At 43.6% G+C, this 121,896-nt stretch overlaps 2 protein-coding genes and 1 non-coding gene across 3 annotated transcripts; 1 reads left to right on the forward strand and 2 right to left on the reverse strand.

The window, feature by feature from the left end:
* Positions 1 to 22,711: 22,711 nt before the first annotated feature.
* Positions 22,712 to 22,784, reverse strand: TRNAR-UCG (transfer RNA arginine (anticodon UCG)). The gene has a single exon. It is a non-coding gene; the product is annotated as a tRNA-Arg (tRNA).
* A 265-nt stretch (positions 22,785 to 23,049) lies between these two features.
* POLG (DNA polymerase gamma, catalytic subunit) lies at positions 23,050 to 41,353 on the forward strand. Its single transcript, XM_037987702.2, has 23 exons — positions 23,050 to 23,185; positions 23,952 to 24,739; positions 27,531 to 27,723; positions 28,694 to 28,861; positions 28,972 to 29,118; positions 29,268 to 29,347; positions 30,546 to 30,728; positions 30,832 to 30,983; positions 31,158 to 31,284; positions 32,208 to 32,444; positions 33,412 to 33,532; positions 33,740 to 33,826; positions 34,134 to 34,241; positions 34,743 to 34,903; positions 35,627 to 35,680; positions 35,785 to 35,902; positions 36,404 to 36,539; positions 36,656 to 36,902; positions 38,310 to 38,432; positions 38,561 to 38,729; positions 38,923 to 39,131; positions 40,118 to 40,278; positions 40,823 to 41,353. The coding sequence occupies exons 2-23, from the start codon at positions 24,111 to 24,113 to the stop codon at positions 40,897 to 40,899; spliced, it is 3,687 nt and encodes a 1,228-aa protein (XP_037843630.1). The 5' UTR covers positions 23,050 to 23,185; positions 23,952 to 24,110; the 3' UTR covers positions 40,900 to 41,353.
* On the reverse strand, positions 41,029 to 121,395 carry FANCI (FA complementation group I). The gene is made up of 38 exons (XM_007990349.3): positions 121,320 to 121,395; positions 117,562 to 117,664; positions 106,100 to 106,172; positions 97,239 to 97,369; positions 96,335 to 96,491; positions 96,198 to 96,255; positions 94,610 to 94,651; positions 94,054 to 94,177; positions 93,507 to 93,592; positions 89,582 to 89,708; positions 84,340 to 84,432; positions 83,504 to 83,640; positions 80,602 to 80,782; positions 78,737 to 78,824; positions 76,215 to 76,345; positions 75,685 to 75,755; positions 73,314 to 73,428; positions 71,041 to 71,163; positions 65,819 to 65,887; positions 64,403 to 64,504; positions 63,298 to 63,474; positions 63,100 to 63,221; positions 62,190 to 62,354; positions 61,108 to 61,287; positions 57,667 to 57,833; positions 57,246 to 57,331; positions 56,197 to 56,313; positions 53,754 to 53,805; positions 52,394 to 52,521; positions 52,227 to 52,295; positions 51,938 to 52,031; positions 51,439 to 51,626; positions 50,114 to 50,167; positions 49,973 to 50,032; positions 44,746 to 44,814; positions 42,947 to 43,042; positions 42,275 to 42,382; positions 41,029 to 41,253 (listed from the first exon to the last, which is right to left on the reverse strand). Exons 2-38 carry the CDS (start codon positions 117,643 to 117,645, stop codon positions 41,191 to 41,193), a joined length of 3,987 nt encoding a protein of 1,328 aa, XP_007988540.3. The 5' UTR covers positions 117,646 to 117,664; positions 121,320 to 121,395; the 3' UTR covers positions 41,029 to 41,190.
* Between the last annotated feature and the right edge of the window lie 501 nt (positions 121,396 to 121,896).

A 121,896-nucleotide genomic window follows, 5' to 3' on the forward strand; every position in this document is an offset into this window, starting at 1 on the left:
CCATCCTGCAAGCCTCTTCCGGGGTCCTGCCCAAATTCTACTGCTTGACCGCTGGGTACTACTTGGACCTGCAGGGCAGGTTTTGAGGGGGCTGCAGCCCCAACCTCAGGAATGGGGGTGGGGGAAGAACAGCCAGCGACATCCTTCCTCCGACTTCTCCAGCTTTCCAGCTGCTCCCCTACAGCCTGGATTTCTGTTCCTCTCTTTCCTCCAGGCCTGCGCCCTTGAGCTTCCGTAGGGTCAAGCCTCTCCTGAGCCGGGGGAATGAAAGGGGGGCCATCCAGTTTCAGGGGGTAGCACAGCAGGGAGGGCCGGCCGGTTCCTGCCCCAAACACGCGCTCATGTCGCCCTCGAAGGTCGGTCTCCTCAGGAGGGTAACTTTCCCCCAGCTCACTGGAAAAGAGGCAAGAGTCGCTCTCGCCTCAGATGTACGTTTCAGGCTTCCAGGGCGCCAGGGTACGGCTGTGGGGAGGAGGCTCAGTCCGCCCCTGCAGCCTCCTCCTCTCCTGCCTCAGGACTCAGGGAGACGCAGAGCTTGGGAGTCCCCAGGGGGCTCAGCTCTGAGGTGCGTGCCTGGGGAAAGTCGAGGTTCAGAGGAGCAGAGCTCCCAGAGACAGTGTACAGACAACGATGGCTTGCTGTTGCGTATCTTTTCTCGGTGCCAGAAGGTTGCCTTACCCCGCAGCGAGCGTGTTCCTCCTGCTCTGGGGTTACTGGGTCACTGAGTGCAGGGTGAACATCGACGCCCAGCCACCGGGCTTCTCGAAATCACTCGGGCCTCTGCTCGGGCCCGCCTTCTCCAGTCTGTGAATCGGCCAAACCCTTCCCGGAAGCTAAATTCCAGGAGAGAGCCGTGGAGGAGCCACGGGGACCGGCGCGGATACCAGGAACGGCGGCGCGGGGAAGCTTGGCACGAGAAAGGGTGCGGATGGGGATGCAGGGCGCGAAGGAGCGGCACTGGATGGCGGGCGCCACTCCCCGCCGGCCGAAGAGGGAGGGAGGGAGGGAGGGAGGGAGAGGAGGAACGGGTGGTCTCCGCCGCACCTTCTCCGACCGCTGGGCCAGGACCGCGGGGCGCGGGACCTCGTGGAACAGCCGCGGCCTGGATCTGCGGCGAGGAGCCAGCTAGCGCCCCCTGGCGCCTCCGCCGAACCCTCACAATGCCGCCGCCCGGTCCCCCAACCCGCGGGATTCCAGACCTGAGGCTGGGGAGGCTGGTGTCCGCGCGTCCCCGAGACCTGGCTGGACTACGCCAAGCCTCTTAGAGGGCGTAGGAGCTCCTGAAGGTCTCCTGCGCTCCAACCCACGTCCTCCGCTCGTCCTCCCCACCCGCCCAGAGTGCTCCAGTCCGTGGTGCTGACCTCGCCGCTCTTCCGCCCCAAAAGCGTGGCTCTGCTCGCTGTCCAACAGCGCGCTCTGGCGGGCACTCCGGGGAGATGCAGGTGAGCGCGGCTGAGGCTGCCACCGCTGTCGAGAACGGCTCCGGACCCGCGCAGCGCGGGCGGTGCTTGGGTGCCTGCCTAAAGGTTTGTGGCTGAGTGGAGGGGACAGAGATGCAGTAGTCTAAGGAGAGCTGGGCACCTCTTTGCCTCTCAACCACTACAGGTCAGGAAACAGAATGAGAGACAGGGTGAAAGCTCACCTCCTCTTCCACCTGAGACTGGCGCCTCTGCTATCCTGGCCTCCTTCAGGAAGGCCTTTCTGGAGACTGAAGCAGACGGGGCAGGTTTGGGACCTTACCCTCGATTCTTGCAGCCTGGCAAGAACCCTGCCTTCGTGGCAGGGCCAGTCCATTTGCAGTTTTGCCTCCCCATCTCAGTGGCTTTTATTCCAAGGGCAAGGTGGGAGATAGGCAAGAGGTGACGATGGGTTGAGCGAGCAAGGCCCGGGATTTGGAAAGTCTGGAGATGTTCCCCAGGCTCCCAGTCCAGTGACACGAGCATCCTTTCAGGCTCGGCATGGTGTTCTGTCTTCAGTCTGGCCATGCATGTCGATGGGTTCTTGACATTCATTCACTTATTCATTCAACATATATGTGCTGAGCTCCTGCTATATGCCAGGCACCGCTAGGGATAAAACTCAGAAAGGGTAAGTAATGTGCTGAAGATCACACAGCTGGAAACTGCCGGAGCCATAATGCAGCCCCAGCTACTCCAGTCCCGCCTCTCCCCTCTCACCTGGATGACTTCAGAAGTCTCCTAACTGGGGCTCCACCTCAGAACTCAGCCCCCTCCAATATGGCATCCACACTGCTGGGGAGAAACCTTTTTAAAATGCCAATCTGATCATCTCTTACTTGCTTGACATCTGTCTGTAAGGGTCTTCTGGCTCCAGGAGAAAGCTTCAAGTCCCTCACAGGCATACGAGCTCCCCTTGAGGCTGGTGCCCCTGAGAGCCTTGTTCCCATTTTCAGGAACTGGACACTCCCACCATCCCAGGCATCTCCCATTTCTTTAAGGCCCAAGCTCTTGTACCACTCCCTGGCTTTGTGTGCACCTACAGTGTCTCTGCCTGGGGTGTCTTTCAGATTCTCAGTGAATGTCACTCCTCCACGAACCTTTCTGACCTGAACATATCCATCGTGACCTCTCCCTTCACCTAAAGACTGCAGTGAGCAGGGGGAGCTCGACAGCCTCTGGAGTCAGTGCTGTGGTCAGTCCAGGTGATGAGGGGGCAAAGAAACTGGGAAAATGGAGCAGGTGAGTCAATAAGCTAGCAGAGAAAAGGCCATGGTACTCGCAAGAGATAAAGGGCAAGCGAGAGACTTTCTCAGATGGCTTCTGCCCTGCCCTAGCAGGGGAGTCTTGCTCCTTTCCCCCGGCCTGCTTTGTGTAGGATTCTGTCCTCTGCCCCTGCCAGCCCGCTGACCCCAACCCCCTTCTACCAAGCCTGGCCCTTTTTCTCTGTGTGCTTTCCTGCCTAAGCAGCCCCTGGGCTGTACTGCAGGACGGTTAGCATGTCTCACAGTGGCCAGCCTCCTGAAGGCCTGGCACCATTCAGAACTGGCATAATTCAATTTCTTCAGAGCCAGCAGCAGGCACGCCACCACGTGGCAATTGTGACAAACACAGTTTGCAATCCATTTGGATGCCAGCTCAGAATGATGAGTTTATTGATTAACGTTTAAAGTGTTTTAGGATTTGCATTTTTCAGATTTGTTCACAGGGTGAGAATTTGCTAACAGTTAACGATTACTGAGTGGGTATGTTGTGCCAAACACAACTCCAAGCACTTTATTATTAATCTTCACAGCTGTGCTTATGCCAGAGCTGCTCTTACTATCCTCACTCAGCAGATGGGAAAACCCAGGCACAGAGAGGTTAAGCAATTTGCCTCAAGTCACCGCTAGTTAGCAAGTGAAACAGGATGAGAGCCCAGAGTCCAAATTCCTAGACACTATGTTACACTGCCCCTTAATAATAGTTCTATGTGCCACTACACTCCAGCCTGGTGATAGAGCGAGACTCTGTCTCAAAATAATAATACTAATAGTTCTAGATTGTCCCATTCCTGGTTCACATAATCCAAATGTCCATAGGACAAGCTGGCCAGTACTTATCAGACTCTTGCAAGCCTCTCTTTTTTTTTTTTTTTTTTTTTTTTTTTTTTTTTTTTTTGAGATGGAGTCTCGCTCTGTCGCCCAGGCTGGAGTGCAGTGGCACGATCTCGGCTCACTGCAAGCTCCGCTGCCTCCAAGGTTCACGCCATTCTCCTGCCTCAGCCTCCCAAGAAGCTGGGACTACAGGCGCCCACCACCACACCCGGCTAATTTTTTTGTATTTTTAATAGAGACAGGGTTTCACCATGTTCACCAGGATGGTCTCGATCTCCTGACCTCGTGATCCACCTGCCTCGGCCTCCCAAAGTGCTGGGATTACGGGCATGAGCCACTGCACCCGGCCTTCTCTCTTTATTTCTTACTTTTTTTTTTTTTTTTTTTTTTTGAGATGGAGTCTCGCTCTGTCACCCAGGCTGGAGTGCAGTGGCACAATCTCGGCTCACTGCAATCTTCACCTCCCAGGTTCAAGCGATTCTCTTTTTTAAAATGCCAATCTGATCATGTCTCTTGCTTGCTTGAGATCTGTTGGTAAGGGTCTTCTGGCTCCAAGAGAAAGCCTTAAGTCCCTCACAGGCGTATGAGCTCCCCCTGAGACCTGTGCCCCTGAGAGCCTTGTAATCCCCAGTAGCTGGGATTACAGGCACCACCACCACACCTGGGCAAACCTCTTTCAACTCGTCTGTTTCCCCCATATGATTGTGAGCCCACTGAGGGAAGGAATGCTGTCTCAGTTATCCCCAAACTCCCAGCTCCTGGCACAGAAGACACAGTCAACATTTGGTGTATTGAAAAATGGCCACTTCCAGACATAAGAAGCTGTAGAAACACCCAGCATGTTTCTGTATGTTTTCTTTGTTCCCACGGCGAATTCTGGCATCTCTGAAAGAGACTGCAACGAAAGCCTTTGAATTTTTCCACACACAACGTCCCCACACAGTGTACCCTGGGGCAAGTTTTGGAAAGCAAAAATTCTAGGGTTCCTGTAGACCACAAGTTTATCACAAACAGTTTGGTGGCAAGAGTGCTAACAAAGTTAGTTAAATGCCAACCTGTACTATAAAAACTAGAAAAGCAAAACTACTTTCTAGATGCCCTTCAAACTAATATTCTGGATATGAATTAGATGCACTAATTAGAAGCAACTTGCAAGGGGGAAGTGAGGCACGGGCCATCTTCCAGCTACTTTTAAGCAATGCAGTGGAGATGTGGGGCTTTTTCACCAAGATGCTCCAGTGTGCAAGTCTTCTGCTTCCTGATAGTTGAGAAGCAATTTCATCGTTGGCAGTGGTGACTTTTTTTTTTTTTTTTTTTTTTTTTTGAGACAGAGTCTCATTCTGTTGCCCAGGATGGAGTGCAGTGGCGCGATCTTGGCTCACTGCAACCTCTGCCTTCCAGGTTCAAGCGATTCTCCTGCCTCAACCTCCCAAGTAGCTGGGACTACAGGCATGTGCCACCATGCCCATCTAATTTTTGTATTTTTAGTAGAGATGGGGTTTCACCATATTGGCCAGACTGGTCTTGAGCTCCTGACTCAAGTGATCCACCTGCCTTGGCCTCCCAAAGTGCTAGGATTACAAGCATGAGCCACCGTGCCTGGCCGTGTGATGACTTTTTGATCTCCAGACCACAACCACAGCAGTGTGTTCTTGAAGTCAACAGTTCTATGGGATGGCTCTTAGTTTCCTACCTCCCAGGTAGTGATGGAAGTGGTAGCTCTTGCAGCTGGCTGGCTCTACTGTGTTCTGGGTGTCATTCCTGCAGACCTAGTCTACAACTACTTTTCTAGTCCTTCCAACAATTTTGTAATTGCCTAATTCTCTATATTAAGTTCCTTTCTGCTTCAAACATCAGCATTGTTTTTATTTCCTGCACAAATCCTGCTTGATACTGTGTTTTCCCTTCCTTCGTTAATTTCCCAGACATTTCTTGGATATGTGGCACAGGTCAGGCAGTGCACTGGGTGCTCATGCCAGGACACTGGTAAAGAAACAGCTCCTGGCCAGCGCGGTGGCTCACACCTATAATCCCAGCACTTTGGGAGGCCAATGCAGGTGGATCACCTGAGGTCAGAAGATCAAAACCAGCCTGACCAACATGGTGACATGGTGAAACCCCGTCTCTACTAAAAATACAAAAATTAGCTGGGCGTGGTGGCACATGCATGTAATCCCAGCTAGTTGGGAGGCTGAGGCAGGAGAATCGCTTGAACCCGGGAGGCAGAAGTCGCAGTGAGCTGAGATTGTGCCACTGCACTCCAGCCATGGGCGACAGAGCGAGACTCTGTCAAAACAAACAAACAAACAAAAAAACAACTCCTGCCCTTCCCAGACCTGTGTGTGGAGACCACACTGGGGCACCATCCTTGGGATGGCTGCTGTAGTGGACAGAGCTGGTTCTCCACCCAGGTCCCCTCCCAACCTGCTTACTGGATCTGTCTGTCCATCCCCCAGCACTTGCAGCCTCCTTCAGAGGACTAGAGCTTCATCAACTGCATGAGAAGAGCTGCAGGTGCCTGGGAGTTTATACCCTGACCCCAGCCCCCAAGCAGCCTGAAGCTAATGACGTCTTGTGCAACAGTAGGAAAGTTCAGCTCCCTCAAGCGAGGACAAGCTTTAAGGTGCAACCCACACTCTGAAGCCCTCCACAGGATTAGGCTGAGGCTGAGACTTCACTGGAAATCCCCATCCTTGCCTGGCTTCTACCCTTTCACTGGCCTTCTTCCCCCACTCCCCAGTTCTCCTGGAAGTCCTTCCCCGATAAATTATCAGCATGCAGATGATTGGGGTCTGCTTTAGGAAATGCTGACCTAAGATGGGTACCATCAATTAAAAGGGGCAGCCAGGCGCAGTGGCTCATGCCTGTAATCTGCCAAGGCCGGTGGATCACTTGAGCTCGGGACTTTAAGACCAACCTGGCCAACATGGTGAAACCCCGTCTCTACTAAAAATACAAAAATGAGCTGAGCATGGTGGTGTGCACCTGTAGTCCCAGCTACTCAGGAGGCTGAGGCAGGAGAATTGCTTGAACCCAGGAGGCAGAGGCTGCAGTGAGCCAAGATTGTGCCACTGCACTCCAGCCTGGATGATAGAGACTCTGTCTCCGAAAAAAAAAAAAAAAAAAAAAGTGTGGGAGAGCATTGAGCGACTGAGTGTCCAGGCCAGTGAGGACTTTGGTCATCAGGCTGAGTGAGTGCATGAGCCTGGGGGAAGGAGTTTGTCCTGGAAAGAGAAGACCAAGAGGCTGCTTGACCATTTTCTGCTACATCTGAAGGGTCCACCTGTGAGACAGCAGGTGGAACAGTGCGGGGTCACTTCAGAAGCCAGAACTACCCTTTGAGAGAGCAGATGGAACAGTGTGGGGTCACTCCATAAGCCAGAACTGCCCTGTGCTGGTTAATTTCGTGTGTCAACACAGTTAGGCTATGGTGCCCAGTTGGTCAAACACCGGTTTAGATGTTGCTGTGAAAGTATTTTTTAGATGTGATTAACATTTAAATCAGTAGACTTTGACTGAAGTAGCTTATTCCCCATAACTTGCTGGACCTCATTCAATCAAGTGAAACCTTAAGAGAAAAGACTGAGATCCCCCAAAGAGAAAGAGATTCTGCCTCCAGATTGCTTTTGGACTTAAGACCACAAAGTCAACTCTTGTTGAAATCTCCACAGCCCCAAAATTGTGTGAGTCAATTCTGTGACATAAATCTCCTTCTCTCTCTCTCTCTCTATACACACACACACACACACACACACACACACACGTACATATATATGTGTATATGTGTGTGTCTATATGTGTGTACATATGTGTGTGTGTATATACACACACACACACACACACATACACAGATACACACCCTATTGGTGGTTCTGTTTCTCTGGAACACCCTAACACATGCCTTAAGCTGGGCCCGGCTTTAGGTTGGTAGCAGCCAGCAGAGTTCACCCCAGGAGCCCGTCAAGTCAGAGCAGTGTAGACACTGAATGGGAGTAGGGGAGAGTAGAGACCAACACCCCAGGGACACGCAAGTCAGCAGCAGGAACACATCCTAAAGGCTCACTGAGGACAGACCTGCCACCCCAAGCCCTAGCTGAGCAGCTGAGCAGAGGCCATGGGACAGTGGAGCAGGGGGACCAACTCCAGAGCCTTTCCTAGTACCTCCACAGAGAAGTGTGTTGATCTGCCTAGCACCTGCCAAGTAGGGTGGGACTGGAGTTCCTCAGCGGCTCCACTGGGGACTCTGAGCCTGAGACCAGTGTTCTCATCTCCCCAACTCCCATTTCTACTCACCGCTTATTTTCTGTGGGACTTAGGCCAACTGACAACTTTTTTGTGCTTGAGTTTTCTCTTTCTTTTTCTTTTCTTTTCTTTCTTTCTTCTCTCTCTCTCTCTTTTTTTTTTTTTTTTTTTTTTTTTTTTTTTTTTTTTTTGACAGAGTCTCGCTCTGTTACCCAGGCTGGAGTGCAGTGGCATGATCTCAGCTCACTGCAACCTCCGCCTCCCGGGTTCAAGTGATTCTCCTGCCTCAACCTCCCTAGTAGCTAGGTAGCTGGGATTACAGGTGCGCACCACCATGCCTGGCTAATTTTTGTATTTTTAGTAGAGACAGGGTTTCACCAGGTTGGCCAGGCTGGTCTCAATCTCCTGACCTCAAGTGATCCACCTGCCTCGGCCTCCCAAAGTGCTGGGATTCTGGGCATGAGCCACTGCACCTGGGCATATCTGAGTTTTCATATCTGTAAAATGGGCTAGTGGTAGGCCCCTCCTCACAGGGTTATTGAAAGGGTTAAAGGGGACACTTTTTAGAAACCACTGAGAATAATGGCCGCAAGTAAGTGATCAATCCATATTAGCCTCTGGCAGCTACTATAGTTGTCTGAGATTTTCAGTAACCTGATTTGCCCAATTAGGAGATGGGCTTCCTGCAGAGTTGGTGAGTTCTCTGTTGCTGGAGGTGTGTAAGCAGAATTACGAGGGTGGGTAAACCAGGCAGGAATGCCCCCAGGCTGCAGGTCATCTAGGGCTTTGGCAACTGCATTCAAGCCTGTGTGCTGGGCACCTGACCCGGTGCTGCGCCCTCCTCAGAGTCTACCCTTCAATGGATGCTGGTGTCCATCTCCTGATTTCATTACTCAGTTTTCTGTCTCTACCAAATCCCTGTAGCTTGACTGCCTTTGTATCCCTTTTAGTGAGTACTGTGACCCTCCTGGCTGAGGCCACACGATACCCACCAAGGTTTGGATACCACCCTTAGGCCTGAAATAAGTTTTCGGGTTCCTGCTCTGTCCTCAGAAGGAACCTGGTAGGCACTCTCCCTCTCTGCAGACATCTCTGCCTGTGTTAGTGACTGCAGCAACCCCCACACTGTGACAGGTCCAGCTTTGACAGCTTGTAGAGCAACTGTGTTCGGCTGGGTTTGCCTCCTGAGCCAGGGACACCACAGACAGTTTTGCAGGTTGGGAATCACATAACTCTAGGGGGCATCCATCGCATGCGCCCTGGTCCTTCCCCTCAGGGGTGCATATTGCAAAGGGAGAGGAATTAAGGGGAGATGATGCATATCAGAACACTTAAGTAAAGAGGAATGCCACTTATTAAAAAGTCCGGCCAGGCGCCTGTAATCTCAGCACTTTGGGAGGCCAAGGCAAGAGGATTGCTTGAGGCCAGGAGTTTGAGACCAGCCTGGGCAACAGAGCGAGACCCAGTCTCTACAAAAAAAATTTTTAAAAGAAAATTACACAGGCATGGTGGCACATGCTGTAGACCTAGCTACTCATGAGGCTGAGACAGGAGGACTGCTTGAGCTCTGGAGATTGAGGCCGCAGTGAGCCATGATTACACCACTGCACTTCAGCGTGAGCAACAGAGTGAGAAGAAAAAAAGTAAAAATAATAACTTTAAAAAATCCTAGCTGGGCATGGTGGCTCACATCTGTAATCCCAGCACTTTGGGAAGCCGAAGTGGGAAGATCACTTGAGTTTAAGAGTTCAAGACCAGGCTCGCCAACATGGCAAAGCCTCATCTCTACTAAAAATACAAAAATTAGCTGAGCGTGGTGGTGTGTGCCTGTAATCCCAGCTACTTGGGAGGCTGAGGCAGAAGAACCACTTGAACCCAGGAGGTGGAAGTTGCAGTGAGCACACTGCACTCCAGCCCTGGTGATGGAAGTGAGACTCTAAAAAAAAAAAAAAAAAAAAAAAAATCCTACGTTGAGATACAATTTCATTTGTGGAAATTCTGCATTGTTTATAAAAGGCACCTATAGAAAGTAAAGGTAAGCAAACCTTTTCTTCTACTGAGGCATATGGAGACCTTGGTTCTTAATGGTGTGTGTAACCAAGGGGGAGGCCAGGAGACGCTTAGGTCTGTTAAAAGGTGATGGGCCAGACACAGTGGCTCATGCCTGTAATCCCGGCACTTTGGGAGGCCGAGGCAGGCAGATCACCTAAGGTCAGTAGTTCAAGACCAGCCTGACCAATATGGTGAAACCCCATCTCCAGTAAAAATACAAAAAAATTAGCCGGGCATGGTGATGGGTATCTGTAATCCCAGCTACTTGGGAGGCTGAGGCAGGAGAATTGCTTGAACCCGAGAGGCAGAGGTTGCAGTGAGCCGAGATAGCGACACTGCACTCCAGCCTGGGTGACAGACAGAGACTCTGTCTCCAAAAAAAGAAAAGAAAGTACCATGGATTGTGTGACTCAAACAACAGAAATTTGTTTCCTCTCAATTCTCATGGTGTTGGCAGGGCGGGCTTCTTCTGAGGCCTCTCTCCTCAGCTTGTAGGTGGCTGCCATCTTCTCCCCAGGTCTTCACCTGGTCTTCCCTCTGTGTGTGTCTGTGTGCAAATCTCCTCTTCTTCTAAGGAGGACACCAGTCATACTGGATTAGGGCCCACCCTAACAACCTCATTTAACTTAATTACTTCGTAAAGACCCTATCTCCAAATACAGTCGTGTTCTGAGGTACTAACTCTGGAGGTAACAACTGTAACACACAAATTGAAGTGGGGGGACACACTTTAGCCCATAAGATATGGGCACCATCCCAACCCCATGTCCCACCTTGGCTGAACTGCAACCTGCTGGGGCCAGTGTGGGTTCAGGAGCACAGAAATTGTTACAATGCAAAGACCACCTCCATCCATTTCCCCAAGCGTGTGTTCCAGGCTCACAGGCCTTAGCTGCCATTGGGCCATTGGGTCATTGGATCACCGGGACTCTCCTGGCCCCCTGGCTGAAGTCCCCACCACCATCCTTTCTGAAAGCCCATTTTGATCCCTCTCTCCCCGAGGGACCTGCTGTCATGTTCTGACCACACACTCCCCTGTGCCCAGGTCCCACACACTCAGGAACCTGTCATCAGCTCCTTTTAGCCATGAAGTCCCCCCTTTACCTTTGAAACACAGGCTGCACCAGGCTGACTCAGCCCTGATTTCAGCCTGGCTGGGGAGGGAGGGTCTGTCCTGCCACATTTATCCTGCGCTGTCCCCACTTCGAGGCCAGCCAGGTCAGGGATGGGCATCATCTCATTCCAATCTAGAGTGGGTCAGAACGTCCGTCTCTCCAAAGGTCAGTTTCCATCTGTCCAAAAGCTTTCTTCTGGAGACAGGATAGTTCTAGATCAGGAGGGATTTTGTGGTGTAAATCAGAGCCATGTTCCCGGCAGCCTGTGCAGGTGGCATCTGTGGGTGTTCTGTCTCAGCTAAATCGAAACTCAGTGATGCCACCCTTCTGTGTCACAGAGGCGGCTGCCAGCCCTGCTAACGGGTTAGTCATCACCTTGGAGCACATGGATCTGCAGAAACCATCTGGGGTGAGGGAGGCGATGTGCAGCAAGAAATAAATGGAAAACAGCCTCAATGTCCAGGCTCAATGTCCCCACAAACATTATTAGTTAAGGGGTCATGCAATGCCACAGAAAAATAATCATATCACAGTGCAGGTGAGAAAAACATGTTTGTGGGTGCACGGTACATGCTGAGAATTACAAATATAGTAACATCACGAAGTGCCCTCACCAAAATGTTAGCAGTGATTATCTCTGGGTGATGGGCTTATGGAAGGTTTGAGTTCTCTTCTCTTTGTTTATCCATGTGGGTTGGGGGATGGATGGTGGTGAGGGCCAGCTTGGGTCTAAGTGGGAATCAAGCAGTCCAGGCTGTCCTACTGAATGGAGAGGGTTACCGCCAGAAGACTATTTTCTTTTCTTTCTTTCTGTCTTTTTTTTTTTTTTTTTTTTTTGAGATGGAGTCTCACTCTGTCGCCCAGGCTTGAGTGCATTGGCACGATCTCAGCTCACTGCAACCTCCACCTCTGGGGTTCAAGCAATTCTCCTGCCTTAGCCTCCCGAGTAACTGGGATTACAGGCACCCACCACCATGCCCAGCTAATTTTTGCAGTAGAGATGGAGTTTCACTGTGTTGGTCAGGCTTGTCTTGAACTCCTGACCTCAAGTGATCTTCCCGCCTTGGCCTCCCAAAGTGCTGGGATTACAGGTGTGAACCACTGCACCTGGCCCAGAAGGCTATTTTCATGTTAACTTTGAAAACTTTCTGAAATTTTATAAAGTCTGTGATAACAGTAATAATAATTACTAACCTTTATAAGGTCTTTATAAAGGGCCAGGTATTTGCCAGACAGTTTGCATTAAATTTGATGCATAGGTACCACGGATGTCCCCATATTATAGATGAAGAAACTGAGGCCAAGAGAGGGTAAGTAATTCACTGAGGTCACACAGTACTAAGAAGTGGTAGAGCCAGGATTCAAAGGCAACTTTCAGTCACTCACTCTGTCCACCCTTCAAAATACTCCATGGTCTCAAGAATGACTGTTTTCTGTCTGCTCACTGGAGGATCAGGGTCCTCAGGTGCATTCTGGGGACCTGCTGGCACTCAGACAGGCCTTGGTGAGCCAACAAACTGTGCACTTTGTCTCTGAATCCATGTGAGATGTTGCTAGAGGCTCTGAGGATCCTCTGGGGCTGAAGGCTGGGGTCACTGGCAGGAGGCCAGGGGTGAGGATCACTATTGTCAAAGTCATTCCAGCTGTATCCACAGGCTGGTGCTGCCAAGAGAAAGGCCTAAGGCATGCAGTCATTCCTGCTTTCGTTGTCCTTGTATGAAACTTGAAAAAAATTACAAAAATGGCACATGCCTTTGATCACAAAACAAACAATGCAGAAGTGTATAAAGAAAAGATTGGTTGAGCCTAGTAGCTCACACCTGTAATCCCACATTTTCAGAGTGAGACCCCATCTCTTAAAAAATTATAAGAAAAAAAAGAAAAGAGAACAGTCATTTTTTCCCTCTCCAAGTATCCACTTCCATGCTTGACACACTTTCAGGGGTAGGGGTGGGAGTGAGTATTGGGGGGTGTTTGAGTTACTCTGATTCCTCTGGAAGCCACATCTGTGTTACTCCCTCCTCCCCAAAACACACACATGCTTGTCTCCCACAGGTGGTCCCAAAAGAACTATGGTCCTCACCCAGGCCCCAGGGACTGGTCTTACGGTGGCAGGTGACCCAAACAAGACCCATCAGAGTCTTGGCCTGGAATTTTGTAAACTGGCTAGAAGAGAGGGTCAGGTCTCAAAGCCGGGCAGATGCAAGGTGAGAGCTGCCACAGCCTGTGGCATGGAGGAAGCTGGTCTAATCTGCAGAAAGAAGGAATGAGAGCTGGACAAGACCCCAATGACTTCAGGCTCTTTTTGTCCCGTCCCTTTCTGCAGTTTGGCTGTATATGCTAATAAGTTCCCCTTTTGTCTGCCAAAATTGATTTTAATTAGGCTTCTGGTGCTGGTAGCCAACAGAATCCTAAGTGATGTGTCTTCCCCTCTGTAAAATAAGGGAACCGGACAGGCTGGTCTGTGGGGGGGCCTGTGGGCTTTGGCAATGGGGGGCCCTTGGCCCCATGTGCTGGGTTGAGCTGGGATCTGAGCTGGCTGTGGCTGTCTCAGCTCTGGGGTAGAGGGACCTCACCATGTACCTCCCGCTTCAGTGTCAGGCAGCCTGGCTCAATCTTGGGACACAGCATTTAGGATGTGGAGCCAAATGAATGAAAGGCATGTGGCTGCCTCCTCTGGCTCTCTCCTGCCATTACCGGAGCTGCTGCTGGGCTGGCCACCTCGGGGAGGGGCAGGGAAACAGGCACAAAACCAAAACCTCTGCTGAGGAGGGAATCTGCATGTGTCACTGCAGCAAAACCTCACAAGCTCCCTGTGAGGCTATCACCTTCCCATTTTAGAGACGAGGATGCCGAGGTGCAGCAAGCTCCCTTGTAAGTTACTCAAGGTCACACAATGTGGACAGGTGAAGCCAACAGGCTCCATCAGCAGGGTCTCCAGAGCTCCTCTATCTGCCTGGGCCAGGTCTATCTACCGCCATCCCAGGCCCTCTGCTTTGCAAGATGCTACTGGTCCCTGAGCTGAGGCAATTTAGGCCCCAGCTACTGGCGTTCAGCCCCTCTTGCCTGTAGCCTCTCGACTCCTGGGAGCAGAGTCAGAGGTTGACAGTGGTTTGCAGACAGTTTTCCAAGGGTAGCTAGGGCTGGGCGCAGTGGCTCACACATGTAATCCCAGCACTTTGGGAGGCTGAGGCAGGAGAATCACTTGAGCTCAGGAGTTTGGGACCAGCCTGGGCAACATAGTGAGACTTTATCTCTATTTTTAACAACGAAAATACATTAAAAGATGATGATGATGATTATTTTTTTAAAAAGGGGTAACCAGGCCGGGTGCAGTGGCTCACACCTGTAATCCCAGCACTTTGGGAGGCCTAGGCAGGTGGATCATGAGGACTCCAGGTGGCACTCTCCAGTCACCGGCTTCATGTGTGGTGGCAGCAACAGTGGTAGCCGTAGCAACAGTGGCCTTCTTTCCTTCAGATTTTGGATCTAGATCACAGCTGCGATGGTGTAACCTTAAAGCAAGTCACTCTCTGATGTCCACCCCTCCGGCACTTCTAATTGTCTTGATTCATGTAGGTGAAGCCCTGCATTACACCTCTTCTTGCTTGAAATAACCAGAATGAGCCGGGGGCAGTGGCTCATGCTTGTAATCCTAGCTGCTTAGGAGGCTGAGGCAGCAGGATCACTTGTGGCCAGGAGTTCGAGATCAGCCCGAACAACATAGCAAGACTCCCATCTCTTAAAAAATGAAATAAAATAATGTATCTGGGCACGGTGATGCACACCTGTAGTCCCAGCTGCTTGGGAGACACTGCTGCACTCCAGCCTGGGTGACAGAGAGAGGCTCTGTCTTTAAAAGAAGCAAAAGCAGCTGGGCACTGTGGCTCACGCCTGTAATCCCAGCACTTTGGGAGGCCGAGGCGGGCGGATCACCTGAGGTCAGGAGTTTGATACTAGCCTGGCCAACATGGTGAAACCCTGTCGCTACTAAAAATACAAAAATTAGCCAGATGTGATGGTGGCACATGCCTGTAATCCCAGCTACTGGGGAGGCTGAGGTAGGAGAATCGTTTGAACCGGGGAGGCGGAGGTTGCAGTGAGCTGAGATTGCACCACTGCACTTTAGCCTGGGCAAAAGGGCGAGACTCTGTCTCAAAAAAATAAAAATAAATAAATAAAAAATAAAAAACTCAGTCTGTTTCCTAGTTCTTGATCTGAACTCTGAATGATACAATGGGTACAGAGGTGAAAAAGAAATTTATTCTCATGGGGGTGGTTCATTTAGCACATACTGATTAGGCACCTCCTAGTGCAGGCCCTGTGCTAGGTGCTGGGGATGTAAGAGAATCTAGGCAGAATCCCTGCCCTCAGGGAGCTCCCACTTTGATGGGGGAGACGTTAAACAATCTTAGTCCCTGCAATCCATGCACAAGGTGCAGTGGGAGCCCAGAGGAGGGCACTGGAACCAGTCAGCGTTCACCTGCAGGAAACACAGGCCTTTCCAGATATTTTAATGAGAAAGAGATGTAGTACAGAAGATTAGGTGCTTACAAAACTTTGGAAGGGCCAGACAGTGGGTTCTCAGTGGGGTCTCCAAAATGACTTCCAGAATGCCACAGAACTGGCCCTCTAGCAAAGCAATGACCCTGGCTACCATCCCAGCCACTCCTAGGACTGCTGACTTGGCATCTCTCTAGTGCTCCAAGTACTGTGGGGAGAACCGCCTGAGCTTCCACAGCCGGGATGTTCTGCCAGCCTCCTCATCACCACATGCTGCAGTACTAGCTCCAGTGACCCTGGGCATCCTGTCCTCTCAGATGAGAATGGCCAGGGTCCCTTCTCACAATTCCCCAAAGAAGGTGATATAACTGGGATGCTTTGTCACCATCTGCTTTGGATCAGCTCTATTGGCCAAGCCTCCTCATGGATGTTTGGTCTCCCTCAAGCCTGGCCGACGCATACCTACCTTGCTCAGGCACCTGCCTGTGTCCAGCCTGCTATGGCCAGGGGAGCATGGCCAGATTCCTGGGCGGTGGGCCTGTGGGAGTGGCAGGCCCTGCTATACCTCCTGGCAGGACGCCACCAGGTAGTTTGAGCTGCTTCCCTCTTTATGCTCAGCTAGCAATGATTATGTGATCACAACTAACCTCTGCCACCTCAAAGTCTTTCTGGAACAAAGTGGGCAGTAAATAAATAAATACAGACCAATCCAAACTGAATGACACTATGCAACAACCAAGCATGTCCATCATTTTCCCTGAAGAAAAAAAATACAGAATCTTTCCTCCAAGCCCTGACAATTAAATGAAAAAGCAACGTGGCTATTTGCTTCCAGATACAGGATGCGGGAGATGATGTTCCCTGACATGTGAGTACCTGCTCACGGAGTCTTGCTCTTGTTTTCCTGCATTGCTTGGATAACTTAAACACTTGTCGTTCCTGGGATAGAATGGGGTGTTGTTTCCCCTTTCAACAGGAGAACACCACCATTTCCACAAAAGTTCTTGACTCCAAGAGTTCAGCCCAATGTATTCCTCAAAAGAAGGAAATACACTGCGAGAAAGAAATACACACTTATCTTCACCCCTTTTACACTCAGTTAATATTTTGAGCTGAAAAGCTCCTGTGATAAACAAATTGCAAAAAAAACCATCTACCATCTGCACCAGGCCCCAGGCAGTGGGTTGTAGGTCAAGGCTATAAGCCAAGGCTGCCCCAGTGGGCAATGCTGTGCTGGCCTGGACCTGACTGGGATCTAATAGGTCAGGAGGTGGAATGTACAATTTTGCAGCTGGTGAAACAGGCCACAGGACCCTGACCAGGACTCAGAACCCATGGATGTTTCAGTCATTCAGAAACTGAAGATTCTGCCCTTCTCTCTGAAGGACACACTGCCCTGATGACATGCTTCCAGAATGGATCCTTCTATTCAAGTGTCCACTCTTTTTAATTTTTAAACCATTATTTTAAAAATTTGTTTTTAGTAGAGATGGGATCTCACTATGTTGCCCAGGCTGGACTCAAACTCCTCGCCTCAAGCGATCCTCCTGCCACGGCCTCCCAAAGTGCTGGGATTACAGGTGTGAGCCACCAAGCCCAGACTTCGAGTGTCCACTGTTTTTTGTTTTTGTTTTTTTTTTTTAGTTTTGGAGACACAGTCTCACTCTGTCACCCAGGCTGGAGTGCAGTGGTGCAATCTTGGCTCATTGCAACCTCTGCCTCCAACCTCTACTTCCTGGGTTCAAGCAATTCTCATGCCTCAGCCTCCCGAGTAGCTGGGACTACAGGTGTGTGCTCCATGCCCGCTAATTTTTTTGTATTTTTAGTAGAGACGGGGTTTCACTATGCTGCCCAGGCTGGTCTCAAACTCCTGAGCTCAGGCAATCTGCCCGCCTTGGCTTCCCAAAGTGCTAGGATTACAGGTGTGAGCCACCGTGCCTGGCCCAGTGTCCACTCCTATTGGAACTTTTTTTTAGTAATTTACAGAAACGTTACTACTCGAAATCAATATTTGTTTAGTATGTGTAAGTGTGCAAAAATATATCAGAAATGGCAGTTTAATTTTTTTGCCTTTTCTGGTGGTGTACAGATGTAGACTGAGATTCTTGAGGTTAACATCAACATTTTCAAAATTAAATTGTCTTATTGACTCAGAACCTCATCTTTGTCTTAAACTATGAGACATTAATGGAGTATCACCTTATTGCACATTGCTCAAAAAGTTTCATTCTTCTGATCAAGGAACTTACATTCAGGTATGACTTTTTGTAAGCTGGTTGACTTTCTTACTGGTGCTTGTTATTTTTTTTGAACACATTAAACTAAATGATATATCAAATGTATATTATATATTTTAATAAATAAATTATATATTGTGTAGTTACATATAGTTGTCTATATTTAAATTGTATGTATGATAAGTGACAGCAGTTTTCAATTTAGGGCAGAAATACACCACATTTCCTTTGAAAATACTTACCTGTACCATAGATACCTCCCGTATCATAGATTGTTGTGGAGCGAAGGTAATATTATAAGTAGTTGCAAACGACAAACTACAAAGCATTTTGCAAATCTAAGAATCTAATTTACAGCCTAGCTAGTCTCATCTCAGTGAAACTTACTTCTGTGAAATTTAGCTGAAGACTTTTTTCAAAAAGTTCATTCATTTGTTTAGCAAATATGTAATAAGCACTCAATCAGTGAGAGCTCTTTCCATCACAAGTGACAGAAAATCCAGCCCAAACTAGCCAGAGCAAAAGATGCTCTTGCCATTGGCAATTTCAACATTGACTGGATATTTGATGATATGAAGGCAATGCTGTGGGCCCTGATTGGCTCAGCTTAGTTAATAAGCCTTGTCCCTAACTCCCTGTGCCAGGAGCCTTGGTCAGGAGCTAAGGAGGGACAAATTGGGGTAGGGACAAGAGTGACAGACATCTGTCTCTGCGTGCCAGACATACGGATGACAGGGCACAGTTTATTCCCATCAGGAAGCTTCCCAATCTTCAAGAAATTATTTGCGTTTCAATCAATTTCTTTTTGACCTGTTCGTAAACTGTGTAGAGTTGATGGAACCAATTATTCCCCCTGAAATAAGAATCATGTTTTGAAAACAGTCTATGGCTATCATCCTGAATTTCACACATAGGTCACAAGGCCACATTCTCATTTTTTTCTTTTTATATGTTTTATTTATTTATTTATTTATTTATTTATTTATTTTTTAGAGATGAGGGTCTTGCTATATTGCCCAGGCTAGATTGGAACTGCTGGGTTCAAGCGATCCTCCCACCTCAGCCTCCTGAGTAGCTGGGATTACAGGTACATACCGCCACACCCAGCCAGTTACAAAAAAAAATTCTTTTTCTTTTTTAGAAATGGGGGTCTTGCTGTGTTGGCCAGGTTGGCCTTGAACTCCTGCCTCAAGCTATTTTCCTGCCTTGGCCTCCCAAAGTCCTGGGATTACAGGCATCAGCCACCATGCTTCACATTTCTTACTTCACACTTCTTACTGGAGTCTGTCTTCTCTCAGCTGTAAAATGAATAATTTTGCACCTACTTTATGGGGTTGTTAAAATGATTAAATAAAATGGTGCTCTAAAGCGTTCAGCCTGGTTCATTTGGAAGTGGTAGCTGTTGATAAAGGAAGAGCAGTGATATTTTCTGCCTGTGGTAGAAATTGCTGGAGTTGGGCTTGGCAAACAGGAGAGAAGACCATGAAAGTCACCAGGAAGTAAGCACACGAGAGGGACCCTGGAGGAACAGGCTGTCACCTGAGGGCCCCTTACTTAGTTAGCCAGCAGCAGTGATGTAGGAGGCCGCACAGGTCTGCACGTGCAACGCCTGCAGTGCCTGGCACACAACCGTGCAGTAGGGATCCTCCGCTAGCATCATAAACCAGTATTTGCCGTGTAGTGTAGTTGCTGAGATCCTGGTTTCCGTGAATTCAAATCCCAGCTCTACCAATGACCAGTTATAGGACTTTAGGCAAGCTTCTTTGCCTCTCTGTGCCTCAGTTTCCCCGTGGGTGAAAGGGGATAATAACAGTACCTCTTCCAAGGGTCGATGTGAGGATTCACTTAGGTGACATATGTGAGCCCTTGGAACAGCACCTGGAAGCTAGCAAGTGCTGATTATTACCAAGCTCCAGGCAGGGCCTGGAATTGAGCTCAGAATAAGACCTAAGGTCAGTCCCTATGGGCATTTACAGCAGTGGAAGGGGGAGATTAAAAAAAAATCATCATTAGTTACAACTGAGGTACATGCTTTGAAAGTACAGGGTGTTCTGGCCCAGTGCAGTGACTCAAGCCCGTAAACTCAAAATTCTGGGAGGCCGAGGTGGCCGGATCACTTGAGGCTAGGAGTTTCAGACCAACCTGGCCAACATGGTGAAACCAGTCTCTACTAAAAATACAAAAATTGGGCTGGGCACGGTGGCTCAAGCCCGTAATCCTAGCACTTTAGGAGGCCGTGACGGGCGGATCACGAGGTCAGGAGATCGAGACCACCCTGGCTAACATGGTGAAACCCCGTCTCTACTAAAAAATACAAAAAACTAGCCAGGCGAGGTGGCGGGCGCCTGTAGTCCCAGCTACTCGGGAGGCTGAGGCAGGAGAATGGTGTAAACTCGGGAGGCGGAGCTTGCAATGAGCTGAGATCCGGCCACTGCACTCCAGCCTGGGCGACAGAGCGAGACTCCATCTCAAAAAAAAAAAAAAAAAAAATTAGATCCACATGGTGGTGCACACCTGTAATCTCAGCTACTCCAGAGGCTAAGGCACGAGAATCGCTTGAACCTGGGAGGTGGAGGCTGCAGTGAGCTGAGATCGCGCCTCTGCACTCACAGAGTGAGACCCTGTCTCAGAAGAAGAAGAAAAAAAGTACAGAATGTTGTGATGAGGACAGGGGTCCTGATGAACTTTGCCTCTTGCTCTGTGGGGGGAGAGGTCCAGGGAATTGCGGGAAAATGTAACTGTTTCTCAGGAACTACTATCAGGGACAGACTTTTCTAGAAGGATGTGGGGGAGCTCCTAGAAAAGGAGGCAGGGGAAGTGGAGGAGCTGGGCTCAGAAAGGACTGGAAACGGTGTAACTTGGCAGGAAGGGTGCAGGCCTTCAGGTACCCTCCCTCAGCAGGAATCAGTATTAAACATTTTTGTCCTTGTTGAAGATTCTAATTCCAGGGCCAGGGCACTAGGCTAGCCTGAAGTAGTCTATGTGAGGAGCAGGCATCTTGATGGACATCTCCTGAGACTGAATCTCAGTGGAGGTCAATCAGGACTGGTAACAGCAGCCCCTGTGGACAGTTGGGCCAGGGGTTCTTAGCTTTTTTTGTGTCATAGACACCTTCTTAGAATAGTGTTTTTTGTTTTGTTTTGTTTTGTTGTTTTTCTTGGGTGGGGGCAGGGGGATGGAATCTCACTCTGTTGCCCAGACCGGAGTGCAGTGGTGCAATCTTGGCTGACTGCAGACTTCGCCTCCTGGGTTCAAGCAGTTCTCCTCCCTCAACCTCCCGAGTAGCTGGGATTACAGGCGTGTGCCACCACACTGGGCTAAGTTTTGTATTTTTTTGGTAGAGACGGGGTTTCGCCATGTTGGCCAGGCTGGTCTTGAACTCTTGAGCTCAGGCAATCCATCCACCTCAGCCTCCCAAAGTGTTGGGATTACAGGCGTGAGCCACTGTGCCTGGCCTAGAATAGTGTTTTCTGTTTTTAATTTTTTTCTGTGAAATATGTTTTATTAATTTTTATCTCAATAGTTTTTGGGGTACAGGCAGTCTTTGGTTATATGGAAGAATAGTGTTTTTAAGCACAGAAAACATGCAGAATTACAAAGAACGTCAAAGGTATTGAAATATCAGGACAAACAGGTAAACTTATTAACTAACAGGATCTAGCGGCAGTCTAGTAAACACCGTTATTTTGAAGTACAGATGAGTGCAAACAAATTTTGAAAAATCTGCAGCACCTGTAATGCGTTATGAAAATATCTGTGGTCGCTAGAGGGGACAAAGTCACAGGAACTGTTAATACCACGGTGGCTGACAGCCTGTGCTCATAATTGGAGGAAATGCCAAGTATCAGTAGGCGGTTAGAAGAAACAAGATGAAAATGTTTTCCCCGTTCAGGGACTCCCTTATTTAAGCTGAGAGCCTCTCCTTCCAGTATTTTGTAAAAGTCAACCGTTATGTGAAAAAAAAAAAGATGAATTTCTGATTGTGTTTTTTTTTTTTTTTTTGGCAAAACAAAAAACCACAAACATTAAAACACTGTGTATATTACGTACATCTAGAAAAGTGTATGCAAAATATTTCATATTTAAATAGAAGGGACTAGAGCTCAATGCTGCTTGGCTCGGGGCTTCTCTCTACCTCTCCAGGTGGCGGGAGCAGGTGAGGGTCGGCATTAGCCCGCAGGGCCGGCGGAGGACTGTTTCCCTGCACCCCACTGCTGAAAAACGCCAAGGTCAATTTCTCAAGTCCATTCACGGGGTCTTGAGATCCACGCTGGACGGTGGCGGCCGACTTTCAGCTTGACCTGAATTTTATTCCTAATCAGCTGTGTGATCTCGGTTGGTCCTAAATGTCTCCAAGCCTCCCTTTCATCTGTGCAGCTGGGCCTCCAGACCTCAACCCTCATTCGGTGGTTAATCACGTAGACCTTATTCTGCGTGCACTTTACCACAGTTCACCAACCACCGAGCGCTGCGAGTTGTTGAAGCAACTGGAGCAACAGAAGACGGATGTGGAGACCGGAAACAGCCGGGGAGGGGGACAAGGTCCAGCCGCACTGTGGGCTGGAGGCTAGCATCTGCCAGCACATTCAGGTTCAACGGAAGGCAACGTTTTTACCCATTAGAATTGCTCAGGACGAGGAGACGAGGAGGCAGGGGCATGGGCGAGGGAGAGAGCCTCGCTTGCGGCTGCGAGCCCCAACTCTTGGAAACCATCAACTGAGTATAAATTGAGATTTCTGTATAGGATGCCCCGCCCTCTCCACTTTCCTCCACCTGCGACTGGGTGTGAGACTCGGCACATTTTAGAAATGTGCCTCCGCTGAGACAGGTAAGCGGGCAGTCTCGCAGGGACTTGTGGGCGTGGTGGGTGGGAGTGGTTACTTCCGCGGATCTTCGCGTTCCCCACATGTTTGAATTGCGGTGAGAATTGGCGGCGACTACATTCAGATTGTCTCAATACTTCGTTCCTGAAGGGGAATAAACTAAAAGTTAGTTATCGCACCACCCTACGACCGCGGCAGGACTCGAACCTGCAATCTTCTGATCCGAAGTCAGACGCCTTATCCATTAGGCCACGCGGCCACCTGGTTGTTACTTTCTCTTGAGCCACTCGGAAAAATGTTACCTCCGCCCACCAGCTAGCTCGGGACCAACCCACCTGCTCCTTGAGAGGGGGAGGTTGGCCTTTAGTTCGCAGTGTTCCGCAGGGAGAGCCCACCCAGAAGTCCCCTTTCTCCCCCCGCGGGCGGATCGCACCATTGGCGGCCCTCCTATTGGTCGCGCTGGGAGTCTCCCCCTTGCCTCTCGGGTAGCAGCGGGACCTAGTCTGGTGCAGACGGGAAGTTGCTGCTGCCAGCGAAGCGGACCGGCCGGGTGGGGGCCACACGCCACCCCGAGGCTGCGTAGGCCGCGCATAGGGGGACGCCGCGCCTTGGGCCTGGGGTCGGGAGAACCGCAGACCAGGAAGCACCGTGCGGACCGAGGTTTCCGGCGGGTTCGGCGGCGGGGAGGCTGGGTCGCTGAGCGGCAGCGCGGCCCCTCCCTCTCCAGTCAGGGAGCGAGGCCCGGAGCAGGGCGGCGGCTCGTCCCAGGGCGCACCGCGGCGCCTCTGCCGGGCGCAGGCGGGCGGCAGGGCGCACGGGGATGGCCGCCCACGCCCGCTGCAGGACGCCCTCGGCCGGCTGGGCCGTGGTCCGGGTGTGGGTGGAGGTCCCACGGGACGGCGGCCCACCCTACGGGTTCGAATCCGGGTTCTGGCACTTCTCGACGCTAGGCTCTCGGGCCGCGCCGGTCGCGGTAATGGCAGCCACCATTTGCCGAGCGCTTGCCAAGAGCAGGGCCGCAAGACGTAGGCGCCCTGTGTGCTCCGGACAGCGGCCCTGTGTGACAGGCAGAATCCGTAACCCCATTTTACAGAATAGGATATCAGGGCCTAAGGAGCGTTGCCCAAGGTCACACAGCTCCAGAGAGCCAGAAGCGGGGTTCAAAGCCGCGTCGCTCTACTCCAGATACTGCTCTCTTACTCGCTGCCTTCGGCTTCCCCACGTGGGTCCACTGACGAAGCTGCGTGGACCCCGGTTCCCCCAGGAGGGGTATTGACGTTTCCCAAGTTTTGAGGCTTAACAGAAAATGCAACTGAAGCGCCTGGCACAGTGCTGGGGACGCAGTAAATGCTCAAGGAATGGTGACTATGAATACAGCTTTTACATATATGGTAAAATAACGCTTTATATCATCTGTCTCCTTTAGGATTTGGGGTGGAAGGCAGGCATGGTCAAACCCATTTCACTGACAGGAGAGCAGAGACAGGACGTGTCTCTCTCCACGTCTTCCAGCCAATAAAAGCAGCCAAGCTGGAGTCCAAAGCCAGGTGTTCTGACTCCCAGCGTGGGGGTCCCTGCACCAACCATGAGCCGCCTGCTTTGGAGGAAGTTGGCCGGCGCCACCGTCGTGCCAGGGCCGGTTCCAGCTCCGGGGCGCTGGGTCTCCAGCTCCGTCCCCGCGTCCGACCCCAGCGACGGGCGGCGGCGGCGGCAGCAGCAGCTGCAGCAGCCGCAAGTGCCATCCTCGGAGGGCGGGCAGCTGCGGCACAACCCGTTGCACATCCAGATGCTCTCGAAAGGGCTGCACGAGCAAATCTTCGGGCAAGGAGGGGAGATACCCGGCGAGGCCGCGGTGCGCCGCAGCGTCGAACACCTGCAGAAGCACGGGCTCTGGGGGCAGCCAGCAGCGCCCTTGCCCGACGTGGAGCTGCGCCTGCCGCCCCTCTACGGGGACAACCTGGACCAGCACTTCCGCCTCCTGGCCCAGAAGCAGAGCCTGCCCTACCTGGAGGCGGCCAACTCGCTGTTGCAGGCCCAGCTGCCCCCGCAGCCCACGGGTTGGGCCTGGGCGGAGGGCTGGACCCGGTACGGCCCCGAGGGGGAGGCCGTACCCGTGGCCATCCCCGAGGAGCGGGCCCTGGTGTTCGACGTGGAGGTCTGCTTGGCAGAGGGAACTTGCCCCACATTGGCGGTGGCCATATCCCCCTCGGCCTGGTAAGTAGGGGCAGGGTTGGGGACATAAGTAGGCATGGGGGCCCAGCTTAATAGTTTGTTTCAGTGAACATTTACTGAGGTCCTGTTATGTGCTGGGTGCTCACGTAGGGAGCACTGCTGTGGTGAATTAGGACTAGACCCCTGTTTATGTGGGACTCACTTTCTGGTGGGAAGATCACAGGCAGTAAGCAAATATCCAAGTAAATGTCAGGCAGTAAAGGCCATGCGGTGAATCACAGTAGAGCGCTGTACATGAGACCTGTGGGAGGCCACTTAAGATCACCATGATTTGGTGACTTTACCCTCTCCCCTGATAGCGTCATGAGAAGTTAGTCTGAAAAGTCATTTGAACAGTGTTTCTTTTTGGGGAGCTATTATTTATTTTGGGCAGTAGAAAGCTCCCTTCTGTGGGACTGTCCCAGGCAGTATAGGACATTAGCATCCCTGGCCTTTCCCATAAACACCAGACCAACACCCCCCTCCCCACTGTCCCAGCCACCAACGTTTCCACATGCCCCCTTGAGGCGGCATCTGGTTGACCACCCGTAGTTGAGAAACATTGCTTCCTTCCCCTAGCCTTCCAAGCAGGCATTTTGGTCCCAAACAAGTATATCCAATCTCTCTTTTCTTTTTAAATAACTTTCTAAGTGCTACCCAAGTTTCTTTTTCAAACAATGATGGCAGTACTGTTTCTCCCCTTTTTTTATTCTTCATTCCAGGATTAAAATACTATTTACAACCTTAATGCTTTCAGGCATGGCCAGCAAAAAAGTTGGCAGTTTCTTTATTCCTATTGGAAGCTACATCTTTGTAAAGAAAGCTGCGAAATGTTAAATATGCAGTTGAAAATGGTGAAAACATGGCTAAATAGATAAGGTAGGCATTAATGGCTGAAAAGAGCAAAACTAGATGATTCTGCATTGATTGAGTTCCAGTTACAATGAGAATCACACTAAGAATATGTAACTCGATGGTCAAAGTAAAGGGGAATACCGGCCATCATTTGGAAAGATAAAGTAGGCTTTGGTGGCTGAAAGAAAATTAGGAAATCAGTGACAAGAAAGGTTTGTTTTTTGATCTGTTGGTCAGTTTTGGCCAAGTTACCTCAAGTCCCCTTTTCTCTTCCTCCTCCTTTCTCTCCTTTTACCTCTCCTTTCCCTCCCTGTCCTTCCCGCTCTGCCCTCATTCTCATTCCATTCTTGCCTTCTTGCCAGTGGTACTCAGGGCATTGGCCCGATGGCAGAAGTCATTGTTAAGGCCTGGGCTCATGCTGGGACCTTCCTCCTGGGAGTCTGACTGGTGGGTGGAGGTGGGTGCCACATGATGCCCTAATAGAGGTCCACTTTGAACCTGGGCATGCCCCTGCCCCTTAACTGAGTAACATTAGGTACCTGACCATCCCACAGTTTACAATGGGAGGAGAAGCCTTCGTCAGCTGTGAGCCTCCCACAGGGCAGCTTCTTCCCAAAGGCTGTTGGTAAGGGCTTTGGCCATCAGGCTAGAGGGACATCACTCCGGCTATCAACATTTATCTGAGATTCACAGTAAAACTAGTATTAATGGCATGGATCCCTACTCATCTTAAATTTGGCTTGCTTTTTAATCACTAGTGTGTAATGAGATGGCTTCATGCACAGCTGCAGAGCTGCATCTTGACACCAATGTGGCTTTTTATTGTAACCAAAGTCCCTGTTATCACCATGGCCTCAACTATTTGGCATTCTTTAGCCTTTTTGTCTGTGTTGTTGTAAGGGCTTTGACATGCTGAATTAAAAGGTGGGGGGGATTTCTTTCAGTCCCTTGGCTTATTTTCACCATTTGGAGTATGAGTTAGATTTTGTCAGGTTTAAAACTAGGACCCTCTTGCTTTCTCTTTGAAAGAAAGTAGTTTTATATGTGTTGAATCTGTTGAGGCAGATACTCCTTCTTCCATTCCATAAAGGTTGCAAGGAGCTCCTTCTCTGCAGTGTTGTCCACACGTGGCCTCGTCACTCACTTTGATGCTGAGTGGGCCTTGACTGTTGAGAACAATCTGTGGCTTGCAACAGGCATTTCCTCAGTGGCCATTCCTCTACACCTAGCCTTGTGGATCTTGAGCAAACTGCAGCCTTTTACTGAATCAGTGTCAGGCCCCCAACAGGCCGCACTCATCCCTTATCCTCCCACCCCCACCTTATCACATGCGCATACATTTTCTCATTCTGGCACTTTCCCTGGTCTCTCACTGAGGGTGAGATTCTCAAAGGTGTGTGATTTGTTCTTTGTGCCCCAGAATCTTTTCAGCCATGAGATGATTCATCCTGTACATGTGTGCAGTATTTGTCTTTTTTTTTTTTTAACCAGTTCAATTAAAAAAAACTCCACTTTCGGTTCTGTTACTGTCTATCTCCTTTACTAGCACTTTGAACAGTAGCTGGTTTGTGCCTATAGACAAGGGGTTGATAATGTTCATAAAACCTCAGAGCTAGATGTAGACTTAGTGAACACTAGGTCTAGCAAACACCTTGATGGCCCAGGCTGTAATATAATACCTGCGTGTAGGTCTAATAGCCCAGTAGTTCCATTTTTATGTGCAGAAGTTTAAAGAAGCTTTTGTAGCTCTTGCCCACCAGCACACACACCCACCCTGCTACACCTGACCTGTAGCTGAGTTAGGAGCACCCTTTGGTCTCACTTGTGTCCCCAGCTGCCAGTACGCCATCTGGCATGTAGTGGTAGGTGTGCAGTGGGTGTTGTGGAGTGGAAGTTTAATGTCTCCATGGTGAACCTGCCTGCCTCTCGCCTCCCTCAGGTATTCCTGGTGCAGCCGGCGGCTGGTGGAAGAGCGTTACTCTTGGACCAGCCAGCTGTCGCCGGCTGACCTCATCCCCCTGGAGGTCCCTGCTGGTGCCAGCCCCACCCAGAGAGATTGGCAGGAGCAGTTAGTGGTGGGGCACAATGTTTCCTTTGACCGAGCTCATATCAGGGAGCAGTACCTGATCCAGGTAAGGTTCCTGGGGCCAGCTACAGGTTCTGGCATGGGATGGGCCAGGAGCCCTAATCTCAGTGGTTAGGGAAGGCACTGCTTGCTTGGCAAGTGTCTCTGTTGCCTTTGCTGAAGCCACAAGGCCCATCTGTTGACCAGCTGTGCCTCTGTTCCCTGTGCCTAGCTGTTTATGTCCCCGGGAAAGCCCGGTATAGGACCTAAGTTGTCACAAAGTAATAATGGCCTTTATTTCTGTGGCATTTTAGAGCTTAGCATGGATCTTAAAGGTTTTGAGCCACAGCCTGGGCTCATTTCCTGCCTTAACCACTGATGACTATTATGAAGTCCTTAACATCTCTAAGTCTTAGTTTCCTTTTTTTTTATAAAAAGGCAGAGATAACATAAATCTCATAGGATTAATAGGAGGGTTGGAACAATGCCTCCATGTCAAACACTCAGTACTCTACCTGGTGTATAGTATTGGCAATTCTTAATTTTATGAAGTGTTTTTTCATTGTATCTTCACAGCAGCCCTAGGAGACAGGCCGGGTGGAGGAGAGCAACTTTAGCCTATAGCTGAGGGTGCTGAGGCTCAGACAGCCTTGTTGACATGCCCAGGGCCACAGAGCTTATGAGTGGCAGGGTTGGGGCCAGACTAGATAGCCCTGAAGGTTTTGTTTTGGCCACTCTGTATCTACGTTGCTCAGAGCTACTGCTGGAAGCTGGGAAGGACTTGCACGTTGGGTTTGAGCCAGGCCTGCATCTTAAAGGGTGGCTAGGATTTGGGAAGGCAGGCCCCTTAAAGGTGATGGGGCAAGCGTGAACAAACATGAAGATTCTGTATTTTGTGCTGGAGGCTGTGTGCTGGGAGGGGAGGCTGTTTGAGGAGCTGAGGTGGGGCTGGAGGTCCACACCACTAAGCAGTGGTGGGCTGGCCCCACAGTTGCAGCCTCCCTCCTTCCCTTCCCTTTCCTCCTCCTCCTCCTCAGGGTTCCCGCATGCGTTTCCTGGACACCATGAGCATGCACATGGCCATCTCAGGGCTAAGTAGCTTCCAGCGCAGTCTGTGGATAGCAGCCAAGCAGGGCAGGCACAAGGTCCAGGGCCCCACAAAGCAAGGCCAGAAGTCCCAGAGGAAAGCCAGAAGAGGCCCAGCGGTGAGAGCACACTGCCAGTGGGCAGGAGCATAGTGCTTGGGACCCCCCTCACCAGCCCGTCTGATCCAAGGCCAAGCTGATCTGCTGTGTCCCTTGCTCTGGTTCCCCAGATCTCATCCTGGGACTGGCTGGACATCAGCAGTGTCAACAGTCTGGCAGAGGTGCACAGACTTTATGTAGGGGGGCCTCCCTTAGAGAAGGAGCCTCGAGAACTGTTCGTGAAGGGTACCATGAAGGACATTCGTGAGAACTTCCAGGTATGGTGCTAGAGGGGGCTCTCGGGAGATGGGCTGTGACACACCCCTAGCTGCGCTTGGGGAGATACAACTGCCAGGCCTGACCCTGAGACCTGGTGGTGGTAATGGGATGGCTGCCCACCTTGCGCCTTCCTGTCATCTTGTGCCAGGACCTGATGCAGTACTGTGCCCAGGACGTGTGGGCCACCCATGAGGTTTTCCAGCAGCAGCTACCGCTCTTCTTGGAGAGGTGAGGGGGAGCCCATGTGGGAATCTTTGGGGGTCAGTGGGTTCCTGGTACCCGGGCCTGCTGTAATCAGGTGGCACTGGTTCTATCTCAGGTTGGGGACCTTAGCTTTTCTAGGCTGAAAGAATGGATGGTACCCGGGCCTGCTGTAATCAGGTGGCACTGGTTCTATCTCAGGTTGGGGACCTTAGCTTTTCTAGGCTGAAAGAATGGAGCCCTTCCGTCCAGTGGTGTCCATCTGGACCCTGGACTCTGGATTTCTACAGAGGCCCTGGAGGGGAGGGCCATGGAGTTCTGCTTGTGTTTCATGTGCATGGTGCTGGTTTACTATGCACCTTCTCTGAACTAGATCCTTAACCAAGGGCTTCATGTACATCATGCTTGTGTTTATTAATGAGTCCGTCTTATGAAGTGACCCTTGTGTAGCTGAAAATTCAGGTATATTTGTACCAAAGATACTGAAAGAAGAAAGAAGGGAAGAAAATTTGGCTAGAACTTTTGACCCAAAGCTTAACTACTAATAGCTTACTGTTGGCTAGAAGCTTTACTGATAACATAATACGTATTTTGTATGTTATATGTATTATATGCTATATTCTTAAAGTAAGCGAGAGAAAAGAAAATGTATTAAGAAAATCATGAGGAGAAAATGTGTTTACCATTCATTAGGTGGAAGTGGATCATCATAAAGATCTCTGTCCTTCACGTTGAGTAGGCTGAGGAGGAGGGGGGTTGGGCTTGCTGTCTCGGGTGGCTAAGGTAGAAGAAAATAAGTGTGTAAGTGAACTTGCGCGATCCAGACCTGTGTTGTTTAAAGGTCAACTGTATTTTACCACCCAAGTTGTGAGGTTCAGGCATGATGTTTTTCATGTATGGGATTATTAGCACAGTGCCTGGCACACAGTCATTACTCCATGTGTGGCAGCCATTTTCACTTTTGCCATCTATATTTCCCACATTACCCCTGAGGATGGGATGATATTGTTCTCATTTTATAGATGAAAGAACTGAGACTCCAAGAGATGGGGTTACTTACCCAGGGATGAGTAACAGTGAGCTGGGATTTAATGCCTTGTCTGTTTGACTTTTGAGCTGTGCCGTGTCGGTGGCTCGGTTGAGGCTTGCTAATCCAGCTCAGGGATTGGGCCAAAGTCTTGCCTCCTGTGGTCATTTATGGCAGCTCCTGGTGTTTGCCTCCAAGGTGTCCCCACCCAGTGACTCTGGCTGGCATGCTGGAGATGGGTGTCTCCTACCTGCCTGTCAACCAGAACTGGGAGCGTTACCTGGCAGAGGCACAGGGCACTTATGAGGAGCTCCAGCGGGAGATGAAGAAGTCGTTGATGGACCTGGCCAATGATGCCTGCCAGCTGCTCTCAGGAGAGAGGTAGCCAGGCCTTGGGTGGGCAGGATCTAGGCAGGGGTCTGGCAAGTGGGTGGCCTAGCCTTCAGCTTAGCCTTAGCCCTGCCCTAGTGGACTGACTCTGTAGGTACAAAGAAGACCCCTGGCTCTGGGACCTGGAGTGGGACCTGCAAGAATTTAAGCAGAAGAAAGCTAAGAAGGTGAAGAAGGAGCTAGCCACAGCCAGCAAGTTGCCCATCGAGGGGGCTGGGGCCCCTGGTGATCCGATGGATCAGGAAGGTGGGGAGCATGGGCAGGAGGTAGAGGTAGGGTAGGGGTTGTTGCTGGGAAGGTCCTGTGATTGAAGGGGTCCTTGGAAAAGGTTGCTCCAGCCTTCTGGAGATGATGGGGTGGGAACAGGTCTTACTGAGAGTTCCTTCTCCTGCTCCTGATTGTCTTCCCCTACCCTCACAGACCTCGGCCCCCGCAGTGAGGAGGAGGAGTTTCAACAAGATGTCATGGCCCGTGCCTGCTTGCAGAAGCTGAAGGGGACCACAGAGCTCCTGCCCAAGCGGCCCCAGCACCTTCCTGGACACCCTGGGTGAGCCCAGCCCACCCCCAGCAGTGTATCTAGAGTCCACCCTTGCGCCATTCTCAGGACAGACCTGGTCTGGGTTCTGGCACAGAGGCATCATGCACATGTGTACTTATTGACCTGCTGCCATTCATTCACACTGTCTTCCAGTCCTGTTCTCATTTGCTCACTCTGGACTGGCTTACTGGACTCATTCAGCACTGTTCTGAGCACCTGCTGTGCACTGGCCCGTGGCAGCCACTGGGTGTAGAGACTGGAGCGTAGCTCCTCCTTTCCAGTAGTTCCTTTTTTCTAGGAGAAGCCAGGCATGTAGACCAGCTAGTGCAGCTAGTGTCCATAGGTAGTTCTGACTCTGCCTGGGGAAATAAATCAAGAAGCCTTTCTTGAGAAGGTGCCCTTTCCTTTGAGCCTCTTAGGGTGGCAGAGATGAGAAAAAGGGCAGCCAGGATGAGCAGCAGGGTGCCAACTTTGCACTTGCATGACCCTGAGAGCAAGTGTCCTGAGTGCCTTCCTAGCTTCACCCTGGGCTCAACTCTGGTGAACAGCCTGCAAGAGAGCACCCAGAAGGACTGGTGTTTCTCTAGAGGAGTGGGGAGGGCAGATGAGCTCCCTCCTCTGGTCAGTTACACTGAATGAAATGGAGCTTGGGAAGGAGCCCTGCCCTGGACCAGGGTATGCTTTTGTGTCCTGGCTTCTGACTAGTGCAGTGGGACTGACTTAGTGTCTTTGCTTTTGAAATATTCTTCTAGAGGATTCCATGGGGGTCCTGGCTAAAGCATCCCAGAGGAGGGGATGGTGGCTGTAGGCTGGGGTCACCAGAAAGCCCCAGGGCTTTGGAGGGTGGGTGGGGCACATTGTGGGAGAGAGAACCTTCCCCCCAACAACTGCCCTTACCATTGTGACACTGCTGTCTTCCTGGTGGGATGTAGATGGTACCGGAAGCTCTGTCCCCGGTTAGACGACCCCGCATGGACCCCAGGCCCCAGCCTTCTCAGCCTGCAGATGCGGGTCACACCTAAACTCATGGCACTGACCTGGGATGGCTTCCCTCTGCACTACTCAGAGCGTCATGGCTGGGGCTACCTGGTGCCTGGGCGGCGGGACAACCTGGCCAAGCTCCCGACAGGTACCACCCTGGAATCAGCTGGGGTGGTCTGCCCCTACAGGTAAGGCTCAGGCCCAGGGGAGGAAGGGGCTGGAGCCTAGGAACCCCTTCCCCTGGCTGGTCAGCTCAGGCTAGTGGAAAGAGTTTGGGTTCAAGAGTCTGGGTTCAGAAGAAGGGAAAACAAAAAAGGGAAAAATTTAAAAACACACACACACACACACACAAAGGCGTCTGGGTTCACGTTTTTTTTTTCCATGGCTACCCTTACCCTCTGGATCTCAGAGGCCCTGGGAGGGAGTACGTTGAGATGTTCAGTGTGGGGAGGACTAAAGGCCGCCTTCTTGGGCCTGGCAGCACAGCTGCCTTCACAGGAACATGCAGAGGGCTGTTACAAGTAGCAGGGAGATGGGCTTTTTAAAAAATGTATATATAATTCGAGTGATAATTATGGGCCAAGCAGTGCTTCCCTCATTTGTTCCCCAAGGAGCCCCATGAGCTAGAATGATTATCTCCATGTTGTAGTTGACAGAGGCTCAGTTGACTTGTTTAAGATCGCAGAACCTGAGCTTTAGACAAGCAGGTGTTGGGGAGAAACTTACAGTGACCCAGAATTAAGAGTCCTGGCTTTTCAGGGCAGCCTGAGTCTCTTGCAGGGCCTTGGGACAAAAGGGGTAAGACTGGCCTTGCTCCTTTGAGCCCAGGGGTAGGTGAGCTGGCAGGAGCCAGCCTGCAGCTGGGCCCTGGGTCCTGTCCTCTTGCTTTGCTCTCAGAACTTCTCGAGGCGGCAGTTCTGTAGTGTAAGAGGAACTTGGATTTGAGTGAGACAAGGCCTCGAACCCCAGCCTACTGCCAGGGTGCTGTCATTTTTAGTTTGTCAATCCCTGTCTAAAACCTGGGGAAAGTGCTGTCTGGTTCTGCCTCAGAGCTGATTCTGAGGACTAAACAGAATTGTGGAAGGCACCAGCAAGCTGCCTGGCCCACAGTGGGCATATGGTAATCAGAGGCTGCTGCTGCTGTTCTCTGCCCAGAGCCATCGAGTCCCTGTACAGGAAGCACTGTCTCGAACAGGGGAAGCAGCAGCTAACGCCTCAGGAGGCTGGCCTGGCTGAGGAGTTCCTGCTCACTGACAATAGTGCCATATGGCAAACGGTGAGGGCAGGCTCTGAACCTGAGCTTTGGGGAGGGGAGGCCTCTGTATTCCACCCAGGGAAGGAGCAGCCTTTTTGGGTGGGAGGCTGGCACTGGTGGCTCACCCCAGACTGACCTGCGGTGTCTGAGTACCATGCAGGGAGGGGCTGGTGGATTGGGACCTACCCAGTCCCCTGCTTTACTCTCTTGGTCCTTGGACCACTCCAGGTAGAAGAACTGGATTACTTAGAAGTGGAGGCTGAGGCCAAGATGGAGAACTTGCGAGCTGCAGTGCCAGGTCAACCGCTAGCTCTGGTGAGCAGTGTGCCTGTTCAGGGGTTCTCTGGGTGGGTGCTGGGTGGAAAGGGCTTCCTCTTGCCCGTGTAGTTCTTCCCAGCCAGAGTTCCCTAGGTCTTAGGGGGGTTGGAGATGCCACCCTGTCCCTGGGAGGCCCCACACATGTTGGAGGACAAGGAGAAAGCCTGAGTGAGACCTCATGGCCATCTTGTCATTTCCCAGCTGATGACGACAGTTTCAGGCCCTTTTCCCACTCCCTACCCCCTGGCCCTTGCTGAATGCAGGTGCTGGAGCAGGGCCTGATCTAGGTGTGTGGCCCCCACAGACTGCCCCTGGCGGCCCCAAGGACAGCCAGCCCAACTATCACCATGGCAACGGACCTTACAACGATGTGGACATCCCTGGCTGCTGGTTTTTCAAGCTGCCTCACAAGGTGTGTCCTGGGTCATGGCCTGTCCTGTGGTGTGTCCTCACTCTGCTCAAGGCCCACAGCAGGCCTTCAGAGTGACACACCCGAGACTATCCTTTTTGTGGGAATGACTAGTAGTGGGAGAGTGTGATTTCAGGCACATACTGAAATCATGTCTCAGCTTTTGTTTTTCTAATGAAAGTTGGGTGGCAGGGGGTACATCTGGTATGTGATAGATTCTGCCGATTTGTCACTATGTGGGGAGCCAGGTTTGCTTGTGTCTGTGTGTCCTAGGGGGCGTGTGTGTGTGCATGTGTGTGCGCGCACGTTTGTGTGTGTGCATGTGTGTGCGCGCACGTTTGTGTGTGTGTGTGCGCGTGTGTGCATATGTGATGCAATCAGGGATTTGTCTCAGACTGCTGAGGTTCTGAGCTCAGTGTTGGGAGAAGTGCAGGTGCTCACATTGGTTCCCCACCCAGGGGTCTGCCACCTGCCTCCAGCCCCTGCTTCCTTTGCTCTGTCCAGGATGGTAATAGCTGTAATGTGGGAAGCCCCTTTGCCAAGGACTTCCTGCCCAAGATGGAGGATGGCACCCTGCAGGCTGGCCCAGGAGGTGCCAGTGGGCCCCGTGCTCTGGAAATCAACAAAATGATTTCTTTCTGGAGGAACGCCCATAAACGTATCAGGTGGGCCACCATGGGAGGAGTCCTGGGACGCCTTTCCCCCCTCTTCCCACCCAGGGACCTCTGACTAACCTTGGATTCCGACAGAGGGCCAGCCTAGCTGTGGTCCAGAGGCCTAGCTACTTTTGGTTCTGGTGCCATGGACCTTGGGCAAGTCTCCCCTCTAGCTTCAGTTTCCCTGTTAATGTAAAAAGAATGGTGCTGTAGGACCATGAGAGCCCTTCGTAGCTCCCAACAGAACCTCTTGGTGTAACTGCTGGAGCCATGGGATATGGCTGAGGACCATGAAGAGCTGGTGGCCTATAAGCCCTGTTGGGGGCTGGGAGCTGGGTCTTGTAGTCTGGAATGGCAAATGTATTCATCTTGAAGGCCATTTCCAAGGTGATTGTGGCCACCAGCATGCTCTGGTGAGCAGAGTGGGTTCTGGGATGATGAAGTCTGCCTGTGTGTAGGAAGAGGTAGTAGTGGAAGGAGTGCCTCATGGATGCCCCCTAGAGAGGAGCAGGAGCTCACTCAGAGGCCTGGCCGGTTCCCAGATGGCTTATGCTCTTGACTGGTGTATCACAGGGCCCCAGGCCTTGGCTGAGCCAGGGCTCATGTTGAGTCCAGTTAGTGAGGCTGGGTAGGAGTACAGCAGTCCAGGAGGCGGGCAGGTGAGGGCCATGGTGGGATGCGGGATAGATTCTGCTTCCCATGGCTGTGCTGAGCCTCACTTTGTCCCCACAGCTCCCAGATGGTGGTGTGGCTGCCCAGGTCAGCTCTGCCCCGTGCTGTGATCAGGTATGGTCTGCTGAGTGGTTGTAGGGATAGGAGAACTGAGGTGAGGTGGTAGGTCCTAGGGCCAAAGCAACTAAGACCCATTTCCTTCCCATGCACCCCACCAGGCACCCCGACTATGATGAGGAAGGCCTCTATGGGGCCATCCTGCCCCAAGTGGTGACTGCCGGCACCATCACTCGCCGGGCTGTGGAGCCCACGTGGCTCACTGCCAGCAATGCCCGGGTATGTGTCGTCTGCACCTCTGGCCCCTGCTCTTCCTCTCCCAGGTCTGTAGAAACTCAGCTCTGAGGGCCTTTAGGTATTCAGCGAGGAGCATGAAAAGGATCCTGTGATCTGGGTCAGGCAGGACTCTAGTTCACTGCCTGACCCAGATCTTGGAGTGGATGGAAGACAGGAAAATCTGGCTTCATGATTCCTGTCCACTCCTTCAGTAAATGTGTTTTGGGCACCTGCTTCTGGCCAATGACAGGCGTAATAGCTACAGCTCTCATAGAATTTAGATGGGACCATGTAGGTGAGGGGTCTGGCATAGCACTAGGCATAGAGTAGATTCTTTACCTGTCACCCCAGTTGCTGATAGGTGGCTGTCTATAGAACTGTGGAGTTTCACCAGTGCTGTCTGGCATTCTCTAAAGCCATGCCCTTAGGAAAGGCTCTCAGTCAACTCTGGCTCCAGGAATAGGGTAGGAGGAATCTCATTTGGGTATCTCACTCTTCCCACAGCCTGACCGAGTAGGCAGTGAGTTGAAAGCCATGGTGCAGGCCCCACCTGGCTACACCCTTGTGGGTGCTGATGTGGACTCTCAAGAGCTGTGGATTGCAGCTGTGCTTGGAGACGCCCACTTTGCCGGCATGCATGGTGAGCAGGAGCTGGGGTTGGGGCAGCCCAGCCCCTCAGGTAGCATATTGACAGTTCTGATGAACATTGGGCAGAATGTTCCTGAGTTTCTTTTCTCACTCTTGCTTATCTTCCAGGCTGCACAGCCTTTGGGTGGATGACACTGCAGGGCAGGAAGAGCAGGGGCACTGATCTACACAGTAAGACAGCCACTACCGTGGGCATCAGCCGTGAGCATGCCAAAGTCTTCAACTACGGCCGCATCTATGGGGCTGGGCAGCCCTTTGCTGAGCGCTTACTAATGCAGTTTAACCACCGGCTCACACAGCAGGAGGCAGCTGAGAAGGCCCAGCAGATGTACGCCGTCACCAAGGGCCTCCGCTGGTGAGGGTCCCTCTCCCATCCACTTTAACACCCAGGACCTGAGGCCTGCTTTACTGTCCTTTAGTACTCCCATCTGTTCTATCTCGTGCCCATTACTTGAACCCTCACCTAGCCCCTCTCCTTCCACAACTGTGTAACCTAGTTCCGGGATGATTTGTCCTGTTGTGACATTTGCTTGCTTTATAGTCAGCCTTAAACAGTTTTTCCTCATGGGAGTAAAGCAATACTTTTGGTTTACTGTCACCAAGTGGTAGCCTCTTGACAATTCTGATTATGCCGCATAATCAATAATACAGGGGTTGCAAACTCAGATGCCTACAGGGAATGAAAGCAAATGGAGTGGGTGGAAGACAGGAGTTGACAGGAGGGCGCTGTGGCAAACTGGAGCATGTAGGCTGATGTTGATACAGGAGAAAGCATTACCAGGCCTCCAGGTTACTTAGCCTAGCTCTCCAATTTGTTTCCTTTCATAGTACTGCATACTGTGTGCTCAGGGCCTTAGCAGACTCTGGAGGGTTCCAAAAGTGTGAAGGAAGAGAGGTACAACTTCCTGAGGTACAATACATTGTCCACATTTAATTAGCTGGCTCATTGTGGAAACTTTCTTATGAACAACTAAAAGTTAAGTATGTGATAAATGATACAGTGGTTGATAACTGTAAATGCAGGAAAGGGGAGCTGAGTATCATCCAGTGGATAAAGTGAGGTTGGGTAAGGCTCATACCGTGAGCAGCGTGTGCTGGTGGAGGCAAGAAAGGTGGTGGGGCTTTAGTTGTGGACACCTTCGAAAGTGTCACAAGAGTTTGGACTGCAGGCGCAGGTGGTAGGGAAGCCGTTTATACAAGTGAGTGACAGGTCTCTGGAGCCTTCAGGCAACAAGCCTTGTGAAATCTGCAGGTTAGATGGAAGCTGAGTTGTCTAGGGTTGTGGCAGTTGAGAAGGGTAAGCCAGGCCTGGCTGTTGTTTTCTGCTTCAACAAATGCCCCCTCCCCTTCAGGGTAGCCTATTCTTACCCCATCCCCCCAAATCTAGAGTGATGGTCCTTGCTGCCTCCTGAATATAAGGCCCGTGTTGGTCATTGGGCAATTCAGTGTCTAAAGAAACAGGACAGTAGGAATAGTGGTTGCTTGTGTGCTGGAGTCTTTGTCCTTTATTGGGCTACCATGGGGTGTCCCAGGCTTTGGGGCTACAAAAGCCTGGGCTGCATCTCTTTCTAGCTCCGTGATCCTAGGCAAGGCACTTAGCCTCTCTGAGCCTGTTTCTTCCTCTGAATAAAAGCCTTTAGGGGACTGGCATGATGCCAGCGTTTTTGAAAGTTGAAGTGATGTGAACATTCCACGCCAAGGCACTAGGTGTGACACAGGAAGCACTCCTGTGGAATGATGGTGATAACAACGCTGCCCCCAGGTATCGGCTGTCGGATGAGGGCGAGTGGCTGGTGAGGGAGTTGCACCTCCCAGTGGACAGGACTGAGGGTGGCTGGATTTCCCTGCAGGATCTGCGCAAGGTCCAGAGAGAAACTGCAAGGAAGTAAGAACCTTCTTTGTGTTAAGGATGGAGGGAGGGGTCTGGGCTTGTCCCAGAAGAGCTTGGATGCTTTGTTTTTCAGCTTTGAGATGCTGAAAGACAGAGTCTGCCCTCTGTTTCTGGTCCCTTAGGTCACACTGGAAGAAGTGGGAGGTGATTGCTGAACGGGCATGGAAGGGGGGCACAGAGTCAGAAATGTTCAATAAGCTTGAGAGCATTGCTACGTCTGACATACCACGTACCCCGGTGCTGGGCTGCCGCATCAGCCGAGCCCTGGAGCCCTCGGCTGTCCAGGGAGAGGTATCTTGCTACCTTTGGAGCATAGGTAGAGGGGCCCCCGGGGAGGGCAGGGCAGGGCAGGGCACAGGCTCCCTGTGGACCTTACCAATGTTCGTAGGTAGGGCCAGAGTGAAGCTTCTCTTGGGGCTTCTACCCTAGAGTTAATTGGTATGTAGCATAGCTCCTCTCACCTGTGCCCACCTTCCCTCCCCAGTTTATGACCAGCCGTGTGAATTGGGTGGTACAGAGCTCTGCTGTTGACTACTTACACCTCATGCTTGTGGCCATGAAGTGGCTGTTTGAAGAGTTTGCCATAGATGGGCGCTTCTGCATCAGCATCCATGACGAAGTTCGCTACCTGGTGCGGGAGGAGGACCGCTACCGTGCTGCCCTGGCCCTGCAGATCACCAACCTCTTGACCAGGTATGCGGGGCCCATGGCCTCTAGCCTGGCCATGTGCTCCTATGTGGGGCTTTGGGTGAGCGCTTCTTGGGCCAGACTGGGCAGTTTTGAGTTTTCATCCCCCTAGAAGTCAATGTTTCACCTTCTTATTTCTAATTTTTAAAAAGTTATAGAAGTCCTAAAAAGACTAGCCTGAATTTTTAAAAAAAGAGTTCTTGGGTTTGAAAATGTCAGATACCAAGACTGATCATTGAGGAAGCTGTGAGGTTAGGGGAATTATTCCAAAGGGTGGTACTCACACTTTTCTATTTTGAAAATCAAATGACAGAAGCCTTTTCTCATTTCATAGAAAATTGAGATGTTTTTCTTTCTCCCATAAATGTTTCCCTTCTTAAGTGCCAAAAGTTTGTTACTTGACTGCTAACAGAAAACATTGTTAATGGGGACACTCAAATGTGATTTTTTAAAATATCTTATATATTTTATATATTGAGTTGTATTTTATTGTAGTAAAATTCCTAGTTCTTATGGATGAATTAAATGATATTACTGTTCCATGTTGATGCCACTCAGAACCAGTTTGGGAACCATGATCTAGCCTGATTATTGGGTAAATAAGAGATGTTTACAATATTCAACATTGTTCCCATTGCCCTCTTAATCATCTCAGGGGGGTTATGCTTTACAAAGCTAAAAGTCCTCATTTATGCTTCAAACTCTGGCCCAATTGGAAGTGATTTCGTATATTAATAAAATGTACCAAACTGGAAAAAAAAAAAACAGTGTGTTGAGTCCATAATTGCATTTCAGTATCTCAGTGGGAGGTTAGGCTGCTGGATGGAAGACAGTGCTGGACCTTCACCATTCTTGACTTAGCTAAGTGAACAGATGGGGTGTTGGACCAGGGGAAGCCCTGCCCTGAGGGGTGTGGGGTCATTGTTCCAGGAATGATGCGTCTGTGTTCACAGGAAGGGCATGACTGTGAGCGGAGATTGGGTCTCTTTCAGGTGCATGTTTGCCTACAAGCTGGGTCTGAATGACTTGCCCCAGTCAGTCGCCTTTTTCAGTGCAGTTGATATTGACCGATGCCTCAGGAAGGAAGTGACCATGGATTGTAAAACCCCTTCCAACCCAACTGGGATGGAAAGGAGATACGGGATTCCCCAGGGTGAGCACAACGCATTTGTTCCTCATTACAAATAGGATCTGAGGTGGACTAGCAAGTGGGTTTTGGAGAACAGGAAGCTTGGGGCCGCAGAGATCACCCTCTTGATTCATGCTATATTCTAGGCTAATTTCAGTTTAGAAGGTGCCCTGTATCCACAGTGAATGTGACATGATGTTTCAAAAATGAAGACAGCAGAGCTTCAAATATTCTACCTGTACCTGTCCCCTACTTCAACCATAGCAGAAATGTTTAAAGAGGATTTATTCTATAGAGTGCATTCTTAGATGACAGAAAAACAAACTGTGCTTTAAATACCAAACAAGTAAATCAGAAAGCTTATTTTCTATTTAAAATGTATCTAAGACAGACTTATTTTATATAAAAAGAAAACAGACCCTCCTAACATGTAACATTACCATTCGTGACAATTGTTCTCAACCTTTCACTCTCCTTTTTGACCTTAGCATTAAGCTCCTTTGCTCACTTCTGACTCTCAGTTACAGTTATTGAGGTGGCATCCTAACCAATTTGCACTATTTTTCAGGTGAAGCGCTGGATATTTACCAGATAATTGAACTCACCAAAGGCTCCTTGGAAAAACGCAGCCAGCCTGGACCATAGCACTGCCTGGAGGCTCTGTATTTGCTCCCATGGAGCTTCGTCGGGGCGGTGCAGGCTCCCAAACTCAGGCTTTCAGCTGTGCTTTTTGCAAAAGGGCTTGCCTAAGGCCAGCCATTTTTCAGTAGCAGGACCTGCCAAGAAGATTCCTTCTAACTGAAGGTGCAGTTGAATTCAGTGGGTTCAGAACTAAGATGCCAACATCGGTGTGGGCTGTAGGACAAGGGGCATTGTTGCTTGTTGGGTAAAAACGAAGCAGAAGCCCCAAAGTTCACATTAACTCAGGCATTTCATTTATTTTTTCCTTTTCTTCTTGGCTGGTTCTTTGTTCTGTTCACCATGCTCTGATGCAGTGCCCTAGAAGGGGAAAGAAGTAATGCTCTAACGTGTTAAACCTGCTCCAAAGCAGTGGAAATAAAAAGAAGAAGAAGAAAAAAAACTCTATCTTCTCATCAAAGCCTGTGTTACTCATGCTTTCCCCCCTTTCCCACTCACAGGAGGTAATTATGTTGAAGAAGAGGAAGGAGTCCTCCAAAGTGTAGAGTAAGGCAGTGCCACCTCCTTCTCTTAGGACTTTTGCTATACTGAGGAAACTCATGGGACAAAATGATAGAGAAGAAGCTATTGGCATCAAAATGCTACATGACTCTCCTGAGTGCAGCTGCCAAGTGGGTAAAGGGAATGGATGGGGCCAGGTACATTACACCCTGGAGTGTGATCATCTGAAGAATGCATGTTCAAAATTCTTCAGAAGTCAGAAATCCAGGGCATTTGTATGTAAACTTCCAATTTTGAAATGGGAGTGGCCTACTGATTTGCTACGTATCAGACGAACCTAAGGTGAAAATTTTAGGTGCTAGAAGTAAGGAAACATTTGGTTCTGTTTCAAAGATGATGCAGGGATGGGGATGTGGCACTGTCACTGGTAAGAGTAAAGGGAGAGGAACAAACCACAAGGGAAAAGGATAAGACACTGGCATGAATTGAAGAAAGAAGCCTTAACCCAAACTAATGAGTGGCCTTTGAATGAGGGCATGACTTGAGAAGTAAACTAGTTTCTGAGCCAGACTGCTATAGCTGGTCATCATCCAGTAGTTTAAAGGATAACAGGAAGAGGACCCACAGCAGGACACTGTTTTGTTACCACCTGTTTCCTGGAAGTGTTTACCAAAAATGTATGCAAGTTGGGGCAACTTCATTGGTCCAAAGTTTACAGCCCTTCTGAAAGTCCTTGACTCTCATCTTTGCCAGATCACCTTTTAGCCCTTTCCCAGTCTGTTGCCCTTCCACTAATCTGTGACTGCTCCCAGATAGGCTGCTAACCAGCTAGGAAGAGTGGCTGGGATTCGCTGGGCTCCAGCAAGAAGCCAGCACTGACCTCTTCATTTTCGTCTTCGCCATCCTCTCGAAGAACCATGTCTAGGATGTTTCCTTTGATCTTGAAGTCTCGTGAGGTGCTGAGCTTCATGTGCTGCATCAGGTTCACCTGTGACAGGATTGTAAGCATGGGACATCTCCCTACTCATAGGTCCTGCCAGAACAGCTTAAGCTATTTTTAGTGCACCTCTGAGAAACCTTTCCGTTTCTACCTAAAGCAGGCACACACCCACACTTCCTTCTGTATGCTGGGGTTCAGACCATCAGATCAGGAACAGCAAAGAGGCTGAGTGTGGTGGCTCATGCCTGTAATCTCAGCACTTTGGGAGGCTGAGGTGGGAGGATCACTTCAGGCCAGGAGTTTGAGACCAGCCTGGGCAATACAGACCCCATCTCTACAAAAACAAACAAACCCAGAAAATTAGTAGGTGTGGTGGCATATGTCTGTAGTCCCAGCTACTCTGGAGGCTAAGGCCGAAAGATCACTTGAACCTGCACTCCAGCCTGGGTGACAGAATGAGACACCATCTCAAAAAAAAAAGGGCGGGGGGGGATGGCAAATACACAAATGGCCTAGAGTCTTTTTTCCTCCACTGTAGTTGTGATGCTTTAGTTTGTTAGATCTGTCAAGAAGGTAAATGGGAATGGAAGGACATAATAAGAGAATGCTTACCTTGGACCTCTTAGAAAGGTGGATGAGAAATTTTTCATACTGTTCAATGGCAAAGATGAGGTTAGGGATTGGCTTGGTTTCCCGAAGAACTCTGGCCTAAGGGCGAAGAACATAAGACAAATTTCAGGTTGAACAGTTTTTGAAGTTTTCCTCTGAAGCTGTCACTTACAAAACTGTGTATGGCTTTGGGGGAAAAGTCTGTTTTCCAATCAAATGCAGTTTTACTTATATACCAGTAATCTAACATTTTTGACAGTTCAATCTGGAAGGACCCAAATGCCAGTAGAGATAATTGCACTGATCCTCTCCATTTAAAATTGCAGTATTTGTTGTTATCTAGAGACTGGCTGAGGAGAGCAGGATCATTTGCAGAAATTTAGTTGCTTTTCTAACTTGAAATTCTTAAGCCTATTCTGACCCTAGCTCTATTTCCTTGTTCTGGTTTGGATATGAGTTTTCACTGCTGGGATTATATATCTTTTCCCCTAACTTGAATTGTAATTTGTAGGTCCTTATACATTTTTTTGTGTGTGTATATGTATATCTGTGTGTGTATATATATATATTTATATATTTTTTTAACCCATGAGGATACTGTACACATTTTTTTTTTTTTTTGAGATGGAGTCTCGCTCTGTCACCCAGGCTGGAGTGCAGTAGCCGGATGTCAGCTCACTGCAAGCTCCGCCTCCCGGGTTCACGCCATTCTCCTGCCTCAGCCTCCCGAGTAGCTGGGACTATAGGCGCCCGCCACCTCGCCCGGCTAGTTTTTTGTATTTTTTAGTAGAGACGGGGTTTCACCGTGTTAGCCAGGATGGTCTCGATCTCCTGACCTCGTGATTCACCCGTCTTGGCCTCCCAAAGTGCTGGGATTACAGGCTTGAGCCACCGCGCCCGGCCCACATTTTTTTTTTAACATTATCTTGGAGCTAAATCCAGAGAGCTGAACATTTAGATGTTCATTTTCTTCATATCTCTCCAGCATAAATATACTATAACCTATTTAGCCAATCCTCTATTAATGGATATCTTTGTTTCTAATATTTTACTTTTATGAATAATGATGTGAGGACCATCCTGTACACAGGCCTGTATATCCTAAAAGTGAAACTGTTATATCAGAATGTATGTTTATCTTCTGAGATTCAGTAGTCATTGCTAAGCCTCTGGAGAGGCTGTACGAATTTTCACCTTTGCCAGCAATGTACTAAGTGCCTCCTTTCCTGTACCCCCACTGACTCTTACACGTCTTTTAGGGAGCACCTTTTGCATTCACCAACTTTACCTAAAAATAATTTCTCCCAATTGAGTATCACAAGTGATTTTACTATTTCTATTTCAACTCAAGGTTTTCTGATGCTTCCTGAATAAAATGTTTTTGGTTCAGAGGAAAAATAAGATGCTCCATCTGATCATAAAATCCCTGATTTGAGAAGCAGTCATGTATATAATACACACACACACACACACACTTTTTGGTAACAGCTTTATAGAGCTATATGCCATACAATTCACTCACAGTGTACTTTTCAGTATTTTCAGAGTTGTGCAACCATCACCAGTCAATTCTAAAACATTTTCATCACCCCCAAAAGAGATTCCATACCCTTTTTAGCTGTCACCCCAGTTTCCCCATCTCGAGCTACTACTAATCTAGTTTGCCTTTTTAGATTTATTTATTCTGGGCATTTCATGAAAATAGAATCATACAACATGTGGTCTTTTTGTCACTGGCTTTCGCTTAATGTTTTCAGGGTTCACTAACAACCATATTTTAATGGTCAGTGTCAGCAGCTTACCATGGTGGCGGCAACGGTGGCAGGTTTCTCCTTTTTCTCTCCAGTATAGTTCAGGCTCTTACTCTTATTCTAAAGAAACAGAAACACATTCTCTTATTCCTGATGATTTTTCTGTAGAGCTAGCATGCTAGTGGTAATTTTTTTTTTTTCTTTTTCTTTTTGAGATGGAGTCTTGCTGTCATCCAGGCTGGTGTGCAGTGGTGCGATGTTGACTCACTGTAACCTCCGCCTCCCAAGTTAAGCGATTCTTGTGCCCCAGTTTCCCGAGTAGCTGAGACTACAGGCACGCGCCACCACACTCAGCTAATTTTTGTATTTTTAGTAGAGACGGGGTTTCGCCATGTTGGCAAGGCTAGTTTCGAACTCCTGGCCTCACGTGATCTGCCCACCTCAGCCTCCCAAAGTGCTGGGATTACAGGCCTGAGCCACCACACCCACCAGCTAGTGGCAATTTTCTTAGAAGGTAATTACACAGGGTATGAAGGCCAAGTCTGGAATAAATAGGATTATCTGTGTGACAGATGCTAGAAGATAGGGAAAAAATGTGATGCTTTGTAATCCTCAGATATTTTTCTTTTTTAATTGTTGGGAGGTTTACAATCTGTTGTTCTTAGAGCTGGCACGTGGAAGTTGAAGGCGGGACTATTACTGCACTGGGTCAGCCAAGGGGCTAGTGAAGTACTAAAGAGTGGTTAAAATGGGGACTGTCAAGGTGGTAGCAGGAATAGGCATTTCTATTTCTATTTTAGCCAGTGGACTAAAAGGATTCCATAAAGGAGAGGAAGCTGAGGAGGCTGCTGCAGGGCCCTGCAGTCTTCCCACTTACAAGCAATCACCAGATATATTTTATTTTCGTTACTCAGCAAAGCCAAAACTAGATACATTTTATGTGCAATGGGTTATCATGCTCAAGAAGGGTTTAAAGGGTCACAGAACACTTCCCTGTGTTGTAAATTATTGGGTAATAAAGAGCTCCTGGAGAGGGATGAAGAACTAATAAAAGGAACCAAAAGGTATAGGATTCTGATAATATCAAGACTTGAGTCAGGAGAGACGGGAGAAAAACCTACCCAAATGTAAGGTACAGAAATGTAGGAAGCTTTTTACCTCAAGGGGAGTTCTAAACCTTCTTAGGAAGGGAATATACCATGCTTCACGAGGACAAGAGAATTAAAGAAACAGACCTGAAAATAAGAGCTCTGCAACTGGAGCCATGAGAGAAACAGGTTTGTTCCACATGTCATGTTCTGGAAAATAAGGAACTGTAGACATTCCAGAGGGGCTGGTATGTAGGAATCTGTTTTTGGCCCTGGAAGGCAGGGTAGAGGATGGTAGAGGGTGAAGCCCTATTAAGTCGGGGGCAAGGAAGCAGTCACAGATCGACCTCACTGACCAAGTGGGAAGTAAACCATCTTCCCAGAGGTTGTGTCCAAGATGGGACCCTGTTCAACTCCTTAGATCAACCCTGTTCCCTGCCCATTGCAACTGATCCAGGCAGGACTAAAATTAGAGCCAGAAGAGAAGCATCTTGGCTTACACCTCTGCCTCCCAGGTTCAAGTGATTCTCCTGCCTCAGCTTCCTGAGTAGCTGGGATTACAGGCATGTACTACCACGCCCAGGGTTTTTTTTCTTTTTTTTTTTTTTTTGAGACAGAGTCATGCTCTGTTGCCCAGGCTAGAGTGCAGTGGCATGATCTTTTCTCACTGCAACCTCCACCTCCTAGGTTCAAGTAATTCTGCCTCAGCCTCCTGAGTAGCTGGGATTACAGGTGCCCGCCGCCATGCCCAGCTAATTTTTGTATTTTTTTAGTAGAGATGGGGTTTCACCATGTTGGCCAGGCTAGTCTCGAACTCCTGACCTTGTGATCCACCTGCTTCAGCCTCCCAAAGTGCTGGGATTACAGGTGTGAGCCACCATGCCCGGCTATTTTTTGTATCTTTAGTAGAGATGGGGTTTTGCCATGTTGGCCAGGCTGGTCTCGAACTCTGGACCTCATGATTCTCCCACCTCAGCCTCCCAAAGTGCTGGGATTACAGGCATGAGCCAGGCACCTGGCCCTTGAGAAGCATCTTTTAAAGGTATACAGTTCTGGGCAGAATGTTAAGAGTTGGAGCAATGGTTTTCGTTGCTTTCTTCCCATTGAGATCTAAGGAACTGGGGAAATGAAGAGGGGGCTACAAGAGAATAACAGTTCACTGAGAGATGTGGAAAATGCAATCCCCATTTCTAGATAAGGGTTGGAGTTAATGGAACCATGCATGGGCTCTTGCCCACGGGTATTCATTAAGTACATCTCACAAAAATAGAAAAATGTAAAATGTTTGCCTGCAGATCAGCTGACTCGTCAGTAAGGCTTTAAATCAAATATGGGTGGAGGAGGAGGAATGCCCAGGGAGGAAATGAAACTGATTACTGTGTAATGAGGGGAAAATAATAATCTAGGAAGTAGTAGTGGTTCCCAGAAGAAAATGCTTGAGAATGGGGTCAGAAACACGAAAATCCAAAACCTTTCAACATTTTACATGTCAACAAGTATCAGGTATGACTCTAGAGCAATGGTTGGCTAATTAAAGCCCATAGTATAAATCTGGCCCACGGCCTGTTTTTGACAAGAAAATTTCATTGGAACATAGCCATGCTCGTTTATTTGTATGTTGTCTATGGCTGCTTTTTATGTTCTAATAGTAGAGTTGAGTAGGTGTGATAGAGACTGTATGACCCACATTTACTATCTGGCCCTTTACAGAGAAAGTGTGCCAATTCCTGCTATCGAGTCTAACTAGCTGGGTTCAAGTCTCAGATCTGCCTTTTACTCATGGTCTGTTCTTGGGCATTCTGATTAACCTTTCTAATCTTTTCTCATCATGCATATGGGGATAACTACTAATCAAAACCTATAGCTAGGATGAATGAGATGATGTATAAAAAGAGCTTAACACATCAGACACAAGGTAGAGGTTCTCTAAGTATTACCTGTTCTAATAAAATGATTAGACAATGTGACTTTTGAATCACAACAAGGGTAGTAAATAGGATCTAACAGCAGTATTTCCCAGACTGTACTCTATGGAACATTATTCTGCCAAATAGTAGTAACATTTGTTACTTTTTAAAAAACGTTCTTGAATAGGTCTGAAAACTACTAATGAACATACTGTTGGAACTCTCAGCATTGTTTTTATTTTTCTTGAGACAGGGTCTCACTCTGTTGCCCTGGAGTACAGTGGCATGATCATGGCTGACTGCAGCCTTCAAGTCCTGGACTCAAGTGATCTTCCTGCCTCAGCCTACCAAGTAGCTGGGACTATAGGCAAATACCTGGCTAAATTTTAAATTTTTTGTAGAGATGGAGTCTCACTATGTTGCCCAGGCTCGTCTTGAACTCCTGGCCTCAAGTGATCTTCTTACCTCCATTAACCACCATGGCTGGTCTCAGCACCTTTAATATGCAAATGGACACCATGAATCTCTAAGGTGAGAGATACGGTATGAGCATCTCTCCCTGAATTCCTTTTTTTGAGGACTGTCTCAGTCTATATAGGATATTTTGTGAAATGTGGCTTTATAGGTAACCTTAAGACTTGGAGATGAGGAAACTCAAAACCCAAATATGGTAATGGACAGATATATATCCAACAGATTTGTTTGACGAATGGCACCCACATGAAAATTTACAAGCATGAGGTTTGAGAAAGCATTCCTGCAAGCATTTGGGTGAGATAAAAGGAGAGGACCAGAAGTAATAGCTTTATGACAGTTGACTACTGGCTGGATGGCTGGATATAGAAAATGGATGATGATGCATTCCTGACCCAGATCACAAAACTGATACAAAGACAAGGTGACAGGGAGTCTCAGCTATCAGTCCATTACTAAGAACTCCTTCAGCTAAACCCAGATGACAGCCCACTTGATGGCTGATTCTTTTTTTTTTTTTTTTTTTTTGAGATGGAGTTTCGCTCCTGTTGCTAGGCTGGAGTGCAATGGCGCAATCTTTGCTCACTGCAACCTCCGCCCTCCAGGTTCAAGCGATTCTCCTGCCTCAGTCTCCCAAGTAGCTGGGATTACAGGTGCCCACCACCATGCTCAGCTAATTTTTTGTATTTTTATTAGAGATAGGGTTTCACCAGATTGGCCAGGCTGGTCTCGAAGTCCTGACCTCAGGTGATCCACCCGCCTTAACCTCCCAAAGTGCTGGAATTACAGGTGTAAGCCACCGTGCCCAGCCGATTGCTGATTCTTAAAGGGAGGGGAAGAGGCACCCTGAATACACATACTGAGGCAAGTTACCGATAAAATGATATTGTGCCTGTAAGTGATGCAGAGGCAGAAAACAAGTGAAGCATCACTATCAAAGTGGTCACAATCCATTGCTTTAATAATTGGTTCTAGAATCTTGGTTGAGATTGACACTTAGTGGACCCATTCTCTTTGATTCCTCAAAGATCAGTAACAGCCCTGTGATACATTTACTGCATGACTAAGTGGCCTTAGGAGATAGCAGATCTCTCGTTTCTTCTTCTTTCCAACCAGGGGTGATTCTGTTCCTTAAGGATAACTGGCAATTTCTGGAGACATTTTTGGCTGTTACAACTAGGGGGCTGCTATTGGCATCCGGTAGGGTGGAGGCCAGGGATGCTGCTCAACATCCCAAAATGCACAGAACAGGTCCCACAGCAAAGAATTATCTAGCCCAACATGTCAATAGTGGTGAGGTTAAAAAACTCTGGTTTAAGCAAACAGTAAAGGAGATTCAAGTACTGCCGGAATCTGATGGTATTTAGGACCAAATGACACCTACAAAGCCCATGTCCTTCCACTTCCCTGAAAGTGGCCTCACTGCACTGCCATCTCCTCACAGCCCTTCTTCATGTGCTTGCTGCTACTCTGCTCACACTCCCAGAGGATGCCTCATGGCATGGACTTTCAGTCACCCAGGAATAAACCAAGTCCATGAGCCCAAGCATGCTTGTTCCTTCCTTGCTCCTAATGCAAACATATATGCTTCCTTTCTCCAAATTAAGTGAAACAGTTTTCTTTACATAAATAAAGATCTCCTTGCTCCAAAGCCCTCAAGCCCTGGCTTGGTCTCTGATGGGTGCCTCCAGCTTGTGGTAAGCAGGGAAAAAAGTTTATATATGCTCAGTTCAGGTGATCAATAGTCCCCTGGGCATGTAAGAAATCCTTTCTTGAAGACCTATTGGGTACTGCCTCTGAATCACTTACCTGTACATAAGAAATGAAAGAATAACACACGGGGGTCAGATGAGAACCAGACAGCTTCACCTGCAACAAGGGAAAAGGAAACCAATGTAACCAGCAATAAAAGTGCTTCCCCCATTCCTAGGAAAGGCATTCTCAACTCACCAGCTTTTCCATATTTTTTGGAATTCCTCCAGAGCTCTGACACACCTGGAGATACTAATAAAAAAAGATTACTAGATTTAGCAGACTATCCTATGAAACTACAAGTGACTGCTGTAGTGAGCTTATGGAGTGTGACTCATCATTCTGACTGAAGAGGGAAAAGAAAAATTCACAGAGAAGCCAAGACACAAGGCTTCCTTATTCCTCTCCTCCAAAGCTCCTAAGCTTCCCAGACAATAGGTAATGAAGGGTTTCTGACTTGCTCATTTCTTTAAAAATTCCTCAGGTTGATAGACCCTGTATGTAAAAAACCAACAACTTTGCTGTTTTTCCTTTTAAAGATGCCAACAAAGAGAAGAGGCTCTCAGTGTTTCCACTACAGCAGCTTAGCCACATGTAGCTAGAGCTGCACATTCTGAGAGAGCCACACTGCTGTGATGCAGGGTGGTCCACATCTCTCTTGGGTTATCTGTGCCTTTCTAAGTATTTAATATGGATCGTTGCTAGAAACATAAACAGTAAGGGCAGGGTACGCCTTGTATTTTTATAAAAAACAATTGTCTTCCCCACCTTAGTACTTGATCTATAAGGCATTTAACACCTACATGTTAAAGGAATGAAAAAAGGAATAAACATCTCTTTAGTGTCCAGACTGGTTAGAAATGGTATAATTTCTATGCATTATGGGCTCAGATTTAATTCTAGGATAGTTTTAGATTAAACCTTAGAAGGTATTTAAAAGAGGCATTCATTCTCAATCAGGTGCCACATACATGCCAAGGAATTAAAGGCCTCCAAAAGCAGATTTTTATTTTATTTTTTTTTATTTTTGAGATGGGGTCTCTGTTGCCAAGGCTGGAGTGCAGTGGCACAATCTCAGCTCACTGCAACCTCCACCTCCCGGGTTCAAGTGATTCTCCTGCCTCAGCCTCCTGAGTAGCTGGGATTACAGGTACCCACCACCACGCCCGGCTAATTTTTGTATTTTTAGTAGAGACGGGGTTTCACCATGTTGGCCAGGCTGGTCTTGAACTCCTGACCTCAGATGATCCACCCGCCTCAGCCTCCCAAAGTGCTGGGATTACAGGCATGAGCCACTACATCTGGCCCAAAAGCAGATCAGAATTATAAACTCTTTTTCCCTGGCTTGTGGAGATGCCTGCCACGTACTGACCAAACTAAAATGAAACCATGACCTGCCAAGATGGAGGCAAACGCGCTCTTGTTTAGGGACAATCTGCAGCAGTGGGCTGCTGCCCCAGCCTCATCTCCTGGCTCACTGGGGTAGAATGGTGGCGGTGAATCTGCTTTTCTCAAATACTCACATATCTGACAAGTGCTGTAAGTGTGGTGTACATTTTGCACAAGTCCTTTAACAAGGTGTCCACACAGCTGCCTGATGGCAGAGCTGTCTGCACCAGCTCATGGAAAAATGTAAGCAGAGTTCCCAGTTGCATGACGATGGCTTTCTCGACAGGCTGATTTGGCAGAGTTGTCTGAGAAGAGGCCTCTTCTAAAGAAAAATAAAATTGGCACATTCAAACCCAACTTCATTTTCTAGTTAAGAGTAAAGGAGATTTAGAAATTGATGACTACTAACTAAAAAGTCTTTATGGAAAAATGAACATTCAGTATGCAGAGTGAATTAATAATTGTACTGTGATAAGACATACGATCTTCTACTTCTTTCATCACATAGGAAAAAATCTAGCTTAAAAGCAAATAAGAAATTTAGCTCAGGGGCTCCATTTTTATGCACTAGCCCAGTATGAATTTTGACCTTGCTCATGTCAATTCCTGGAATCCCAATTGAACTTATCTTACCTGATACAGTTTCTTGGCTCACTTGTCCCTTAAGCTTGGTGATTAGCCAGTCTACTTCTTCTAGAACCTTCTCGGCCTGACTCAGAACAAGTAACTGAAAGAAAAGAATGCCTGGTGTGATTCACTACACACAGCTGTCAGGGTAATATGATAACTGTGGTCACCTGGCCACCTACAGGTGAGTTACAGGTCTCAGGACACAAGCCACTATAGGACACAAGTCACTTCACATAGAGTAGAATGGAAGGAATGGCAAAGCTATTCTCCATGGCTCAGGTACAACACTTACACAGATAGTGGGGGCAGCCGTTCTCAAATTCACTATTGCAAAGTGGTTTGTTTTCTCCACCTCTACATCCTGGGGAAAAAAAGAGAGGTGAGACCTAATGACAGTAAGGTTGTTCCCTTGACACCCATCCCCACACAGGGTATTGTACTGAAGGCTCATTATAGTACCTGGTCTATATCTCCCAGATGCCCATGGATATCCTGGGACAAGTCACGCAGCAGAACGACAGGACTCTTATACAAAACATGCAGGCTGAAAAGCAAGTTCATCAAGCTCTTGCAAAACAAGGCATCCTCTAGGAATAGGAAGAAAAGCAAATTAAAAGGTAAGTTATGGCCAGGCGTGGTGGCTCACGCCTGTCATCCCAGCACTTTGGGAGGCCAAGGCAGGTGGATCACCTGAGGTCAGGAGTTTGAGACCAGCCTGACCAACATGGAGACACCCCATCTCTACTAAAAACACAGAATTTGCTGGGCGTGGTGGCGCATGCCTGTAATCCCAGCTACTTGGGAGGCTGAGGCAGAAGAACTGCTTGACCCAGGAGGCAGAGGCTGTGGTGAGCCAAGATTGTGCCATTGCATTCCAGCCTGGGCAACAAGAGCGAAACTCTGTCTCAAAAAAAAAAAAAAAAAAAGAAAGAAAGAAAGAAAGGAAAAAAAAAGGTAAGTTATAACCCAGTCAGGTCCCTCAGGTATGTGTACAGGGTATGTGGGGTGGAGTGCCTAACCAGAACAGGAAGTAACTTGTCATGTCCCAGGCACAACATCCCAGTGTTACACATACTACAGCCAAGCAGTTAGTCTGCAATGATGCCTCTTTATCCATGTGCCCAAAGAAGGCAGACATTTCCCATCATTAGTCATGATTACTGTGTAACTCGCATCCAGATCAAGTACATTACGAGTATTCTAGGGACTCCCTCCTAACTTGCCCCACCAAGGTAACTGCTATCCTGACTTCTAACATCTCAGATGAATTTTGTCTAATTTTGAACCTCATCTAAATGGAATTCTACAGTAAGTACCCTTTTTTCTATCTGGCTTCTTTCGTCTTACAGTACGTTTGTGAGATCCTCTCCAAGTTGTGTGTACATGTAGTTTGTTCATGCTCTCATTTGCTGTATAGGATTCCACTGTGTGAATATATCATAATTCTTTTATCCTTTCTACTGCTGATGAACACTTAGGTTTGTTTTTACCTATTAAAATAGTGCTGCTAAGAGGACTCTTCCACATTTTTCTGTTGTGGCTGGAATTGTTGAGTCATGGGCATATATTTAATTTTAGTAGATATTGATGAACAGCTTTCCAGAGTGGTTATACCAATTTATACCTCCACCCCCAGTGAATGAAAGGCCCAACTACTCTACATTCTTGCCAACACTTAAGACTTGGTATTAGGTGTCTGTTTCATTTTGACCACTCTGGTGAATGTGTAATGAATGGGGAATACCTTTTCTTTTCCAAATGCCATTGGAGGATAGTGATTTTATATAAAGCCTTTAGGAAAACATGGCAGGAAACTTACCCCGGCTGTTTTCCTTGCAAATCTTTGATGTCCAGGATAACATCTGCACAAACTAAATTAGAGATCATTCAGATATTAAAGAAACATGCCAGAGATAGACCTAGGTGTTGTCAGAAGAGTTCTAGACCTTTCCCTGTCTAAGCAAATCAGCTGCTAAAATATGTTCTTAGATCTCAAGTGGTAATATATGACGAAGGGCATAAAAATAAGTCCAAAATTCTAAGAATTATGAGAATAATATATAATTTAATTCTCAATGTCTATGTCCTTATTGAGGGCCAAAAGTTTTGGAGTCCTTACACCTGAACTTCCTCCGCTTCTACCATAGTGGTCTAGGGCTAAAGCACCCTCTTTTCTTTCCCGTGCACCCAGACTCTCCGCTTGAGAATATTAGGTTATCAGAAAGGTGTGGGAAAGAGAAATCCTGGCTATAAGAACAGTAGAATTAGCATTTAGAAGCCGAAAGAACAAAGGAGGTTAGAAGAGAGAAGGGCAGAAAAAAGAGAAATAAAATTTGAGTCAACAAACCAGACAGAATTTTCTTAGCTAAGTGAAGGAGACTTAAGGTCTTTAGATAGCAAGGGTCTGCATCACCAGACACACAGTCACCTTTCTGCTTCAGCAGTTCGTTCAGCTACAAAGGCACTGAAATGCGGTTATGCTTAAGTGTAAATGACTAACAAGAATGCAGTTTTGATCTGTTGAGAAAAAAGGTAATTTAAGAGGCTAACTGAAAGCTCTCTACAAACTGATATTAAAATATCTTCAGAATACTATGTTCAATGAAATAAGCAGGATGCGGAACAAGGTTTCCTGTGAAGAGGGGTAGGATTGGGAATAAAACTCTGTATTTATTTGGAGAGGAATAAAGAAGGTTGAAGGACACAAAAAACTAAAGGTGTTTACTTATTGGGGAGAGGAGGAACTAAACAGATGGAGGACATGGGTGGGGGAGACCATTTACCATAAATCTCTTGATAATCTCTTGTTTTCAAATCACAGGACTTTATTACCAATTCAAAATTAAATGGAAAAATTTTTGGCCGGGCACTGTGGCTCACGCCTGTAATCCCAGCACTTTGGGAGGCCGAGGCAGGTGGATCACGAGGTCAGCAGATCCAGATCATCCTGGCTAACACGGTGAAACCCCGTCTCTACTAAAAATATAAAAAATTAGCCAGGCGTGGTGGCGGGCACCTGTAGTCCCAGCTACTCAGGAGGCTGAGGCAGGAGAATGGCAGGAACCCAGGAGGCGGAGCTTGCAGTGAGCCGAGACTGCGCCACTGCACTCCAGCCTGGGTGACAGCGCAAGACTCCATCTCAAAAAAAAAAAAAAAAAAAAAATTTAAAGAGACTACCTGAAGTTAAGGGAGAAGGGGTAGGTGGTAAAACGTTTAAAAATCTAAAAGTTTAAAGTTTAAGAAAGAAACATTTTTTAATTTTCCTATAAATTTTAGCCTTTCTAAATCCATTTATTTTCTCTCAAATTTCCCCCTGCCCCAATTATCTATTTCCTTCCCAGTCCTTTACTCTTTGCAGCAAAAACAGCAGTATGAAATAATGATGCTGAAAGCAAAGTGGGGGTGAGCTGTTTGGAACTGGGATGAAGTAACAAAAGGGACTTTCTTTGGGCAAACCTGGAAGTAGGACGGCAGGAAACAGCTCTGCTTTCTAGTGCCAAACACCTTCATACTCCCAGGCTACAAGTCTTCTGAGGCAAGGGCTCACATAAAGAGGAGTATACTGCAGGGCTTCATTGTCTTTCTCAAGCCCAGGAAGTAGATGTGGTAGGAGCACACAGTCCTGGGCCCCGGGAGGTACTCTATCATCCTACAGGAAAATTACTCCTGAATGGAACAGACCCCCAATACGCGGTCCTTCTCTTATTCTTGTGTGTGTGAACGCTCATGTGGGTGTACACTTACACATATATACATACAACCTATCTCTGCAGAGGGTTTCTGCTTTGGGGATATAGTTACACTTTCTGAATTAATCATCTTTGGTTGAATTTCCTCCAAAGTCAGTACCAGGTAATTGTGCTGAGAAAGTCAGCTGCTGAATGTCAACTGCCTTCTTCATAATTAACAGACTTTTCTTCTTAGAAAAGGGGAAACATCAAGAGTGGCAAAGAACACAGGTTTAAGAAGGTTGAAGGTACCAAAGATCACACAGGATTCTTTCCGTGGTGTTTCACTCTACCCGGAACAAACAAAACAAAAGCAGTATGTTCTTGCCCTGTATGGCTGCATATAAGTATGTTGTGGTAGACATATTACGTAGGAAAGAATATATCTTACAGGTCTTATATTAACTCAGGTGTATAATTTAACATATTATGTAAATAAGTTCAACTTCAAGACGACATTTAGATATACACTTTTATGATGCAATAATCCTTGCCTTCTGAGGAACGCTAAATGGGATTGAGTGGTACTAATACCTGAGGAGAGGAGGGCTCCAGCAGCTTGGACAAACTGGTAAGAACAGTGACTAGCAGGAGGGCTTCTTTGCTATTAAAATCTTCCTCTTGGCTGCTAAGTAAATTCAACAAGGACCTCTGAGAAAGGAAGGCACACACAGCAAGCAAGGTTAGCAGACACATTCCTATCAGGAAGAAGAGGCATCTAGTCAGAGACTCCTAAGACTAGGACACAAAGAATTCAAAGCTACCAAAATTCCAAGAGGATAAAATCTGAAAATAATCCTGAATTGAGCAGTAGTTTCCTAAGCTGTTTTTGACCATAAACCTCTCTGAGAATTCTCCTGAAAACTGGCTCTTTCTGTTCCAACCCCATGCTAAATGTAGATAAGGAACTATGTACCCAATTTCTGGTGGCTCACAGCTCCCTGGAGCCTATCCATTGATCTCAGGCTTAGACCAGGCACCAAACCCAGCGTTCCTTATATACCTTCCCTGTTACCTGAAATAACTATGTATTTGATTATTTGTCAGTGTCTTTCTACTATAATGTAAGCTCCATAAGGATAGGAATATTTTGTTTCTTTTATTCCTTGCTATATCCCCAGCACCTAGAACTGTTTCTGGCACATGGTAGGAACTTCAAAATTACTTGTTAAATAAAAAAGTCCTGTGATAGAACATCCTGATATTTTGACAACTATTGGTTAGAAACTAACAAGCTATATTGTCCAGTCTTTACGGAGTCTGTCAGACCAAGCCAAATTATACCACAGACTCCGAAACAAAAACAGACTCTATACCTTGAAGATTCCTTTCTGTTTACATCAACTCAGTGGTCCTTGGAGGTAATGAGTATTGCAGGTTGGGTGGCTAAATACACATCCTCACTAGGGTCCTTTTAACTACATTATCTTCCATTCTGAGAGCTATGTCCTGTGGCTTGGATGACCCAGAAAAAATTCATCTCCTACTTGGTCACTGTCTGCCCATTCTTACCAGCTGCCCCTGCTAACAGTTCCTTTGCAAAGCCCCTCAGGCTGGTACAGCAGCTTCGCAAGGCTTCTCACCTGAAATTGCCGGATCTGGAATGCTGTTCTCTGAGTGACACTGACGTCTGCGTCTTCTCTCTCTTCTCCTTCCTTATCTGTGACATCTATGAATGGAAAAGAAACTCTATCTTCTTTGATATAAACTCATGCTTCTTGGCCTTTTAATAGCTAAAATTTTTGAAAGCCAAAAAAAGTCTAAAGGCAGAGTTAAATTTATTTCTAAAATTTTGTAATTTCTTAATACTATATTCCATTTTCCAGTCACTCTTTGTGGTTGAATGTAATCCAGTAGGTGCCAATCCTGAATCCACTAGATGTCACTCCTTAGCAACATTAGGACTGTTCTCAAGTGTCTTCTGGTAGATTAACAAATGGAATTAAGGGGTTGAGTTAAGGAGAAACCTAAATCAAGTCAATTTATTGATACTGCAATGCTCACCCAGAGCTCTGAGAAACTGCTGAATCTTGGGTTGATAGAACTGTTGCACAGCACTGAATATTTTCTGTAAACCCTCCAAGCACAGCAGTGAGATGCTCTTTCCTTTCTCTTTCTTTCCCGACTCTTCCACTGAAGTAGGAATTGAAGTGTATCTCCATAGCAAGACTCTGAAGCAGGGTAAAGTGGTTTTGTTTTTAAAGACAGGTTCACCAAGATAAAATTACATACAGTAAAATTCATACCCTGTAGGTGAACAGTTCTAGAATTTTTAAAAAACTTATATGGTTGTGTAATCTCCCCACAATCAAGGTATTTCTATCACTCTAAAAGTTCCCTTATGCTCACTGATAGTCAATGCTCTCCTCCCATTTCCAAGCAACTACTGATCTAATTTCTGTCCCTATGGTTTTACTTTCTACAAAACATCATACAAAAATGGTTATCATTCAGTATATAGCCTTCTGAGTCTGCCTTTAACACAGCAGACTCTATATTCATGAGGGATATTGCTATGCAGTTTTCTTGCAATGGTCTGGGTCTGGTTTAGTATCAGGGTAATGCTGACCTCATTAATTAAATGAGGTGGAATGTGTTCTCTCTTATTTTCTAGAATTTGCACAGAATTTACATTACTTCTCCCTTGAATGTCTGGATGAATTTATCACTGAATAGACCTAGATCTGAAGTTTTGTGAAAAGAGTTTGAACCACATATTCAATTTCTTTGAATAGAAATATGATTACTCAGGGTTTTTTTTTTTTTTTTTTGAGACAGAGTCTTACTCTGTCACCCAGGCTGGAGTGCAGTCAGGTGATCTCAGCTCACTGCAAACTCACACCTCCTAGATTCAAGTGGTCTTCCTGCCTCAGCTTCCCGAGTAGCTGGGACTACAAGTGCACGCCACCACATCTAGCTAATTTTTGTATTTTTTTAGTAGAGTTGGGGTTTCACCTTGTTGGCCAGGCTGGTCTTGAACTGCTGACCTCAGGTGATCCACCTGCCTTAGCCTCCCAAAAGTGCTGGGATTACAGATGTGAGCTACCACGTCTGGCCAGGTTGCCTATTTTTTGTTGAATGAGCTTTCAAGAAATCTGTCCATTAAAGTTTACTGGCATAAAATTGTTAATATTCTGTTATCCATTTTTTAGCATCTGTAGGATCAGTAGTGATGTCCCCTCTTCCTCAATTCTGCTATTTGTAATGTGTCTTCTTTTTTTCTGATTAGTCTGGCTAAAGTTCATTAAATTTATTGATCTTCTCACAGAACCAACTTTCTTTTTCTGTTTTCTATTTTAATTTTCTGCTTCTTCATAGTTGTGCTTTTGTCTATTTCCTTCCTTCTGATTACTTTCATTATAATTTGCTCTTCTTTTTCTATTTTCTTAATGTGGAAGTTTATATGGGAGATTTAAGATTTTTAAATCACTAACTGCTTTAATTTCCTCAATAGTGCTTTGGCTGGATCATATATTTTGACACGTTGTCTGTTTGTTTCCATTCTATTCAAGATGTTTTCTAATTTCCCTTATGACTTTTTGACTACGGGCTATTTAAAAGTGCATTTAATTTCCAATATATGGGGATTATCTAAATATCTTTCTGTTACTGCTTTCTTCTTTTATTCTGTTGTGGTCACAGAATTTCTACTTTTTAGTAGAAATTTGCTGAGTTTTTATGGCCCAAAATATGGTTCATCTTGGTGAATACACCATGTGCATATAAAAAGAATGTGTATTTTGAAGCTGCTGCACAGTGTTCTTTTAAGTGTCAATTAAATCAAGCTGGGTGACAGTGTTGTTCACTTCTTCTACCTCCTTCCAGTAGATTTTCTATCTACTTTTTTTTGTTTTGTTTTCTGTTTTTTGACTACAGAGAGAAGGCTGATTACATTACTTAGGGATTTGTCTATTTTTCCTTCAGTTCCATCAGTTTTTGCTTTAAGTATTTTGAATCACTTAACCATTATGTAGTATCCCTCTTTTTTGCCCCAATAATAGCATAACATTTTATATGTGACTAACAATCCATATCAAAGCAAAACTAGAAGCCCTGGTGAACCCAAGAGTTCAAGGCCAGCCTGGGCAACACAGCAAACCGTGTCTCTTTAAATGGAAAACAAACAAACAAACAAAAAACAAAAGCCACAGAGGCTCAGGCCTGTAATCCCAGCACTTTGGGAGGCGGACGTGGGTGTATCGCTTGAGCCCAGGAGTTCAAGACCAGTCTGGGCAACATGGTGAAATCCTATCTCTACAGAAAATTTAAAAAAAAATAAGGGTCGGGTGCAGTGGCTCATACCTGTAAACCCAACACTTTGGGAGGCCGGGGTGGGTGAACCCCTTGAGGTCAGGAGTTTGAGACCAGCCTGGCCAACATGGTGAAACCCCGTCTCTACTAAAAATACAAAAATTAGCAGGGCATGGTGGTGCATCCCTGTAATCCCAGCTACTTGGGAGATTGAGCAGGAGGATCACTTGAACCGGGAAGGCGGAGGTTGCAGTAAGCAAGATCACGCCACTGCACTTCAGCCTGGGTGACAGAGCAAGACCTGTCTCCAAAAAAAAAAGTAGTAAATAAAATAAATTAAAATTAAAAATTAAAAAGTAGTTGGGCATGGTGGCATGCACCTGTAGTCCAAGCTATTCAGAAAGCTGCAGTGGAAGGACTGTTTGAACCTGGGAGAAAGAGGTTGCCGTGAGCTAAGATTGCACCATAGCATTCCACCCTGGGCAACAGAGTGAGACTCTCAAAAAAACCCCAAAAAAACAACAAAAAAGAAACAAAAGGAGGGGTGCGCCAGGGCAAGGCAGGACTAGAAAAAAGACCCTATGTCAATGACTGCACTTTTTTTCACTCTTTTGAGACGGAGTTTTGCTCTTGTCACCCAGGCTGGAGTGCAACGGTGTAATCTACGCTCACCGCAACCTCCACCTCCCTGGTTCAAGCAATTCTCCTGCCTCAGCCTCCCGAGTAACTGGGATTACAGGCATGCACCACCAAGCTCGGCTAATTTTTGTATATTTAGTAGAGACAGGGTTTCCCCATGTTGGTCAGGCTGGTCTCGAATTCCTGACCTCAGGTAATCTACCCGCCTTAGCCTCCGAAAGTGCTGGGATTACAGGCGTGAGCTGCCGTGCCTGGCTTTTTTTTTTTTTTTTTTTTTTTTTTTGAGAGTCTTGCTCTGTCACCCAGGCTAGAGTGCAGTGATATGAACTCAGCTCACTGCAACCTCCACCTCCCAGTTCAAGCAATTCTCCTGCCTCAGCCTCCTGAGTAGCTGGGATTACAGGCACCTGCCACGACACTTGGCTAATTTTTTATATTCTTTCACTCTTAAAATATGTGTAACCTCAAATTACCTTCATCCTCCGTTCCCAGTTTGTTCTCTTGAAGACACCACGGCCAGGTGGAGTAAGTTTCTAAGGGGTGGGAGTGGCTTACCGAGTTATGTCACAGAGGTTCTGAAAGATCTTGTCTGGGTTTTGGCCATCAGGGCCACTCACATGCCCTGTTTCCTTTAGCTGCTGTACTTTCTGCAGAGCTATGTTCACTGCATAGCGCATAAACTCACTGCTAGACCTGAGAACAGAAAGGCTTTCTTGGTGGCTTTGGGTACTATCCCTAGAGAGAGAGAGAACAAGAAAGATTCCCTTACTGCTATTGGTATATGGAATTAAGCTTTCTAGAAATTGTTCAGAACAGCAGCACCCAACAGCTTGCCAGTAAGCTCCAACTGGCAGACTCTCTAGGCAGCCCAAGCTATAGTCACTGCTATGGCTGCCCTTTTATAATTGTTATTCTTAGTGGTTCCTCATTTTCTCCCCCTCCCCAAATCCTTTACTTTGATAAAATTTAAATGTCAGTCTTAGTCTCTTTTTTTGTTCCTTTGTATTTTTAATTCAGTCACTCCCCACCTATCTGTCTATTTATTTATTTATTTATTTATTTAGAGACAGAGTTTTGTTCTTGTTGCCCAGGCTAGAGTGCAATTGCGTGATCTCAGCTCACTGCAACCTCTGCCTCCTGGGTTCAAGTGATTCTCCTGCCTCAGCCTCCCAAGTAGCTGGGATTACAGGTGCGCACCACCATGCCCAGCTAATTTTGTATTTTTAGTAGAGATGAGGTCTCACCATATTGGTCATGGCTGGTCTTGAACTTCTGACCTCAGGTGATCCACCCACCTCAGTCTACCAAAGTACTGGAATTACAGGAGTGATGCCCCCTACCTTTTTAAATCTGTTATCTTGCACAAGCCACTTATACAGACTTTCTTAAAACAGCCTGTTGGAATTCATCCCTATCTTTTCATTTATTAGCCCACTGTTCCTCATTTATCCTTTAATAATTCAAGGTACCTATTTAAAGTACCTACCTAGGATTGTCCAGCATTCATTTCAAGAAAATTAAAACCTCCTGACTTAATTCTTACTGTAAATAATCCAAACGAGGCGAAACAAGTGAGCCTAGGTAGGCATACGATCCTCGGGGAGTGGCTGTCTTTAAGCACTCTAGCAGAACCTTACCTGAAAAGAACAGTGAGAAGACTGGACACAAATTTCATGGACAAAAGACTATCATTTGTCTTGTTGGCCATTTTAGTTTTGGCTTTACCAGCTTTTTCATTAAGGATGTCAGAGAGCTTTTTGTAACACATAAATAAGCTCAGAATGTCCTCAAATTTGTTCTTACTGTAAAAAACAAAAAAGAGACCGCTAAGGACAAACATCAGAATATTGTGGTTTACTTTTACATATGTGAATAAATAAATCACAATGCTTCTTTAAATATCATATTTTAGACAAAACATTATAAATGAATAGAACTTCGTTAATATAATACTCCCAGGTCACAGCAATCTATCTGGGTTTTGTTTCCCCTGGTGTGACCTCGGCTCACCGCAACCTCTGCCTCCCAAGCTCCAGTGATTCCCCTGCCTCAGCGTCCTGAGTAGCTGGGACTACAGGTCCCCACCACTACCACCAGGCTAATTTTTACATTATTAGTAGAGACGGGGGTCTCACCATGTTGGCCAGGCTGGTCTTGAACTCCTGATCTCAAATGATCCACCCACCTTGGCCTCCCAAAGTTCTGGGATTACAGGTGTGAGCCACTGTGCCTGGTCTCCCCTCCCTTATTTATACCAGTCCCTGCAGAGCATTAAAGTCCAATACTACCACCAATCAAAATTTCCATTAGGAGTTCTTGAATTCAGGGTCTGGGAAATTCTGAGTAAGTGAAACCCTGCTGGAGGGCTTTCATTTTATAGGCCTGGTAAGCATATACTTCAGTGTTCTCTAGTGGAAAGAACACAGTTTAGTCTTAGACTAGGTGCTCATTTAGTCTGTTTACTGCCTGGAATATTGCTACAGTAAAAATATATAAATAAAATGGAAAATTCACCAAATTACAAGTGGAGTTATAGCAATACCTTACCTGAAATTACTTATGGAGAAATTGTATTCTATTAAAACCTCACAAACTCCCATCACAAGAAAAGCACAGATATTATTTTTTATGCCAATACTGGTGCTCTGAGAAAAATCTGCTGATTTATCCTAAAAGACACAAGATACAAATTAATAAGCTACTAAAGAACTCCATTATTCAATACAGCTGAAGACTCACAATTACCAGTTCAAAGTCTTCCAGCTCACTCTTAATCATTCTATTAGTAATGGACTCCAATATATCATCTAGGTCTTGGTAGAATGCCTCTTCCTCCTCCTCTTCCTCCTCTCCCTGCTGTAAGGGTATCACTGTATTCTTATACCAGGCTAAACAATGCTGAATACAACACAGCAGATAATCCTGTAGGAGAAAATAAGTAAATTAAATACTCTTGAGTGTTGATGGATAACCTATAAAGTTGTTCATAACCAGCAAATAATTCTTATCTATAAGGATAAAGAAAATGATTCATTAGTGTTACAAATTAAGTCCATCTAAATTAACGAAACTGGGAAAATAAACTGAATAGCAGCATCCTTTTCTAATGCTGCCCCCCGAAAATTGGCCTAAGTGGCTGACACCTCAAAATGCAACATTAGATGTGCTATCTCTGGTCTGATATAAATAACCCTGGAGCTAGGTGGTGAAGTTAACTCTTCTGTAGTTCATTTGAGTCCCAGAAGCTATTCTAAAGATAGAGGTTTATGTTGAGGGAATCTTTAGCAGACCAACACAGCATCTTAGATCTAGGCTGAGGACATCTCATGTCACAGAAGGCACAAAAATGAAGGTAAGATATGACAACGGAAAGACTTCCTCCTTTCTTCTGCCATGAGTTATAAGTTACGTGGGGTGAGAGTTTCCATTTTTATCCTCTTCGCTGTCCTAAGGCTAGATAAGAACAGAAAGTCAACCAGGCCAGCTCCTTTGAAGGTTCAACAGTGCCAATCCTAGTTCAGCCTAAATCATATACATCCTCTAGACTAATGAAGCAGGTCCCCATTCTAAAGCATATTTAGTAAACGTAATCAAAGATTCATAAATGAGATAAAATATTCTCTGGGGGAAGTGATGGAAGCCTTGATTTAGTAAAGGGCTAACACAGAGATAACTTACCAATAGATCCAAAATAATAAGGGTTCAGAAATGATAAGCAGGGAAGACTTAAAAGTAAACATTCATTGGAAGAACCAGGAAGAGAGTTTCACAGGGAAAAGTATCTCTTTGTGAAGTTCAACCCTATCCTTAATACTAAAAATAATGATTGAAGGACGAATAAAAGTCTCACCAGTGGTTCTTGTAGACAGATCTTATCTCCTTGGGTCAGAATACAAGCTTCTAATTTCAAAGGAGGCAGCAGATCAGGTTTTGGCTCATAGAACTGTTTTAACTGTGTATAGTAAGGAAAAAAAGACATCTTGGCACATAAATGCTTTTTACTTTTTTAACTTGTCAGGTGAAAGGTATCTTTAATGTCTAATGCCTTCTAAGACACATTTCCCAACTGTTCAAAGAACAATGCAGCCAAATTTTTATTGCTTTGGCTTACGCACATCCTGTGCTCTTGCTTTGGATATAGTACTGATTAGGTTCATCTTTCCTATTCCAATTCCTTCTATTCCTAAACGTGTACATGCAATCAACATTTTCAGTTAACTTAGAGGTTAAAAATATAGGATCCAGAGTCAGAATGGCTGAGTCCAAGATCCCAGTACCATTACTTATTACTGGTTTTTATAAGGGTATCTGTACCTTGGTTCCTCATCTTAAAAATGAGGATATTATTAATATTCATTGTATAAGGATTAAACATGACAATACATGTAAAGTACTTCAAACAGTATTTGGCATATAAGAGAGCCAAAAAAATATGAGTTACTATTTTTATTTTAACTTTTGGAGTCTGCAGAATTTTACTGGCCTGCATATTAACTTGAGTCAGAAAGTGCTATTCTATGCCTTCAAACACAATTTTCTATTTTTGTTAAACATGCCAATGTAAATGTGTTGATTACAGTTTGAAAGATACAATATAGCTAACAGAATATAAATTTTATATAGGATCAAGCCCAAGGCCAAATGAAAAGCTTTTGATGGAGAGTATGGGAACTTCCAATATTTTCACACATCTGAGACCTTAATTTCAAATGAAACTTCATAACTATCATAAAGCAATGGCATTGAGAGCAAACAAAATGACAGACTAGGGGTCTAGAGGAACCCTCCAGGTAGAGAGTCTCTAATCTTGAAGATTAGAAGAATTTAGCCTTCTAATTTAAAAAATTGTTAACTGAAAAGTGCAGAAAGGAACGTAAAAGACATCCATGTATCTGTTACCCAGATTTAAGAAATAATATTTTGCTATATTTATTTTGTATTTCTTTTTTCTTTCAGAAATATAACATAATGGATACAGCTGCTGATAGTCCTTATATAAACGGTTCTTCAAAATGTCCTTCTGACTTGGGATACAGACTGTTAATTCACAGGGATAACTAACTGCTAGATGATGGTATTGTGGCAGACAGGTAAGTGGTGACCGATAAAAGACAACCCAGAACAGCATCACATACCCATAGCATGTTCACAAAGTACCAATGTACTAGTTGGGAATTATTTTATATTTTGAAAGGTCTAAAAACCATCAATTGTCTCTCAATCCTTGATTATCTGTTTTCCATATATCCATAAAAATGTATTTTACCTGTGAGAGCAGAGTTTGCATGATTGAATTAGCCAGCTGAGAGTTCCTTCGAAGAACATCATAAAACCCCTAAGAGGAATCAAAGAGAAGAAATAAGCGCTTTAACAGGGATACTAGTGATTTGGACAATCATAACTTAAAAATAACACTTTCTTTATCCTCTTCTCAGTTCTTTCCTACCGAGACCATATTTGATGGTCCTAAATGACCATATTTTTTTCCCAACCAAAATTTCCTAGTCTTAGTTAAGAACTGCTCAGATTAAAATCCTGGGGAGGCCACGTGCAGTAACTCACACCTGTAATCCCAGCATTGTGGGAGGCTGAGACAGGCAGATCACTTGAGGCCAAGAGTTCGAGACCAGCCTGGCCAACACAGCAAAACCCTGTCTCTACTAAAAAATACAAAAATTAGCCAAGCGTGGGGGCACACGCCTCTAATCCCAGCTACTCAGGAGGCTGAGGTATGACGGTTGCAGTGAGCTGAGATCACGCCAGTGCACTCCAGCCCGGGCAACAGAGTAAGACTCCGCCTCAAAAAAAACAAGAACAACAATCCTGGGGAGAACTTTCTTTCTAGAACCTGGAAAAGAGGTTATACAGTTCATCTGTGAGTAAAAGCAAATGAGAATTGATCAAAAAAATATTTTTTGTTTAAAGAAAAGAAACAGGCCAGACACGGTGGTTCATGCCTGTAATCCCAGCACTTTGGAAGGCCAAGGCAGAGGATCACCTGAGGTCAGGTGGTCAAGACCAGCCTGGTCAACATGGTGAAACCCCATCTCTACTAAAAATACAAAAATTAGCCAGGCGTGGTGATGCACGCCTGTGGTCCCAGCTACTTGGGAGACTGAGTCAGGAGAATCACTTGAACCTGGGAAGGGGAGGTTGCAGTGAGCTGAGACCTGAGATCACACCACTGCATTCCAGTCTGGGCAACAGAGTGAGACTCCATCTCAAAAAAAAAAAAAAAAAAAGAAAAGAAAAGAAAATAAATGAAAGAAAATTAATCCTAACAGGAATTAAAATATTTTATGATTGTGTAATGATAATAAAAAGACACTTTGTCTTGGCACAAAAATCTACAGGCAAAATAAAAAAATGGCATACAGAGATACATAGTACACATAAAGGAGGCAATGATGTCTGAACAAATGGTTAGCTTGGGGGAAAAGCTCCTTATATATATTATCATACAAATTCAGGATGAATTAAGTAGCTAAAAGTCAAAAACAAATGCATTTAAAAAAAAAAAACTCAAAGAAAATGTTAGTGAATATTCACTGGAAGGATTTGGACTTTCTACAGATAAAATGGGCCAGGCACGGTAGCTCATGCCTTTAATCCTAGTACTTTGGAAGACTGAGGCAGGAGGGCCGCTTGAAGCCAGGGCATTTGAGACCATCCTGGGCAACAAAATGAGACTGTGTCTCTAAAAAAAGTTAAAAAAAAAAAAAAAAAAAAATTAGCTGGGTGCAGTGGCTTGTGCCTATGGTCCCAACCATTTGGGGAGAGGGCTGAGGCAAGAGGATTGTTTGAGCCTAGGAGCTGGAGGCTGCAGTGAGTTAGAGTGCACCAGTGCACTCCGGCCTGGATAACAGAGCAAGACTCTGTCTCTTAAAAAAAAAAAAAAAAAAGTAATAGAAGACATCTCAAAGGAAGAAAATCAATAGATTTAGTAACCAAAAATAATTATTTCTGTAAGTCTAAAAGGATATTTAAAAAAAAGCAAATGGCATTCTAGCATATACTTGCAACAAATATGACGTTATTTAGTTATTTATATCACTACATAAGGTATTTTTATATACCAATGATATACTAAGACTGATGAATAAATGAACAGCAATATTTTAATAGGTTTAAGTCTATGATTCACTTCATGTTAATTTATTTTACTTTAGAGCTAAATAAGGGTGAGGTTTTTTTTTGTTTTTGTTTTTTTCCATGGGGGCTGCATATCAAGGACTGTACAAGAGTTAACACATGAAGTCTAAGACTGTCTATCCTTAGTGCACCTTTGCCAGCTGGTGGCTGAGAATTTGGCTGGTAAACAGTTACTTACACTGATACAACACTCACCCTAAATCAGAGTGGCTCACCGTGCCTTAACTGTTTAAACAATGTGGTTTATACAGAATGCGGGCATACCTAATTTTATTGCAATTTGCTTGATTGCACTTCGCAGATATTACTTTTACAAATTAAAGGTTTGTGGCAACCCTATGTCAAGCAAGTCTATCAGCACCATTTTTCCAAAAGCATGTGCCACTTCATGTCTGTGTCACATTTTGGTAATTCTCACAATATTTCAAACTTTCTCATTATTATTGTATGTGTTATGGGGATCTATGATAAATGATCTTTGATAGTACTATTGCAATTGGTTTGAGGAGTCACAAATTGTGTCTATATAAGATAGTGAACTTAATTGATAAATGCTGTGTATGTTCTGACCGTTCCACTGACTGGGTCATCCCATCTCTCCACCTCTCCTCAGGCCTCCCTATTCCCTGTGACAAAACAATATTGAAATGAGATCAATTAATAACTCCTACAATGGCACATAAGTATTCAAGTGAAAGGAAGAGTCGTACATCTTTCACTTTAAATCAAAAGCTAGAAATGATCAAGTTTAGTAAGAAAGGCATGTCACAAGCTGAGGCAGGTCAAAAGCTAGGCTTCTTGCACCAAAGAGCCAAGTTGTGAATGCAAAGAAAATGTTCTTAATGGAAATTTAAAGTGCTACTCCAGTGAACACATGAATGATTAGAAAAAACAGCCTTATTGCTGATGTGGAGAAAGGTTTAGTGGTCTAGATAAAAGACCAAGCCAACCACAACATTCCCTTAAGTCAAAGCCTAACCCGAGCAAGGACTAAACTCCTCAATTCTATAAAGCCTGAAAGAGATGAGAAAGCTGCCAAAGAAAAGTTGAAGTGAGCAGAGATTGGTTTATGAGGTTTAAGGAAAGAAGCCATCTCCATAACATAAAAGTGCAAGGGGCTGGGCGCGGTGGCTCACACCTGTAATCCCAGCACTTTGGGAGGCCGAGGCGGGTGGATCACGTGGTCAAGAGATTGAGACCATCCTGGCCAACATGGTGAAACCCAGTATCTACTAAAAATACAAAAATTAGCTGGGTGTGGTGGCATGAGCCTGTAGTCCCAGCTACTTGGGAGGCTGAGGCAGGAGAATCACCTGAACCTGGGAGGTGGAGGTTGCAGTGAGCCGAGATTGCGCCACTATACTCCAGCCTTGTGACAGAGTAAGACTCAAAAAAAAAAAAGTGCAAGGTGAAGCAGCAAATGCTGATGGAGCAGGTGAGGCAAATTATCCAGAAGATATAGCTAACATAATTGATGGAGGTAGCTATATTAAACAGATTTTCAAAGTAGATGAACTAGCCTTATATTCCAAGAAGATTTTATCTGAGACTTTCCTAGCTAGGGAGGAGAAGTCAATGCCTGGCTTCAAAGGACAGGCTGTCTTGTTAGGGGTTAATGTAGCTGGTGACTTTAAGTTGAAGTCAATGCTTATTTACTATTCCAAAAATCCTAGGGCCCTTAAGAATTATGCTACATCTACCCTGCCTATGCTCTGTAAGTGGAAAAACAAAGCCTGCATGATAACACATCTGTTTATAGCATGGTTTACTGAATATTTTAAGCCCAGTGTTGAGACCTACTGCTCAGAAAAAAAAAAAAAAAAATTCCTCTCAAAATATTATTGCTCATTGATAGTGTGCCTAGGCACCTAAGAGCACTGATGGAAATATACAGAAAGATGAATGCTGTTTTCATATATGCTACCACAATATCCTCTGGGTAAGTTATATGCTACTCACAAGTTAGTTTTATTTCTCTTAGCTGTACTATCATAATAACGAGTGATTTAATCAGACATTCAGTAAATTGTTGAAAACCTAGTGCAAAAAGAAGTTGCTTTTATAAAAACTAAGTTAGGCTGGGCATGGTGGCTCACACCTGTAATCCCAGCACTTTGAGATGCTGAGACAGGTGGATCACTTGAGGCCAGGAGTACAAGACCAGCCTGGTCAACATGGTGAAATCCCATCTCTTGTGTCACTGCACTCCAGCCTGGGTGACAGAGCAAGACTCTGTCTCAAAGAAAAAAAAAACTAAGTTAAATATTTGGAAAGTCAGTCTCTCAAACCAATTTCTGATAAATTAGGGGTAAGGCAATTGTAAAAAGAGAAAAAACTGAAGCTATCTAAAAGATTTTTGTACTAAACTGTCTGAAGTAGCTTAAAGTTTTTATACCACTTTAGGTAAACACAAATTTGAAACTATAGGCAATAAATTAAGGGTATGGGTTTGTATGAGAGACAGGAAGTAAACTTGTACTCAATAACAAAACAAAACAAAGGACTTGGTCTTAAGACTGGCAAATTTATAGTACATTTAAATATTTCAAATTAAAATAAAATATTTAAGGTCTATCAACTGTGTTTTATGATTCCTCACCTTAAAAACCTTAATTTTTTTTTTTTTTTTTTTTTAGAGACGGAGTCTCACTGTGTCACCCAGGCTGGAGTGCAGTGGCGTGATCTTGGCTCACTGCAAGCTCCACCTCCTGGGTTCACGCCATTCTCCTGCATCAGCCTCCCGAGTAGCTGGGACTACAGGCGCTGCCACCACGCCCAGCTAATTTTTTGTATTTTTAGTAGAGACAGGGTTTCACCATGTTAGCCTGGATGGTCTCTATCACCTGACCTCGTGATCCACCTGCCTCGGCCTCCCAAAGTGCTGGGATTACAGGCGTGAGCCGCTGCACCCGGCCAAAAAAAATTTTTTTTAGAGACAAGGTCTCATTCTGTTGCCTGGGTTGGAGTGCAGTGGTGTGATCATAGCTCACTGCAACCGCAAACTGCTGGGATCCTCCTGCCTCAGCTTCCTGAGTAGCTGGGACCACAGGCGCATGTCACCACACCCAGCTAATGTTTTTTATTTTCTTATTTTTTGTAAAGACAGAGTCTTGCTTGATCCTCCTGCCTTGAATTCACAAGGTGTTGGGATTACAAGTGTGAGCCACTGTGCCCTGCCTTAAACAACTTTTTGACTAAACATCACTAGCTACTGGTGCTGACTACATCAAATAAGAGCATATCTACTGTACTTTTATAATCACAAAAAAAAATTACTAAAATAAAAAGAATTATTAGTTGGGGGTTTGCTACATTCCTTCCATTCTACTGACTTACCTCATAAAGCATGAGTCGAACATCAGCTTGCTGGCTTAAGCATCTCCTCAAACTATCCATGATCTCAAGGCAAAAAGTTTCATTGGCAACAGAATTGTAATGACTGTGAACATCCACATGAACCTGAAAGGAAGACAGGCCAATTCATGTCTATCTTACCAAAGCAGTTTCCAATAAGGAGCTAAATAAGCCTATGTTCTTGGTCAAAAAAACTTAGCTTTCTCCACATCCCAAACCCCAGGGGTGAGACATACAGTATAATCATTACCATGCAGTAATAAGTGTCATTCTTATTCTGGTTTGGAATAAGAGAATTTTTAAGCATTTTAATAAAACTAACTGTTCCCATTCCTTAAGGTTTCCTTGACAATATCAATTGCTTAGGAAGGCACACTGCTTATTTCAAGCCACTAGAATCCAGTAGTAATAATATACATAATTTTATTTAAAAGCTCTAAGACTTCTTCAATAGCTAGAAGAATCTCACTCTTCCACAAATTCTAGAAAGGTTTAGAGGAAGACAGTCTTTTGTTTAGAAATGGACGTGACAAAGAATTGACATCCTTTGTGTAAATTATATAATAAAATCAGCAATTATACACCAAGAATTCCTAATCCTTACTCCAGGTATCACAGTAATGTAGTTCATACTGCCTGAAGCCAAGTCCTTCTTCCACCCTTTCTTGGTTATATAACCTTGGGTGAATTATTTAACCTGGCTGAGCCTCAGTCTACCTATCCTTAAAACGGGGATAATAACACACAAATGATAACTAGTGTTCCTAATATTTAATCTAAGTTATAGACAAAGCTTTATATAGTTATACCAAAGCAATAAAGTGAGGATTCCTAGTCAAACTGTTATATATAAATATGTCTCCTATTTATAAATCTTGTAGTACATCATTTAAATTATGAAGACAATTTTATTGCTCCAAAGCCTAGATTACCAGATTATAAAAAGTTTTGTTTTCTCAGATTACAAGGTGTAATATATATGCATGTGCAAAGTAAATAAATTGACATAAGAAAATAGGGATAATAATAGTATCTAGCCTCAGAGGACTGCTGTGAAGATTAAATGAGATAATAAATGTAAAGCACTTTAGCACAATATCTAGCACAGTGCTATCCAAAAGAAATATAATATGGGCCGGGTGCAGTGGGTCACGCCTGTAATACCAGCACTCTGGGAGGCTGAGGTGGGCAGATCACAAGTTCAGGAGATTGAGACCATCCTGGCTAACACAGTAAAACCCTGTCTCTACTAAAAATACAAAAAATTAGCCGGTGTGGTGGTGAGCACCTGTAGTCCCAGCTACTTGGGAGGCTGCGGTAGGAGAATGGCATGAACCTGGGAGGCGGAGCTTGCAATAAGCCGAGATTGTACCACAGCACTCCAGCCTGGGCGATAGAGCGAGACTCCGTCTCCAAAAAAAAAAAAAAAGAAATATAATATGAACCACAAATGCAAGCCATATATGTAATTTTATATTTTCCAGTAGCCACGTTAAAAAAGAGAAAGAGGTAAAGTCAATTTTAATATTTTCTGTAACCCTACACATACAAAATTCTCTCTGAAGATGTAATCAATATTAAACATTATTAGATTTTTACATTCTTTTATTTCAAAATCTGGTATGAAGGCTGGGCGCGGTGGCTCAAGCCTGTAATCCCAGCACTTTGGGAGGCCGAGACGGGCGGATCGCGAGGTCAGGAGATCAAGACCATCCTGGCTAACGCGGTGAAACCCCGTCTCTACTAAAAAAATACAAAAAAACTAGCTGGGCGTGGCGGCGGGTGCCTGTAGCCCCAGCTACTCTGGAGGCTGAGGCAGGAGAATGGCATAAACCCGGAAGGCAGAACTTGCAGTGAGCCAAGATCTAGTCACTGCACTCCAGCCTGGGCGACAGAGCGAGACTTCGTCTCAAAAAAAAAAAAAAAAAAAAAAAATCTGGTATGAATTTTGCACGTACAGCACAACACAATGTGGACTAGTCACATTTCAATCAAATGTTCCATTTAGTAGCCACACTGAGGATAGTGGCTACCATACTGGATAGCACAGTTTAGCATACAGTAAATCTGCCATTAATAAGTGTTAGCCAATATCATCATCATTATCATCACCATCATCATCATCATCATCATCAGACTCTTTAGTTCTAGGATCATTCTTACAACCATAACAGGAATAAAAGAAAACAGCGTGCATTTCATCAATGCACATGAATGATATGCACACACTGCAAGTTAACATAAATAATCCTTACCTGACTGAAACTGAGAGACTGACTGCACTGAGAGGATGACAGGCTGCCTAAAACTTTGAAGTTCTTCAGGAGCAGCAAAAATCCAGCAACTGCAGATTTTCGGGCATCAAGCTGGCTAGCTCAGAAATAGAGAAGTTAACAAACCTATTTCACAGGAATATGCTTCTGGGTCAGAAAAGTACAGCCAGTTGCAAACAGAGAAGGCATATGTATAAACAATGAAGCGTAGAGCAAAACAAAGTGAATTTATGTACTCAAAATAAAGTATCAGCTGTTCAAAGCAATTTATAGTACAGAAATTGAACTGACATTTTTCATTACTTAACTCATGATACTCTACTTCCTTCTATCCTGCTCTCAAGTCTATGTGAGGAATAAGAACAAGAGTGCCAAGAGACTGCAAAATTGGCTGGTTACTCAAATGTAGGAAATCGCTGATTTTAAGCCCCAGTACTCAGCAGGAGAAACAGAATGGGGAACCTCACGAGGACATACTTTCCTCCCCTCCAGATGGCTAGACACTGAAGAAGGAAAAATACTTTTGCCTGCAGCTAACCAATAGAAATTACTTAAAACCGTTCACCAAACCTTCCACTTAGGCATTGATAGCACCCATGAGATGGCCAAATTATTATTTACACTGGACCAAGCCTTTTCAAAACTATCAAGCAGATAGTCAGGGCCTGTGAAGTGTGCCAAAGAAATAATCCCCTGCACTGCAGGCCATACATTTGAATCCCTATACCTTTAATCTCCTTGTTAAGTTTGTCTCTTCCAGAATCGAAACTGTAAAACTACAAATGGTTCTTCAAATGGAGCCCCAGATGCAGTCCATGACTAAGATCTACCGCGGACCCCTGGACCAGTCTGTTAGCCCATGCTCCGATGTTAATGACATTGAAGGCACCCTTCCCGAGGAAATCTCAACTGCACAACCCCTACTAGGCCCCAATTCAGCAGGATGCAGTTAGAGCGGTCATCGGCCAACCTCCCCAACAGCACTTGGGTCTTCCTGTTGAGAGGACGGACTGAGACAGAACTAGCTGGATTTCCTAGGCCAACTAAGAATCCCTAAGCCTAGCTGGGAAGGTGACCACTTCCACCTTTAAATATGGGGCTTGCACCTTAGCTCACACCTGACCAATCGGATAGTAAAGAGAGCTCACTAAAATGCTAATTAGGCAAAAACAGGAGGTAAAGAAATAGCCAATCATCTATTGCCTGAGAGCACAGCAGGAGGGACAAGGATTGGGATATAAACCCAGGCATTCAAGCCAGCAACAGCAACCCTTTTTGGGTCCCCTCCCTTTGTATGGGAGCTCTGTTTTCACTCTATTTCACACTATTAAATCTTGCAACTCAAAAAGAAAAAAAAAGAAAAGAAAAGAAATTGCTGATTTTGCCATGTTTGAAGGAGTGCTTTCCTTCATATGCTCTCTTTCATCACAGGATAATGTAGTACTTGATGCCATGTAAACTCTCCATCCAGAAAATGTCACACTCATCTTCTCACTGAGGCTCAATGACTAATACATGTTAAAGATGTTACAACATAATATCTCAGTCTATTCGCCATGCCTTTGGGTGAAGAGTAACAAAAACTGTTAATTCTAGAACAAAGATAATAGCATATGGCTTAGTTGTTCCTCTGGACACCCACGAATATATTTTAATATGGCCAATGTGATATTAATTAGGTATCTTATCCTCAAAGTACCAAATGCTTTTCACATATTACTGTCTTATATTTTTAGGAGATGGTATGATCATCTCTAGCTTATATATTAAGAAATAAAGGAAGAGATGTTAGGAGGGATTGGCTAAGCTACAAATAAAACTCATTCCCCTCAACAATTAATTTGATCTTCTAGCCTCTAGATCATAATTCAGATGTTCACTAAAATGAGATTCTTAAGTATATTCTTCTTGACTAAGTTCCAAAGCAGTCCCCTTTGGAACTACTGCCAGCTCAGGTTTCAGAGTATTTGGCACTAGAACGTTATCCTGAAGATTATTCTAATGTAGCAGAACTTGACATCACAAGCTCTGATATTAGAACTGACTTTGAATCCTTGCTCCACCACCAGCTATTGTTTTAGGTTTGGAAAGTTACTCATCTTTTCTAAGCCTAAGTTTTCTTATCTGTAAAATGAGAATTGCAGTAATTCTTACTTCATAGGGTTGCTCTGAAGACTAAATGAAAAAAGCACACAAAGGACTTAGCAAAATGCCTTATTTGATGAAATTGCTCTGCGGGGCTAGGAATTCGCATGATCACTGTGAACAGGTGGTACTAGGAGATGGCAGAGATAACTTTAGCCCCAACATTAGAGGGCGACATCTTCCTATGATATAAAAAGATGCTACATACTTGGCAAACATAGCTTTCCGAAGAACAAGTATCAAGGAGTCTCTCATTGACATGCTGACTTTGAGAAGAGGCTGAAAAAGAATCAGTGGGTAAAAACAGAACAAGTTTGCTTATTAGCCTTAGCTCATTTCCAATACTATTACCATATGGCTTCTATAAGGAAGCTTACTTCTGTTTTATATATGCTTTAATGTTTATTACAGTTAACAAGGACAATAGTATACTTTGTAACACTACAATGAAACTGGTTGTGAATGCCTTTGTAAATCTATTGTACTCAATAATGTTCTAAGAGAGTTTTAATTATTTCATTAACTTGAAAATGAATTAACAGAATAGTGCTATGGATAGTAAATAAACCTGGAAAACAGTCTTGCTCAATGCTCTCGCCCTTTTCATGCAAATTTTATGTTTCAGACTAAAGTGGAATAGATTTCTTAGACATATATATTTATATAGAAATGCATCAGACTTCCACTAGACAGTTAAACCTCAGTTTTGGCAAGTTACTTGGGAATCTGAAGACTTACCTGCACTGCCTTAAGTAGCCTTTGTACAGTCTGAAGGGGCAGAAAGGACAAATAGTCAAAAGCTTCTGTGACTTTAGAAGAACAACTTTGAAGAACTAAGGGTGCATACATGACAATATTTGAAAGCAGGTCTGAAAAACAGAATCTATAATCAGTTGCCTCAAATAACTACAGATGTTTGAAATAAAAGGAAAATAAGGAGAAAGAAATGTAAGTCTTTTGCTTCCTTTCTCAAATAAGTATACTGCAATACAAATTTCTACTGATTCTATATATACTTTTTCTCCAATGTAACCAGGATAATTTTAGCTTTTTTCTGTGATAGTTTCAATTTCTCTAAAACTTAAACTGCCTAAAAGAAAGGAAAAAACCGATTACACTCCTAGACATAAGTAGTAGCACACATCTTTATACTTCTAAGCTAAAATAAATCAATAAATATTTCTGAATTTTTAGTATGTGCAAACATAATATGGTCCTATTAGGAACATAAAAGTATAAAACATAGTCTTTCTTCAAAAATTTTAATAATTTAGTTGGAAGTAAAAAAAAATTTTTTTTAAGAATTAAAGAGGTAAATCACAGAGCAATATCAAATATCTAATAATTCCAAACATAGTTTATTGCCTACTAAATGGTAAAAGGAGAGTTTAAATAGGAGTTCAAAGGAAGAAGAGATCATTATGAGTTGGCATATATTAGGAAAGCAATGAGAAGGAACTTAAACTAGGTTCTAAAAGATGGGGAACATTTAAATGCACAAAGAACCAGAAAGGCCTACATATATAAAGGGAAAAGTATGGGTAAAGGTCTGAGAAAGGTAAGCATAAGACATATTCAGAAGATGGCAGGGAAATCAATGATGCTAGGATGAAGAATCCAGGAAAGTAAATAACTGACTTTAACATTGGAAAGGTAGGTTGGGATCCACTTGTCAAGGACTTTCAGTGCCAGGATAAAGAGCTGACGATTTGGCCAGGTGCGGTGGCTCACACCTGTAATCCCAGCACTTTGGAAGGTCGAGGCAGGTGGATCATGAGGTCAAGAGATTGAGACCATCCTGGCCAACATGGTGAAACACCGTCTCTACTAAAAATACAAAAATTATCTGGGTGTGGTGGCGCGTGCCTGTAGTCCCAGCTACTTGCAAGGCTGAAGCAGGAGAATTGCTTGAACCTGGGAGGCCGAGGTTGCAGTGAGCTGAGATCATACCACTGCACTCCAGCCTGGGTGACAGAGTGAGACTCCATCTCAAACAAACAAACAAACAAAAAGAGCTGACAATTTATTAAAGAACATATTGATTTTTTTGTAGTCATAAAGTGGTATTTTAGGAATACTAACCTGTGGTAATATGCAGGTTAAATTGCTGAAGGGAGAAGAAAAAGCCAGGAAACCAGTTAGAAAGCTGTGGTAGTAGTCTAAATTCAAGGTTGTAAGAATGGGAACTAGACAGTGGATGTGAGGTTGGGGGAAGGAGGGAATAAAAAGATAGAAAAAAATAACAGTATGAGGCAGAAAAATGACAGAACTTTGGTACCAAATGTGTTTGAGAAAATAAAAGGTAATTCCAGCCTCCAGGACCTGGAGAGCCATGCTTCAAATAATGGAAATAAGAGCAATGGAAAGGAGAATTTGTTTGAAGGGAGCTGTATTATATTTGAGGTAAAAGAAAAACTGGTCACAGGCAGGAAAAGAAGCAAACTCTTACGGTAATCAGAGAACTTACCTAAAAAAGTTTCAGGGGAGTTATAAACAGTGATGAATGACATAGAGAAATTTTTAAAATTGGTGATTAAGATCAGTCAATTTAGACATTAGGAGTTATGTATTAAAAACAGCAAATTCAGGCTGGGCGTGGTGGCTCAAGCCTGTAATCCCAGCACTTTGGGAAGCTAAGGTGGGTGGATCACCTGAAGTCAGAAGTTCGAGACCAGCCTGGCCAGCATGCGAAAAACCCTGCCTCTATTAATAATACAAAAATTATCTGGGCGTGGTAGCGTGCGCCTATAATCCCAGCTACTGAGGAGGCTGAGACACAAGAATTGCTTGAACCCAGGAGGCAGAGGTTGCAATGAGCTGAGATTGTGCCACTGCACTCCAGCCTGGGCAACAGAGTGAAACTGTGTCTAAAAAAGAAAAAAACAAAAAAACCCCAGCAAATTCAGAGGTTACCAGAGACAAATGCTGTGCAGTCCAAATGTCAAGGCTAAAAGGACTAGGAAGTCAATGAGTGGCAGCAGAAAGACAGCATTCATTTGAGAGGTATTAATAATAACAGAAAATGTTGAGGCAAAATGGAAGTTTTACTTATTGGTTAATTGTTGCTTTCCTTACTGACAACTACAGCCTTTTTGACAACTGACAATCCCAGACAACATAAATGGATTTGCTTTATTGGCATCCTATCAAAGATACTGCATTTAAATGCTCATTAAATTTTTTTTCCCAGGACCAAATGATTATGACATTTAAATGAAAATATTTCTAAAAACTTTATTCATCCTTTCAAATTTTAATACCTAAGAAATGACTGATGGGAGAAGATGCTCTGGTAACAACCCTGTTGAGGACCTGCTCCAGAATTTCTTGTCTGATCATCTCATGGATCTAAAAACAACAGAATAAATAAAATATTCCTGGGTGACCTTCAGCTTTTAAGCATATCAATGCATGTCAGGCAGGATGAAGAACAGTTTGGATATGGGTAAAACTCAAAAACTCAGAATATAATGTGAATCACCTGGAATGACAGAATCACTCAACTTTCCCCTTGTTCTGTGCTTCGATGATTCATTAGTAGGGTAAATACCATGTTTATTAGCCTAAAAGTACAGATCACATTAAACTATTGCTAATATAAGGTTCAGCATCAAACAGGACAAATTCTACTTAGGTATCCATTACCTGACAATATCCATATTCCTGACAGTACACATAACTTTTATTCTAAAAATTAAAATGTAAAAGCCCATGAAAATTTCTAGAAACTTAAAAGATCTTCCCTAACCCCTGTCTCAGTTTCTAGAAGCACAGCAGTTGCTGTTAAAAAGACCCATTCTGAATTTTCACTTAAATTTTAGTTAAAATTCTTACTTGAACTTAATTACTTTATGGTACAGACTAATTTCGTTCAGACCTCAGACTGTTAGTGACTTAGTAGCAATTTATAAAGATGACTTGATAAAGCTGACATCTATGTGAAATCAAATGGAGCCTCTTTAGTTTTGAAAAATAATAATTTAAATACAAAAACATATTCTAAGATAATATCTTTAACAATATCACTGTAAAGCAGGGTAATTTATATTACATTATCAAATACACTTACAACTCTCAAGAACTATTCTGACATTTACTTCATAGTTCTGGATTAGAACACTAGATTTACATTTAGATCAGCCTCCCAAATAACATTTTCAGCAGACACTCTTGGTGTGTAGCTACATTAAACAACTGAACATTAAGAAGACTTAGACGAATTACTAGCAAAGTTGTTTAACCTCAGATATGATCTAGCATTTTTTTATTCAAAAGAAAATACATTTTTGAAAACTGTTTTGGAAATTAATATTGTAAGTGATAATTTGGTAATAATGTCAAAAAAATGTAAATTTCCCATTTTGGGTTCTTCAGAAACAATGAACCAATAAGTATGACCTTTTTTTTTTTTTTTTTTTCTGAGATAGGGTCTCACTTTGTTACCCAGGCTGGAGTGCAGTGGTGCAAACACAGCTCACCATAGCCTTGACTTCCTGGGCTCAAGTGATCCACCTCAGTCACCCAAGTAACAGGTGCACGCCACCATGCCTGGCTAATTTTTGTATCTTTTGTAGAGATATTGTTTCGCCACGTTGCCCAGGCTGGTCTCAAACTCCTGAGCTCAAGTGATCTGCCCACCTCAGCCTCCCAAAGTGTTGGGATCATAGGCTTGAGTCACCATGCCCAACCAAGCATGATTCTTTTTTTGTTTTATTTTCAGTAAAAATTCTTAGAGCATAATTCTTTAAGCTTGATGCTCTACAGTGACCTAAAAAAATTTCTTCTGTGTAAAGGAACAGCATTAAAACAAAATAAAACAAAAACTAGAAAGGTTTACTGCTGGAAGAAGGAAAAGTCATGAAAAAGCTATCTTATATTCAAACTTCTAGGTCAGAAGCAATTGGATTACGTGGAATAAATGAAAAACTTACATAAAAGAATAAGAAAGTTAAGTACTCCATCAAACTGGATCTATAATGTTTCAATATTATCCTAATCTCTGTCATATATCCTCTGTCAAACTAATACCCAAATTTCCTTGTCCAGCAAACTCCCAGGCAAATGCCAAGCCCTACTTGGATTATTTAAACAAAATTAGGGAGTGGTTGCCAAAATAGTGTCTCACCTTAAAAGTTTCCAACAGGATATTAGCTCCGAGCTTACATGCATGCTGGTTTGGCATTCTAGAAAGACTTAGGCTGGTTTCAATAGTTTTTCCATCAAGAACCTTCTTTGGCCCGTATGAATCCATCAAAATGAAACCAAGTTCAACGAGGCCCTGAGTAACATGGTCCCAACTATGAACGCTACAAGAAAACAAAGCTTAGTTAAAAAAGAAAAATGTAGTAAGATATCTTACCTTTATACTCAATGCCCTGTTACACATTTCCCAAACTTGACCTGGATAACCAACATACTCTGCATATAAACCTTTTCTTTACACACATCATCTGACAGAATTCTGAATTCCTAAATGTACCATAATGGGAATAGCAGGCAAGTGGTCTCCAATGACAGACAGAGTACTGGGAAAATCCAGAAGCTAGAGAATATTCAAAAACATACAAAAGAAACTGGAATATTTCAATATGATGACAATTAAAGATTCCCATTCAAGATTTCATGATGAGAAGTTCATTGCTGCCTCTTCTGTTACCCTACAGCACTGACAACGCTTATGTAGAGGCTTACAAATTAGCTCCTCTCCATAGACAGAGATTCTGTAAGAGAGAGGTCATAGTATAGTCATATTTTTACCCACATTGCTTAACACAAGGGTGGCATATAAAAGACACTCAGTAGATATTTATAGTATAAATGGATGAATGATCTGGTGTCAACAGCATGAGCTAAAACTACAAATAATCTTTTGTAAAGGAGTAGAATCACTGGTGGTTTTATACCACTTAATGTTATACCCCACAGTGGAAATAATGTGCATATAACCTTTATCCATTATATCTACCTGTTAAAGTGCAACAAATTATAATGCAGCACTACAGAATGAAGTAGATAGTTATGGATAAATTATAACATTTTAACAGAGTTAACAATATTCATACTCTGAAGAGCCAAAAATTCAATTACGTAAAATGGAGAATGCATTATTTAAAGGTTCATTAACTGACTGGGGCAAGCATGTGTAACTAACCAGCCAGTTATTTTACAGGATCTAATAAGGCTATCCAAATCTCTCCCAGCTGAGGTTTGGTCCCACCTGGTGACAAGTACCCACTCCAGGCTAATTATACATGGAGATGCTTTCAAGTCCTATGATGGTTGAGACTTTCAGAAGACGGGCAGCTTTCCAGGAATTTCCTAGTTAGTGAGTACCTGTTTCTTTAGCCCAATTTGAAGAGATTGGGTTGGGAAAATACTGGAGACACAACTATAAGCCTCAGGAAAAAGAATAATCAGATACAAAGATTAAGCTTTAAGGCAGCCGAGCGTGGTGGCTCACGCCTGTAATCCCAGCACTTTGGGAGGCCGAGGTGGGTGGATCACGAGATCAGGAGATCAAGACCATCCTGGCTAACACAGTGAAACCCCGTCTCTACTAAAAATGCAAAACATTAGCCAGGCGTGGCAGCGGGCGCCTGTAGTCCCAGCTACTTGGGAGGCTGAGGCAGTAGAATGGCGTGAACCTGGGAGGCGGAGCTTGCAGTGAGCTGAGATCGCACCACTGCACTCCAGCCTGGGCGACTCAGCGAGACTCCGTCTCCAAAAAAAAAAAAAAAAAAAAGGCTTTAAAAGCTTTAAGGCCTATCAATGGGTAAAACACTCAAACAATAAACTCTAATTTCAAATTTGCCCTACTGCAAAGCTCATGTAAATTCAATCTATTAATAAACAAGAATTCCTGGCCTAGAAGAGACCTACCATAAATTATGCTTAAATTACGAAACTTTAAAATTTTTTTATGCATAATGAAAGCATGACATAGTAAAGACTGTTAGAACAGCTAATGCATATCCTGAAATTAAAATAAAAACCAGGATAGTTACTGATGTTTTCCATGTGGTTTTAAATGAATTTGTCTAAACTGGCTAATCAATAATTCAATTCCAACCATAAGCTCCAAATTTCAACAAAGTAAATAAAACTCTTAATGTTTTTTACTCACTTTAAAAAGAGGCCATTAGCCAGATGCAGTGGCATGTGCCTATTGTCCTGGCTACTTGAGAGGCTGAGGCAGGAGGATCAGTTGAGCCCACAAAATCAAGTCCAGCCTGGGCAACATAGTGAAAAGTTCCCACGTCTCCAGGAAAAAAAAAAAAAAAAGAAGAAGAAAGGCCAAGCCAGGCACAGGGGTACATGCCTATAGTCCTAGCTACTAAGGTGGGAGGCCAGGAGTTCGAGACTTTACCGTGCTATAACAGAGCCTGTGAATAGCCATTGCCCTCCCGCCTAGGGAACATAGTGAGACTCTGTTTCCTTTAAAAAAGAAAAGAAAGGGCCCAGACCGGTGGCTCAAGCCTGTAATCCCAGCACTTTGGGAGGCCAAGGCAGGTGGATCGCTTGAGCTCAGGAGTTCAAGACCAGCCTGGGCAACATGGCGAAACTCTGTCTCTACAAAACACACAAAAATTACTTGGGCATGGTGGAGCATGCCTGTAATCCCAGGTACTCGAGAGGCTGAGGTGGGAGGATTGCTTGAGCCCAGGAGGTCAAGGGTGCAGTAAAGCCAAGATTGTAGCACTACACTACAGAATGAGACTGTCTCAAAAAAAAATGGAAAGAAAGCAAAGGAAAATAGAGAATTGTAGTATCATGAAATAAACAATAGCACCTAATTCAGTTTTGTGTGCTTGCTGTCAAGGTGAACAAGAAACCAGGTCCTGAGATTCAAGGATATTTCCATAGGGAAAAAGTATGCTCTACCAGTTTTAAGAAATTGAACCTTGATGCGTGAAGTCAACAGCTGTAAGTCATCAGCTTCCCCTCATAGCCTGCAAGTATGATACCACATTGCATTTTCTAACATTAAACACCTTATAAACCTTTTGAGATATGGTTCACCAACTTACCTATTCTTTACCACTTCCAAGATCATGGTTGAAACATAAGACCTATGAGGAACTAGATTCTGAAGAAATTTTGAGCCTTGGAGGAGTTGAAGATCCTTAAAGCTCTTTACAACCGAAGTCTTTAAAAGATCAAGCACCTTGGGTATAGTTAATAAAAATAAATGAAAAAAACAAATAATTAAAAGATCAAGCGCCTAATAGAATGAAATAAGAAAATAAAGCAAATATTATAGCTCATGCTATAAATCTTAACCCTACAACTGTTCCAATGAGCTGCCATTCACTATATCCCTATGACAACTATTTTAACTAGATGAAGATGTTACAAAAATTATGACGTTCAGTGGGAACTTTAAGGAGTTGAAGACAAGCCTTCCTTAAGCAAAAAGGGGGGGAAAAAAGGCTAAAAGTCAATATAAATATTACCCACAACCTGGAACACATATAAGAAAAAAAGGGTAAATTTCATCCTTGCAACTAACCTATTCTTGGAAAGCTACAACATAATAAAACTGCTGGTGAATATCCAGCTAAATTGTCCCTTCCTCCAACTTGGGCTGTGTGATATCCTTCCACTCTTATTCCCATCTCATCACCTAGCTTACCGTACAATAGGAAATGAAAGAATAAACCAAAAACCTGTAGAAGTCTTCCATCAGTCCCCAGAGAACAGAGGGGACATACATGTCTTATAGCAGCTTTGCTGCTGGCAGGAAGGGGGTAAAATTGTTTAGGAAAGAATACAACAAAAACAGATTTCTGTGTTTTTTTGTTTGTTTGTTTGTTTGTTTTTTACCAACTACAGAAGGAAACAAAATGGCATTAAAAAAAAATACCTGGTCCTGAAATCTTTGTATTCTTGTTACAGAGAGAAGAAGAGCAATGCTGAAGGGACTTAAGTTATTATTGGAATCTCCTTGCTGTCCTGCCTAGAAAAGAGCAACCAAAAGAAAGTCATTACTTACATTTTCTTTCTTTTTTTTTTTAAAGATAGGGTCTCACTCTGTTGCCCAGGCTGGAGTGCAGTGATGCAATCATAAACCACTGCAGCCTTGATTTCCCAGACTCAAGGGATCCTCCTGGCTTAGCCTCCCAAGTAGCTGGGACTACACCATGCCTGGCTAATTTTTTAATTTTTAATTTTTAAATGTTTTGGAGAGATGAAGCCTCACTGTGTTGCCCAGGTGAGTCTCAAACTCCTGGCCTCAAGTGATCCTCCCACCTTGGTCTTCCAAAGTGCTGGCATTACAGGTGTGAACCACCACACCTGTTCCCATTAATACATCTTAAAAGTATAACAGCCTATTTAACAATAAGTCCCTTGGCCAGGTGTTGTGGCTCACACTTGTAATCCCAGCACTTTGGGAAACTGAGACAGGTGGATCACTTGAGGTCAGGAGTTCAAGACCAGTCTGGCCAACATAGTGAGACCCCGTCTCGTAAAGTACAAAAATTATCTGGCAGTGGTGGCACATGTCTGTAATCCCAGCTACTCAGGAGGTTGAGGCAGGAGAATCACTTGAATATGGGAGGCGAAGGTTGCAGTGAGCTGAGATTGCGCCACTGCACCCCCCCACCAAAAAAAAAAAAAAGTCCCTATGACTCAAAGGACATAAAAAAAAATTTTTAATAGTAATAAAAAATAAAAATAGGTCCTTGAATGGATCAGAAATCCAAATGTAAGAGCAAAAATTATAATACTCTTAGAAGAAAACATACAGAAAAATTTCCAGACCTTGGATTAGGTAAAGATTTCTTAGATACAATACCAAAAGCATAATTTGTACAAGAAAAAATTGATAAACTGGACCTCACCAAAATTTAAAACTTTTGTACTTCAAAAGATACCATTAAGAAAATAAAAAGACAAGTCACAGACTGAGAAAAAATATTTGCTAATTATATACCCGATAAGGAACTTGTCACCATTCATAACAAAGTTATTGAAAAAATAAAAAAGAACTTGTCAGTAGAATATACAAAGAATTTTAATTAAGAAGACAAACAACACACTCAAAAAATGGGCAAAAGATTTGAATAGACATTTCACCAAAGAAGATTTTAGAACAGTTAATGAGCACATGAAAAGATGCTCAATTATCATCAGTCATTAAGAAAATGCAAAGTTAAACCTCAATGAGGTACTGTTTCATACCCATTAGAATGGATATAATAAAAAAGACAGACAACAAATGTTGGCCAAGAGACAGAGAAATAGGAGCCCTCACACAGTGATAGTGGGAATGTCAAATGATACTGTTTTGGAAAGCAGGCAGTTTCTTAAAAATATAAACATAAATTTCTCATACAAGCCAGCAGTTCTACTCCTGGGTATATGCACAAAAGAAATAAAACATATGTCCACACAAAGACTTGCATGTGAATGTTAGTGGCAGCATTATTTGTAGTAGCCAAACAGTAGAAAAAATTCAAATATCCACCAGCAGGGAGACTGCTAAATAAAACTCACATATATCCACAAAATGGAATACTATTCAACAATAAAAAGAAATGAGCCTGATATGGTAGCTCACACCTGTAATCTCAGCTAGTTGGGAGGCTAAGGCAGGAGGATCATTTGAGGCCAGGAGTTCACAGCAAGACCTCCGTCTCTTAAAAAAAATTTTTTTTGGCCGGGCGCGGTCGCTCAAGCCTATAATCCCAGCACTTTGGGAGGCCGAGACGGGCGGATCACGAGGTCAGGAGATCGAGACCATCCTGGCGAACACGGTGAAACCCTGTCTCTACTAAAAAAATACAAAAAACTAGCTGAGCGAGGTGGCGGGCGCCTGTAGTCCCAGCTACTCGGGAGGCTGAGGCAGGAGAATGGCGTAAACCCGGGAGGCGGAGCTTGCAGTGAGCTGAGATCTGGCCACTGCACTCCAGCCTGGGTGACAGAGCGAGACTCCATCTCAAAAAAAAAAAAAAAAAAAAAAAATTTTTTTTAAATTAGCCAGGTGTGGTGGTGTGCGCCTATGGTCCTAGCTAGTCAGAAGTCCACAATGGGAGGATCACTTGAGGCCAGGAGTTTGAGGGTGCAATGAGCCATGATCACGGATATTGCACTCCACCCTAGGTGACAGAGTGAGACCATGTCTCTTAAAACAAACAAAACAGTAAAAAGAAATGAAATACTGACATACACTACAACACAGGTGAACCCTGAAAACATTACACTTCATGAAAGAAGATATACACAAAAGACCACATATCATATAATTTCATTTATACAAAATATCTAGGAAAGGTAAATCTATAGAGACAGAAAGTAGATTAGTGGTTACCTGGGGCTGGGAGTGCTAATGCAGATTAAATGGGCATAAAAGATCTTACAGGGTGATAAAAATGTTCTAAAATTGGATCATAGTGACAGTTACAAACTAGGTAAACTTATGAAAAACATCACTGGATTGCATGCTTAGAATAAAATAATTTTATGCTATGTAAATTGTGCCTCAAAAAGTTTAAAAAATATATTTTCAAGGCCTAGAAAAGATGATACCAATAAAACAAAAAATATATAAAATAAAACATCAATCAAACAGAAAACAAAAACAAAACAACAGAGTGGATCAAAACACATAAAGCTGGTGAAATGGCCAGTAATATAGTTACTACGAACCTAAATTTAAAAAAAAGAGTGAACAGATACAGAGAAGATAAATTAAAACCTACTCACAGATTATGGTCTTTAAATATCCTTTCCTACAAAAGGGACCCAGGGCTTTTTAGAGACATGGTTGGCATCAGGATGGGGCAAAGAAAGTACTATAGTGAGCCTTGGGCATATCATGCCACAGCTCAAAGACTAATGGGGTCACATCAAAAGAACACATAAGCTGACTTGAAGGATCCAACTGGCTAAATTTGGGTAATTTTGTGCTCAAAACAAATAACGACAGTAATGAATAATGAGTACATTGAATTTAAAAAGGTTCATGAGTGCATAATGATATTCATGAATAAACAATAGGGAAAGGAGAGGCTCTTTTTACAGAAGAATGCCAGCTAATAATGTAGAAAGAAAGACGCAATTAAAATTTTCTAATTAAAATCAGAATCCCTTGGGAACAGATTGTGAGGACAAAAAGAAAAAAATAATAAAATATAAAATTCAAATTCCTGGTATAATTACTGATTTAGGCCAAGAATCATCAATAGACAGGAAAACGAAAACCATTGTGTGAAATGTTGTTGGGAAAAGGATTTTCAATACTATCTCGAACTATGATCCTATAGATTCCTTTCTAATTACAAAGGGATACATATATACTTATAAATGAAGAAAATCGATGGTCATTTTCTTAAAAGCAAATGATTTAGCATCACAAATAGTAAGGTAGTTAATACTATGTTCCTCCTGATGTAATCCATAGAACAGTGGTTGGCTAACTACAAAAAGCCTGTTGGCCAAATCCAACACACTACCTGTTTTTGTGCAACCCATGAGCTAAGACTGGTTTTTATGGTTTTAAATGGTTGGGGGGGGGTGAAATCAAAGGAAGGCCAGTGCAGTGGCTCATGCCTGTAGTCTCAGCACTTTGGGAGGACAAGGCAGGCAGATCATTTGAGGCCAGGAGTTGAAGACTAGCCTGGCCAACATGGCAAAACCCCACCTCTACTAAAAATACGAAAATTAGCCAGGCGCGGTGGCATGCGCTTGTAGTCCCAGCTACTTGGGAGGTTGAGGCATGAGAATCACTTGAACCTGGGAGGTGGAGGTCGCAGTGAGCCAAGATTGGGCCATGGCACTTCAGCTTGGGTGAGAGTGAGACTCTGTCCAAATAAAAAACAAAAAACGAAGAATAATATCCCACAATATAAAAATGGAATAAAATTCAAATTTCAGTGTCCATAAATAATGGGAAAACAGCCACACTCATTAGTACATTTTGTCTGTGGCTGCCTTCTTGCTGCAATGGTAAAGCTGAATAGTTGTGACAGAGCCTGCATGGCCTGCAAAGTGTAAAATATTAGTATCTGGCCCTTGCAAGAAAATGTACACAACATCACTTACGAAGTATTCAAGTCAAAAATGTTTAACTTGAACCCAATCATGAGGAAACAATCAGATAAATCCAAAAATGTGGGACATTACACAAGTGGGCTGATGCTTCAAAAAAATCAGTCTAAAACTAGAAAGACCAACCAAATGCAATGCATGAAGCCTGATGAGAGCCTGGAGCAGAGGGAAAAAAAAAACACACAGCTGTAAAAGACATTTTAGAGACAACTGTGAAAATGTGAATAGGGAATATAAATTAAATAATATTATGGAATTATTGTTAATTTTCTTAGATGTGATGATGGTATTGTGATAATATGTCCCTGTTCTTAGCAAGCTGAAATATTAAGGCATTAAGGTGTTAGGGTTTGGGTTTCTGCATCTTACTTTTAAATGTTCAGAAAAAGAATATGTATGAGAGAAAAAGTGAGGTAAATGTGGCAAAGCATCTAATAATTGGTGAATCTAGGTGAAGGGAATATAGGTGTTCTTCATGCTATGTAGTGTTTTAACTTTTCTAAGTTAGAATTTTCAAACTAAAAAGTTGGAGGAACAAATATATCTGTACACTACTTTTCTGTAATATAGTTCAAAACACTTGAGTTTTATTTTACTACTTTACAAATACTTCATGATGAATGACTTAGCATCACACAACTCCATGATCTACTACTAGATGCAACATCCTAATTCATAAATGAGAAAGCAGAGGCCATAGGTGAAGGTCACATAAGATAGTGACACATAATCTACTTAGATTTTGAGTTTCCTGCTGAATAGTTCTCAGCTTTTTTTCTACTTTTTTGCATTAGAACATTTGAGGCTTTTTTAATAGACCTTTCTGGCTTGCTTAAGGATGTGGTATACAGCTAAAGTGAGGACTTTAAAAAAAAGGGAGTGTGGTTAACATGTATTTTCTACTTTTAAAGTAAAAAAAAAAAAAAAAAGAGATCCTCCACACCCAGAGTCATTTTGCAGTATTTATTTCCTGTCATTAACTGGCATAAAAGTGGCTTAAGTTCAAACACTTTCATTCAAAAGAGACCCAGATCACCTTACAAGTTTGGTGCTACCTTTAAGTGTTTCAGGAGTTCTCTGCCTAGTTCATAGTCCAATTTGATGGCAAACACAATGTGTAGAATAATGGTGCCTTCCACATGACGAAGTTCACCTGATGGCACAGTAACAACATCCAACAGCCTAAAAGATTCAACAGAAAGGTATGAGCTATAAGGTGCGGTGCCTCATGCCTGTAATCCCAGCACTTTGGGAGGCCAAGGCAGGCAGATCACTTGATCCCAGGAGTTCAAGACCAGCCTCTACTAAAAGTTTAAAAAAATCAGCCCCATGTGGTGGCACGCCTGTAGTCCCAACTACTTGGGAGGCTGAGGTGGGAGGATTGTTTCAGCCTGGAAGGTGGAGGTTGCAGTGAGCCAAGATTGCGCCACTGTACTCCAGCCAAGGCAACAACAAAAAAAAGGTATGAGCTATGGTTTTTGAGTGAGAGACAAGGGCAGGTGCTACGATGAACAAGTAGACCAACTCAATCTAAACTCATACAATCACTGAAGGCAGGTGTTTACTAGAAATTCTACTGCCCAGTTCTCTACTCCTGTCTGTCTGTTCTGTCTATCTATCCATCCATCCATCCATCCATCCATCCATCCATCCATCCATCCATCCGAGACAGGGTCTTGCTCTGTCACTCAGGCTGGTGTGCAATGGCATGATCATAGCTCACTGTAGCCTCAACCTCCTAGGCTCAAGCGATCTTCCCACCTCAGCCTCCTGAGTAGCTGGGACTACAGGCATGGGCCACTTTGCCCAACTAATATTTCTATTTTCTGGTAGAGATGGAGTTTCACTATATTGGTCAGCTGGTCCCGAACTCCTGGGCTCAAGTGATTCTCATGCCTCAGCCTCACAAAATGTTGAGATCACAGGCATGATTTACTGTGCCCAGACTCCACTTCTTTTTACAAGATTTCATAAAATAAATGTCTATAGTCATAATTTCTTCTTTTTTATCTCACAATCTCTTCCCAGTAGAATCCAATTCAATCAGGTTTCTATCCTCTTTCTACCCTCACCCCCGCAATAACATTAGATTACTTTTTCAAGGGTCACAAATGACCTCCAAGTTGCCAAAAACAATAAAGTCCCATCTTAATTAACATCTCAGATCTGACACAATTAACCACTTCTTTCTTCAAAAATTTTCTTCTCTTAGCTTCCAGGGCATCATCACTGGCCTCTCCTCAAACAAACATTTTTTTTTTTTAGACGAGGATTCATTCCCATTGCCCAGGCTGGAATGCAAAGGTGCAATCTCAGCTCACTGCAACCTCCGCATCCTAAGCTCAAGTGATTCTCCTGCTTCAACCTCCCGAGTAGTTGGTACTACAGGCATGCATCACTGCACCTGGCTATTTTTGTACTTTTTGTAGAGATGGGGTTTTACCATGTCATCCAGGCTGGTCTTGAACTCCTGAGCTCAAGCAATCTGCCTGCCTCAGTCTCCCAAAGTGCTTGACCTTGAAATGGTGGAATGCCTCTGAACTCAGTCTTACGTTTCTTTTAATTCATGCTTTCCCTTGATAATCCCATTCAGTCTCTTGGCTTTAGTCCCTTCCAGTCTTATCCCAAGTTCTGCCCTCTCCCTACTACTCCAGAGTACCTGGTTAATATCTCCTTATGGGACCCTAATATATTAGTGTGGTCAAAAGTGAGCTAATTAAAAAAAAAAAAAATGAGCTAATTATTTTCTCCAAAATCTGATTCTTTGTCAGCTTATTCTAATTTAGTATCTAAGACCACCTTCTCTGCTGGGTGTGGCAGCTTGCTCCTGTAATTCCAGCACTGTGGGAGGCTGAGGCAGGAGATTGCCTGAGGCTAGGAGTTCAAGACCAGCCTGGGCAACATAGTGAAACCCTGTCTCTGGAAAAAATTTTTAAAATTAGCCAGGTTTGGGCCAGGTGCAGTGGCTCATGCCTGTAATCCCAGCAGTTTGGGAGGCCAAGGCAGGCAGATCATTTGAGGTCAGGAGTTCGAGACCAGCCTGGCCAATATAGTGAAAGCCCGTCTACTAAAAATACAAAAAGTAGCCAGGCATGGTGGTGTGCACCTGTAATCCTAGCTAGTAGGGAGGCTGAGGCAGGAGGATCACTTGAACCCGGGAGGCAGAGTTTGCAGTGACCTGAGATCGTGCCACTGCACTCCAGCCTGGGCAACACAGTGAGACTTCATCTCAAAAAAAAAAAAAAAAAAAAATTAGCCATAGTGGGGGGTGCCTGAAATCCCAGACACTTGGGAGTGTGAGGCAGGAGAATCACTTAAACTTGGAAAGCAGAGGTTGCAGGGAGTCGAGATCACGCCACTGTACTCCAGCCTGGGTGACAGAGACTTCATTTCAAAAAAAAAAAAGAAAAAAATAGAAAAAAATTAACCAGGCTTGGTGTCACGTGCCTATACTCCCAGCTATTGGGAAGCTGAGGCTGGAGGGTCACTTGAGCCCAGGAATTAGAGACTACAGTGAGCTATGATGGTGCTACTGCACTCCAACCTGGACAACAGAATAAGACACTCTAAAAAAAAAAAAAAAATGAAAAAATGAAAAAATAAACCACCTCTAATTAATTGCTCAAGCCAAACTAACTAAATTCTCTGTCTCTCGATTTCCATATCCATAAAATAGAGGTAAAATAGGGTTGTGAGGTTTAAAGTGCTTGGAATAGCACCTGGCACAGAATGAACACTCTACAAATGTTTGCTTAAAAAACAAAAATCTGGCTGGGCACGGGGGCTCATGCCTGTAATCCCAGCACTGTGGGAGGCCGAGGTGGGTGGATCACCCGAGGTCAGGAGTTCAAGACCAGCCTGGCCAATTTGGTGAAACCCCATCTCTACTAAAAATACAAAAAATTAGCTGGGCATGGTGGTGCGTGCCTGCAATCTCAGCTACTCAGGAGATTGAGGGAGGAGAATCGCTTGAACCCAAGAGGCGGAGGTTGCAGTGAGCCGAGATCGTGACACTGCACTCCAGTCTGGACAACAGAGCGACACTCAACATCAAAAAAAAAAAAGAAAGAAAGAAAAAACAAAAATCCTTGGCCAGGCACAAAGGCTCATATCTGTAATGGCAGCACTCTGAGAGACTGAGGAGGGTGAATTGAGGCCAGGAGTTTGAGACCACCCTGGCCAACATGGCAAACCCTGTCTCTACTAAAAATACAAAAATTAGCTGGGCATAGTGGTGCACACCTGTAATACCAGATACTTAGGAGACTGAGGCAGGAGAATCGCTTAAACCTGGGAGGTGGAGGATGCAGTGAATTGAGATATGCCACTGCACTCCAGCATGGGCGACACAGCGATACGCTGTATCAAAAACAAACAAACAAAAACACCCAAAATCCTCTTTCTCAGACATGTCACACTGTTCTGCCTTTGTACTATTCCCCTACCTGAGAATGTTCTCTGATCTATATATTATGGATCTTATCATTCAGGCTTCAGTTAAAATAGTACATCTGAGAGAGGTTTTCCCTGACCCAATCTAAAGTAGCTATACTGTCAGTGTTAGATCATCCATTTGAATTATCTGCATAGCACTTTTCACTCTAATATTTTTCTTGTTATTTATTTTCTGTCCTCTTCTCACTAAAACTGAAGCTCTGCAAGAGCAGGGACGTTGTCTGACTGGTTCAACACGGTAGCCCCAAGACTAAACAGTTCCTGGCAGAGAGTTGACACTTAATAAATAGGTTTTAAACTTGCAGCTTATAGGACAATTATTGCTATTTTCCTGGAAAGGTGAAAATGAAAGAGCTGAAGAGATCATGTTATTCTCTTTATTACTGAGCAGCCAAGAGAAGATTAGAAAAGTTTTGTGCTGAGGTGAAGTTAGGCGGTAAAAGAGAAGAAAATGAAGTAGCTAAAATACACAATGAGAAGATGAATTTGTAAAAATGATCTTTATTTCTACACTATATTACTCACTCATCACCACTCTGTTCCTCATTGTGCTGCTTATCTAGTGTACTGAAGAAGGCTATGATTCCTTCCAAAACACTCCTTCTGCTTCCCTGAAAACAGTACAAAATTTATAAGGTCTCCCAATTAAGAGCAAAATAACCAAGTTGAATTCAAAGTACTTTTCAGCTTAAAGAATTCTCCAGTACAAATTTAAATAAATAATCTATGACTTAGACTCAAACTAAGAATGTATAGAACACTTTCATGTTGAAACAAGGTTTGAAATACGTCTTACTGTAAGAATTTATGGGGCCTATAGTCTGCCCTTTCTGAGATCTTTATCCCTTTTACCACCACAAAGAAAATGTAGCAATAGAAGAGATAATGCATGTTTTCCTTGGATGAGAAGCATGATCCTTTTACCAGGCCAAACCAAACCACTAAACATGAAATGAAAGCATCTATGTTCGGCTATGTTTGTTCTGCTATGTAAACCAAGGGTATGAATAAGTTGAATGGTCATAACTGGTCATACCACGAGAACTAAGGAGAAACAATTTTCCATTTGTACCTTGGAGGAGAGAACCAGAAGCTGATAGACCAAAGGTGGTATTTCTTGAAGATTCATCTTGGAGAACATGCTCAATGCTTTTTCCACCACAAATTCCACCTCTTCTGTAGTCAGAGGGACATCCCTGTGGATCAAAGATTCTAAAGGCTACAGACAGAGTCTAACTGCCTTGTTTTCAGAAATTCAATTCAGGGCTTTACAGTGGTTAAAATTCCATTAAACATATTTTAAGAAATAAAACTTGGGAACAGAGAATTGAAGAGATAATAGATTATAATAACTGACCCTTTTGATTTTTCTCTAATGAACCTTTAAGGGAACCGAAAACCTTACCTAAGCAAAGTCATCTTAGAAAAAAAATCATAAAGTTACATTTTAAATAAGTAAATAAAGCCAAAAAGGAGGCAGGATTGGGGAGAAAATCTGTAACAGAAAACATAACTACTAATATTCTTACAGTCAGGAGAGAGTGATGTTTACGTTTGCTATGGTTTAATTTCTAGCAAGTAAGTTCACAAAGTAGGATATACAAAGAAAAGGGAAAGATGATGCTTACTTGAACATGGAGGTGAGCTGGATTACGTATTGCTGATCCCACCTGGTAGAAGAAAATGACAAAGACAGTTTATTTCATTCCAACTGATTTAGATATAACTTTGTAAAATTAATGAGGACAAAAAAAAGGGCCAATTCAAGTTTGATTTTGCAATACTGAGAAACAAGATCAAATAAATACCATTTAAAACAATAAAATAGCGGTTGTTAACCTATCTGACTTGCAAAATCAAAATTCTGATGATACCCAATGTTGGTGAGATTGTGGAAAACATACACTCTTCACATACTGTTTTAGGGAATGCATGACAAGTTGGCGGTATTTATCAACTTTAAAAATGCACGTAATCACAGACCTACCCGATTTACTATTTGAAATATATGCCATGTACATGCTTACAAAAGGTCATCTAGATATATAAAAATGTTCAGGCCAAGTGCAATGGCTCATGCCTATTATCCCCACACTTTGGGAGGCCAAGGATCACTTGAGGCCAGGAGTTCAAGACCAGCCTGGGCAATAAAGCAAGATTCCCATCTCTATTTAAAATTTAAAAAGACGTTCATTGAAACACTCTTTGTAATAGCACAAAAACTGGAAACAACCAAATAATCCGACAGTTGTAGATTAGCCAAATAATAGATTACTGCAAACCATTAAAAAGAATGATGTAGAGTTGTATATGCTGACATGGACAGCTGTATTAAATAAAAAATGAAAGGTATGTTACGACATGTATTGAATAAACTCTTGTGTAATTAAAAACAAATAAATTGATACATATATGCTTAAAATTATTTATGTAAGGGATCTTATGTAAGCAACCATAAAAACAATTATCTGGTTTAGATAATCTTGGGTATTCCCTTCTTGTTCTTTTTAACAAACCTACATGCAATCACAGTATTATATAACACAGTAATCTCTTTATTTTGTTAATTATATGGTAAGAATTTTTCATCTTTGATGTATACATTTCACTTTTAATAGGTATAAATGTCATGGAGTGGCTCTACCTTAACTTACATAGTTTACATGTCTCTATTACTGTATGCTTATATTGGTCACAAATTTCTTGTTGAACATGTTCATATGTGAGGATTTTCTTGTATGTTGGAGTCATTCTTTAATGTAGATTCCCAGAAATACAATTACTGGTTAAAGGATACATTATGTGTATATTCTACTCCCTCAAAAAAAAAAAAAAAAGAAAGAAAGAAAAGATGCAGCATCAGGGTGACTTCCCCAGCCTTCACGACCTTGAGACTCCAATAATGCTTAGATTGGAGCATTAAACACACTAAATTAACATTTAATTATGTGTATCTTAACACAATAAATTGCTGTACCAAGATACACAGTCAAGCAAATAAAACTATACGAACAGTCTTAGAGGACAGAATATAGTAAATCATCTCTTTCTCACTAATTCATTGCAGACTAAATAGTTTTATAGTGTTATATTCAAAACTACAAAAAAGAAGGACTTAAAACTTTCAGATATAAATTCCTGAAATAAAGTGTTTTTTTTTTTTTTTTTTTGGCCACTTGTATTCCTAAGAAAGTTCTACATATTAATAAGACTCACCTGCCAGAACACAGGATGTTAATCAACTGCTTCTTACATTCTTCCCCACTCAGTACACCTAGAAATGCAAAATATACTGAGCAATAAATTTGAGTATGTGAATAGAGAAAAAGCCAATAAAATTGGAAGAAAATTACCTTTTCCATAAGCCAGATTTTCCTTTTTGGTAGCCAGGGCAGTGAGAATGATAGGTAGTAACTCCAAAGATCTTCCATTCACTAGGGTGCCTTCTCTGACAGCACTAATAAACTCATTGGCTAATTCAACCAATAATGGTCCTGGAAAATGGTGAGCCTAAAAGTTCACAGGATAAAGGAAATCTCAAGCAGAAATCCCATGTTTGATATATCTTTCTAAGAAATAAAGTCTTTTGCTGAAATAAATTAATTGTCTGAGATCCAGAATTGGTCCCATAAGGGATTTATGGAATCATTCTGCTCTGTCTGGTACATAGTTATCATTGCGCAGGGCTTCAAAAGTTAGAATCCTCTGTTGGTTCCCTAATGCTTTCAGATATGCCAACTCTTCAAAGAGATATATGTCCATGGTACCAGATATGTAATATGAACATCTAAGTGGATTATAACCCATTCATCTGCCTTTTTTTGAGATGGGGTCTCAGTCTGCTGCCCAGGCTGGACTGCAGTGGCGCAATCTCGGCTCACTGCAACCTCCACCTCCCTGGCTCAGGCGATCTTCTTGCCTCAGCATCCCAAGTAGCTGTGACCACTGACATGCACCACCAGCCTGGTTAATTTTTTTTTCTTTCGTATTTTTGGTAGAGATGGGGTTTCACCATGTTGCTCAGGCTGGTCTCAAACTCCTGAGCTCAAGTGATCCTCCCACCTCAGCCTCCCAAAGGGCTGGGATTACAGGTGTGAGTCACCATGCCCAGCCTGCCTGCTTCTTTGTTTTTTAACAACAGGTCTTATTCATAAATAAGAACTATGCTAGGTTAGGCACTTAAGTTTTCCTTCCCTCAACAAACTACAAACCCCCCAAAATCTACCCTCAAATAAAAGTTTTTGTTTGCCATCTTACCTCCAGCATCAGTAATCCTATGATCTCAGATGCTATTTCTTTCTGCAAATCCCCTGATTCCACCAACTGGATACAATAAGTGTATATCTTACGTCTCCTAAGTGCTCCAGCTTCCTCACAGCAGGGGGAACCTTATTGTTTTAAACAGGGGGTACAGAAACAAAGGAAGAAATCTTACAAGATTGATAGATAAATAGGAAAAACGAACAGGTTTGTAGTTAAATACAAAAAATAGAATTATCAAACAACTGATTACTATAGTGCTTAGAAAAGCAATGATTAAGGGCTTTGAAAAAGTGCTTAATTTAGCCAAAGTAAAGGGACGAAAATGTCATCTTTTCTTCATCCACCTATTTTATTAATTTATTTGAATAATTATGTAGTACAGGATGAAGTAACCTTCTAATAGGTCTTACAGCTTTTGAGAAATCCAGTAACCCAAATTTAATGTTAATAAATCTATTTTCTTCAAACTTCTGCAATAGTTCTTTAAAATCACAACAGTTAGCAAGCTTTTTTAATGTGCTCTATACAAATACTTGTGAACTTTTAATATGTTCAGTGCTTTCATTTTGATAACTGGATCTCCATTTGATATTTTCATTTGTATAACTCATTTGCAGTCTGAAAATTTTTTTTAGTGCCAGTCCCTGAACATATCATTAAAAGTTAATTTTCTTTGCATTTTAAAATATCTGGATCATGAAGAAAAAGTGATGAAAATAAATAAAAGCTGAAAAAAAGATAATAACAAGTGTTGATGAGGATGTGAAAAAATGGGCATCTTAATCCAGCCACAGTGGAAAACAGTTTGGCGGTTTCTCAAACACTTAAACATAAGAGTTTCCATATGATCTGGCAATTCCACTCCTAGATATATATCCAAGAGGAAGGAAAACATATGTCCACACAAAAATGTATACATAAATGTTCATAGTAGTATTATTTATAATAGCCAGAAAATAGATACAACTTAAGTCTTCATCAACTCATGAATGGAAAAATGTTGTATATCCACATAATGGAATATTATTCAGCAGTAAAAATAAACTACTGATACATATTACAACATAGAAGAACCTTTGGAACATTATAAATGAAAGAAGTCAGTCACAAAGGACCATATGTAGAATGATTCCACTAAATGAAATGTCCAGAATAGACAAATCTGTAGAGACAAAAAGTAGATCCGTGGTTTCTTAGGACTGGAATGGACTAGGGGTTTGGAGAGGTGACATCTAAGAGATGCAAACCTTCTTTCAGGGATAATGAAATTGTTTTAAAATCAATTGTGGTAATGGATACACAACTGTGAATACACTAAAAGCCATAGAATTGCTCTACTATTTAGTAGTGCACATAGGCAGCTGCTATTGATCTTTCATTATTTCCTTTTCTCTGATATTTCTATAAAACATTTAGCAAGTTTCCATACAGGTTGACTCAACCAATCTTGAAAGTTCTTTCGGCCGAGCACGGTGGCTCACGCTTGTAATCCCAGCACTTTGGGAGGCCGAGGCAGGCGGATCACGAGGTCAGGAGATCGAGACCATCCTGGCTAACATGGTGAAACCCCATCTCTACTAAAATACAAAAAAAATTAGCCGGGCTTGGTGGCAGGCGCCTGTAGTCCCAGCTACTTGGGAGGCTGAGGCAGGAGAATGGCGTGAACCTGGGAGGCGGAGCTTGCAGTGAGCTGAGATGGCGCCACTGCACTCCAGCCTGGGACAGAGCAAGACTCCGTCTCAAACAAAAAAAAAAAACAGGGGCACGCCCAAGATGGCCGAATAGGAACAGCTCCAGCCTCCAGCTCCCAGCGTGAGTGACACAGAAGACGGGTGATTTCTGCATTTTCTTTTTTTTTTTTTTTTTTTTTTTTTGAGACGGAGTCTAGCTCTGTCGCCCAGGCTGGAGTGCAGTGGCCGGATCTCAGCTCACTGCAAGCTCCGCCTCCCGGGTTTACGCCATTCTCCTGCCTCAGCCTCCCAAGTAGCGAGGACTACAGGCGCCGCCACCACGCCCGGCTAGTTTTTTGTATTTTTTAGTAGAGACGGGGTTTCACCGTGTTAGCCAGGATGGTCTCGATCTCCTGACCTCGTGATCCGCCCGTCTCGGCCTCCCAAAGTGCTAGGATTACAGGCTTGAGCCACCGCACCCAGCCGATTTCTGCATTTTCAACTGAGGTACCGGGTTCATCTCACTGGGGAGTGCCAGACAATCGGTGCTGGTCAGCTGGTGCAGCCCGACCAGCGAGAGCTGAAGCAGGGCGAGGTATCGCCTCACCTGGGAAGCGCAAGGGGGAAGGGAATCCCTTTTCCTAGCCAAGGGAAACTGAGACACAACACCTGGAAAACCGGGTAACTCCCACCCTAATACTGCGCTTTACCAAGGGTCTTAGCAAGCGGCACACCAGGAGATTATATCCCACACCTGGCCCGGAGGGTCCCACGCCCACAGAGCCTCCCTCATTGCTAGCACAGCAGTCTGAGATCTAACTGCAAAGCAGCAGCGAGGCTGGGGGAGGGGCGCCCGCCATTGCTGAGGCTTAAGTGGGTAAATGAAGCCACCGGGAAGCTCGAATTGGCTGGAGCCCACCGCAGCTCAAGGAGGCCGGCCTGCCTCTGTAGACTCCTCCTCTGGGGACAGGGCATAGCTAAACAAAAAGCAGCAGAAACCTTGGCAGAGGTAAATGACCCTGTCTGACAACTTTGAAGAGAGCAGTGGATCTCCCAGCACGGAGGTTGAGATCTGAGAACAGACAGACTGCCTGCTCAAGTGGGTCCCTGACCCCTGAGTAGCCTAACTGGGAGACATCCCACACTAGGTGCAGACCGACACCTCACACCTCACACGGCAGGGTACACCCCTGAGACGAAGCTTCCAGAGCAAGAATCAGACAGCAACACTCGCTGTGCAGCAATATTCTATCTTCTGCAGCCTCCGCTGCTGATACCCAGGCAAACAGGGTCTGGAGTGGACCTGAAGCAAACTCCAACAGACCTACAGCTGAGGGTCCTGACTGTTAGAAGGAAAACTAACAAACAGAAAGGACACCACACCAAAACCCCATCAGTACGTCACCATCATCAAAGACCAAAGGCAGATAAAACCACAAACATGGGGAAAAAGCAATGCAGAAAAGCTGGAAATTCAAAAAATCAGAGCACATCTCCCCCTCCAAAGGAACGCAGCTCATCACCAGCAACGGAACAAAGCTGGACGGAGAATGACTTTGACGAGTTGAGAGAAGAAGGCTTCAGTTGATCAAACTTCTCAGAGCTAAAGGAGGAACTACGTAACCAGCACAAAGAAACTAAAAACCTTGAAAAAAGAATGGATGAACAGATAACTAGAATAATCAATGCAGAGAAGACCTTAAAAGAACTGATAGAGATGAAAACCATAACACGAGAAATACGTGACAAATGCACAAGCTTCAGTAGCCGACTCAATCAACTGGAATAAAGAGTATCAGCGATTGAAGATCAAATGAATGAAATGAAGCAAGAAGAGAAGTGTGGAGAAAAAAGAGTAAAAAGAAATGAACAAAGCCTCCAAGAATGATGGGATTATGTGAAAAGACCAAATCTACATCTGATTGGTGTGCCTGAAACTGACAGGAAAAAAGGAACCAAGTTGGAAAACACTCTGCAGGATATCATCCAGGAGAACTTCCCCAACCTAGTAAGGCAGGCCAACATCCAAATTCAGAAAATACAGAGAACGCCACAAAGATACTCCTCGAGAAGAGCAGACACATAATTGTCAGATTCACCAAAGTTGAAATGAAGGAAAAAATGTTAAGGGCAGCCAGAGAGAAAGGTCGGGTTACCCACAAAGGGAAGCCCACCAGACTAACAGCAGATCTCTCAGCAGAAACTCTCCAAGCCAGGGGAGAGTAGGGGCCAATATTCAACATTCTTAAAGAATTTTCAACCCAGAATTTCATATCCAGCCAAACTAAGTTTCATAAGTGAAGGAGAAATAAAATCCTTTACAGACAAGCAAATGCTGAGAGATTTTGTCACCACCAGGCCTGCCCTACAAGAGTTCCTGAAGGAAGCACTAAACATGGAAAGGAACAACAGGTACCAGCCATTGCAAAAACATGTCAAAATGTAAAGTCCATCAATGCTAGGAAGAAACTGCATCACCTAACGAGCAAAATAACCAGCTAATATCATAATGACAGGATCAAGTTCACACATAACAATACTAACCTTAAATGTAAATGGACTAAATGGTCCAATTAAAAGACACAGACTGGCAAATTGGATAAAGAGTCAAGACCCATCAGTTTGCTGTATTCAGGAGACCCATCTCACATGCAGAGACACACATAGGCGCAAAATAAAGGGATGGAGGAAGATCTACCAAAAGGAAAACCAAAAAAGCAGGGGTTGCAATCCTAGTCTCTGATAAAACAGACTTTAAACCATCAAAGATCAAAAGAGACAAAGAAGGCCATTACATAATGGTAAAGGGATCAATTCATCAGGAAGAGCTAACTATCCTAAATATATATGCACCCAATACAGGAGCACCCAGATTCATAAAGCAAGTCCTTAGAGACTTACAAAGAGACTTAGACTCCCATACAATAATAATGGGAGACTTCAACACCCCACTGTCAACATTAGACAGATCAACGAGACAGAAAGTTAACAAGGATATCGAGGAATTGAACTCAACTCTGCACCAAGCAGACCTAATAGACATCTACAGAACTCTCCACCCCAAATCAACAGAATATACATTCTTCTCAGCACCACATCGCACTTACTCCAAAATTGACCGCATAGTTGGAAGTAAAGCACTCCTCAGCAAATGTACAAGAACAGAAATTATAACAAACTGTCTCTCAGACCACAGTGCAATCAAACTAGAACTCAGGACTAAGAAACTCAATCAAAACCGCTCAACTACATGGAAACTGAACCACCTGCTCCTGAATGACTACTGGGTACATAACGAAATGAAGGCAGAAATAAAGATGTTCTTTGAAACCAATGAGAACAAAGATATAACATACCAGAATCTCTGGGACACATTTAAAGCAGTGTATAGAGGGAAATTTATAGCACTAAATGCCCACAAGAGAAAGCAGGAAAGATCTAAAATTGACACCCTAACATCACAATTAAAAGAACTAGAGAAGCAAGAGCAAACACATTCAAAAGCTAGCAGAAGGCAAGAAATAACTAAAATCAGAGCAGAACTGAAGGAGATAGAGACACAAAAAACCCTCCAAAAAATCAATGAATCCAGGAGCTGGTTTTTTGAAAAGATCAACAAAATTGACAGACCGCTAGCAAGACTAATAAAGAAGAAAAGAGAGAAGAATCAAATAGACGCAATAAAAAATGATAAAGGGGATATCACCACTGACCCCACAGAAATACAAACTACCATCAGAGAATACTATAAACACCTCTATGCAAATAAACTAGAAAACCTAGAAGAAATGGATAATTTCCTGGACACATACACTCTCCCAAGACTAAACCAGGAAGAAGTTGAATCCCTGAATAGACCAATAGCAGGCTCTGAAATTGAGGCAATAATTAATAGCCTACCAACCAAAAAAAGTCCAGGATCAGGCAGATTCACAGCCGAATTCTACCAGAGGTACAAGGAGGAGTTGGTACCATTCCTTCTGAAACTATTCCAATCAATAAAAAAAGAGGGAATCCTCCCTAACTCATTTTACGAGGCCAACATCATCCTGATACCAAAGCCTGACAGAGATACAACAAACAAAGAGAAGTTTAGACCAATATCCCTGATGAACATCGATGCAAAAATCCTCAATAAAATACTGGCAAACCGAATCCAGCAGCACATCAAAAAGCTTATCCACCATGCTCAAGTGGGCTTCATCCCTGGGATGCAAGGCTGGTTCAACATACGCAAACCAATAAACGTAATCCAGCATATAAATGGAACCAAAGACAAAAACCACATGATTATCTCAATAGATGCAGTAAAGGCCTTCGACAAAATTCAACAGCCCTTCATGCTAAAAACTCTCAATAAATTCGGTATTGATGGAATGTATCTCAAAATAATAAGAGCTATTTATGACAAACCCACAGCCAGTATCATACTGAATGGACAAAAACTGGAAGCATTCCCTTTGAAAACTGGTACAAGACAGGGATGCCCTCTCTCACCACTCCTATTCAACACAGTGTTGGAAGTTCTGGCTAGGGCAATCAGGCAAGAGAAAGAAATAAAGGGTATTCAGTTAGGAAAAGAAGAAGTCTAATTGTCCCTCTTTGCAGATGACATGATTGCATATTTAGAAAACTCCATTGTCTCAGCCCAAAATCTCCTTAAGCTCATAAGCAACTTCAGCAAAGTCTCAGGATACAAAAACAATGTGCAAAAATCACAAGCATTCTTACACACCAGTAACAGACAAAGAGCCAAATCATGAATGAACTCCCATTCACAACAGCTTCAAAGAGAATAAAATACCTAGGAATCCAACTTACAAAGGATGTAAAGAACCTCTTCATGGAGAACTACAAACCACTGCTCAGTGAAATAAAAGAGGACACAAACAAATGGAAGAACATACCATGCTCATGGATAGGAAGAATCAATATCGTGAAAATGGCCATACTGCCCAAGGTAATTTATAGATTCAATGCCATCCCCATTAAGCTACCAATGACTTTCTTCACAGAATTGGAAAAAACTGCTTTAAAGTTCATGTGGAACCAAAAAAGACCCCGCATTACCAAGACAATCCTAAGCCAAAAGAACAAAGCTGGAGGCATCACGCTACCTGACTTCAAACTATACTACAAGGCTACAGTAACCAAAACAGCATGGTACTGGTACTAAAACAGAGATACAGACCAATCTCAGAACAGAGCCCTCAGAAATAATACCACACATCTACAGCCATCTGATCTTTGATAAACCTGACAAAAACAAGAAATGGGGAAAGGATTCCCTATTTAATAAATGGTGCTGGGAAAATTGGCTAGCCATAAGTAGAAAGCTGAAACTGGATCCTTTCCTTAGTCCTTATACAAAAATTAATTCAAGATGGATTAGAGACTTAAATGTTAGACCTAAAACCATAAAAACCCTAGAAGAAAACCTAGGTAATACCATTCAGGACATAGGCATGGGCAAGGACTTCATGTCTAAAACACCAAAAGCAATGGCAACAAAACCCAAAATTGACAAATGGGATCTAATTAAACTAAAGCTTCTGCACAGCAAAAGAAACTACCATCATAGTGAACAGGCAACCTACAGAATGGGAGAAAATTTTTGCAGTCTACTCATCTGACAAAGGGCTAATATCCAGAACCTATAAAGAACTCAATCAAATTTACAAGAAAAAAAACAAACAACCCCATCAAAAAGTGGGCAAAGGATATGAACAGACAGTTCTCAAAAGAAGACATTCATACAGCCAACAGACACATGAAAAAATGCTCATCATCACTCGCCATTAGAGAAATGCAAATCAAAACCAAAATGAGACACCATCTCACACCAGTTAGAATGGCAATCATTAAAAAATCAGGAAACAACAGGTGCTGGAGAGGATGTGGAGAAATAGGAACACTTTTACACTGTTGGTGGGACTGTAAACTAGTTCAACCATTGTGGAAAACAGTGTGGCGATTCCTCAAGGATCTAAAACTAGAAATACCATTTGACCCAGCCATCCCATTACTGGGGATATACCCAAAGGATTATAAGTCATGCTGCTATAAAGACACATGCACATGTATGTTTACTGTGGCACTATTCACAATAACAAAGACTTGGAATCAACCCAAATGTCCATCAGTGACAGACTGGATTAAGAAAATGTGGCACATATACACCATGGAATACTATGCAGCCATAAAAAAGGATGAGTTCGTGTCCTTTGTGGGACATGGATGCACCTGGAAACCATCATTCTCAGCAAACTATCACAAGAAGAGAAAACCAAATACCGCATGTTCTCACTCATAGGTGGGAACTGAACAATGAGATCACTTGGACACAGGAAGGGGAGCATCACACACGGGGTCCTATTGTGGGGAGGGGGTGGGGGGAGGGATAGCATTACGAGATATATCCAATGTAAATGACCAGTTAATGGGTGCAGCACACCAACATGGCACATGTATACATATGTAACAAACCTGCATGTTGTACACATGTACCCTAGAACTTAAAGTATAATTAAAAAACAAAAAACAGAAACGAAAGTTCCTTCATGAATAGGAAGATGTGTTTTTGTACCCTTGCAGAAGAGATCTAATTTACTTGGGCGAAGAAAAATAAACCAAGTTAACATACCTAATTAAGAGTCCAAAGACACTTAATTTTTGCCTTGTAAAATTTTATCCTACCAGAATTTATAAAACCACTATAAGTCACAATCTGCAACAACTTAAACTAGCCCTTGTTCAAGACAGGAGAACAAATATGTCTCACTGGGCATGAAGAATCTCTATACAAGGCACCTCAAGATACCCCATTTCATTAAACCCCAGTGGTTACTCGCCCCTTGTTAAGCATGGATTATGTATTAAACATTGCTGTTCTCTTCTCCACAATCTTAAAAGCACAAGTAAACCAAAGCAGATTTTACGAAAAGCACATTATGTAATTATAGGCTCCAAAATCAGCAACACAATCTCAGGTAGCCACTTCAACTCCCTTCAGTAAAATTATTTAAGTCCACTAGACAGGAAACTGCTGCTGTAGTTGATTCTGCAGAAGCCTCAAAACATGGAAAATGTTCCAGTGGTGCTTCAAACAGTAAGAAAAGTACCAAAACTAAACAAATCTACCAATGAATGTAGGAGATAGACAGAAGTTACATTAATTATTATTACCTTTGAAGATGGCTCTCAGGAGTGCTCCAGCAACTTTTCCTTTCACTGCTTGATTCTGAAGGAGATTAGTCAACTGCAAAGAAAGAAAAAGCTACAAGTCTCTGGCAACAGTGTTTTACCCCAATGACCTAAACACTCCATATGAAAAAGTACTCCTGTCAGGTTCAGATCATTCAGAGACGCCAAGTATTACAAACACCATAATTTTTAGACAGAGGAGGGTATATCTTAATATGATCCTGGACTGTCAAGACTAAAATCTATTCATACTCATTCTATAAACATTTATGGAGCACTCAGCACTAAGTTGGGAACATACATTCATCCAACAAGTACTTTGTGAGTGTGTTATTTTCCTTAGGCATGTTATAAAGATGAACAAGACAGACATAGTAATTTGACTCAGAGTTTATAATAGAGCAGGAGGGGAAAGGATGGCAGAAAAAAAATTGTAAAAGAACCAAATAAGAGGCTGAGATAGAAAATAAGTGAGGAAAGGAAGGAAACTTCATTTAGGATAGTAAGGGGAAGCTTCTCTGAAGTAGGTAACATTTAAGTAGAGACCTGGAGGACAAGAAGGAGCTAATTATTCAAAGGAGTTAGAGAAGGATATTCCAGATAGAAGTATGATCATGTGCAATGGCCAAGAAGAAGCAAAGAGCTTGGCATATTTGAGGCCAAAGTCTTGTTTAAAAAAAAAAAAAAAATCAATATGGCTGGAGAATAATAAAGAAAAGAATAGATGAGTTTGAAGAGAGACAGGAAAGGACCAGATTATGAAGAATCTTACAGGCCATGGTAGAAGTTTAGCTTTTGTCTATGCAAAAGAAGTTACTAAAGAGAAAGGAAGGAAGTGAGATGATATTTTCAAAAATCATCCTTGCTCCTTGTGTGGAGAATGAGTTATGGGGGTTTAAGAGTGAAATGGGGATACCTGTTAGTAGACTGCTACTATGTTTAAGAGAGAGATGACAGTGGCCTAGACCAAAGTAATAGAGGTGTTATGAATTGAATTGTGTCCTCCCCACATCCCCAAATTTCATATGTTGAAATTCTAACCCCCAGTACTTCAGAATGTGACCTTATTTGGAAATTGGGTTCTTGTAGGTGTGATTAGTTGATGTCATTAGGATGGGTCCTACTCCAATGACTGATGCCCTTATAAAAAGGGGAACTCTGGACACAGAAACACAAACAGGGGGAATTCCAAGTGAAGATGAAAGCAGAGATCAGGTGATACAAGCCAAGGAATGCTAAAGGTTGCCAGCAAACCACCAGAAGCTAGGCAAGAGGCACAGAACAAATTCTCATAGCCCTCAAAAGGAACCAACCCTGACAACACTTTATTTGGACTTCTAGTCTCCAGAACTGTGAAACATTACATTGCTGCTATTTAAGCTACCCAATTTGTGGTACTTTGTAACAGCAGCCCTAGCACACTAATACAGAAAATGAAGAAAAGTAGATAGATCCAAGATACATATTTGAGAACTAAGAACAGAAATTCCTTAGTTTGGAAGTGAAGTAGGGGGTGGTGATGAAAGAAGAAATCAAGGAGGACTCCAGCTAGCTGGGTGAATAGTGGCACCATCTGTTTACGTGGTGAAAATCTGGGATTAAGGAAGCATCTAAATCACCCTGAGAGTTTACTAAAACAAATTTCCAGGTTCTACTCGCAGTTTATGATTCAGGTCTGCTGTGAGGCTCAGAAGCACTATTCTGAGATACCCAAGTGGAAGTGCCAAGTAGATGACAATGAAATATGCCAAAGTGGAGCATCAATGGAAACAGATGAGACCATCCAGGAAAGAATATAAAGAGAAGAGAAACACCAAGAGTCAGTCGTTAGAAAGAGAAGCAGCTGCCAGCAAACACAAAGGTCAAAAACACTGGAGGATAATCTAGGGAGAGAAGTGTCACAGAAACCAAGACTAATAAAACAATAAACTATCTCTTCCACAAGTACATGAAGCTGGTGTTTCCAGCTGGAGTCCATCTCTCTACTAAATATATAATAGAGTAGTATCTATTACTCTTGCCTATACCTTCCAACAGAGTACTTGATCCTTGACATAACCCTTAGAGCAGCAGTTCTCAACCAGTGATTTTTGTTCCCCAGGGGACACTATACAATGTCTAGAAACATTTCTAGTTGTCACAGCCGGAAGGGTGCTGTTGGAATCTAGTGGGTAGAGGTAAGGGATGCTATCAAACATTCTGCAGTGCACTGGACAGCCCACAACAAAGATTTATCCAAGCCAAAATGTGAGGACTACCAAGGCTGAGAAGCTGTTGACTCTTTTTGAAATAGTTCAGTTTCAACAGAAAGCAGTGTGGCATAGGAGGCGGGGGGAGAAAAGCTGGATCCAGAATCAGAAGCCCTGTATGTAAATCCTAGCTATACCATTTACTAGCTATATAACCTCAGGCAAGTTATTTTATCTGTCATGTGTGTCCATTTCTCCACCTCAAAGGACTGAGATAAAGGGTAGAAGAATTTGCACGGAGCCTAACACACGACAAGTACTCAACGAATGTTAATTTTCTTCTATTGTCTCTGTCCTCTACTCCCCTTCTTCCTCCTTCCACTTATGTGATCTTCAGTCTTCCTTTTGACCATGTTCAGTTGTGCTTTTCACTACATTTTAAAGCTCAGAAATAGAGCAAGTAAGATTTAAGTATCCCTGTTATCTCAGAAGGCTTTAAAATTTTTAATTAGCAGACTGGAACTACCAAGTTAACAGTACAATCCAAATAAATTTTAGTTTTTTTAAAAAAATAGAACATTCTTCATTTTGTGTTGTCTGATGTTTCCTTGTGGCTAGATTGAGTTTGTGCGGTCTCATAAGAACACAGGTGATATCATGTCATTCTGGGAGTATCACATCAGGAAGCACATGATGTCCATCTGTCCCTCGTTGGTGATATTAATTCTGATCGCACTTTATAATTACTTCCCCCACCCTGTCCCTTTGCCACCAGTAAGCAATTTATAGGGAGACACTTTAAGACCATGCAAATATCTTGCTCCTCATCTAATTTTCTCCCTGTAAAATGGAAAAGCCCAGCAGAAACCACTGTTACCAGGTTATCAGTCAGTATCACCAGGAATGACACTGACATCAAGAGCTCAGTGATTTGATACACTAAAAAGGGCATGGTACCATTTCTGTGGTCCTTATGCCAGGCATACATAACCTTGGTCCAATCATGAGACAACACCAAACAGGCCCTAATTGAGACACATTCAGCAAAACAACTAATCAATACTCCTCAAGACTATCATGATCAACAGAGATAAGGAAAGACTGAGAACTGTTGCAGAATGCAGGCTATCAGGGGGAAATGACAAGTAAGAGCGATGTAGGATGCTGAATGGGATCCTGGAACATAAAGAGAACATTAGTGAAATAATTACTGAGGAGAATTGGAATAAGGTTCTCAGCTTCATTAATTGTATCATATCAATGTTTTTCAAGTCCCCCTGGATTTAGCATTCATTGGTATTTCTTGCCTGGTTCAATCTTTACCATGACAATTGCAAAGTAATGATTTTCCAACTCCTACACTGTAAGTAAGAGAACTCCTTTCTACCCATGTATTCATTTACTTACTTTACTTACCTTACTTAGAGACACAGTCTTCTTTGTCGCCCTGGCTGGACTGCAGTGGCACAATCATAGCTCACTATAACTTCAAACTCCTGGGCTCAAGCAATTCTCCTGCCTCAGCACCCCTCCAGTTAGCTAGGAATACAAGCAAGTGCCAATATGCCAGGCTAATTTTTTTAATTATTTGTTTGCAGAGGTGGGGTCTCACTATGTTGTCCAAGCTGGTCTCAAACTCCTGGACTCAAGTGATCTTCTCCTTGAACTCCCAAAGTGATTTACTTATTTATTAATTATTAGTATGAACTTATATATCTCTGTAATTTTCAATGGTTCATTACTGAACTTAATTATTTTGATGCTCAAATAGTCCCAGATTTGGCCAAAGGAAAACCCTTCAAGCTGGCTCTTGTGTCTTTGTGACATGCCCCCATTGTCTTTTTTGAGCACTTCTTTCCTTTCTGGTATAGAAAGATGTTCCAGGTTAATCTTGTATCCATCCTGCCCACCCATAAACTCAGCCATTTCTCTGATGAGCCCTGGTTCCCTTGAGTGGGGAATGGTTATGAAACAGCAAAGATCTAGGTGATGGGTTTGTTTGTTGTTACCATGGCATCTTTTTAAAATTTATTATTTTTCTTTTATAGAGACATGATTTGATCATGTTGCCCAAACTGGTATTGAACTCCTGGGACTCAAGTGATCAACCGATTCAGTTTCCCAAAGTGTTGGGATTACAGGCGTGAGCCACCACATGGAGCAACTATGGCATCTTTGCTTCATGGTTCTTTCAGTGGAGAGAGCAAGGAAATGTATGCATGTTTATACACATAAAAATATACACGTGGCCAGGCGTGGTGGCTCACACCTGTAATCCCAGCACTTTGGGAGGCCAAGGTGGGCGGATCACGAAGTCAGGAGATCCAGACCATCCTGGCTAACAAGGTGAAACCTCGTCTCTACGAAAAAGAATACAAAAAAAAATTAGCTGGGCGTGGTGGCATGTGCCTGTAGTCCCAGCTACTCGGGAGGCTGAGGCAGGAGGATCACCTGAACCCAGGAAGCAGAGATTGCAGTGAGCCGAGATTGCACCACTGCACTCCAGCCTGGGCGACAGAGTGAGCCTCCGCCTCAAAAAAAAAAAAAAAAAAAAGAAAAGAAAAATACATGTACACATACACATACACATATCTGAGAAAGCCTAAGTTCACAAGTTCACACCAGTACCTCTATTTCTTTTTTTTTTTTTTTTTTTGAGATGGAGTCTCGCTCTGTCGCCCAGCCTGGATGCAGTGGCACAATCTCGGCTCACTGCAAGCCCCACCCCCCGGGTTCACGCCATTCTCCTGCCCCAGCCTCCGGTGTAGCTGGGACTACAGGCGCCCGCCACCACGCCCAGCTAATTGTATTTTTAGTAGAGGCGGGGTTTCACCGTGTTAGCCAGAATGGTCTCGATCTCCTGACCTCGTGATCCGCCCGCCTCGGCCTCCCAAAGTGCTGGGATTACAGGCGTGAGCCACTGCGCCCGGCCCAGTACCTCTATTTTTAATCTGTCTCCACAGGATTCTTTCTTGCCTTCCTACATTTCATAATTGCATGTCCCTTTACCAGTGAAAGAACACTGATTCTGAATATCAACATGTTTATTACATCTAAAATAGTTTCAAAATTGCTTCACCAGTACCACTACAATAAACAATCCTACTAAAGAGTTCAAGGTTTATTTGTATTTCTCCCCACCACTCCCATACCAAGACTGTGGGTAGATAATAAAATACTTAGAATAGTTCTTTCTCCCCTCCCCACCTTCAGTATGGTTAAAGTATTCTTTGTTTCTTTTTTTTGTAATGATACCCAGACATATGTATGTTTTCTCTTCTTCTTCATATGAAAGGGAGAATACTACACATTTTGCACATTTCCTAGAAGTGGGATGACTGGGTTGAGGGAAAATGTATATGCAGTTTTACTGGGTATTACCAAATTCTAACCATGGTCATACCATTTTTCATTCCTACCAGCAATGAATGAGTACCTGTTTCCCCCAAATGGCTCAATCGGACAAGAAATATATCTTTTTAATTTACATTTCTCTTATTATGAGTGAAGTTGAGCATATTTTCTTATGTTTAAGGCCATTTTTTACATATCTTTTAGTGATTATTCTCATGTTTTTTGCCTTTTTTAAATATAATTTTTTTATCTCCCCCCAAGTTATTTATGAATTAGGGATATTAATCCTTTATCTGTGATATGTTTACAAATATTTTTTCCCAGTTTGCCATTTGTCTTTTGACTCTGCTTATGGTATTTCTGGCCACACAAACTTTTAAACTTTTATGTCAACAAACTTATCGTTTATTGCATCTATATGTTGTACAATAGTTAGACAGCTTTTCACTGCACTGAGCTTAAAGAGAAATTCATCCATGTTTTCTTCCGACATATACTTAGTTTTTTATTTAATTTATTTTTTTAAGAGACAGTGTCTCACTGTCACCCCTGTTGAAGTGCAGTGGCACAGTTATATCATAGCTCACTGTAATCTCAACCTCCTGGCTCAAGCGATCTTCCCACCTCAGCCTCCCAAAGTGCTGGGATTACAGGGATAAGCCCTTGTGCCCAGCCCTGACATTTATTTACATTTGTTTTTTACATTTACATTTCTGATTCATTTGGAGCTTACTCTTGAATATGAGAAACATCTAATTTTATCTATTTTTTCCAAATGTCCACCCAGTTGTTCCAATACCATTTGTCAAAGACTATATTTCACTGTTTTAAGATGTAATTTTATTATATACTAGATTTTACTTGTAGTTGGATCTATTTTGAGACTTTCCACTCTTATGCATTACCTATTCTATTCTTTGTATCCTATTCCATTTCTGTTCATCTACTCACGTACCAGTACCGCACCCTTATTTATAAAAGTTTTTGTGGTGTTTAGTCTCCGCTAGGGTTAATCCTCCCTCAGAGCTCTTTTCAGTTTTTCCCTAACTATTCCTGTGTGTACAATTTGCTATATGAATTTTACAGTCAGCTTATCTAGTTAAACAAAATAGCTCAATGGAATTTTTATTGGTATTAAATTGATAAATTAACTTGGGGAGAATTGACATTTTCATGATGCTGAGACTCCCCAATCAAGAACAGGGGATATCTTCCTAGTTTTCTACTTTTGTCCTTTAGAAGTGTTTCATAGTTTTTTTCACATGGGTTTTGGACATTTCTCAGGTTTATCCCTATTTTTTGTTGCTATTGTAAATAGGGCTTTCTCATTTACTGTATCTTCTTTTTTTTTTTTTTTTGAGACGGAGTCTCACTCTGTCACCCAGGCTGGAGTACAGTGGCGTGATCTCAGCTCACTGCAACCTCTGCCTCCCAGGTTCAAGCAAGTCTCCTGCCTCAGCCTCCCAAATAGCTGAGACTACAGGCATGCACCACCATGCCCAGCTAATTTTTGTATTTTTAGTAGAGAAGGGGTTTCACCACGTTGGCCAGGCGGGTTTAGAACTCCTGACCTCAGGTGATCTGCCTGCCTCGGCCTCCCAAAGTGCTGGGATTACAGGCATGAGCCACCCTGCCTGTCCAACTGTTTTCCAACTTTATCTTCTAACTATTATGTATGAATGCTACTGATTTTTGCATATTAATTTTATATTCTGATACCTTGATGAATTCTATTTATAGACGGTTTTATCACAGATTCTCCAGGGTTTTCCAGGTATACTATCATGCCGTCTACAAAGAGAGATGTTTTACACTTTATGTTTTTCTTTCCTTCTTTTCCTTTTTTTTTTTTAGATGGAATCTCACTTTGTTTGCCCAGGCTGAAGTGCAATGGTGCAATCTGGGCTCACTGCAACTTCCACCTCCCAGGTTCAAGTGATTCTTCTGCTTCAGTTTCCCGAGTAGCTGGGAATACAGGCATGCACCACCATGCCCAGCTAATTTTTGTATTTTTATAGAGAAGGGTTTCACCATGTTGGCCAGGCTGGTTTAGAACTCCTGACCTCAAGTGATCTGCCCACATTGGCCTCCCAAAGCACTGTGATTATGGGTGTGAGCCACCGCGGTCAGCCTTTATGTTTCTATTATCATGCCTGTGATTGTTTTCTCTAGGTTAACTGCATAGGCTAGCCAACCAGAACATTACACAGTAGTGGAGACAGCCGGCATCACTGCTTTGTTCCCGGCCTTAGAGGAAATGCCTCTATGGTTTCCCACTAACATGCTGACTCTAGAATTTAGATGTATACATTTTATGATGTAAAGGAAACAGCCACCCACTCTGATTTTCTCAAGTTTTTATTAGGAATGAGTGTTGAATTTTGTCGAAGGCTTTCTGTGATCCATGAAGATAATCGTATAATCTTTACAGTAATATACTTTCAAATATTGAACCAACCTTGTATTCCTGCTATTAAATCCCACTTGATCATGGTGTATTTTTTAAAATGTGGTGTTGCAATCTGTCCCTTAATATTTAAGACTTTTATATCAATATTCATAAGTGATATTAGTCTATAACCTCTTTTTTCTATGCTATCTTTATGAGGTTTAGGGTTATACCTGATAAAGACAGCATAAAAAATCAATGTTATATTTGTTTAATTCAATGTTATACTTGCTTCATTCAAAGTACTTGGAAGTTTTTCTTTATTATTTATGCTCTGAAACACTTTATGTAGCATTAGGACTATCTACCTGATCTTTAAAGGTTTGACAGAAGTTTCCTGTCAAACTGTCTGGGCCTATGAAGTAGTTCCTTCGTCACTTTCTCTTTTCTTCTATGGAAACTGGTCTGCTTAAGCTTTCCATCTCAAATTGGCTCAATTTTATTAAACTGTATGCGCCTAAGAAATTATCCATTTCCTCTAGGTTTTCAAATTTATTTGCACAGAAATGTACTGTAGTCTCACAGTATTTTTTGAGATTTTCTCTGTATTAACAGTGTTTCTCCCTTGTCATTTCTCATTTTGTGCATGTTTTTACTCCACTGTTTTATTATATTAATTAATGGTGTTTTTTTTCCCCCAAAGAACCAAGATTTTGATTAATTTGATCCACTATTTTTCTGTTCTCTTCTTTATTAATTTCCACTTTTATCTTTAGTAGTTTGTTTTTTGTTGTTGTTTACTTTCTTTTTTCTAGGTTTTTGAGTTGAGAATTTGTTTATTTTCATTATTTCATTTGTATTGATTTCATTATTTCATTTGTTAAACACAGTTGTTTTTAACATTATTCCATGGATTTTAACATATAGTATTTTTGTTATCTGTAATTATTTTTCAAAAATCCTGTAATTTCTGTTTGTATCTCTTCATCCAAGAGTTATTTAGAAGGTATTTTAATTTCCAGGTACAAGTGTCTTTTGTTTTTTGACTTTTAGTTTCAGTTTTCATTTCCAGTTTTATTGCATTGTGATCACAGAGAATAGTTTGTAGTAATTCTGCCTTATGGGACCTACCCATGTTTTCTTTGTGCTCTAGTATATGACACATGATTAATTTTTATGAACATCCTGTGTGTTTAAGAAGAAAATATATTATCAAAGTTCTCTGCGTATATTTCAAATATTCTTTATATTTTCCACCTCTTTACAATCTGTGCTTTATTTAGTTATCCTCAGCTCTGTATTCCACTTTACTAATTTTCTCTTTAGCAATGTTTCATCTACTGTTAAACCATCTACTGAGGTTTTCATTTCAAGAAGTTTTCCTTGATCGTTTTCTAAATCCATCCCTTATTTTGTGGGTTCTATTCCTTCATTTACATCTTCAAATATGTTAAATACAAAGTCAGGCAGAATGGCTCACATGTGTAATCCCAGCACTGTAGGAGGCTGAGGTGGGTGGATTGCTTGAGCTCAGGAGTTCAAGACCAGCCTGGAAAGCATGGCGAAACCCCATCTCTGCTAAAAATACAAAAATTAGTTGGACATGGTGGCACATGCCCGTACTCCCAGCTATTCAGGAGGCTGAGGTGGGAGGATCGCTTGAGTCCAGGAGGTTGAGGCTGCAGTGTGCCGAGATCGCCCCACTGCACTCCAGCCTGGGCAAGAGTGAGATCCTGTCTCTAAGTAAAAAAATAAAGTTAAATACTGTATTAAGTATTTGTGTTAAATATTTCAAGTTTTTTTTCAAATTGCTCTAAATCCTTGAATATGAATTTTCCCACTTCTGGTCCTGTGGGAGTCTTTCTTGCCACAGGACTTCTTTATGTGTTTTATAATTTTTTTACTCGAGTTCATCTTCGAGTAAAAGATGGATCATTTTATCGAATGAACTGCATGCATATATTACTGACATGCTTAACAAATTTGTAGAGGATAAAAAGGTGATTAATATGGTTAATAGAATCATACAAAATGACCTTGATGGAATAAAACAAGATGAATCTAAAAAAGATGACAGTTAACAAACATAAAGTTTGTTGTTTTAAGAAACCCGGTCTCATTATGTTGCCTAAGCTGATCTCAAATCATGGCCTGAAGGAATCCTCCCAAAGTGCTGGGATTACAGGTGTAAGCCACCATGCCTGGCCCATATATTGTTTTTAACATGGGTTCTAAAAGGACTTCAGAGATAAAGGAAACTTAGCTTAATATCAACATATACAAAAATAAGGCCGGGCATGGTGGCTCACACCTATAATCCCAGCACTCTGGGAGGCTGAGGCAGGCGGATCACCTGAGGTCAGGAGTTCAAGACCAGCCTGGCCATGGTGAAACCGTCTCTACTAAAAATACAAAAAATAAATAAATAAATAAATAATAAATATAAGAGCAATGAGACTGCAATATAATGTTGCTGCTAAAAAGCTGATTTTGCATTAATGGAAAAATGAGGGAAATATTAGCATTACTCTATTCTAGACTCAGAATACAACTGGAACACTGTCTTCAATTTGACAGTGTTCATGCCTTCAATTTGAGGCATGAAACTTTAAATAAATAATGTAAATGCTGGTTTAAATGAATCTTGTCTATAGAATGATTCAAGTTACAACTCATGCAACAAGCCATCTCAAAAAATAGCTATAAAGGCAGCCTTCAATAATTTCAAAGAAAAAAAAAAAATCAAAGAGCAACCCTACATCAATTCCTAGTATGTCAGATAACACAGACTAAGATGCACCTTGCTTCAATAACTACGAAACTAACACATAAAAATTCCCTTAAAAACATAATACCCATCAACTGACAAAGAAAAAAGCCCCATGATACTCAATGTCTTTACTTGCTTATACATATACCTTGAAGAGGGATTCTTTTCCAGGCAGGGACCTGGATAGGATGAGATCATTTATTATGGAAAAAGGAGCAGTATATCAGCTGAGAAAGAACATTAGGAAGAATAAACAGCCTAACATATAAGGCAATTACTATCCCATTTTATAATCCTACACTTATAGTGAAAACAGAGGCCCTAATTTTTCTAATAATCTCAAAATATTTTGCTGCTTATAAACTTAATTTAAGGAAAAATACAGAGAAGCATCAAAATGCAAAACTAATGTCTCAATCAATAACTATAGTCTGGATATTATCTTCAAATAGGATGGTTCTAAAGACGATAAAAGTATACTAATTTGCTTTTATAAATACAGTTGTAAAAGCATTCCATTCTTAGGCTATTTCAGGTTTAAATTTGGTCACAAATGCCCTCAAGTTGTCTATTTCTCTTATCCCAATTTCTTTACCTCTATAAATTATTATTAAATAAATCCTTGTCTCCTACGGTGAATGGGGAGTAGATGAAGAAGCAGCATTTTTCTTTCTCACATGTCCTTTGAATATGTCATCACGCCTGACACTTATTTTAAGAGAACATGCTTCCTAATACTCACATCATCTTCTCTCAGGGTTTGAAGAAATTCTTGCAGTTTGTCTGCTGTTTTTTCTGCTGCTAGAGATAAAATCTTCTGGTCCATTGTTGCTCATATCACAGAACTATAAGGGAAAAACATCAGAGGTTTTTTTTCTGCTGCTAGAGATAAAATCTTCTGGTACATTGTTGCTCATATCACAGAACTATAAGGAAAAAGCATCAGAGGTGGGTGAAGATTCCAGAAATGAACAAACTTGATTTTTTTTTCCTTCCCTGTTAACTGAATATTTCATACCTATTATGCAATAGGTGCTCAACAAACTTAGAACTAACTATCTTTGAGTCGGTGATTGGTTTTTTTCTTCTTCTTCTTAAGTTCAGTGGTGAGATGATTCTTAAGCTAACCAAAATAATCTTGAAAATTCCCTGGAATTGCCTTATTAGGAACCTATATTCTAATCAAGTGGTTTCATAATTTTTGCCCACACTTGTTATCATCTGCTCACCATACTACCTAGAACAAAGCCTCCACTTAACAGCATATCAAGTATGTAATGCATTATATATTATCATAAGCATGTAATAAAGTATTTGACAAATAAATGAACCAATAGCACTATAAATGCTATGTGCCAATTAAATGGTATAAAATCAAGTGAGAAGGAGAGCCCAAGAATGTGAGGCTGCAGTGAGCTATGATCATGCCACTGTACTCCAGCCTAGGCAACAAGGTAAGACCCTGCCTCAAAAAAACCAAAAAAAAAAAAAGAGGCGGGGCACGGTGGTTTACGCCTGTAATCCCAGCACTTTGGGAGGCTAAGGCAGGCAGATCACTAGGTCAGGAGATTGAGACCATCCTGGCTAACACGACGAAACCCTGTCTCTACTAAAAACACACAAAAAATTAGCCGGATGTGGTGGGAGGTGCCTGTAGTCCCAGCTACTTGGGAGGCTGAGGCAGGAGAATGGCGTGAACCTGGGAGGCGGAGCTTGCAGTGAGCCGAGATCACACCACTGCACTCCAGCCTGGCTGACAGAGCAAGGTTCTGTCTTAAAAAAAAAAAAAAAAAAGAAAAAGAAAAAAAGAAAGAAAAGGTGAGAAGTTAACAAGGTAAAAGATGTAATTGTGTTCTTAAATGTCAAGGCTTCCCATCAGAGGAAAGCTTGAACTGGAACTTAGAGATTAAATTTAAATAGTCAAGACAACCAGGTTGTATACATTATTGAGAAGGGTATCATGAACAAAGGCATTCATATGGGAAATGAGAAATTTATTTGGGGAAAATGAGTAAAATGGCTGAGATAGACTCCAAGTAGGAAAATAGTGAGTAGGAAGGCTGGAAAGATAGGCTGCGAGTAAACAGGTTAAGGAATTGAGATTCTATTTCATAAATCACTGAGAACCATTAAAAAATTCTGAGCAAAAGACAATCTCACAAGATTGCAAGTGTTTGAGGAAACAGAAACTAGCATCTTTGTGCAGATTAAAGTGGGGAGAAGGTAAGGAGAAACAGCAAATGCTAAGAGACCATTTGAAGTTATTTTAGTGTAAATAATAAAGACCTGTACTAGGGTGGTGACTGGAGACTAGAAAAGATGGGATGAAATGGAGGCACATAAAGCAGATAGAATTCAGTGAGTAGCTATGAAAATAGAAGGGGGAAATACAGCCTAGTAGAAAGAAAATCTGTTCCTCTTCTTCCTCCTGTGTTTCCCGTCTCCATAAATGGTACCATCATCCACTCAGCTGCTCAAACCAGAAACCTGGGTAACATTCTTAACAACTTTGCCTTCATCCTTCACCACATTCATTCCAAGTCCTGTCAATGTTACCTACTAAAAATCTCCCAAATCTGTCTACTTTTCTCTATCTCCACTACTGACACATTACTCCAAACCCCCATCATCTCTCACCTGAACTACTGCAATCGTTTCCTAACTTGTCCCCTCTGTGCAGCCACTAAAGTGATGGTTTTGAAACACAAATCTGATTATCTGACTTATCTTCCCTCCATGCCATCCTCATCTTAAAGCTCTTCAGTGGCTTCCATTGCTTTCTTATCAGTCCCAAATCGTTAAGTAAGGATAAAATTAAGCCCTGCAAAGTCTGACCCATGCCTAACTCCCCTTCATCACTCTGCTCCAGCCATACAGAATTGCTTCCAGTCCTTTAAATCTCCAAGTTCTTTCTGCCACAGGCCCTTCCACATGTTTCCAGCTGGAACTTAAATAAATATTCCTCTTTCCATCCACTGCCCCCCAATCTTTTATTACTAATTCCTACAAATCCTTCAGATCTCAGCTGAATACACATCTCCACAAAAGGTCAATCTAGGCCGGGCGCAGTAGCTCACGCCTGTAATCTCAGCATTTTGGGAGGCCAAAGAGGGCGGATCACGAGGTCAAGAGATCAAGACCATCCTGGCCAACATGGTGAAACCCCGTCTCTACTAAAAATACAAAAAAATTAGCTGGGCGTGGTGACGCACACCTGTAGTCCCAGCTACCTGGGAGGCTGAGGCAGGAGAATCACTTGAACTCAGGAGGTGGAGGTTGCAGTGAGCCAAGATAGCGCCACTGCACTCCAGCCTGGTGACAGAGGGAGACGCCATCTCAAAGAAAAAAAAAATCTATCTATCTATCTATCTATCTATCTATCTATCTATCTCAGTCTAGGTTAAACGTTTCCGTAGTACATCATCTCATGGCACCAGTAAACTCTCTTACATACTGTCACCAATTTTTAATATTACATGTGTAATTATCAGATTAACAAATGTTATCTCCCACTAGACTGTAAGTCCCGTAAGGACAGGGACCGTAGCTGTTTTTATCACTGTATCTCCAGCACTTAACACAGTACCTAGCTCAAACTAGGTAACTAACAAATATTTGTTGAACAAATTATTGAACCCCTATAATAGGGAAGACACTGGGCCCAGCACTTTACGTTCATTAACATGACCTTCACAATACCACCTATTAGGTACGTGTAATACTAGCCCCATTTTAAATGAACAATTTTTGGGATTCAGAGATTAGGGAATTTTCCCCAAGATTAGAAGGCTAGCAAGTGGCACAGAGAGAAGTGAAACCCAAGTCTGTCCAGCTCCAGACTCCAAGATCTCATGCTTTGAACTACCGGATGCAAATAGGGCACACCAACCTAATAAGGTGTCCAGCCAGAAGGGACAGGCGGCCTCGGAGGGAAATACGTTTCTATCAATCTAGGCACATTTGCTAAAATCATCCTAAAACCAGAGGTAAGACCACAGGCGGGTGGCTGTGAATTCCCTGAGCGCGAAGTAAATTTCTTGTCAAGAGAGGCCGGAGAGCATCAGAGATCTGAAGTCAAGATCCGAGAATGGCAGAGCTCCGCCGGCGGGAAACGCTGCGGCCTTCCCTTCCGGGTTCTTCAGTTAACAAGCCGTGAACGCAAATACAGAAACTATAACACGAAGCAGCTGGTGATGGAGACGTGACTGGACAACAAATGCAAAGCAAGGTTAAGGGAAATTTTTCAGAAGAGGTGAACCTCGACCAAGGGAGAAGAATTTAACAGGAGAGGCTGCCACTGAGGCACAGCCCTAGGAGGGAACTGCGAAAGCTGAAGCAGGCAGCGGGAGACAGCGGAGAGCGTCTACTTTCCAGGCCACAGAACGCCAAGTCAGAACACGAGCCTCCTTTCCCCCATGGAACCGCTCCCTCCTAGGGTCCCAGTCCCACAGCCCGAGCCCGAGCAACTCATGAGCCGCTCTGCAGTCACCACGGCCTCACCTCCGCCACAAACTTCCAAAAAGCCCGCTCAACCCAACGCCACCACACTTCCGTTACCCGTAACAACAAGTTCCGCCCTCGCGGCTCACTTCCGCCGTCCGAGTGCCCGCGGGCGGGGTGTGAGATGAAGACTCAAGGGGTGCCGGGAAGCGTGCGGAGTTCTAGAATGTCCCCGCTCACAGTCGGAGGGGGGCGCTGCCTGTCCGAACTCGCGCTCGGGACTGCCGATGAGCACGCGCTGTGGGACCTGAGCGTGCCCGGCGCGGTGTCCCGACAGGTTCAGCTTCGTTCGTGTCCTGTTGCGGGAGTAGTCAGTGCGGGAGGGGACTCACAACTGGTGGCCCTGCAGGTCTTGGCATTGGAAAAGCCTGGAAGGCAGAGGCGGATTTCATACTCCACCTTGTGCCAAGAGACAGTAACCCCTCAGATGTAAGCCCCCTGTTACTAGGGGTCTTAATGGACTTTTGTGGGTTGTGGTTTTTGTTTGTTCTTTGTTTTGTTTTGTCTTGCGCTCCCCTTGCGTAACCCCAGCGTTTAGCGCGTAGCCTGGTAAAAGCAGCGAATATTTGTTAAATGA

This window comes from Chlorocebus sabaeus, chromosome 29, assembly GCF_047675955.1.
Source record: "Chlorocebus sabaeus isolate Y175 chromosome 29, mChlSab1.0.hap1, whole genome shotgun sequence".
Lineage (NCBI taxonomy): Eukaryota > Metazoa > Chordata > Mammalia > Primates > Cercopithecidae > Chlorocebus > Chlorocebus sabaeus.

Bases quoted from the DNA above. Each gene is read 5' to 3' on its own strand.
- POLG (XM_037987702.2), top strand. From the start codon at position 24,111: ATGAGCCGCCTGCTTTGGAGGAAGTTGGCCGGCGCCACCGTCGTGCCA. The intron at 36,903-38,309 runs GTGAGGGTCCCT...CGCTGCCCCCAG, and splicing joins GTCACCAAGGGCCTCCGCTG to GTATCGGCTGTCGGATGAGG. The intron at 38,730-38,922 runs GTATCTTGCTAC...TTCCCTCCCCAG, and splicing joins CCTCGGCTGTCCAGGGAGAG to TTTATGACCAGCCGTGTGAA.
- FANCI (XM_007990349.3), bottom strand. From the start codon at position 117,645: ATGGACCAGAAGATTTTATCTCTAGCAGCAGAAAAAACAGCAGACAAA. The intron at 63,475-64,402 runs GTGAGACTTTTA...TTTCTCCTACAG, and splicing joins TCTGTCTACAAGAACCACTG to GATTATCTGCTGTGTTGTAT. The intron at 53,806-56,196 runs GTATTAGTACCA...TCTCTAATTTAG, and splicing joins TGGAGCCCTCCTCTCCTCAG to TTTGTGCAGATGTTATCCTG.